Raw genomic sequence first — 110,485 nt, 5'->3', positions numbered from 1 at the left:
AAGATATTTCTGAAATTCCATGGCTTCTCCCATTCCAAAAGAATATCACTGACCCTTTTCCCAGAACACAGCACATACACTGCTTTTCCTGTCCTTTAATCTATTTCAGAAAATGAGGACTTTTCCAAATAAAATGTTCCTTGGAAATGCTTTTGTTTCCTGAGTTTTAAGTGTCTAGGTTGAAGAACTTTGAACAGGACTGTACATTCAAACTTTTGGTGTAAACTAATTCCGTATTTATTTTTACTGTATTTGCTGCCTGTCTCTGTACTCTGTTCTTTGTTATTGACGTGCATACATGCTCAGTTGCTAAGTCGTGTCTGACTCCTTGGTGACCCCATGGACTGTAGCCCACCAGGTTCCTCTGTCAATGGAATTTTCCTGGTAAGAATACTGGAGAGGGTTGCCATTTCCTCCTCTAAGGGATCTTCTCAACCCAGGGATGAAAGTCTGTTCTCCTGCATCTCCTGCATTGGCAGGCAGATTCTTTACCACTGAGCCACCTGGAGAGTCCTTCTTATTGACAGTGACATCTATTTTTGCAACGTTGCTTTGCAAATCACAGCAAAGATATTGTGATGTCCTTTGTTTCTAGAGTTCTATGGGACAGATTTAAAAGTAAGAATATTATCTGATGCTGTCATTCCTCTTTGGCTGAAGAACAGAAAGAGATGATCGCAGCTTAAATATCAGTTACATATTCATTTAACTTGCCCAAAATATGGTATACAAACTACCAATTTTAGGTGACACATATCCCAACTTCGAAAATTTGAGTTGTGCTTAGTTCAAGGTACACTGAAAATGCAACTAGCTTTTAAAATCTATAATTTCATGGATTTTATTGCTCAGGAAGATGCTAAGTAAAAATAAATTTACCATTGATTTTAAGGAAATGATTAAATAAAAACTATTACAGGTAATATGCAGATATAGTAAAGATTGTGAAGGTGGTATGTAAATGGCTAAAGTTTTGGAAATACTGCCCTAACATATTTGAGAAGTCGATATTTTCTGAACCAGTGAAGTATCTTTGAACTTCACTGGTCCTTGGTGACAGATTTCAATGTTAACATGATCTGTTGAATTGCCTAATTATAGATGTACAAAATATAGATAGATAAAGAAATGCTTTATCAAACTTTTATCAGATCTACAGCCCTTACCACTTGTCATAAAATTGAAGAGATGCAGAATCTAGCTAATAGTTTTTGAAATAAGAATCATAAAAAGGATGAATTACCCAGAGTAAGTATTATGGCTCCATTCTGCCTGTTTCACTGAGACACCATGAACTCTGAAATTGGGGTGGGGTTGGGGCTGGAGGGTAGCAGTTGGGGAGGACATGATAAGCGTCTTGTAGGTCCAGGGCCATTAACATATCATGGTATGTGCCAGTGACCATTAAAATAGTCATGCTGGCAATTTTAAGGGATTCATTCTTAGGAGGAAATAATTCTAAGTCCCATGGAAAACATGCAGCTCCTATGCTGGCAGTCCAGGCTGACACTGATCCTGTTACTTGCTGCTCAATTTTGAGAGATGTGAAATAGTATTGTGGAATCACAGAGTTGGAAAGGACTTTAGAGTCTGCTGCTGCTGCTAAGTCGCTTCAGTCGTGTCCAGCTCTGTGCGACCCCATAGACGGCAGCCCACCAGGCTCCCCCGCCCCTGGGATTCTCCAGGCAAGAATACTGGAGTGGGTTGCCATTTCCTTCTCAACCCTCCTAATTCCAAATTTTTTCTTTTCCTAACATTCTTTTTTATATTTTATGTTTAAATAAATTTTTTAAAAGAATACATAAAATTGTTTTATACTAGAGTATAATTTACAATGTTGCATTAGTCTCAGGTCCACAGCAAACTGATTCCATTATACGTATATATGTATATTCTTTATCAGATTCTTTTCCCACCTAGGTCACTACAGAGTGTTCAGTAGAGTTCTTGTGCTATACAGGGGGTCTCTGTTGATTATCTGTTTTATATATACTAGTGTGTATATGTTAATCCCAATCTCCTAATTTATCCCCCACCACTCCACCTTTCCCCTTTGGTAACTTTAAGTTTGTTTTGGAAGTCTGTGAGTCTGTTTCTGTTTTGTAAATAAGTACTTTTGTATCATTTTTTTTAGATATCACATATAAGTAATGTCATACGATTTTTATCTTTCTCTGTCTAACTTACTTCATCTAGCATGATAATCTCTAAAACTCCCCCAATTTTCAAGGTGAGGAAATTGAGGTCTAGCAGGGAAAGGTGATTTGCCTAAATTCACACAACTAGTTTGTGACCCAACCAGAATTAGAACCAGATCTCCTAATGTGTGATGAATGGAAAGCGGCTGGGAGCAGGGGACTTACTGTGTGGCTGGGATTCAACATGAGGTGAACAGATCCCAGAGTTCAGGAATTCACAAACAGGCAATATCTAAAGGTCTGCTAAACCAAGCAAACATGTCTCCCACTCACTATAAATGACATTCAATCTGGTCACCACTGCTGAATTAAGATGCTGCTGCTGCTGCTAAGTCACTTCAGGCGCATCCGACCCTTTGCAACTCCATGAACTGTAGCCCGCCAGGCTCCTCAGTCCATGGGATTCTCCAGGCAAGAATACTGGAGTGGGTTGCCATGCCCTCCTCCAGGGGATCTTTCCAGCCCAGGATTTGAACCCGTGTCTCCTGAATCTCCTGCATTTCAGGTGGATTCTTCACCGCTGGGCCACCAGGGAAGCCCCTTTAAGTAATACTACAAATGTTTATTATTCAGGCTTCCCGGATGGCTCAGGGATAAAGAATCCATCTACAGTGCAGGAGATGCAGGAGACACAGTTTCAATCCCTGGGTCAGGAAGACCCCCTGGAGAAGCAAATGACAACCCACTCCAGTATTCTCGCCTGGAAGATCCCATGGACAGAGAAGCCTGGTGGGCTTACAGTCCACGGGAGTCACAAAAGAGTTGGACATGACTGAGTATGCACACATTCATTATTTACTAAGTATATTCTGTGCAGTAGTCCCCCCGCCCCTTATCTGTGGTTTTGCTTTTCATGGTTTTAGTTACTCTTGATCCAGAAACATTAAATGAAAAAAACTCAGAAATTCCTAAATTTTTTTTTAAATTCTTTTTAATCTAAAAAGAAAACTTTTTGTCTGTGCTGGGTCTTCCTTGCTGAGTGGGCTTTTCTCTAGTTGCTGGGGGTGCGGGAGCTACTCTTTTCACGGCAGTGTCTTGCACCGGCTCTAGGAGTGTGGGCTTCAGTAGCTGCAGCTCATGAGCTCAGTATTTGCAGCTCCTGGGCTCTGGAACACACGCTCAGCAGTTGTGGTGCCTGGGCTTAGCTGCTCCTCAGCACGTGGAATTTTCTCAGAGGGAAGGGATCAAACGTGTGTCTCCTGCAACGGATGCTTTACCACCGAGCCACCAGGCGCTTGCTAAGTTGCTTCGGTCACGTCGAACTCTTTGCAACTCTATGGACTGTACCCCCCAGGCTCCTCTGTCCATATTCTCCAGGCAAGAACACTAGAACGAGTTGCCGTGATCTCCTCCAGGGAATCTTCCCAACCCAGGGATGGAACACACGCCTCTTATGTCTCCTGCACTGGCAGGCCAGTTCTTTGCCTTTGGCACCACCAGGATGCCCCCAAAATATTAAATTACCTCCCCTTTTGAGTAGCGTGATGAAATCCTGCGCTGTCTGGCCCGGGCGTGAATCTCATGATTTGAGTATGGAGCGTCGCCCCCCTGTCAGTCACCTAGCGACTGTCTTGGTTATCCAATACACTGTCCCAGCAGTAAGTCAGCCTTATTTTACTTCATAATGGCCCTAAAGAGCCAGAGTAGTGACACTGGCAATTCGGGTATGCCAAAGAGAAGCCATAAAGTGCTTCCTCTAAGTGGAAAGATGAAAGTTCTTGACTTAATAAGGAAAGGAAAAAAATTGTATGCTGAATTTGCTAAGATCTGCTGTAAGGACAAGCCTTCTTTTCATGAAGTTGTGAAGAATGAAAATAAAATTTGTGCTAGTTTGGCTGCCACACCTAAAATTGCAAATGTTTTGGCCATAGTTTGTGATTAATGTGTAGTTAAAATAGAAAGGCGTTGTGAGTGAGTGAAGTCACTCAGTCATGTCCGACTCTTTGAGACCCCTTGGCCTGTAGCCCTCCAGGCTCCTCCATCCATGGGATTCTCCAGGCAAGAATACTGGAGTGGGTTGCCATTTCCTTCTCCAGGGGATCTTCCCGACCCAGGGATCAAACCCTGGTCTCCCGCATTGCAGGCAGATGCTTTACCCTCTGAGCCACCAGGGAAGCCCAGAAAGGCATTAAATTTATGCAAAAAGTTATTTTGAGAGAGAAAGAGAGAGAGAGAGACCACGTTCATGTACCTTCAGTTACAGTATATTGTTACAATTGTTCTCTTTTATTATTAGTTATTTTTATTCTTCTGTTGTGCCCAATTTATAAATTAAACTTTGTCAGAGATATGTATGTAAGGTATATATAGGGTTTGATACTGTCAACCAAAATTCAATTAACAATAAAGTTAAGAAGAAAACATTGTTAGCATTGAAAAAAGGAAAAACTTGATCTTTGCATTCCCACCTTTGAGGTCTGGCTTCCCAGGTGGCTCTAGTGATAAAGAGCCTGCCTGGCAATGCAGGAGACGAAAGTGATGCAGATTCGATCCCTGGGGTGGGGAGATCCCCTAGAGGAGGGCATGACAACCCATTCAAGTATTCTTGCCTGGAGAATCCTGAGAATCCCGTGGACAGGAGAGCCTTTATATAATGCAGACGAACATTGCACACTAAACGGGGAGGGAGAAGGCCCAAATGGAGAAAGAATTTTCTGCTTAAATTTTCTTGTCTTCCTTTAAAATATAAATTTTATCCCATTAGTTCTATCCATGGTTTCAGGCATCCACTGGGGTGTCTTAGAAACAATTTCCTGTGGATACGAGGAGACTACTGTATGTCAGTCTTATTGCTACAAGGCTTAGATATATTTATTTTTTTTAATACTCACTACAGTTTGTGAGATGGGTACTATTATTCATCATATTTACTTAATAAATGGTAATAATTATTATTTCCACCTCTTTGCTATGCTGTTAACATCTCTACATTACTCTGCCTCATGCAATACACTTCTTCTACCTCGAATTCCAACCATTTACTAGAATTCTGCCAATTGTCTCTTAATATCCTTTCTGAGTAAGATGACACGCGTGCCAAACCAGACTTTCCCCAGTACCTGCAACTATGTCTGTCCTTCACTTGCCTTCCTGACTTGAACAAATAACTCCAAAGGAGGTTCTGGCCTTACCCCAGGCTCCTGCAACCTGCTATTAAGAGTACCATGCCTGCCACATATGCAGTAGGAGAGATCTTCTCTTAGGAACACTTTGATAAAAGTTAACAGTTACTACTGAGGGTTAGGATTAGTTATCTGTGTTAGGTGGGATGTGGGGGCAGGCGAAGTGGTGAGGAAGTCTAGTTCGGAAGTAAGGCTGACAGAGAAACAAGAGATAACACACGCAGAAACTGCCCCTAAGTTAACCATAGGATACGAGTGAAAGAGAGGAAGGCAACAGCGACCCACTCCAGTACCCTTGCCTGGAAAATCCCATGGGCGGAGCAGCCCATGGGGTCACTAAGAGTTGGACACAATTGAGCGACTTCACTTTCACTTTTAACTTTCATGCATTGGAGAAGGAAATGGCAAGACACTTCAGTGCCTGGAGAATCCCAGGGATGGGGGAGCCTGGTAGGCTGCCTGCCGTCTGTGGGGTCGCACAGAGTCGGACACAACTAAAGCAATTTAGCAGCAGCAGCAGCAGCGTGAGTGAAAGAAGAGCCACCAAAATATGTACAGAGTCACAGTGTTTTGTTAAATCACTTCTGAGTGTATCTAGGCATCACAGTTGAGAGACAAATATCAGACTGCTTGATTATGGTCAAAGAATACTTAAATTTTGAGAACTTACACTTTTTAAAACTTCATCGTAAATATTATAACTATGCATAGAAATAATGCTATCAAACTATAACGCTTATTTCTTAGTGCAGCCATGGGTAATTCTTTTCTTTTTTACCATATTTTTTCTCCAAATTTTCTACAATAACACTGTTTTGCTCTCATAATAATAACATGTTTCAAAATTCTAGAGTCTTAAAAAATATATCAGAAATAACAGTGGTACAACCTTAAAATCGTTTATGATTTAAATACTTGATCATGGCTTCTGGGAAGCATCTGGGAGGCTGGTAATAACTCATTTGCAAGCTAGTAGCCACCATGTGTGAAAAGGGAAGTTAGTGTGAAAGAAAAGCATTGCTTATTATGCAACAGATTTCAGAAGTTCCACAGCATCTTAATACCATAATTCCTGCAAGTCACAGTTGTCAGAGAAAAAACTTCTTAGACTGAAGCTGCACACATACAAAGTAAAAGACTCAGTGGACATGAGGGAACCAAGGAGTTCCCCTGGCCAAATTTTCTCCAAAGATGTATCCCTTCCAATCACCCCATCTGCTTCCACTCAGCCTCTTCTGAACACAGTTCTTCTAAGAGCTGGCCTTTCATTTCACTCGCCTGGAAAGGTGGAGTCATTAGCTGAGGCAGATCAGGATTTCAATGTGGACATTTTTGAAATGTAATGCTTATTGAATATCCAAGTGCACATAATCAAACAGTTGAAAATATGCTTCTGTAAAGTTCAAGAGAGAAGTTTGAATGGGAGAGAGGAAATAGATGATTTTCAACCAATACATGTTATTTAAAGTATTAGTCACTCAGTCATGTCCAACTCTTTGTGACCTCATGGACTGTAGCCCACCAGGCTCCTCTGTCCACGGAATTCTCCAGGCAAGGATACTGGAGTGGGTAGGCATTCCCTTCTCCAGGGGATCTTCCCCTCCAGGGGATCTTCCCCACCCGGGGATCAAACCCATGTCTCCTGCATTGCAGGCAGATTCTTTTCCATCTGAGCCACCAGGGAAGCACATGTGATTTAAAACCATAAACTAAATGAAATCACCAAAGAGTGGATTTAGATGGAGAAAGCAGGAGGGCCAGAGGCTGAGCCTTTGCACATTCCAGCAGGATGGGATTTAGGAGAGGAAGAGAACCAGTCCAAAGGCCATGAAGGAGTGACCCATAATGTTGGAGAACAGACAAAAGACCGCGGTGTCCTGGAGGGTGGTAGAGGAGGCAGGGTCTGCGTCACAAGCTGTTGGTGTGTTGACTAAGATGAGGAATGAGAACGGACTGCTGGATTCAGGTATGTAGAGTCTATCAATGATGTTGATCAAGGCATTTTCAGTAGCGTGATGGAACAAAAGTCTGGTTGAAGTAATAGCTGTCTTCCTGTGTGATCGAAAGTGAGGAGGACTGATGACCAGTTATAACTTCTCTACTCTCTTGGGGGACAAAGGAACGTGAGTTTCCTCTGTTCTCTTATCCGGATGTTTCAGACAGCAAGCGTGCAACAATGCCATGACACAATGCAGGAAATAGAAACTTAGAGGCTATTTCTTACTGTGTTTATTCAAAAGCCTCCGCGTTTAAAATTTTTTTTTTAACTAGGAAGTTCTTCTAAATCAGAAATGGATTGAACTCTAACACACACAGATTTGGGGTAAGTGTTCATCTGAAACTTTTGAATTCTTTTTTTCCTAATGCTAAAACTCTGTATAGTCACTGTAGAAAATATGAAAAGAGGAAATAATCAAAAAGTATGACTTTAGAAGCAAAAGCTCAATATTTTGGTGTATTTCCTTCTGATTAACTTTTTATGTTTCCCTTATTTTTTAATTGGTGGAAAATTGCTTTACAATTTTGTACAGCAGTGCGAATCAGTCAAAATTATATGTTTACCCCTTCTCTCCTTAGCCTCCCGCACTTCCGCCCATCCCACCCCTCTGGGTCATCACAGACAGCCAGATTGGGCTCCTGGCCTCCTGACTATTTTTAAATTGTTTGCATGAATTGTGGTAAAATGCACATCAAGTTTACTTTTATAACTATTTTTAATGTACACACTTAAGTGGTATTTTGTGCTACCATCATTCCCATCCATCCACTGAATTCTTTTCACCTTGTATAGTCAAACAATCACTTTTCATTCTCCCCTCCACCCAGCCCTGGAAACCATCATTCTACTTCCTGTCTCTATGAGTCTGACAACTCTAGGTACCTTGTGTGAGTAGAATCATGCAGTATTTGTTCTCTCGTGACTTGCTTCACTTAGTATGATGTTCTCAGGTTTATCCTTATTGTAGCAGATGTCTAAATTTCCCTTTTAAGGCTGAATAGTATTCCATCTATGTGTATACCACATTTCTCGTATCCATTTATCTGTCAATGGACATATAGGTTGCTTCCATCTTTTCTGGCTATTGTGAATAGTGCTGTTATTAACATGGTACACAGATATCTCAAGTCTCTGCTTTCAGTTATTTTGGGTATGTACTTGGAAGTGGAGTTGCTGGATCAGACGATTTTTCTATGTTTTAATTTTTTGAAGAACCATCATGCTGTTTCTCATAGCAGCTGTACCATTTTGTATTCCCACCAACAGCGTGCCAGGGTTCCAACTTCTCCACATTGTGGCCAACACTTTTTCTGTTCCTGTGTTTTTTTTCATAGTAGCCATTCTAATGGGTGTGAGGCAGCATCTCATTTCAATTTTAATGTTCATTCCTTTATGATTAGTAATGAGCTTATTCATTTCTTTAATGGTTAGTAACAGGGAGCTTATCTTTTCGTATGCTTATTGAGCTTATCTTTTCCTATGCTTGTTGGCCATTTGTATATCTTCTTCAGAGAAATGTTGAAGTCCCTTGACTAATTTTTCAATTGGGTTGTTTGTGTTGTTGGGTAGTAAGAATTCCTTGTATATTCTGGATATAAACTCCTTATCAGCTACATGATTTGGAAATACCTGCCCCATTCCATAGGTTTCCTTTTCACTCTGTTCACTGTGTCCTTAGATGCACAAAAGTTTTTAAATTTTGATGTAGTCCAGTTTTTCTAAAAATGGCAGCCCCCCAGTTTTATTCTTCTTTTTAAAGATTGTTTTGATTATTTAGGGTCCCTTGAGATTTTATATTAATTTTAGGGTGGATTTTTGCTATTTCTGGAAAAAACAAATCATTGATCCTCAGTGACTTTTTAAAATATAATTGCTATCATGCTGTATGAACTAATTTATATTCTATTTTTTCTTACTTAACATTATAATACAGTTATTCCATTAAAATATAAACATTAGTTCACTTTATGGAAATACTTCATAGACATACTTTACAATGACTAAATGAAAGAAAATAAACAAATGGAAGTATACCCAAAAGATTAGAAAATATTTATGCTTCAAATTGTGTGACCTCTATATACTTTAGATACTATAATCATAAAAATGAGAAAATTTTTATTTGAGCCATGTCAGAGTATTAAGATGTAATATTTACACTAAGTGAGTAGGAAGGCATGACAAGCAATTGTATTAGTTTATAAGCCTGTTAAAATATGTATTTATATCACTTTTGACCAAATACAACTCTGGAATTCATTTATTTACTCAGGAAACATTACTGAGTCTCTGTAGTTTTTGAAGCCCTGGAAACCTAGATTTAAATTAGATATGGTCTGGAGAAATCCAGGGACTGCATGAGGTCACAGAGGGAAGTGACACGACTGAGTGACTTTCACTTTCACCCTCAGGGAAAGGGAATAAATACTAAAACTTCATGAAAATCTCGAATGTGTCATAAGCAGTGCAGGATCTTAGTTCCCCAACCAGGGACAGAAACTGCGCTCCCTGCGGTGGAAACACAGAGCCTTAACCACTGGACTGCCAGGAAAGTTCCTCACTTCCTCTTTTAAGCTTTGCATTAAACCTATGGGGAGGTGGTGTTAGCCTCATGTAGAGAGGGAGGGGGAATGTTCATTTTAGAAAAGCAGATAAAATAGAATAATTGGGGCATTCGCTGGCAGTCCAGTGGTTAGGACTCTGCTTTCACTGATGAGGGCACAGTTCAATCCCTGGCCAGGAAGGTAAGATCCCCTGCAAGCCATGTGACAGAGCCAGTAGATAAATAAATAGAATAATGTAACAATAATGTCCTATGGGATAGCACAGGGAACTGTGTTTAATACCTTGTGATAAACCATAATGGAAAAGAATATGAAAAAAAGAATATATGCGCTTAACTCCACTTTACTAAATAGCAGAAATTGGCACAATATTGTAACTCAACTATACTTCAATTTTTAAAAATTAAAAATGAGCTGACTTACCTATCGAAGGTGACAGGAAGAGTGAGTGGCAGGACTATAATACGAGCTCAGGGCTGTCTACCTCCAGCTCATGCCCTTTTCACTCTCCCAGGCTGCCTTTCAGTGAGTATGACCTGAAAGGAGGCTGGAGTATATACAACTAACTTACATGAACAAAAAACTGTGATGGCAATTACTTACGCTAGGTAAGAGTCAAGAAAGGTTTTAGAGAGGTGGCACTATGAACCTCAAAAACTGAAGAATTCCCTAAAGATGGGGAGAACAGCCTTTGTTCATTCATTCATCTATTCACAAACCTGCACTGAGCTTCCCCTGTGTGTTAGTCACGGAGCAAGCTCAGCTGCGTGCTGGAGATTCAAAGGAGAGCCAGGGAGACACGGGGCACTCTCAGGACTCACAGTCTCTTGGGAGACGATTAAGTAACCGATGTATAACAGAGCCTTGGACCAAGCTCTGCCACAGAATCAAAAACAGCAGAGTGCTGTGGGATGCTACTCCAGGACGCTCAAGGGCAGAAACTACATTACATTGCTTGCAGAGCTGAGCAAGGCAGGTTGGACTCTCCATGCCAAGACCAGAGGCCTCGACTTCAGCCCACAGGCAACAGAAAGCCAACAGACATTTTTACGTAGAGGTGACACTGTTCTGTTTTTAAGAAGCTATCTGGCCGTCCATGAAGGGTTGAGTGTGGAAACAGAGAGGGACAGATAGCAGGAAAACCGGTGTAGAGGCTGACAGTATGAACTGGAGAGGACCTGTACCGGCAGCAACAGGAGAGACAGAGTGGAGACCACATTTATGAGAAGTTTGTCAGTCTTCGCCGACTGTAGGATGTGTAGTGAGAATAAGGTAGGGGTCGAGACAAGAGCAGGAACAAAGGCTTGAGTTCATGTGTCTGTTCAGAACCACTACATTATTTGCTAGTGAAGGGCTTCTGGAGCATTTCATAAACAGATAATACTCCTTTAATTATCAGTATTTCTTTCATATATTTAGTCACTCTAAAATACCCTAATAGTTTAATAGATCTTTTTTTTTTTCCTCTCAAGCCATTTAAACATGCCTTGCAATGCTAGTGAGTGAATGAAATTCTCTCAGTCGTGTCCGATTCTTTGCGACCCCATGGACTATACAGTCCATGGAATCCTCCAGGCCAGAATACTGGAGTGTGTAGCCTTTCCCTTCTCCAGGGGATCTTCCCAACCCAGGGATCGAACCCAGGTCTCCTGCATTGCAGGGGGATTCTTTACCAGCTGAGCCACAAGGGAAGCCCTTGTTAGCAAACTCTTTCTCCATAGCCCAAGTGTAAATTTTATTGTAGTTACAGTGGAATATCATAGAGATGAAACAATGGATTACTTTTTCTATATTGAAATTCAAAACAATTAATGGATTTTTACTGAAACAGTTAAAAAAAGATTGTTGGTTAGGTAAATGGTATGTGTCACTATTTTAATGTTTCAAAAAAGTTTTCCAAAAAAAAAAGAAGTTTTCCAGTTTCTTACACCGTGACCAAGTCTTGCAATTTATTTATAACTTCTTTGTTTTATGGAGTGCCATATTTGTTTTCATTCATAAGTGAAAATATGCGTGCATGTTCAGTCACTAAGTCATGTCCAACTCTTTGCAGTCCCACTGACTGTACCTCTGTCCATGGGATTTCCCGGGCAAGAATAGTGGAGTGGATTGCCCTTTCCTTCTCCAGGGGATCTTCCCGACCCAGGAACTGCACCTGTGTCTCCTGCATTGCAGGTGGATTCTTTACCCCTGAGACCCCAGGGAAGCCAACACCTAGTAATAGTTATCTGGCAATGGCAGCCCACTCCAGTACTCTTGCCTGGAGAATCCCATGGACAGAGGAGCCTGGTGGGCTGCAGTCCGTGGGGTCGCTAGGAGTCGGACATGACTGAGCGACTTCACTTTCAGTTTCCACTTTCATGCGTTGCAGAAGGAAATGGCAACCCACTCCAGTGTTCTTGCCTGGAGAATCCTAGGGACAGGGGAGCCTGGTGGGCTGCCGACCTGTCTCTGAGGTCGCACAGAGTCGGACACGACTGAAGCGACTTAGCAGCAGCAGCAGCAGCCAGAAGAGGGCAGCAGTGAGGCACTATAAAGAATAATATTTACAGATTCTTCAATTACAGACAGTTAAGACCATGATTTGAATGAATGGATACGTTCCTTCTGGCTAACATCCTAATTAACTGGCTTATTTTCTGAGCTACAGACTATGACATAAACATTGCTACAGAAATTTCAGAAAGTCTGAAGATGATCTCATAATGCAACGTGGTGAGAAATTTATGGAAATTTCTATTAAAACTGATGAGGATTAACACTGAGAAATACTCTGAAAATTTTACATCAGTTTGAAAGGAAGAGATTGGAGGATGAGTTAAAAGCAAGCATGTTGTTTCTTGTCATTTCAACAGTGTATGCAGAGAATGTAATAGTTTACAGAGACAATAAAAGGCATCTTATCCTCTTTGAACATTACAGATAATCATGAAATGAAAAGAAACATTTCCAGTTTGTCACATATGCAGTAAGCAGTGAGTAGCATTAATCAACTAACAGAGGCTGCCCGTATTTAGCCAGTATCTTCTTTTAGAAACATTTAACAACCACAACTTTTAAATTGAACTAGAGTTGATTTACAATGTTGTGCTCATTTCTGCTGTACTGCAAAGTGATTCAGTTATACATATATATCCAGATATATATCCATTTAAAAAATATATATATATGCTTTTCTATTATGGTTTATCACAAGATATTGAATGTAGTTCTCTATGCTATACAGTAGGTCCTTGTCATCTATCCATCTAAATGTAATAGTTTGCATCGGCTAACCCCAGAGTCCCACTCCATCCCTCCAACACACCTCCTTCCCCTTGGCAATCACACGTCAGCAAGTATTTTTTGAATACCCTTATGTGCTAGGAACTGGTTTAGGTGTTCAATATTCCAGGCTATAGGACAGAAGAGAACAGACATATTCCCTGATCTGATGAAGAGTAAAATATAGCGGGGAGGATAGACTTTAAACAAAACCTCACAATTAATTCATTACTTATAGGTGAGAGAAAAAATGGAAAGCAGTCTACCACGGGGCCATAAATAAATTAGTTTGGGCTCAACCCACAAATTGGAAAGTAAATAAAGTTTTTAAAAGGACTCAAGAAAAACTTCTCTGAAGTTCTTAACACCCATTTATATTATCCTTGTGTTTTAACAATACATAGAGTGGATAAGGTGAAATTTACAGATGTGTGAAACAACAGTGCAGAAGAGCATTTGGGTAGTTGATAAGCAGCCATAAAACACTTTGCCAATCTGAAGTGTTATAAAATGCCCCGAGCCTCCCTGACCACCTCAGTCAACTCCACCAGTCATGAGGCTAGCCTGAGCTGCCGCTGACACTCGGTCCTCTCTTGATCCACTCTAAACTGCAGATCCCTATCAAACCTGAAAAACAGGTGTGTGAATATAATCCCCCCTCTTCTTTTTCATTCGTCTTCATTGCTGGTTTTCCCGGGCTGTGAGTCCACTACTAGACTCTCTAGCTTCCCTGTGAGTCTAGACCCCTTGGTTAAATGTATCTAAATGTCTACAAGCACTATAGACTTCTGTTTTGTCTCTTTGACCTCCATTGTATACAATTCCCAGACCCGGGTTTGCTCAGCTCTCTAGGCCAGAGCTAATACAGTGCCCCAGCTGACTCTGATGGGATCCATTATGATGAACCATAGCTGAGCTCTGAGAGATGCTTGTCGATTCTTTTCCCCATCCTTAATTGTCTTTTCAATTCTCCACAGCACTTGTTTCAATCCAGGTTCTCTCTTTTCAAGCTGAATTTACGCCTGCCAAATTTCCTTGTATCTAACTGATAGGTTACCGGATTATACATGGAGAATGCTCAGATTTTCTCTGAATCATTAGCCATTTGTTTCTCCTTCCATTCTGCCTCAGAAAAACGATATTCTACCTTGTATTCAAGCCTACCCCCTCTGTGTTAAAGGGACATCTTTTTACCTAGTTTGTGACTTGATTCATTATTCCTTGTCTCTTTCTTTCATTTCTCTTTTTTAAAAATTTTGCCTTTTGACATCTTCTCCTTAGCCTATACACGTATTCAAATTGAATGATTCGTTATGAAATATTCATTTCCTTTGAGACTATATTCTCTCTTTTCCCTTCTTTTAACAGCCACACTTCTCAAAATAGTAGTGTGTATTTAAGCCTACGTTCATCCCTTTCACTTCCTTGTTTGACACTCATCCATCAACTTCTGTCCTCTTCTGTAACCTCTATTTACAGAAACAAGGGGAACTTCTCAATCACCCAATCTAGTTGCCTCTTTTTCTTCATGGGAAATAGATGGGAAAACAGTGGAAACAGTATCAGTCTTCATTTTGGGGGGCTTCAATATCACTGCAGATGGTGATTGCAGCCATGAAATTAAAAGACGCTTACTCCTTGAAAGGAAAGTTATCACCAACCTAGACAGCATATTCAAAAGCAGAGACATTGCTTTGTCAACAAAGGTCCATCTAGTCAAGGCTATGATTTTTCCAGTGGTCATGTTTGGATGTGAGAGTTGGACTGTGAAGAAAGCTGAGCACCGAAGAATTGATGCTTTTGAACTGTGGTGTTGGAGAAGACTCTTGAGAGTCCCTTGGAGTGCAAGGCAATCCAACCAGTCCATCCTAAAGGAGATCAGTCCTGGGTATTCATTGGAAGGACTGATGCTGAGGCTGAAACTCCAATACTTTGGCCACCTCATACTAAGAGTTGACTCATTGGAAAAGACCCTGATGCTAGGAGGGATTGGGGGCAGGAGGAGAAGGGGACGACAGAGGATGAGACGGCTGGATGGCATCACCAACTCGATGGACATGAGTTTGGGTAAACTCCAGGAGCTGGTGATGAACAAGGAGGCCTGGCGTGCTGCTATTCATGGGGTCGCGTGAGAACTGAACTGAACTGAACTGAGTCACTCCCTGGGGCTTCCTGCAGAACTTGTCACACAGTGTCACTTCTCCACAGTCTCCTGGTTCTCACACCTGGCCGGCTACTTCTTTTGCAGGCTACTGTTTGCCTCCTTTATTCTGGCATAATGGCTTCAAGTATTGCCCCTTATTCCCAAATGTATCTCCTGTTCTAATCTCTCTCCTGAGTTTAACTCACATTTCCCACCTCTTGCAGAGAGCACGGTTTCTCTGCAAGCTTTCATGGGCACTTCAAACAGAACTCGTCTGAACTTACGTCTCTCAGCGGCGTCCAGGCACCCTGAACCACCCTGAACCACCTGCTGACTCCAGTTGGGATCTGCAAAATCGTTTTGCCCTTTGTCTTGCTGTGTCCCTATCCCGCACTATCTGTCTGCAGTGCACCTCCTCACACCATTTCCCTTGTTTCCCACACCCTCCCTCCCCGTCATTCTCCCACTTGTTGGAGTTGCCATCCTTCAGTGTTTGACTCTTGTTTTACCCTCTGAATAAATAATAACTGAACTAAACCTCCTCTTCCCTATTCTTCACCCATTCTTTGCTTAGAATTCAGCTGTATCCGATCATACTCAGTCTTGTATTCGAGATACACCCTTGTGCTTGCTGTCTCTATCAAAGCCAGAGTCCTAAAAGTATGGGGCTGTGTCTTATTCACCTTTTTATCTCTACTGCCAACCACGGCACATAGCAGAAACCCTGAACATTTTGGTTAGTTTGTATTGTTGGAAGAAAAGTACCACAGATCTTAATTTTTAAGAACTGTTTCTTTTGAAGAGCGCAGTTTGTAATACACAGGCTACAAATTTGGTAGACTGCAGGAAGTATAAAAACAAATACACTGAATAAAGTTGACATTTTTGCCTTTATCCTATTTCAGTTAACACGGATTTTTAGGCAATTCTACTCTGTAAGAGGCTTGTTTAAGGGTGATGAAATTCTTGGAAATCAAGGTGAAGTCTGGTGTGCGGCGCGGGGCTGGCCGGGGCTGCGTCGCCATGGAGCGGGACGGGGATCAGCTATCCGTGCGGCCCGCCCTCAAGACCGAGGGGCTGCGTTTCCTTCACGTCACAGTGGGCTCCCTGCTGGCCACTTACGGCTGGTACATCGTCTTCAGCTGCATCCTTCTCTACGTGGTGTTTCAGAAGCTTTCCACCCGGTTGAGGGCCTTGAGGCAGAGGCACTTAGATCAAGCTGCCGCTGCTCTGGAACCTGATATTGTTGTTAAACAACAGGAGGCTTTAGCAGCTGCTCGTTTGAAAATGCAAGAAGAATTAAATGCACAAGTTGAAAAACGTAAAGAGAAATTAAGACAGCTTGAAGAACAAAAAAGGAGACAGAAGACTGAAATGTGGGATAGCATGCAAGAAGGAAAAAGTTATAAAGGAAATACAAGAAAGCCTCAGGAAGAAGACAGTCCTGGGCCTTCTACTTCATCAGTCATCCCGAAACGAAAATCTGACAGAAAGCCTTTGCGAGGAGGAGGTTCCAATCCTTTGTCTGGTGAAGGTGGTGGAACCTGCTCCTGGAGACCTGGACGCAGAGGACCCTCATCTGGTGGATGAGGCTAAGAATCTTGTTAGTGTCACTTTTGACATTAGCAAGATGAATCCTTAACCCTCAACTCAATTGTCTTACGCACGCTTATCACAGTCATTAGCCAGGGGGAGGGGTTTTCTTTCTGTTCTTAACTACACTGATGACTTCAAGGATGGAAGGCAGCATAGGGTGTGGACATGGCCACTAGGCAGTAATTGCAGTTAGTCACACTGCACTGAAGCCAGTGACTGTTCATTGATTTTACAGGTCTTTGTTAGCGGTAGCTAAGGGCTTCCAGGTGATTGGTGATCTTGATAAAAGAGACCTGGCAATGATCCTTCAAGTTAAGAGGTCCTGGCTGGTAGGACAGTTTCTGTGACAGCTTGCGTTGAATGATGTCTTCCTTGTAAATGGTGAGCCCACCAGCAAGGATTACTGATGCAGACAGTTGACGGGGTTGTTCTGTAAATTTATATGTACAGAACTGTTTTAAAAAAGAGAGAGAGACTGTAAATATTTTTTTTAATGCAGAGAACATTTTCAGTATCTTAATTAAATTTAAGGAAATTTCTTTATGCACTTGAATTTGTCTATCTAACATAATACAGCTTTTTATCATTCAAAAAAAAAAAAAAAGATGAAGTCTGAGGGTCTGGGATTTTGTTTTACTTTCCTTAGAGTTAGTACGTTAGCCTGCTACTTCTCCATGGATGCTGACTGAAGATGTGAGACTCCTGGGTCAAAGACAAAGGACTTCACTACTCAGAGCACAGCAAGGAACATGACCATCATGTTGACATCAGTTCCTCATGTCTTCCTAGGTCAAAGGAGTGATACTAAGCAGTCTAGGTGGGTGTTGATGGGTTTGTGTTGCAGCCAAGTTACACTGAGTTTGAGGAATCCTCTTTGGCCCAGAGGGAGACATTACCTCATTCCTCACAGCTGCTGTAAATACAGCCTGCTAGATAGCCCAGAAAAGAGAGATTGGTCAGGCATTCATAACATACCCAGAGTCTGCCTGCAATGCAGGAGACCCGGGTTCAATCCTGGACTGGGAAGAAACCTGGAAAAGGAATTGGCAACCCGCTCCAGTACTCTTGCCTGGAGAATCCTACAGACAGAGGAGCCTGGTGGGCTACAGCCCATGGGGTCACAAAGAGTCAGACAAGACTGAGCAACTAACACTTTACCCCTTGAGAAAACAGTTCCAGATTTTAAACCTGATGAGAAGGAAAAAAAAAATCAGAGGGTTAATGAGAATAAGACTTTGTAGTCTACCTGGTTTTATAACAAATAAAATTTCTAACCACTTTACCTCATGAGAAGTGAATCTAGGCCTCGTATATAAAATAACCACCAACTAAATCCAAATGACCTCAGGCAATGTCTGTAACTTGCTAAGTTAGTAGTATAGAAACTATAGTTCTTTACATCTGCAGCCTTTTGCCACATACTGAGCTTCTTTGAAAGTTTTAAGAACTTTATACTCATCAGAGGATTTTTATCAGGTATGACTTTTACTCTCTCAAAATGGTAAATTGAACTGTAAATTAGAGTATGCTAGTAAACTGGATTAGAATTAAACACTTCCTTGGATATGTGCAGTTGAGCAAATAAAATACCTTTTCCTCTCAAGATTCTCTTGAAAGAAAGGAGTTAACCTGAAATATCTTGTCAGCGTATAGAGGTGAGGTACTTGAGACAGAAGGGGACGACAGAGGATGAGATGGTTGGATGGCATCACCGACTTGACGGACATGAGTTTGAGCAAGCTCCAGGAGTTGGTGAAGGACAGGGAGGCCTGGCGTGCTCCAGTCCATGGGATCGCAAAGAGTCAGACACGACTGAGCGACTGAACTGAACTGAACTGACTTGAGACATGCGAGGTGGCAGCCCAGACTTGAGAGGGGAGTTACTTTTTACATTGATGATTGTAACTCCTGTTTCCCAAGACCATATTAGCCCTAGTGACTAAAACGCTTAGGCAACAGTCACAGAAATTTTGTTATTGCCTATTTCGACTTTCAGCCTCTCCACTCCCCATGTTTCTCAGGATGCTTTCAAAGCTTTACAAGCCTCTGCTGTAGTGTCACCATCACTCTTAAAATTGGAGATTGACTGCCTCCAAGGTTCACAAATGTTTCAGCAACCCTAGGTAATTTGAACTTCTAAGCTGCCACAAGTTGCTCAGACTTTTCAAGGAAGGCCTTGTTTTGTACGAGCTCTAATTCGCTTGCTCCCTTTCTCTCCCCTTGCAAGGAAAGTTACCCAGGCTTCCCCGAAGCAGAGTTACAGGGCTTTTGAGTAATTCATTCTTCACTCGGACGGAGCCTTCCACTCCGACTCAAACTGGTTTCCAACATAGGCCATATGCCTGGAGACCCTACCACACCTCATGGTGAGTTTTCAGCCTTCCTGAGTTGCTTTCCTTTCCTTCCCTTGAGTTTATGGAAACTTTCATCACCCTTTTATGTTTGAAAATCTTTGCAGTAGAGGTGATCATCTTTTCTTTAGCAGCCATATGCTCATTACCAACATCCCATTTTCACAGTTTGCTCTGTTATTCTTCCCTGACTGCTGAGATTGTCCTATACACCCCACCCCCCCACCCCACCCCACCCCACCACCAGAGTCATGGTTTCTTTAACTGATCGGACCAGGAAAGGACAGATGATGCCCACAGGTAAGGAGCTGTGTGTTGCGCTAAGACTTTGTCTTTGAACTAAGGATGCTGAGACTGAGTCATCTTCTATTAAGCTGTTGAATCAGAAGGGCAGGTAAAGCCAGGATGAGTGAGTCAGATAAGGATGGTTTACAGAGAGGAATAAATCAGACTCTGTCTGTTCTGTTCACCTCTGTGCTCTTTGCACCTAGCATGGTGCCTGGCATAGCAGGCTTTCAGTAAGTCTTAGTGGAATGAATAAAGCAGACAGTGGGGCGTGTGTGTGTGTGTGTGTGAGAGACAGACTACTTTTGCCTCCTACAGCTTTCCATTTCCTGATCCCAGTCCCACATGAAGACAACCTTCATTTTCTGCCCTATGTCCATGAGATATCCCTGTGTCCATCCAATAATTTTTCCTTTATGCTAAAGTTAGTTTGGGTGTGTTCTGCTCCTTTGCAGCTAAATTAAACCTAAGAATCTCCCACTTCAGTGGGCATGTTTCCACTTGGTCCAAGTGAACCTCACCTTTTGGGGATGAATAGAAACTCAAATTCAACTGAGAATAAAGAAAAGACCTCCCAAAATAAAGCTTCTTGATCTCCTTAAAAGGCAACCTCTGAAGAAAAACATGATAGAAACTGCAAATTGAGGATCCTTTTGGAGACAGGGTCAGACTTTAGGCATTGTTGAGTGAATGCGACTTTATTTAAAGTCAATGGAGAGTGTCAGATATGATCAGGACACTCTTGCCAACCTAAGCTCCAGGTAGAGGAAGAAGAACAGTGAGTCACAGCTTTACCCTGAACTCTGGAATGCTACTGGAGTGATTTGGTGATACAGAGACTTCCTTACAGTTTCTGGTTGTACTCTTGGCTGTTGTAGAGTACACCATAGAAAAAGGTTATTCTTTCCTGCTCCCTGCCTTGGAGGACACATAGAAACCTGGGAGGCAGAAGAGTAGTTGAAAAATTCATTGGCAACCATCATAGGCTTGAAACAAGGAAAAATGAAATACTGGAAGCAGTATGGTGTATTTTTCAAGAGCATAGTTTTGATGTGAGACCAATGTCAAGAACCAACTCTCCAACTTACTAACTAGCTCTGTGTCCTTGACTAAGCTGCTTAGTGCCTTAGAGCTGCAGATTTCTCATCTACAAAGTGCAGATAAAAAATACTTATAAATATGCTTTAAGTATTAGGTTAGATAATGTCTGTAAGTTCCTAGGCCAACGGTACCAACCAAGTGTTCAGTAAGTGGTAAGGGTGGTTAGGATAATTAGTGCTTTGTAATACAAGGATCAATGAAAAGTGTGTTATTTTCCTGTTAACTGGAAGGGAGGTTGTATTTTTTTAAGTTTGTGTATGTGTGAGCACGTGCTCAATCATGTCCGACTCTTTGCGACCCCATGGGCTGTAGCCCACCAGGCTGCTCTGTCCATGGGATTTTTCAGGCAAGAATACTGGAGTGAATTGCCATTTCCTACCCCAGGGGCTCTACACAGGGAGTGAACCCGCTTCTCTTCTGTCTCCCGCAATGGCGGGCAGATTCTTTAGCACTAGTGCCATCCGAGAAGCTTAAGTTTAGAAACTTAAACATACTAAAACCTGTATTTCATAGCTCTTCTTTACTGTTATCTTTTGCAAATAAATCCCTGAGTGTAGACAAATGTAAAAGAAGGGTCCAGGAAACATCTAACAGGATAGTAGTTATGCAATAGATAGCCATCAGTTGTGGTGTCAGTCAACAGCAGAGTTCAGTTTAGTTCAGTTCACTCGCTTAGTCGTGTCCGACTCTTTGCATTTCCATGGACTGCAGCACACCAGGCCTCCCTGTTTATCACCAACTCCCGGAGTTTACAACCCATGTCCACTGAGTCGGTGATGCCATCCAACCATCTCATCCTCTGTCGTCCCCTTCTCCTCCCGCCTTTAATCTTTCCCAGCATCAGGGTCTTTTCAGATGAGTTGGTTCTTCGCATCAGGTGCCCAAAATAGTAGCAGAAGCAGAGTAAACTCCCCCCAAAGGAGGCGCATGTGAATTCGCACAGGTGATCTTCTCAAGACCTTAAAAGCAATTGTAAACCATATGACCTGTAGATGGCGGACTTGGATAGGGTGAATATTAAGCAATGACTACATAGAAAAGAAAGCAGTGGGTTTTGTTTTGTTCAAGAGAGGACTAAGAAAAGCGGATACATTCTTAAAAAGCTGCACAACACACACCAAGCCAAAAGCATCCTTCGCCGACACACTGGGTTCTTTCTTCCAAGGGGACCCATCAGCCTGGATGTCAGAGTGAGCCCACCCTCAGTCATGTGTGCCACTGAGAGACAAGACTGTATTTGCTGGTAGAAATGTTTTGGTTGAGTAGTCATGCTGGTTGCTAGTTAGCAATACAAGGAAAAGGACTGTCAAGTAGGGAACATAAATAGATTTCTTGTAAATCTCTTGAGGGGTATAGAAACATTACCTTCTCAGAATATCCATACGTAACACTCTGTATCTGAACCGATTGTGCATGTCCAAAATAGCCACATCTTTTGATCTGAATATTATAAATAATTATATCCTCCCTTGCTCGATTACTGCCGCTGTGGTGTGTTTGCTCTGTTACCCTGCTCAAGGCAATTCTTTAGGGACCAATTACCATTCTTTGCTGATGTCATTTCACTGGCTGAGGATTTCTAGAGCACCACACAGGGCATTCAGGACTACTAGAGGAGCTCTGTAGTACTTTGTACAATGTATGTGCCCTGCCTACTGGATACAGGTGGGGTTTTCTCCCTTAAAATTCTATTTTGGAGTACAGATTTTACTATCCCAGGTCACAACTACCTATAACACGTGAGTTTGTAGGGAAATGAGTATGACTTTCCAAAACTGCCTGCTCCTACAGGGGCCTGAGATGTTCTGCTGGTTCTTCCAGTTGTGAAAAAAGCTCAGCAACTCCCCCAGCATGATGGACTGATCACCATGTGCTGCCTTATAAAACAGGGTCACTGTCCCTAAAGGGCCGCTCAGCTTGTGGGTCAGGTGAAAGGACATCTTTAGACTTCTATGGTGCCTCTGCCCTGTCATTTATTATGAGGCTGAAATTATTGTCTGCACATTGGCCTCCCCACAACTGTGGACTTCCAGAGTCCAGAAACAGCATCATATTCATCTCTTTATCCTTAAACTGTTTGTGTTTGGCACACAGTAGGTACTTATAGAAATCTTGAAAGAATTAAAGAATTAATATATGTGCTTGGGATGGACAAGAATGCAGGAAGGTGGAAATGTCAATTTAGAGTTAAAAAAAAAGGAGGAAGATAGGCAACCTACCTATGAGGAATTGTACCAATGTTAGACAGATATTATTCCTAAAGAATAGAAGAAGAGAAAAGAGCCTCAGACTGTGTACGGCCTAATCCATTTATTTTTACTAACCAAACTCTCAAGAGATTGACTAACATCCTGTTAACTGTTGCCACCGGAGAACACACCTCTCCAGAGATCGCAGTGTTTGTGTCCTAATTCTATGTATTTCGTATCTTCATTCATTTTACTACACAGAGTACTAACCACTGTACGATCACAGCGTCTTCATGCATTTCAAAAGGAAGAAAGTCATTAGCTCCCAGGGTAAGGTAGTTCTGGTGTTCAGGTGCTTCTAAAAGGTTGCAGTTAAGCTAAGCTATGGTAAATAGAGACATTATTTGAACATCCAGAAATTGTAAGATCTTACCTAAGAGTGGATTTGGGTATAAAGGCGCCCACTGGTGAAACACAGACCCTAGAGCTTGAGAGGGACAAACAGTGAGGAACAGACTGTGAGAGACAGTCCGAATACGAGGAGCTACACATCACCCCAGTGCTGCCTGTGGAACTGACAGTGAACATCTGACATAAAACAGCGGGGATAGTCGAGGACGTGGGGACCGTGTACAGTGATGGGAGTAGGACTATTGTGTCTGCACGTGATAAGCACTGAGGAAACACTGGTGGAATGAGCAGGCCATTCTAAGGCTGAGCTGCTGCTAAGGGAAGTCATGAACGGCTTCGCTAACGGAGCATTCATTTATAAACAGAAACTGAAATGAAAAAAAAAAAAAAATGGGTAGAAACCAGTGCAGGAAAAGATAAAATGAAAAGCACTAATCAGAAACAATTCAGAAGAAAGGAAGGAAGCAATGTCTGGAAACATGAATGAATGGATCATCATAATGGTGCTTATAAAACTCTCTGTTTTGGACAACCAGTTTAAAAGAGAAACACGCTATGTAGTATGATTTTCATCAGTCAGCAAAGTGTGTAAATTCATCTGGAAATGCAGATTCATTCTTAGAAGTTAACTTAAATAAGATAAATAAAAGGACATTTGATAGATTTTGTAAAAGCTGCTGCTGCTGCTGCTAAGTCACTTCAGTCATGTCCAACTCTGTGCGACCCCATAGACAGCAGCCCACTAGGCTCCTCCGTCCCTGGGATTCTCCAGGCAAGAATACTGGAGTGGGTTGCCATTTCCTTCTCCAATGCATGAAAGTGAAAAGTGAAAGTGAAGTTGCTCAGTCGTGCCTGACTCTTAGCGACCCCATGACTGCAGCCCACCAGGCTCCTCCGTCCATGGGATTTTCCAGGCAAGAGTACTGGAGTGGGGTGCCATTGCCTTCTCCGTTGTAAAAGCTACATACATGTTATTCATGTACTAAACTATAAAGATAACTACCACCAATACAGCCTATATAACAGGTGAAAAGGAGAGGTGGGCAAGAAATAGGTTACTGCATGAACATATACACTGCCATGCAAGCAAGAAAATATAAATATTGACCACAGCCCCTATAGCAACTGATTATGACATTACAATTATAACTTTCGTAAATGTACTTTGCCAATAAAGGTCCGTCGAGTCAAGGCTATGGTTTTTCCAGTGGTCATGTATGGATGTGAGAGTTGGACTGTGAAGAAAGTGAGCGCCCAAGAATTGAGGCTTTTGAACTGTGGTGTTGGAGAAGACTCTTGAGAGTCCCTTGGACTGCAAGGAGATCCAACCAGTCCATTCTGAAGGAGATCAGTCCTGGGTGTTCTTTGGAAGGAATGATGCTAAAACTGAAACTCCAGTACTTTGGCCACCTCATGCGAAATATTGGAAAAGACCCTGATGCTGGGAGGGATTGGGGGCAGGAGGAGAAGGGGACGACAGAGGATGAGATGGCTGGATGGCATCACCGACTCAATGGACATGAGTTTAGATGAACTCCAGGAGTTGGTGATGGAGAGGGAGGCCTGGCGTGCTGCGATTCATGGGGTTACAAAGAGTCAGACACGACTGAGCAACTGAACTGAAACTGAATGTACTCTCAGTAAGGAGCGGGGAAGGGTAGTGTGAGAGGCTCTGCTCCTTCACATAGAGAAAGCTGAGCGTGGAAGAATTGATGCTTTTGAACTGTGGTGTTGGAAAAGACTCTTGACAGTCCCTTGAACTGCAAGGAGATCAAACCAGTTAATCCTAAAAGAAATCAGTCCTGAATATTCATTGGAAGGACTGATGCTAATGCTGAAACTCCAATACTTTGGCCACCTGATGTGAAGAGCTGACTCATTGGAGAAGACCTTGATGCTGGGAAAGATTGAAGGAGGGAGGAGAAGGGGATGACAGAGGATGAGATGGTTGGATGGCATCACTGACTCAATGGACGTGAGTTTGACCAAACTCCGGGAGATGGTGAAGGACAGCAAAGCCTAGCATGCTGCTGTCCATGGGATTGCAAAGAGTCAGACACGACTGAATAACAACAGTGATGATCCCATCTGATCTGTCCTTGGATGAAACAGGCCATATACTGGTTATCGATTTGGAGCATACGCCATTTTCTCTAGGCTAGTGCCCCCACTTTGTAAGGTGTCCTCCACCTGGCTCTGTAACCAAGCCTTCAGCAGACTATCGCACTGCTCTGCAAGGCCAGCTGCTCCTGGTTTATGGTAAAACCAATGAATCCTGTGGGAATCCTACAGCATTCTTGACCAGAAGCAGTACTGCATGCATTACTGTGGGTGAAATTAACTTTCAGTAAGTCCGCAGAAAGTCTTGCTAATAGAACATAGCAGGGGCGTAAAATCTATGTGCAGAGCATAGATCCATTTTAGTGAGAAAAATTGCTACCAAGTCCACAATGAAAGTGGTTCGATATAATCACTCCACCCCATTCACCACGCTGGGAGCTGTATGGAGGGCTCAGCATGGGTTTCTGCTGCTGGCCTTTAAAGCGTTCATTTGTGGTGGTAGTAGCCAGATCTGCCTTGGTAAGAAGTTCTCATGGTTGAGCCCATGGATAACCTCCATCTTCGCTTTTGAACCTACTGAGAAATAATGATTCCTGGGGAAGAGGACAGCTGACATTTGCAGTCCTGATCTTCCTGCCCATTTGATTACTGAGTCTCCTCCGTAGTGAGAGCCCTTTGCTGAGCATTCGCATGGGGCACAATATTCTCACACCTGTGAACCTATTTTAACAGGTCCATACAAGTACCTCTACCCTAAACCTCCTGTCAATCCAATCTTTTTCCTTCCTACTTGCTCATCATCAAAAGAAACCCTTAGACTCTATGTATATACCTTCACTGTGGTGATCTTTCTCTCTAGGTAAAATGTACAAATAGATGTACTTCTTAAAGTTCTGCTTGTTGTGAAGATTTATCTTCCTACTTGTCCTTCATTGTGACAGTGTGAAGAACTCTAATGCAGCATGAACTTTTTTTATGGCTCTTGCCTGTATACTGTGCATAACCATTAGTAAATCAGTCTTGAGCCATTTCTCCCCTGTCCATATATGTGGGTCCAGGTAGAGGTGGGCCTTGCAGCAAGACTAGCTGCCACAAAACTTAAAGCCATTTGCTCCTGAAATCTTCTTGGGCCTCTAGAACTTGGTTGAGTGTGATCTTGTATGTGCTGTTTCATCTTGATGATGAAGAGCTGCTCTGCCCCTCCAAATTTAACAAGTCAGAGGCCTCAGTCAGTTCAGTCACTCAGTCGTGTCCATCTCTTTGTGACCCCATGGACTACAGCACGCCAGGCCTCCCTGTCCATCATAAACTCCCAGAGTTTTCTCAGACTCATGTCCATTGAGTCGGTGATGCCATCCAACCATCTCATCCTCTATCATCCCCTTCTCCTCCCACTTTCAATCTTTCCCAGCATCAGGGTCTTTTCCAATGAGCCAGTTCTTCGCATCAGGAGGCCAAACTATTGGAGTTTCGGCTTTAGCATCAGTCCTTCTAATGAATATTCAGGACTGATTTCCTTTAGGATTGACTGGTTTGATCTTACAGTCCAAGGGACTGTCAAGAGTCTTCTGTAACACCACAGTTCAAAAGCATCAATTCTTAAGTGCTCAGCTTACTTTATAGTCCTATTCTTCACATCCATACATGACTAGTGGAAAAACCTTAGCTTTGACTAGATGGACCTTTGTCAGCAGAGAAATATCTCTGCTTTTGGTCATAGCTTTGTTTCCAAGCAGCAAGCATCTTTTAATTTCATGGGTGCAGTCACCATCTGCAGTGATTTTGGAGCCCAAGAAAATAAAATCTGTCACTGTCATTGTTTCCCCATCTATTTGCCATAAAGTGATGGGACCAGATGCCATGATCTTAGTTTTTGAATGTTGGGTTTTAAGCCAGCTTTTTCACTCTCCTCTTTCACTTTCATCAAGAGGCTTTTAGTTCCTCTTCACTTTCTGCCATAAGGGTGGTGTCATCTGCATATTTGAGGTTATTGATATTTCTCCCGGCAATCTTGATTCCAGCTTGTGCTTCATCCAGCCCAGTGTTTCTCATGATGTACTCTGCATATAAGTTAAATAAACAGGGTGACAATATACAGCCTTGATGTGCTCCTTTCCCAATTTGGAACCAGTCCGTTGTTCCATGTCTGGTTCTAGATGTTGCTTCCTGACCTGCATACAGGTTTCTCAAGAGGCAAGTAAGGCAGTCTGGTATTCGCATCTCTTGAAGAATATTCCATAGTTTGTTGTGATCCACACAGTCAAAGGCTTTGACATAGTCAATAAAGCAGAAATAAATGTTTTTCTGAAACTCTCTTGCTTTTTCAGTGATCCAACAGATGTTGGCAATTTGATCTCTGGTTCCTCTGCGTTTTCTAAATCCAACTTGAACATCTGGAAGTTCACGGTTCACATATTGTTGAGCCTGGCTTGGAGAATTTTGAGCATTACTTTTTAGAGTGTGAGATGAGTACAATTGTATGGTAGTTTGAACATTCTTTGACATTGCATTTCTTTGGAATTAGAATGAAAACTGATCTTTTCCAGTCCTGTGGCCACTTCTGAGTTTTCCAAATTTGCTGGCATATTGAGTGCAGCACTTTCACAGCATCATCTTTTAGGATTTGAAAGAGCTCAACTGGAATTCCATCACCTCCACTAGCTTTGTTTGTAGTGATGCTTTCTAAGGCCCACTTGACTTCACATTCCAGGATGTCTGGCTCTAGGTGAGTAATCACACCATCGTGATTATCTGGGTCATGAAGATCTTTTTTGTACAGTTCTTCTGTGTATTCTTGCCACCTCTTCTTAATATCTTCTGCTTCTGTTAGGTCCATACCATTTCTGTCCTTTATCGAGCCCATCTTTGCATGAAATGTTCCCTTGGTATCTCTAATTTTCTTGAAGAGATCTCTAATCTTTCCCATTCTATTGTTTTCCTCTATTTCTTTACATTGATCACTGAGGAAGGCTGTCTTATCTCTCCTTGCTTTTCTTTGGAACTCTGCATTCAGATGGGTATATCTTTCCTTTTCTCCTTTGCCTTTCACATCTCTTCTTTTCTCAGCTATTTGTAAGGCCTCCTCAGACAACCATTTTGCCTTTTTGAATTTCTTTTTCTTGGGATGGTCTTGATCACTGCCTCCTATATGATGACACAAACCTCCGTCCATAGTTCTTCAGGTATTCTGTTTATCAGATCTAATCCCTTGAATCTATTTGTAATTTTCACTGTATAATCGTAAGGGATTTGATTTAGGTCATACCTGAATGGTTTAGTGGTTTTCCGTGCTGCTACTGCTAAGTCACTTCAGTCGTGTCCGACTCTGTGCAACCCCATAGACAACAGCCCACTAGGCTCCTCTGTCTCTGGGATTCTCCAGGCAAGAATACTGGAGTGGATTGCCATTGCCTTCTCCAATGCATGAAAGTGAAAAGCAAAAGTGAAGTCGCTCAGTTGTGCCGACTCTTAGCGACCCCATGGACTGCAGCCTACCAGGCTCCTCCATCCATGGGACTTTCCAGGCAAGAGTACTGCAACAGGGTGCCATTGCCTTCTCCGATGGCTTTCCCTGCTTTCTTCAATTTAAGTCTGAATTTTGCAATAAGAAGTTCATGGTCTGAGCCACAGTCTGCTCCTGGTCTTGTTTTTGCTCACTGTATAGAGCTTCTCCAACATCAGCTGCAAAGAATATAATCAATCTTATTTCACTGTTGACCATCTGGTGATGTCCATGTGTAGAGTCTTCTCTTGTGTTTGTTGGAATAGGGTGTTTACTACGACCAGTGCGTTCTCTTGGCAAAACTCTGTTAGCCTTTGCCCTGCTTCATTTTGTACTCCAAGGCCAAACTTGCCTGTTACCCCAGGTATCCCTTGACCTCCTACTTTTGCATTCCAGTCCTCTGTGATGAAAAGGACATCTTCTTTTTGGCCTTAGTTCTAGAAGTTGTTGTTCATCATAGAACCATTCAACTTCAGCCCTTTTTGGCATTACTGCTTGGGGCCTAGACTTGGATTACTGTGACATTGAATGGTTTGCCTTGGAAACGAACAGAAATTGTGTCGTTTTTGAGACTGCATCCAAATACTGCATTTCAGACTCTTGTTGACTATGAGGGCTATTTCATTTCTTCTAAGGGATTCTTGCCCATGGCAGTAGATATAATGGTCATCTGAATTAAATTCGTCCATTCCAGTCCATTTTAGTTTGCTGATACCTAAAATGTCAATGTTCACTCTTGCCATCTCCTGTTTGACCACTTCCAATTTGCCTTGATTCATGGACCTAACATTCCAGGTTCCTATGCAATATTGTTGTTTACAGCATAGGACTGTACTTCCATCACCAGTCACATCCACAACTGGGTGTTGTTTTTGCTTTGGCTCCATCCCTTCATTCTTTCTGGAGTTATTTCTCCACTGACCTCCAGTAGCATATTGGGAACCTACTGACCTGGAGAGTTCCTCTTTCAGTATCCTATCATTTTGCCTTTTCATACTGTTCATGGGGTTCTCAAGGCAAGAATACTGAAGTGGTTTGCCATTCCCTTCTCCAGCGGACCACATTCTGTCAGACCTCTCCACCATGACCCGTCTGTGTTGGGTAGTCCTACACAGCATGGCTCATAGTTTTATTGAGTTAGACAAGGCTGTGGTCCGTGTGATCAGATTGGTTAGTTTTCTGTGACTGTGGTTTTCGTTCTGTCTGTCCTCTGATGGAGAAGGATAAGAGGCTTATGGAAGCTTCCTGATGGGAGAGATGACTGAAGGGGAAACTGGGTCTTGTTCTGATGGGCCACCAGAGAAGCATTTAACAAGAGGTCCATCAAAATAGCATCCAGAGAAATCACAGGTCTCACTATCTGTTCATTCTCCATGACCAGGTATTCAGTCTTTATCAAGATGCAGCAGGAAAAAAAAAATAGCAGCTGTTTCTTGAGGAAAATAGTTATTTGTCAAAGAGGTGTGGCTTTTCTCTCAATTCTAGGGGCTGTACTATTTTATTTGGGAACTCTATAAGCTCAATGATCTGCTACAGAATATTGCACACATTAGATTTCCTGGGTCACAAGCTCTAACGGCTGGTAAAAATGGCTTACTCTTTAAACTGAACTGACTGAAGACTACTCCTTGGCTTTGGGCCCTCTTTAAATATAGAATCCTTATGGTTTATTCAGTAAGTAGGAAGGAGCAACACAAACATAATATTATTTGTCCTGTCTTATGCTAAAATCCTAAGAAATGTATGTGCCTCTTTCTTCATGGAATGAGATACAAGGTACGGTAAAATATCTTTTAGTTTGGAGGAGATCCCTAAGTATACCCCCTGACATCTGGACTCCTGGCAACATCAGTGAGTTAGGAGATCTCTGAACTCTCATGAAATTTATCTCTCATCCTCAGTGACATATGTGTCTTATCAAGGTGTCTTATGTATTTTACACTTTCTGACCAAACTGTGGTACCCAGCCCGCCCCACCTCATGGATAGCACAATGCATCTCAAGTCTCTGGTAAATGTTCCCATGTTAATCCTTTTGACCCAAGGGAGCTATGTTCCTTTTCCCTTCTTAGTTTATCATTTTATAATTTATTTACACACACATTCCCCTGGTTGCTACAGATACAAGTTAGAAAAAAATCATACAATTTTTTGTGGGGATGTGTAAACCTATTCCTTGAGGTATGACTTGGTCAGACTCTTTTTCTGGTATTTAGGCACCTCAGTTTCAAGAGGTTAGATCTGAAAACTCGCTGATATTTTCCCTTTCCCTTCCTTCCTTCCTTTCTCTCTCTCTCCCTCTTTTCCTCCCTCTCTTTATTCCTTTCTCCTTTCTTTCTTCTTTGGGAGAACAGCATAAATTGGCTTTATTTTTATTTTTTAACCTAACATACAGTAAAATTAACCTTTAGTTTGGTCTTTACCATCTTAACCCATATATAGATCTGTGTAACCCTCATACAGTGGAGATAGATAAGAAAGTACCCTGCATAGACTCACTCATAGAGTGAGTCAAGGGAGATTCAGTAGGAATTCAATCAGTTAATCAATCAGCGAGGCACAGGCAGACAGAAATTACAGTTGAAGGTATGAATTCTATCATGTGAAACAAAAAGCTCTAACAGCAAGCAAGTTACTTCCTTGAGTCTCTTTGCCTTGAGATGCAATTTCCTCAAGTCTCATTTGCCTCTTTTGTAAATAGAGATGACAATAACTTAATGAACGAAACTTTGCTAAATATAGTTTTAACGTCTTTGTGTGCCTGCTCAGTCACTTCTGTCATGTCCGACTCTTTGTGACCTGCGGACTGTAGTCCACAGGCTGCTCTGTCCATGGAATTCTTCCAGGGAAGAATGCTGGCGTGGGTTGCCATGCCCTCCTCCAGGGGATCTTCCCAACCCAGGGACTGAACCTGCGTCTCCTGCGTCGCAGGTGGATTCTTTACTGCTGAGCCACTGGGGAAGCCCGTTTAACATCTTAGTTAAAGGGGCTTCAACTAAGAGAAGTCAAAAGCTTCCCTTTAACTAAGTGTCCCTAGTCGATCAGTGGTGTCTGACTCTTTGCGACCCCATGGACTGCAACCCGCCAGGCTCCTCTGTCCATGGGGATTCTCCAGGCAAGAATACTGGAGTAGGTTGCCATGCCCTCCTCCAGGGGAGCTTCCCAACCCCCAGGTCTCCCAAATTGCAGGCAGATTCTTTACTATCTGAGCCACCAGGAAACCCCTTTAAAATCTTTATTGAGATACAATTTACATAACATAAAATCTACTCATTTTAACAGTACAATTTAATTCTTCTTAGTAAATTTACCAAGTTATGCAAATGAAACTTCAAACTGAACTTATGTATTGCCAGGATTAAAGGTGTACAGCTTGAAAATTTATGGCAAAATTTTGTTTTGTGTATGGAAGTGCTGAAGTTGCCCACAGTAAGAGAAATAATTGGTTGCCTGCCTCACAGCTCAGTCACCTCAGAAGGGAAGAAATTGTCCCTGCTTCATAGCTGGTATACAACAAATCTAGGCCCATTTATTAACAACTCCAGATGCTGAATTCTGTCCATTGTTCTGTAAAGACTTTCTGGCATATGCTTGTAAAGAAAATGGCCAAGTTAAATAAGGAACTCTATTGTGAAATGTATTTAACTTGCACACATGTTCAAAATTATTTTAAAATTACCAAAAAGAGATATACTCATCTGTCTAAAACTACTCAGGCAACAGTAAAGAATGTGGACCAAGTAATGAAGGATTTGTGTTAGATGGTTTATAAAGATTAGGTTTTTGTAGTCTAATAAAAATAAATATTTCCATTTGGCATGAAAATCAAAAAAATTGTCCCTTTTCGCCTTTACTCCCAGGAAACTCAGATTCTGTGATCAGTTCCACCTTAAGTAAAACTGGGCTTCGCTGGTGACTCAGAGGTTGAATCTGCCTGCAGTTCAGGAGAACCTTTTCCATCCTTGGGTTGGGAGGATCCTCTGGAAAAGGAAATGGAGCAACCCACTCCAGTATTCTTGCCTGGAGAAATTCCACGGATAGAGGATTGACGGGCTACAAAGTTCATGGGGTCGAAAAGAGTCGGACATGACTGAGGAACTAACACTGAGTAAAATAACATTAAGCAGTATACTAGACATCTTCAATAGCAATTTTTACCAAATAATTATTTTCCAAATTACAACTTAGAAACCATTTTTGCAAATTAATTATAATAAAATAAAACAAATAAGATCAATTTTATTTACAGTATAATCTAAGCATTAGTAAGGGAGTATCCTCAGTAGAGGGATGTACTCACTTCTTTTCTTTGTTTTTAACTGAAAATTTACATTTTCTGCAGTGTTGTACAACTTTTAGTTTGTTATATTTTGTTGAAATTGGATTACTGGATTATCTATTTGCTGCATAAATAATACCAGCTAAGCCATCTTTGTCTGCAAAAGAGTGAGCTGCTACAGACTACTGCACCTAAATGTTTAATGCTATCCCGTAAAAATAAGGGTAAACAAAAAAAGATCTGCGGCATCACTGAGTCTCTTTCCTCTGATTAACCAGTCAGATTCCCTAGATGAAAGATGTGGTTAGAACTTGATGCTAATCAAACGACCAAAAACACTTGAATATAGTTCATTTTAATCTTAGTTGAAAAGATTGTGGATAGACACTTAGGAAAAAGTGAAATCAGTATAATATCTCTTCTTCAAGTACAGTCCAGCTTTCAGACTGGTAACGTGGATTTCAGCCTGCTCGTAATTCTCCTTGATGAAAACAGAAGGATTTCACAGCGCAGAAAGCAGAGGTTTATGAGTCTGGATACAGACGGACGCACAAGAAAACTCTGTTCATCATCTTCAAAGTGATGCAGCGATGGCAGGGCTGCTGCTGTGGCCACATGTAATATAGCCTGTAACTCTTTAAAGAGGATTAGCTTTAGCGCGCTGGGAGCATTCAACGCTGGATTTCACGTGGAGTAGAATATGCTAATGAAATGTAAATGTCTATGGCAAACATTGCATAATATCGAAAACCTTCAAAACTGAGCTTTGTCTCTTGCACAGTGGGAAACCAAACTTTATCATATCAGAAGAACAAGTAAAAGGGAAAACCTTATACTTCTCTGCCTATGCATCTGCTGCTATATAAATGAATTTAAATATATATTCATATATATTTATATTTAAACTAAGTTGCCTTTTCAGTAGAAAAACCAAAGTTTAGTCATTCAAAAGCATCCTACTAGATTTTTGTCCAGAAATGAAATAATTTATCTTTGTAGAAAAGGATATACATATAATATGAGTTTTTAAAAAACATTTTAACTCTATTTTTTAAACGCTATTTTAGGATTACAGAAGGCTTGCAGAGTGGGTCTTTTCCCCATTTCACCTAAAATTTCTTGCTTGTGGTCCTTTTGCCTGCACACTCTTTCTGCTCAATATTGGACAACTGTATCTTTATCATAATTTTCCATATACTGTTTTTACTACTTTCATTGAAAGCAAATGTGAGATTTGATTAGTTTCTTAAAACTGTATGTATACTCAGTTAATATGAAAATTATTTTCACATATTTAGAATTTCAGAATATATCTGGCATTGGGAAAGTGAATTCATTATAAGGTGTGTGATTTGCAAACCATGTAACTGTGTAGCTCTCAGAATCCATACACGTGGTTCCCAGAGACTGAAAGCCCCCTAAAGATTTCATCTCAATTACTAGGAAATAAAGACCACGCACACACATGCAACCGGGTGCCTGTGGCTCAATTTCCAACGCGTGATCTTTCATTAGTTACTAGCATTTCACTACACTCAACCGAATAGCTTAGGTTCTCTTGGTTTTTGTTGTTCAGCAGTGTGTGTGTGTTTTATATCTCAGTTTTGAAGGGTTTGTCTCTGTAGGCTTCAAGGGATGGTAATACATATTCATGAAAGAGCACTCTTTCCAGTCCTTGCCACCACTGACAAAGCCTTAGCTGTTTCACACAGCAAGCTGACTGGGATTGTGTGTGGGGGCTGCATGGCCAGATTAGTGCAAACAGCAAGCCCACTTCTCTGCTTGTTAGGCCTTGCCTTCCTGACAATTTCCCCAATTGTCATTTGTGACAAGGCTGTCATTAGGTGATGGCTTCTTTCGGCCATTTTCAGATAAAGATAATTTCCTTAACTTCCATTTTATTTGACAACAAGCAGTTTGGGAGAGAAAGGAAGTGCTTCAGTAGTTTATGGATTAGGGTTTTGTCACTTCAAAGGCATCTTTGATCTAAAAATATGTGCGGTACCAAATTCATTATGTCTTTCCTTAAAGAGCTTTTAAATTTATTGATCTTCTCCTCAATTATTCTCTTTTTACGTCCAGTAATGATGTGTGAGATGGTAGTGTTGGGAAAAGCCTAAGGAGGAGTGTGGGGAAAATGCAGCCAACTGGTCACTTCTGAGGCTATTACGAGAACCAAACAACAGGTGCTTTTGTTTAGGGTCAATTCTCTTCTGAATCTCTATGCAGACAAAGGCCCCTCTGCTGTCTACAGATCAACATGAAGATATTATACCAACAGAAAAAGACAGGATTATGTTTGGCATTGCAGCCTAGTAAAGATTTTGAAAACCTCACAATTTGTGCAAAAATTGTGCCCGCAATTGTCTTCATCCTCATCATTGAGTCCATGGGTTTTGAAAGCCAGCAAATGAGTAAAGAAGAAAGAGCAAGTGCTTCTTTGTGAACCAATAATTTGGCTTTCTCTAGAAGCAATCCTTGAGGCTCAGCTTGCTCAAGTTCTTATAATTGGATCATTAGAAAATCATACAGAGCAGAAAGTAAGAGGCTAAGAATCCATAAGTGAAAATAGACTTTAAAAACACAGGAAGATGAGCTTGTACAGTTAGATATTGGGTCTCTTGTTCAGAAGGTCCACTTACCCTTTTCGACCTCTTTTTGCTGCTGTTCTAAACAATTGTTACATGGAATTACTGTGTTTTAAACAACACCATGGACAAAGGAGTAAATAGTTTATATCTAAACTATCACAATTAACCATTGTCTTCTAAAACCTCACATATAATAACTTCAATTGACTGTAGCACAAGCCACTCACTTCCATTTCTACAACTAGGATAAGGGAGTTAAAACAAATGGCTTAATTTGGGGGGAGGTGTCTAACTATACTATTTCATTAGCCTCTTGACAGGTTATTTTATCATTTTCAGAGATATCTAGATGTTATTGATAATAAGTTCATTTCAGCAAATCATAATTTCAAAATCTTACACATTAAAGGAAATGTATAATTTTAAAGCACGATAAAGTTCCTAAAAGCAATACAAATTGTTTCTTTTGAAAATCAGTTTCCTGAATTTCTAAAAACTAGTAGAACATAATGCCTTTCACTTTGAAAAATCACTTGAGAGGTTTGGGATTCTACCCTTGGGCCCTCAATACTCCTCTCTGTAAAGTCAGAATAGAAATAGCTGTCGAACAGTGTCAGAAACATTTTCCATGTGTGAGGTTATTTTATCTTTATTAAGAGGTAGATATGATTATTAGCTTGATTTTACAGATGGGGAAACTGAGGCTCAAAGAAGGTCAGTAACTGGCCCATTGACTCATATCCAGGAAGTGGTGGAGCCAGACGTGGGTACTTTGGGTTCAAAGCCTCTGTTCTTAGCCCTGGGACCTGGAAGACACAGGATCAAGAATACTCAAATAGTCATCTCCTGATTCCTCCTGGTACTGCACAAGTAAATGTTAGTACTCATCTTCCCTGCTGCTCTTCAGCTCCCCAGTCCTGGCTGTTTGCTCCATGCTATCCGAGGACCTAAGAGGGTGCAAGCAGATTCTTACTCTCTGCTTAGGTTCATCCAGTTTTCCTTCCGCCTGCACGTTAAACACAGGGGGATTGGCCTGCCAAAATCTGATAAATTCAGATAGTAGGGTTCAGGGTTCATTTTGCTGTCTTTTCAAGGACTCCTCCACCACTTCATGAAAGTTCTGTGATGTAATTTATCTTGACTTTCTTTTAACCAGAAAAACCTTGATTTTTCACTTCCTTGCGAAATCAGTAAAAGCTCCTTTGGAGGAGGAAAGAAATAGATTTTGAAGAAGAATGTTTTGAAGAAAGATCTCTGTTTTGTCTTAGAGTTCACCTGCTTTGTGACACGTGAATGCACCACATTAACTGGCAGACAGCAACACCATCAGCCTGCCTCAAAGAGACCAAAGTAAACACCCGTCTCAAAGAGACTGCACTGAAATATGATATCAGCTGCAAGAGAGAGCCATCTCCTCCGGTCAAATGAGAAAAATCATATTATCCTCACTGTGGTATACAAATAGCTTGTAAGCCACATTCTCCATTTGAATGCTAACAATAAAGTGCTAACCTCACCGCTTAGGGCCAGCCTGATCCCATCTCCAAACACAAACACTCTGCCTCGGTTTTGGCTGGGGGCTGTGTCATGGCCTCCCCACCCCCACCCTTTCTTCCCCCCTGTTAATTGGCTGAGACCACCAGAATTTGGAGGACACAGATGTCACTGATCGTTTTCCTAGGGAGCACATTCATGCCCATCTGTTGCAGCCTAGAAGGCTGTTCATATATCCACAAGGCCTTCATTTAATTCTTGTCAGAAAGTAATGTAAATCCAGTTTACCTCAGAGGTCGCAGCCGAGATTTATGCCAATGAGCCCCCTGCAATTTACACACACTGTAGTTGTATAGGATGAAAAGAAAGCCTTTCATGTTGGTGCATATTAACAAGAAAGCCTGCCTTCCGAGAGGGCCTTTTTGATTGAGGTTTCTCCTGATTTTAATACAGCCGATGCCAGTTGGTATACCCAGCTTTAGAAAAAGAGAAAAATCTAATCTTTAAAGTTTCTTCTTTTATAGCAGGTAAAAGAGAAAGAGAGAAATCCTAGCAAGTGGCATTGCCATGCCTTTAATTATCCTTACGAAACAAAACTCCCGCGAACTTGGAGAATATAGAGTGTGACAGGAGAGCGTATTCTGGCTTGAATTACTGCTGGCTGAAATCTAGAGAGGATTCAGTTGTGAGCAATTGTCTTTCCAGTGTGAAAACAGTAGGAGTGACCATCTGAACTAGTCTCTGGCTTTTCAGCTGTCTCTCTCTAGTGTATTTAGAGGAAACTGTGAAATTTGATCAACTTTCTCTGGACCAGGCTGGGTAGAAATTGATTCATTAGTAAAATGGAAGCATACATATGTAATACACACATATATATTTGTAGAATTATTTTATTGGAAGTCTGATAAGAGTACCTAGAAGGGCTTCTGTTAATCCTATCTTTCTGTGTATTAACACACTCTGAAATATTCAGGACTATGTCAGTAAGCTGGAAGGCAAATGGCTTTAAAAACACCCATGGAGTCAAAATCTTCTTGAAAGTTTGAATATGCCCCCTTATTCTTTATGTGATCTTAAGACAAATTACTTACCCTCCATGACCCTCAATTTTCTTATTTCTAATGTGGGAATAATAAAGCCTACATCACAAGGGATTGTGTCTGAGGTATATAGTACAAAAAGTATAGAAAGTATTCAACCAATGAAAAATTCCCTCTCCACTCTGCCTTTTGGGGTCAGCAAACTGTGGATTTAGAATACTAGTTAACTTAATCCAAATACCTAAACATTCAACTAATAAGACTAATTTTTCACATTTAAAAAGTTTTTGAAGACAGATGAAGTTGGAGATTTTTTTTTTCTTCCATGGTTTGGAATTTTGTTTTGCTTAACTTTTTAATTCTCTAAAAGTAGAATAGGAGCATGTCACTCAGTTTGGCAAAAATAGGCATGGCCTCTCTACTTACTCACGGTAGTTTATCTTCTGTCCCCCAGACAGTGTTAATAGGGGATGAGCTTCTTGTGTTTTTATAGACTGAATTCATTTACCTGTGCTAATAACTTTGAAACATTTGGTATGATTATTTTTGTACCACATTTGCCTTTTTGTTTATATTTTGCTTAAGATAATATTAAACTTGGAATGTGATTTCAAAGTACAAACTAACAGAGAAATACAACAGCATACCCTACAAATTTATATGATGGGTGTATGGGTGGAATAGAGCTGTGATAAAAAATACAGTGTATTATTGGTAACTCATTAGGCAGACACTCCAAATGTACAATCACAATCTGGGCTGGATTATGGAGCTGGATAAAGCCATAGCCTCACTTTACGGAGCCTTACTCCACATTAGGGAACTAAAGCCCAATTTTGCTGGCTATCTAAAGCTGGGACTAGGCAGAATTAAAGTAATTTCAGAATTGTCTTTGGCTGCCTCTCAGAGTTCACAAAAGCCATTCCTTTTTGCCTGTGTGCTGTGCTCAGTTGCTCAGTCATATCTGACTTTTTGCAACCCCACGGATTGTAGCTCACCAGGCTCCTTGGTCCATGGGATTTTCCAGGCAGGAATACTGGAGTGGGTCATTTCCTTCTCCAGGGGATCTTCCCAGCTGAGAGATCAAACCCAGGGCTTCTGCATTTCCTGCATTGGCAAGTGGATTCTTTACCACTGAGCCACCTGGAAAGCCCTCCTTTTTGCTTTACAGTCCTCAAAACAAAATCTTTAAAGAATTTTATAAAGAAAGATTTCAAATATGTGCAGAAGTGGTGGGAGCAATATACAAAATCTAATGTAATTTGATTCAGCCTCAACATTTAATGACCTATAGCCAATCTTGCCTAATTTACATCCCTACTTCCATGAGAGAACTGCACTTCCATGCCCTACATCTCAGATTCATATAATTTTATCTGTAAATATTTCAGAGTATTTCCTTAACAGATATGAACTTCTGTTTAAGGTAACCACAATACTGTTATCTCACCTTTATGTTTAAGACACTTCCTTAATATCATTTGTTGTGACTTAATATTATCACAATATTATATGACTTAATATTTTGCCCCCTCCCTTTTAAAATAAGTTTGATTACTTGGCTCTCATGTTCCAAATTAGTTGTTTTGCTTCCATGACATAGTGGTTTCATGAATACTCTTTCATAATGACTTTCTTTGGGGATATATGTAGTTGGTATATATCTTCCTAGAATGAGAATTTATCATCTGATTGAAAAATAAAAATTGAATCATTATCCTGCTCCTACCCTACCCTCATTGATTCAGTTGGGTAAGTTTTCTAAACTTCTTAGCTTCAAATGAAACTGTTAATATATGCGAAGGCCACTGTAGAACGTGGATGGAAATGATACTGCTCTGGGAGATCCTGCTGAACATTCATTCAGACTAGTCTTTCCCCATGTGGGGTCTTGCAGATTTTGGTACGTGAGTGCTTTTTAAATAAATGTATAGCATTTTCCCCTTTTGATCAAGGCAGGCGAATTGCTGTATGAAGCAGTAAAAAGAGTAAGAGAGGATTGCATTTAGAGCCAGTATAACAAAAAAAAAGACAGTACAGTGCTTAATTTTTAAGTTTACTACTGCTAAAAAAAATGTTTCACTTAAAGAAATTCAAATGCTTATTGTAATCAGAAAAATCCACTGTGCTCATAAATAATGACCCCACTTCTCAGTTGGCTGTATTGAGGTCTCCTGGGAGGAGATGTATTTCCTCCCTGTCAGGATTAATCTATAAATGCAATCACCACTTAGACTTCATCAGATCCTTCCTTTCTCTTCAGTGGTCCCCCCGGAATTATATTACTGCTTGAATAAGGTCAAATTAGGATACTTTTTTTTCCCCAAGAAAAAACATAGCTGCTCTGTTTTCAGTGCTTTAAAATTTAAGAATCAAGTCTGCTTTTTAAAACAATCAGGTTATACATTTCTGTCACAGTATCACCATCTACCTAAATAATACTTTTTTTTTTTTTTTAGTGTGTTTATTGGTTTCTTCCCCACAAAATCCAGGACACAGAGTGGTCTCATGAAAAAACCAGTGGACTGAATGTTTAAAAGCTTGTGTCTAACTCCAGCAGATAATCCCAGTGAGTTGTCATTTGAACTTGGACAAATCACTAAACTTCTGACTTTCTTTATCTTCAAATTGGCACCATATTACTTGCCACCTTCCCCATTGTAATCTTATAAAAATAATCAACCCAATTCTTCTGTTTCTTCTTGTCAATATGTACTATGAAATACCTTTTTTTCTATAATTACGGGAAAGATAGAGTCCATTCTCTGACTCGTCTAAATTTAAGTAAACTCATCCTGTGGGTCAGAATGTTGCTTTGGAATTTTTTTGTAAGTTGAATTAGACACTGATTTTATTTCCCCAATGAGGTTATCTTTGAGGATTGGAAATATTTATTCTGTTTCCTGGTAACTTTCAAAAGTTTGAAGTACAATATATAATGGATACTCAATAAATGCTTAACTACCACTCAGGAGTTTGCAAATACTAGTCAGTATGTATTATTTTATTACTCTAAAAGTTTTACTCTAAAAGTTAGTTATTAAAACAAAGCATTAAGGAAACAGTAGTAAACAAAAAATTTTTCTGCCAGTAATAGATTGTGTAAAAAACTAGTGCGTTTCACTTGTCTTTTATGATTTACTAACTTTTTAAAAACTTTTTTCTGCATCACTGTTAACTCTATACTGGCAAATATTCCTTCAATAGTTAAAAAGCAAAGGAGTTAACACCAAGTCTCAGATCTCTATCCTCTTTATTAGAGAAAAGAGGAAATAAGAGTTCTTCCCCTTGAGGAACTACAAAAGAAAGTGACTGGAGTGGCTTAAAAACAATCAAATTGTCCCCCAAATCAGGTGATTGACACACTGAACACATTAGTTCCGGGAGTGAGTGGCATTTTACTCAGTAGCAGAACTCTTACAGAAAGCATAGAATCCTGAGATTCTAAAACGGTACTCATTTTCCAAGCCAGCCTGATGAAGAGAGGGCCTGCAGGTTCTCTGCAGGTTCAGAGAGAGCAGAGTGGGCCTGGGTTTTTACCTGAGCCTTTTTATTTACTTTTTAAATTTTATTTTTTAAATTGGAGGGTAGTTGCTTTAGAGTGTTGCGTTGGCTTCTGCCATACATCAACATGAATTAGCCATAGACTTCAACGTGTTCCCTCCTTGAGCCGCCGTCCCACCGCCCACCCCATCCCACCCCTCTGGGTTTTCACAGGGCACCAGGCTGAGTTCCCTGTGCTACACAGCGCCTTCCCACTAGCTAGCTATTTCACACGTGGTAATGTACATATTTCAATGTCACTCTCTCAATTTGTCCTACCTGCTCCTGCCCCCACTGTGTCCAAAAGTCTGTTCTCTATGTCTGAGTCTCTATTCCTGCCCTGCAACTAGGTTCATCAGTACCATCTTTCTAGATTCCATACATATGTGTTAATCTATAATATATTCTTTTTCCTTTCTGACTTATTTCACTCTGTATAACAGTACTTTAGACTTTTCAGCTAAGATGAGCCATGCTGAGGACTCTGTGTGTTTGCATGTGTGCTGGGATACCTACCTCAAGAGGTGAAAGCGAAAGCAAAAGTGTTAGTCACTCAGTCGTGTCCAACTCTTTGCAACCCCATGGACTAGAGCCCGCCGGCTCTTCTTTCCACGGCATTTCCCAGGCAAGAACACTGGAGTGGGTTGCCGTTTCCTTCTCCAGGAGATCTTCCAGACCCAGGGTTCGACCCTGCATCTCCTGCACTGGCAGGTGGATTCTTGATCACTGACTGAGCCCCCAGAGAAACTACACCTCAAGAGGTGAATAGCCCCAAAACATGCTATCTTTCCTTTTCTGACACTTTTTTCTTTACCATCAGACAAAAGTAGCAAAATTCTGTTGTAAAATCCTTGTCCTACAGAGCCCCATGCTGCTGGGTTGTCACTGTGTTAAAGTAGTTTGGTGTGTGGATGCTTGCCCCACTGAACAACACTTTTGCCTTTTGGCCCTCAAAGCACGTGAATATCTGAGTGCTGCTCCGTCACGGCCACTTGCCCCTGGAGGAAACACAAGTCTGTGCTTGTTCCCAGGCCAGAAGGAGGCTCCCTGCCAAGATCCATTGGTTGCTGGTGACATGCACACGCTGTGTGAATCCCACGGCCACATGGTGGACTTTTATTATGTCTGTCCAGGAGTGTGGTCTGCCAATCCCCGGTCCGGAGGCCCAGCCCCAGGCGCCTTTGACACTGCAAGTGTAAAATAAATAAGGAGCTTTGCCTGTGTCTCAGAGCAAAGAAGAAGAAAAGGGGCCAGGGGTGTTTCTGTCTGATCTGTAATCCGGTGGCCGCCCTTTCCCTTAGCTGCTCCCGGGCTCACTTTTCTGACAACTCAGACAGATGACTAAACCAAGTTAGCTGGGTTTAAGTGGTTCTTTTTAAAGTAAATAAAATTTACATCTTTCTTCCTGAAGTTGTCTGACTGGTCATAATATTTCAATTCTCTAAGAGCATTTTATTCCTTAATTGAATGTGGATCTGGAGAATTATTTAGGGGATAATCCCATTATTACATGGCTTTATACTGAGAAAATGATCAAGAACCTGAAGACTTTACAGAGCCAAGCAATTTTTTTCTCAAAGCCATAAACTCTAATGAAGCCAACAAAACCCAAATCCAAAGAAAAGCAGATTAAGGAGGAACTGGGTGACCCTTTAAAAAATAAAATTTTATTTCTTGAAAATTGTATTGACAACAGTAACTGATACCTACAAAGCACTATTTACATTCTAAGTAACATTCTTCATATTTTACAAATATTAACTCAATTGACACTTTTAGCACTCTGTGTGATTAGTCCTATGACTAGCCCTTTTTTAGAAATGAGGAAACTGAGACATGATTTGTCTAAGGCTGCTCAGCTGGCAAGTAGTAGAACTGAAATTTAAACCTAAGAAACCTGACTGCAAAACACAAGTGCTTCACTTGGCGGCCAGCCGATAACTTAAGACAGTGAAACTGCAGTTCTTCACATCAATACCTTCGTTTTTCTCTTCCAACAGTTTCAGAGTCCCCTCATTCCTTTTCTCCAATACAGACTGCTTCTTTGTGGGCCATCTCTAACTTCAAAATCCACATGGTTCTTTGAAAACTAACTCTTGGCCGTGGGAATTATATATACAGATTTGATAATATTTTGTTGCAAAATTAATCTTAATCTTCATATTTGCTGGCCTCATCAAAAGTACATAATGCTTCATAGCCCTGGCAATTTATATCATAGCACGCTTCATGCGGGGCTTCCCAGGTGGCGCTAGCAGTAAAGAGCCTGCATGTCAACGGAGAAGACAGACACGGATTCGATTCCTGGTGCGGAAAGATTCCCTGGCGAAGGGAATGGCAACCCACTCCAGTACTCTTGCCTGGAGAATCCCATGGAAAGAGGAGCCTGGTGAGCTACCGTCCGTAAGGTCACAAAAAGCTGGACATGACTGAAGCAACTTAGCACACATGCAGGCATGCATGCTTCATGCTATTTCCACATACATACCATAGCATCACCTGGACTTTCTCCCTATTCCATCCCTGGAGACTTCCAGTAAGTTTGCCATTCTGACTCTGTAGGAGTAAACGGAGCACTTCAGTTGCCTCATCCACCACAGCACAGACTACTCCATTTCTTCTCTTAATGAAATTTCTCTTTTAAAAGAGAATTGTTTCTCTCCTAGCAAGTTACACTTGCTGTGTTAATCTCCAGAACTCTAATACTATTTAAAAGGTAGCAAACAATGCTCCAGCTACCGCACAATTGCACTCATCTCACACGCTAGTAAAGTAACGCTCAAAATTCTCCAAGCCAGGCTTCAGCAGTATGTGAACCGTGAACGAAGAATTGATGCTTTTTAACTGTGGTGTTGGAGAAGACTCTTGAGAGTCCCTTGGACTGCAAGGATATCCAACCAGTCCATTCTAAAGGAGATCGGTCCTGGGTGTTCTTTGGAAGGAATGATGCTAAAGCTGAAACTCCAGTACTTTGGCTACCTCATGCGAAGAGTTGATTCATTGGAAAAGACTCTGATGCTGGGAGGGATTGGGGGCAGGAGGAGAAGGGGACGACAGAGGATGAGATGGCTGGATGGCATCACCGACTCGATGGATGTGAGTTTGAGTGAACTCTGGGAGTTGGTGATGGACAGGGAGGCCTGGCGTGCTGCAATTCATGGGGTCGCAAAGAGTCAGACACGACTGAGCTACTGAACTGAACTGAACTGAACTGAAAGTGTGTTTTGAGGACAAGTCAGAACCCCTGAATTCTTATCCTGATCTTTGCTTGTTACTCGACCTCTTTCTGCCTTTCACTCCTCTTCATGGCTCAAGTTCTTTACCGAGAGTTTGAGTAGACAATATCTGCTTCCCAAAAATATGCCTCAGATTAAAGGCCCTTCGAATTTGTAAGAATAATTTTTCCTACTCTGTGACTGGCTCCCAGTTTCATGCAGTTCTGGATTTGAGACATAACAGAGTCCGTATGTGGGACTGCTCTTCTTCTATCTGGGGTGCAGAGATACAAAGAAAACTCTCCTAGAAGGATCATTTGGCAGTCATAAGCACAGGAGCCCGGAGCAGGACCAGATGGCAGGCCTGACTCACCTTGACCTGAGAAGTTGCTTTTCTCGCCATGGGGGCTAGGCTAATAGTTCTTCAGATGTCACCGTAGCTGATGAAGTGGGTAACTGTAGCCGGGGAGTAACAGCCGCAGACCCTGAAACAATGGCTTTTTCTTTTTCCTCTTCTTTCTTCCTGAGGCCAGCAGGTAACCTGTTTGTGACCCGGAACACTCTCATTGCACTTTCCTGTGCAGTCAAGTTTGATAAACACATGCAGGGAACTGGAGAGGGTGGTGCGCAAGAGCAGGAGAGAAAGAGGGATGAGGCAGCACTGGGCTCCAATCTCCCGTTTTAACAAGGCGTGGCCCTGAGGTTGGAAACCTTGGTACAAAAGAGCCATAGCAAAGACCTTCATTTTCACTTATAGAATTTTCTAAAGTCTATTTCACTATTTTTAAAAAATCCCAACACTTTCCTTTATCAATAGATGGGAAGATAAATTTCTGTGCAATCTAGTGTTTGTTAAACTAACGGTTCAAGTCACCTGTCTCATAAATTCTTTCAGTAGCCTGTGCATACTCGTGGCTTCCCAACACAAGGAGGATCTCTTCCTTGAAGTCGAACTTCATTCCCTAACTAGATTTCTTTCCTTCTCTTCTCTCTTCAGCTATTCCAAATCCTACCCTGGAGAAGCCCCTGTGCAAGTGCGCCTCCCTGCTCTGAAATCCTGAGCCTTTTACTCTCTTTTGATGAAATCACCGGCTCCAGTCCTAAGGGTTTGTTACCTATGCAATACACCTAGACTTGAATTTCCATCTTATTATTTTTAGTTTTTTCATTAAATGTCAATAGGCATCAAAAACTTGTGAAGTAGGTGTAATATACACAAAACACAGTGAATATCCATAGATCCAACAACCAAGTTAAGTAAAAGAACCTATCACTTCCTTTGAAATCTCCCATGTCCATATACCCACCTCCCAACTTCTTCACTCTTCGCTCAGTAAATCCAGTGTTCTGAATTTTTGGTTTATCATTCCCTTACTTTTATTTGTAATTTTACCTTATGTATTTATATCTTATGTATGTTGTTTAGTTGTGAATGTTTATAAGTTTTATGCATGTATTCATCTGTGGCCTCCTTTTTTATTTCCAGAATTCATCCATGTTGTTGTATGTAACTGTAATCATTCATTTGCTTATTCTATTTCAGTGTATAATTACACTTCAGTTTTCTAATTCATTCTCCTATTGATGGGTATTCAAATTGCCTCCTATTGTTTGCTATTACAAACTGTATTACAGTGAACATTTTTATACATATTTCCTCAACCCAGGTCCAAGAGCTTCGCTAAACTAGAGTATATGCCTAAGAGTGGACACCGAGCCACAGTGTGTGTGCATCTTTGATTTTACTGGACATTACCAAGCAGTGGTGGATGGGAATAAAACACTGACTGTTCTTGACAACTATTATCCAACTTACATTTTTCTTCCAATCAAGAAGTTGTGAATGTTTTTCATTGTGGTTTGAGTTTATGTTTCTTAATTACTGATGAGCAAACTCTGGGAGATAATGAAAGACAGGTAAGCCTGACCTGCTGCAGCCCATTGAGTCATAAAGAGTTGAATATGGCTGAGTGACTGAACGACAGTAATTACTGATGAGGCTGGATTCTTTTCATAAGTCCTTTGACCATCATGTTTCCTTGTGTGAAGCATCTGTTCAATTTTTTGCTCATTCTTTTTCTTCTATGATCCTTCTCTCACTGGTTTACAGGAATTCTTTACATATTCTGGATAGAAATCTTTTGTCTGTTACATACGTTACAAATACTCTCTCCCAGTTTGTGACTTGTCTTTTCATTTTCTTTTTGATGTCTTTTTATTAATCAGAAAAGTGTCTTTCCAGTTAATTAAATATATCAATCTTTTCCTTTATAATTTGCTATTTTTGTGTTTAACAAATTCTTTCCTAACCATAAGTCATAAAGATAATCTTTTAGGTATTTTTTTAAGTTGAATGGTTTTGTTTTTCACATTTTGGTCTTTAATCTGACTTGTATTGATTTTAAAAAAACAGTGAGCTCAAAGTTATATATTGAGCTCTGCAATAAGTCAAATTTTCATATGTATTGGACTCCTGATTTTATTTAGAAGATCAATTTGGTCTATCTTAGTGCCAATAATTTTTGTATCATTTAAGGTAATTTTTTATTATTGACATTGTCTCTACTAATGCTTTTTGCCTTAAAGTCTATTTTATCTATTAATATAAGTACATCAGCTTTTAGTTAGTATTTTTCTAGTATATCTTTTTCCATCTTATTACTTTTACCTTTTCTATATTCTTATGCTTTCCTAAATCCATGTAACTATTTTTAATCTAGTCTATCATTATCATTTTACTATAGTATTTAATTCCTTTATCTTTATCAGAAGCATTGATATGTTTATGTTCCACTTTGAGTTACACTTGGCTATGTAGTATTTATCATTTCATAATAATGACTTCTTTGACTTGAGTCATTTAGAAGTATATTTCTTAATTTTCCTTTTTCTTGCCTTCTTTTAGATTTTTTTTTTCATTTTTTTCCTTCTGCTAGTTTTAAAGTTATATGTTTTATTTTAATTTTTTAGGGATTATCTTAGACATTTTATCAGAGTCTAATGTTAATGTCTCCAATCCTTCTGACCAATTTAAGGATCTTAGAAAACTTAAATGTCAATCACTGTCCTTCTGACATATATGCTTGTTGTTTGTGTTTGTATATGTATTTTTAATATTTTTCACCCTACAAGACAGACATTGTTGTAGATTTTTGCAATCACTATTTGTTTATACTTAGCCAATAACATACCACTTTTATGGTTATTATTTCTCCTTGAATCTCTGGCTCTTCACCTGTAATTAGTTTCCTTCTACCTAAAGTACTAACTATAGACATATGCTTGAACTATTGATGTTTATTATTATTTTGCAGGGTTTCCCCCTTCTAGCATATATTAAAGCTATCTTTTCACTGTCTCCTAGTTTCCGTTGTTGCTTTTAGGTAGCTATCTATAAATTTATTGTTATTTCTTTGACGGTAATCTGCCTTTTCTCTCTGGCCATTTTAAGGATCTTCTCTATATCTTTTTTGCTACCTAGTTTCACTGTGATATTTCTAGGTATGAATTTTTATTTGTTTGAGTATTATGGGAATTCTGATTATTGTCTTTCTCCTGGCCTAAAAGTTGTTAGTCATCCTCTCTCCAAAGTCATTCTGTTTCTTTCCATCTAGGACTCTGAATATATGTTAGAGCTCTTCCTCAGTCCTCTGTATTTCTTAATCTCTCTCGCATTTTCCATCCCTTTGTCTTTTTCCTGTTGCCTTCTAGGTGGCATGTTCTGATGTATCATTCGGTTCAAAAGTTCTGTCTTCAGCCAGAGCTAAATTTGATCAAATATATCCAATTCCTTACATTTAAATTTTTTAATTATTATTAAAATTAAATAATAGAAATTTTATGATTTTTAATATGCCTTTTTATAGTTTCTTGGTCTTTATTCATACACTCAACATACTCTTTCAGTTCTTTAAACATGCATATTCTGTAGTATAGATCTGAAATCCCCTCATCTATAGTCTTTTGTGGGTCTAATTTTACTATCTGTTGTTTCTGCTTCCATCCATTGTTTCTTTTTACCTTATATATTTTGACAGCTTTGATCTGGAGCTCATATTTCTTGGTATTTTATAGGTGAGCATCTTTGAGACTTGGGTTGAAATCAGATTTCTTTAGAGATGATTATGTTTCAGTCAACCAGTTGGCCAAGAAAACCACCAACCTGGGCTTATTTGTAAATAATTTACTTAAAAATAATTATCAGCTAGAGGTTTTTTGGATCTGTGACTTCAGATTTGCAAGAGAAAAACTTTTTGCTCTCTTCCTTGAAGCTGCCTATCTTACCATAGACCATTTTCCTGAAAAGCAGGGGAAGAAGGTGAGAAAACATTTTTAGCTCACCCATATGCTGTGATTCATGGGGTCGCAAAGAGTCGGACACGACTGAGCGACTGAAATGAACTGAACTGAACTGAACTGATGCTAAAAGTGCAACCTTTTAGGATCTCAGTTTTATGCAAGGGGGTGGTGGGGCAGTGGCCTCTTCTTATACTTCCCTCCTGGGTAGGCCTTTGGTTTTATTTCCTATCCTCCCACATTCTAAAATAGTGAAAACCAGTTTCAGCTCACAATGTTTGGCAGATATACTGAAGGCAAAGGTTAGCTTCTGTGTTAACTTTCTAGGTTCCAGTTTTTACTTGTTTTGTCTTCTGTGCAGCCTTTCCTCTCTTGCTATTTCGCTGATACACTTTAGGGATTTTAACGTGCTTCTCCAGTGTTATTATTTGTTTTCAGCAGGAATGTTGGTCAGAGCATAGTCTTCCATACTGCTAGAAATATAAGGCTACTCTTCAGCTGTTTGGTGGCTTAGAAGTTGGCTTCTCTTCCCTTTTTATGCAGTTTTTAAATGGTAACAAATGTCTGTCATTCAAACATCCAACCAAGCTACACAGTTGTGTTACACTCCAATCAGATTTTTTTCTCTTTTTATTTACCCATTTCCACCACCGATCCCTTCCTTGTGGCTCAGCTGGTAAAGAATCCACCTGCAGTGCCAAGACCTGGGTTCAATCCTGGGTTGGGAAGATCCCCTGGAGAAGGGAAAGGCTACCCACTCCAGTATTCTGGCCTAGAGAATTCCATGGACTGTATAGTCCATGGGGTCACAAAGACACAACTGAGCAACTTTCACTTCACTTCACCACCAATCAGTACAAGACGTATTATGGTCAGAGGGGACTTGTGGTGTGGCTTAAAAGAGGGTGAAAGTGTGGGAAAGACTGGATTGTCGTTGCTAGGGCCTGACAGGAGAAACATATTCTTTTTGTTGAATATATTTTCTCCTAAAAACAATGTGATAAATAATTTTGAAAGTAGATGAAAAAGATTTTTAGTATAATTATTCATGTGCATATGAATTAAATGAGTTCTGTAAGCTTGCTTATAAATGTAACCAACCATTAATTGAATTCCAAAGATAATTTAAATTGAGCATTTAGAATACAATCATGTGTGATATGCTTTGTATAGTTAATTTTTTATATATGTATGTGTTATTCCTCTAATTAGTTGTAAATTCCCTAATGGTAGAGACCATGTCTTTTACTTCTTTATGCTTCCCCATATCCTCAAACCTAAGATTCTCACTAGTTGGTTGGTCAATTATTACCGAGGTGGTAGCCAGTAGACCATGAAATACCTTTGGAGTTCTTTCATTTTCCTTAATTTATCCCCTAGTAGAGGCACTGATCATACAGTGGAAAAAACTCAAGCATAAATACCAAAAGAAATGGGGCTTTGAATAATTGCCTCGTTTTCTTCTTTCTAATGATGGCCAACTTGCCAGTTATTCTGTAACTTAGCCACTCAGCTAAATTCTTAATCATGGATAGAACTGAAGTATCAATATGCCAAAATCAAATGCAGAATGTGTGAACACATAGCCATTTGGCTGTATGTATGCATGTGAGTCTTAAATTATATGATTCTGTTTGCATGTTTCATTGCTTTTTCTGGCCTCTTTCTACTTGATTTTTAAGGAAAAAAATACAGGGGACATTAAAATAGAAAAAATAATACATCGATTATAGAAAAAATTGGGAAACATCCATTTTCCAATTTGGAAATAATGTATAGCTCATAGAGTGTTGCAGTTCAAGGGGGAAAAAATTGATATGTGTTAAAATTGAAAATGATTCTTTTTATACGTGAAGCTGACCAAAATTTTCAGTGGGACTGTTGCCTGAAGGAAAATTTCCTGGGCTCCAGCCTCTGTTATGTCTAACAATGAACCATACAAATCTAGACAGATGGTTGGATTCCAAAGTGTTTCTCATATTACAGTATTTTCTTCCTGTTGTCTCTCCTGAATTCTATAGGGAAAGGGGGAAATGCTGTAACTTTCAAAAAGTATGGAGAATATCTTCAGTACAGTTTGGAAATTCATAAGTAACAAACATTCATTGTCTTGGAAATCTCTCCTTCCTTTTTAGACATGCTTTCTTGATTAAAACCTGGTTGCTTATGTTGGACAGTATGATTTATCTTCCTTACTATGTTGCTAGAAATAGATGTATTTATGCCTTTTCTTGTCTGTATTCTGTGTCTCAAAGTATGTCAACATCATCCATTCAGTTTTGAGCTATGGTGAAGCAGACATTTGGGACTAATCCTTAAGAGCATTCCTAGCCATCCAACACCAAAGCTGCAACTACTCCATAAACACTTCCCAAATCTGTCCAATTTTCTTTATTTCTGATATCATTACTCTAGTGCAGAGTCCTGGTATCTCTCACCTGGATTCTTGCAATAAGTAGTTAACTGATCTACCTGCCATTTCCTCGCTGCCCTCAATACACAAACTATGTTCAAAACAGGATGATCATTCCCAGGTGTAAAGCTGGTTGTGTTCCTATTGTTGCTAGCAGTTTTCCGTGACTCAGGGTAAGCACAGAATTCCTTACCTAGTACACAAGGCCTTTCACAGTCCCTGCTTACCCTTCCGGCATCACTTCATATCAACTTTCTCCTTTTATGTATAGTTCAGCCAACCTGACCTTCCATTCCCTCTATACTTCCTTCTACATTAGTTAGGGCTGTTCCCTACCATTTTAACTTCATTAAGCCTTGTTCCTCTTTCAGAGCTTGATTCAGGCATCGCATCCTTCTTGAAGCCCCCAGTAACCCACCCTGTCCTTACCCAAATGATTAGGTCAAGTCCTGCTGTTTGCCCTCACAAAACCATGTATCTTATCTCTCTTTCACAGCACTTAGACAAAGGGAAGAGATTTATGATCTTGTGCATCAGGAATTAGGGTTTCAAGTGAGGAAACAAAAGCAAAGAAGAATATTCAGCAATAATCTGGCCTCTAAGATTCAAGCCAACACTTCTAAACCACAGAGGAAAGTATGCATAAAAATATTATATTTCAGCGTATTGAAAAGAGCCAGGAATTTTTCAGTAAATAAACATCAGATGTTGTTTAGCAATAGACAACCTTGTGCTGCTGAATATGGAATTTAAGACTTGGAAAGATTTCAACAACTGTTCCTAATCAATCAGCTCAAAATACAGATGAGAAAAATGAATCTCAAAAGTGAATCTCAGAGATCTCAGGCACAGATAGTGAACGGTAGAGAACGAAGTGGAATTAGTCATTGAGCATTATTACATATATATGTTTTCCTATTTCTAGGTCCTCTTTTCTTTGCTATATACTCTTTCAGCTTGAAATATTAACAGAAACAAAGCAAATAAAAATTATAGTGGAAGACAACTGTCTGCCTTAAGAGGATGATACAGCACCAAGAAAACATTACTATAAGCCTTTAGACAAAGGCATGATGTGCTAGTAAAATTTTATATAGTGCAGTTTTATTTCTTTGCACACAAGCTCTTGTATTTTCTTATTACACCTCTCTTTGAGCTTCCCTGGTGGCTCAGATGGTAAAGAATCTGCCTGCAATGCTAGAGACCTGGGTTTGATCCATGGGTCTGGAAGATCCCCTGAAGAAGGGAATGATTACCTACTCCAGTATTCTTTCCTGGAGAATCCCATGGACAGAGGAGCCTGGCAGAGCCCCAGATAGTCAGACACGACCAGGCAACTAATGTTTCTGTATGAAGTCCTTAAAAAGGGGAGAAAGAGAATCCCTTTCTTGATTTAACTTAGGCCTTAAAGAAAATTGTGTCCTACCCACCCATAACTCATTCTGAGCAACTTTTGTTCTCAACCTCCTCATCCAGCACCTGCATTTCTCAGCCTGCACATAGCTTCCCGTTACAGTCACCATCTCCTTTTTTCAGGGAATGGTGGGAATGGGGCATCACTGCTACATGGCCTCTTGCTCACTCTAGTCTGCTAATTAACTCTGGCCAGTCATTATTGTTTAGTTCTTCTCATAGAAAAGCAAGTTAATGGTCAGCTTGTACCACAGAAACACTGACTTACAAACACTTGAGCTAAAAGGGACACTGAAAACTGGTTAGTCCAACAACCCAATCCAAGCAGGAACACTTTCTGAAACATCTTAAACAGAAAAGAAGTTAGATTTATATATTTACATTTAAATGCTTCAAGTAACTAATTTCAAGACCTCACTTATGTGAATGCTCTTTCAAGTAACAGAACGTTGCATGAAAAACCTCTGCTTGTGTTCTTCAACAAATACATGATTGTCTTCACAAAACAAGTCTGTCAAGTTCTAAAATTTTGCTTTGGTAGTTCCATCTGTGTGAAGTAAGTGTGCGTATCTGTTTTAAAACCTAAAGCATAACAATTCAGGTTAGAATGAGAATTACAAAATTTAGATTTCACGGCTTATCCTTCATTTTCTATTCCTTTTAAATCATAAGATAGAAAAATGCTTTCTTGCAATTTCAAATTCGAAACCAACTTCTTAAAGTGAGGGTAGCAGAGCACATTTTCCCCAAGAACAACACAGTAACTCACCACTTTAATATTTTTAATGATGACTAAAGCAGTAAATTATTGTGATCCAAGAGGGAGTCGAGTCATCCATACATCTGTTATACTTTCTTTCTTTTCAGATTCTCTTGCATTGGTAATAAGATTCTAAGTGCCATACAAGAGTGCCTAAGCCAAATGGCATCTCCACTGTCTATCCTGGCAAATTCAGAAAGATAATAACTTCCGTTGTTTTGTTTATAATGTACATTTTTTTAAAAAAAGGAAAGCAAAAAGATTTGTCAACTACTATGTATAAAATAGATAAACAACAAGGATCTACTGTATGGCACAGGGAATATATAGATGAAATTGAATCACTTTGCTATATACCAGAAATGAGCACAACGTTGTAAATCAACTATGCATGCATGCATACGCAGTTACTTCAGTTGTGTCCGTCTCTTTGTGACCCTATGGACTATAGCCTGTCAGGCTTCTCTGTCCATGGGATTCTCCAGGCAAGAATGCTGGAATGGGTTGCCATGCCATCTTCCAGGGGATCTTCCTGACCCAGGGATCAAACCCGTGTCTCCTGCATTACAGGCGGATTCTTTACTGCTAAGTCACTGGGGAAGCCCAAATCAACTATACTTCAACTTAAAAATGATTTATTAATCAAGAGACTTTTTGGTATTCATTTGTCAGGCATTTTTTATACTGTCAGTGAGTTATTTTGTTCTTGAAATTACCTTGACTGCAATAAATAGCTCATTACAACATACTCATATTTACATAAGAAGTCTCTCAACTGTATGTGTGTTAAATAGGATGTAAGTAGATCTTATCCATATGATGGATCTAGAAAACTGGATTTTCTGGGATTTCATTTCTCCATTTTATTTGGCAATGTGCCTGGCAGTGAAGAGCTTTAAATTTGACATCTGTCATTGCCTATTTTGGTCCAAATTATATGATGCTAAATACCACAAAGGACGCTGCACAGCGGAAATCAGCAGTGGGTTACGAGAGCAGTAAACTTCATATCACCATGTGCTTGTGTCTGAATATTAGAACTGTTAGCCAGACACTTCCTGTAGACTTTCAGAGAAGCAGAAAGTGGTGTGCCACTGGGATCCAGAGGCACTGATGTGAAGTGTGCAGAAGATACATAAATCATAGGGTATATTCATTTCATTTGACTCCATGTGATTCCACTGACTACACTGTGGGTGACTGAGGTCTGCCCCAGGATCCTCTCCCTTCTGCTCTCTGATGCCTTCGAGGTGCTGCCCATCTAGACCAGGCCTGCAGTAATTTCACACCCTCCCCTAATAAACTCCTCAGGGGCTGTCATGTATTTTCATGTGTTTGCTCTATTATCCCTCCCTGCTTGAGTCTTACATATAATTGATGATGCTTCAGTTAATCATCTCAACCCCTTCTTTGTTCACCAGGTACCTAAGGCTTGAAGGGGCTCTTTTATTGAGAATCGATGTCTTCTCCTAGGTAATTGATCACTGTAGACCCAGGGACACTCGACTCATCATCAAGAGAGGGTAATCGTCATGAATAATCAAAAAGCTGTGGCTACGCTGCTGCAAGAGTGCAAGCAAGTGCTGGATCAGCTCCTGTTGGAGGCGTCAGATGTGTCAGAGGAGGACAAGAGGGAGGACCAGAGATGCAGAGGTGAGGTCCAATGGGAGGCGCTGGGGGCAGCGGGGAGCCGCAGGTTTGCTCTCCTTTACCCTGTCTGAACGACACGGTCTCATCTCTGCCCTATTTTTCTTCTCTTGGCAGATGACCACCGAGAGATGAGTGGATTTCTAGGGCATGAATGGGACATGGGCTGCGGGTGGACAGGCAGGGGAGGAAGCCCACTTTGTTGCAGTGAATTGCTGTCAGTTTGAATTTTAAGCTTCAGTAAACATGAGGGCTACAAGAAACAGTTTAGTTCAAGAAGAACAAAGGGCCCAAGTGGGCTGGTGCACGTAAATTTCAATTATTAAAAAACTGAAGCAACTTCTGAATGGTGGTGCCTACTTTTGTTTCAAACTAGGCTTTTGTGCCTCATCAGTTTCCATAGACATCTACAGTTTCCACAAATATGTCATCTCATCAGTCCCATCTCTCTTTTTTGACCATCAATACATTTCTCATGTTGTATTTACATACCATTTATAAATAAATTTACTCAAACTGATAAATACTTATTACATCATTACCAGGATTTGAGAATTTGGCCCTTTCGCTCATTCATAGTTTGTACCCTACCTAGTTTTAGATGAGTCATTGTTTGGGAAATTTCAATCACAAAATCTAGATAGTTAAAGCAGTTCTAATTTCTTCTTTAGCTAGTTTTGGAGAGGCAACCTTCTTTCCTTAGATTTCTTCTTAGCATTCAGATAAATTTCCCTTCATTTCTATCAGGGTATCTCTCTTATGTGCTTTAAATATTTTTCTTTGTATTTTTAGTTGACTGCTATTGGTTACAGAAACAAGATTCCCATATAAAATGCACACTCCCCATCTGTTTTGTTTCTGTTAATTATGTAATGGGAAAAGTTTCTGGGAGAGCCTTTTCCCCATATTCTTGTACAGTGCATATGTTTTTACAGGGGAACTTTTAGGTGCCTTTAGAAGTCTAGTTTTCTGTAACCTGTCTGTCATCCGTGCTCTTTTCAAGATAAAATGCCCTGTGTCCAGTTGTTTCATAACCTTAGTGTTTTCTTTCTTTACTGGCCACAAACATCAGTGTCTGATTTTGCTCGCCCCAGCGCTGGTCCTCGTTCTCCCCAGGGGCAGTGTGTTGTGTTCTGTTACTTCTCCTGAACGTTTTCTCTTCTCCTTTGACTACATCATGTCCTTTGTCCCTTCAGCTTAAATTCCTTTAAGTTTTGTGTTCTCCGTAGTGAAGACTCTGAACCCCTAATCGGGGAGCGTTTTCTTTTTCTTTCTCTTCTCTAGTGCCACAGAATAGGAGAAATAATCAGTTTAGTTCCAGATAAGGCAAATCACGACTGCAAAATCACTCAATTAGCCATGGCCCTCCAGGTGAGCTGCTTGGGGAAGTCAGAGATCAGAGAGGCAAAGGAGGCTCCTGCTCAGTCAGGGGCTGACTGCTGGGGTGGGCTGAATCTGATCAACCAATGTGGGAGGAATCCTATGCTGAGCCATTGACAAGCTCGGCATTTGCCCATCGCCACTGCCTGCTGCACGGTCCACCCAAGCGCCATTGCTGCAGCTGGACGCAGTCTGAGCGCAGAACCTGTCCCTCGGCAGCTGGTTCCTGAGCAGCTCTAGCTCACGATCGGGCTGCCGCTGCCACCAATGTCTCTCTCCCACGTGAGCTCCCAGAGAAAGGCATTAGCACAGGGTCATTTAAGGCGATGGGGCAGCAGGCGGACTCGAACGTTAACACCGTGGGTTTCATTCGTTTCCCTCCTCTCAACCCCATCGTTTTCCCTCAGATGTTGTCCCAGTCAGCATGGGTGGCTAGCCTTAGAGACTCTAACCCCGCGAGATAGAGAAGCAACTGAAATCCAAACACATAGATATTTTAAAAACATATTTCAGGGGCATCTTTCATTTCAGTGTGCCCCCCTGGACAATCCACGTTCTGGCACGACCTGTAGGGAAAGAGAGTGGTATGAGGAGGAAAAAAATTTTTTTATAACAAACAGATTTTCCTCATCACCATGAAGAAAAGTTAAAAGTACTTAAAGCTATTTAGTGCCAAAATATAGTGAAATTCCATGAATCCAAAAATCACATTTCTTTTGTCATTTTACTACTCCTCTGACACCTGAGCTTGACACTCATAGGCAGAGTGTCCAAACAATTTATCAGAATTAAAATACTTTTGAGAGTGAAAAGGCTCTGTTAACAAGCATGCTATGACTACATGCTGCTGCTGCTGCTAAGTCGCTTCAGTCGTGTCCGACTCTGTGCGACCCCATAGACGGCAGCCCACCAGTCTCCCCCATCCCTGGGATTCTCCAGGCAAGAACACTGGAGTGGGTTGCCATTTCCTTCTCCACTATGACTACATGGGACTGTCCTAAGCAAACAGAACTGGATAGTCATCCTATTCATGACTATTTAGAAATATCATTTAAGAAATTTTCTCTACACGTACATCAAAAACATTTTCAGAGATTGAAAGTACGTCAATGGTGGTAAGAAGAGATTGTGAAATCAGGTTGGTCTCCAACCTCCTATTTTTGCTTTCATTAGAGGAGTGCATTGCACAGAAGAGGCTCAATAGTTCTGGGTTACTGAATGAGGCAGGGGGGACAGTGGTTTCACTGTGATATTTGTAAGTCATGCTTAGTAGCCAGTCCAGATCAGTCATTCACTGATGTAGCCCATGAATTATCCCCTCAATGCCAAGCAGTCCCTCTCCATCGGGAGGCTTGCTTACATTTGCCCAGTTGGTGGCAAGGACACCAAAAGGCATCATGAGCCAAGACAGAGTTAGGTTTTCTCCTTTCTCTTCTTTTTTTTATTCTCTCTCATACCTCTTTTGTCTTATTTAGCATATCTCATGTAAACATAAGACTAATCTTTCTTTTAACCATCATGGTGGGATTTACAAACATGGTAGGACATGATGCCTGTCTTCAGGAAGCTCACAATCCACAGTCCAGTGAAAGGACAGATGTAGCTAGAGAGCAGTGAGGTGGATGCTGAAAGGAGTGTGCCCCTGCGGGCTTGAAAATGCTCCTGAGGAGCATCTCAATCCCACTGGGAGATCATGGCAGGGCTGATGAGAAGAGCTTGGTCATTAGGCAGCTGAGGCAGGACAATGCCTAATATGAAGGCAGGATATACAGAAGCATTAAAGAATTTTATGCAGAGCAACGTCCTAGTCCATCTTGTTTTTAGAAAAATGGGACTCAACCATGTGGAAGATGAAGTGGATAGGAGGAGATAGAAGACAATGAATCAGGCAAGAATTACTGATGATTAAAAGAAAGAAATCCATTTTAGGATCCACAGAATGTGCTAACCAATTAGACTCAGGGAGGAAGAGCAAAAAGTCTAGACTGACTTCTGGGTTTCAGACCTGGGTGACTCAGTGAATGGTAGTAGCATTCATCAGCAGAGAACAGGGAGGGAAATACAGCATTTAGAAAAAAGGTAATGAATTCAGTGTTAGATATACTGAGTCTGAGGTGTCTGCAAGACAAGCACTTAAAGCTGTATAGCTGGCAGTCGTGTATACATGTCCATGATCCCTTATTCACAACCCTGGTGGTCACACGTGCTTCAGAATTCAGAATTTTTTCAAATGTTAGAAAGGGTAGTATGGTGCATATACCATTTGTTATACTAACACTGCAGTAGAAGCGAGGGGCAGCACCATCAAACATTAAAACTTTCAGGGCAAAACGTTGACTAATCTCACCATAGCAAGATTACAAATAATCTCGAGTCAATTCAAGTCTGGTTTGGGGCCAAAGTTAAAACAAAATCTAGTTTCCAGAGCTTTCTAGGTTTCCCAAGTTTGGATAAGAGATTACTGACTTATATTTTTAATGAAATTTGATGTCTATTAAGAGATTGAATATATCTCCTAAAGTGATACAAGGCTATTTCATAATAAATTGATGTGGGTTTGTTTATATATTCATTGTCTATATTCAGACATAGCCCACGGTGAAAGTCCGAGGCAAGGTGAGGTCTTACAGGAGTAAAAAAGAGATTGGTTTGCTGCGTTACCCAGCCGCAAGCCCCAAATGCCATTCCGTCTCAGGCCCTTTCTCATTTTACAGGAAAAATAATATTTCCTTCATTCCTTTCTCTGATTCTTCATGCAGAGACACTCACTGAAGTGCTTTACTTCCTGCTAAAACCTTTCTTAATGCCTGACTACCCCAATTTACCTGTAGGGCAAAGTAGACCAGAGCCACCCCCTGACAGATAGCTTTTTGCTATTATTCTTTGAGTCAGAGCACCAGGTTAGGCCAGCCAGTGAGAAGTAGGAAAAAAAAAATTGTGCCACTGAGGTGCTTCATCATAACATAGGTAACTCAACAACCTTTTCTTCAACTGCAATTTCCTTATCTGAACTCTGACCTTTTCAGCCTCACTCCCCAGCGAGTTAAGAACCCTGATCCAGGAGGCAAAGGAAATGAAATGGCCCTTCGTGCCTGAAAAGTGGCAATACAAACAAGCTGTGGGCCCAGAGGACAAAACAAACCTGCAGGATGTGATTGGCGCCAGCTTGCAGCAGTTACTGGTAGGAAGAACCACACCACCTGTTCCTTGACACCCTCAAGTGAGGCATTTAGCCTCTAAATGGTCTAATAGATTAAATTTCTCTGAAGCATAAGACAGCCCCTACCCTTATGGTCAGCTCTGCCAAATTGACTAATGTTGGGGGGAAAAGCTTTTCAAAGAGCTCTGTTTGCCCATAAGACCTTCTGTTGGAAAGGCGAATCAAGTAAAAGTGGAGAAGCGTGGTCAGTGGGCCAATGAGAACCTGTCGTGCTGAAATATCTGCATGTTCTTGGTGGGCTGGAAGCAGTAGTTTTAATTCCACCATGCTTCATTAGCATTTTTATTTTGAAATGCTACTTGCTAAGAGTTGGGTAACTTAAAAAAATAAACTCACCACTATTTCATCCATGTGACTTGGTGTCTAAGCTGTTGAAGCCTGGCATGTCCCTTCCTGAGTCCTGACTGAAATCCTGTTCTCTCCCTTATCTCCTCATGATTCACACTCTTTGGGAAGTATCGTCAGAGTCACTGGCATTATTATTCCTTAACTCACTTAATGGAAATGAATCCAACGGGTACCTCTACCCCAGAGAGGAGAGAGCCTCAAGAATAACACATGAACTCAGATTGGAGCCCAGATTTCAGGCTTAGGTTCTGGGGGTGCTTCTATAAGTGCCAATTTGCTTTTTGATAGTGTTCCCCAGCCCCCCACATTCTCTTAGATGATTATCAAAGGGACTCTAGTAGCTTGTTGTTGTTGTTTTTTTACATAAAATACAGACATTTGTATGGAGACCAAGCATTATAAGCAATGACAATCTCTTAAAATTTTTATTTTATTGGTTTACATGGGAATGTGTTTGGGGGTCATCCCAAAATAAATGTAAAAATAGACATTATCTTTGTCTATCAAAACAAAAATCCAGAAAAGATCCCCCTGATCTATGTACACATAACAGCATTGTTGGAGACTTCGTAGAAACAGTAACCCCCTCATCAACATTTCCAACTCTCCGAAAAACAGACTGAAGTTAAACAGACTGAGGACCACAGGCAAAGGAAAGTGAATACTTTGAACAAATCTGGTGGTGAGCCAGGGTTTTTAAATAAGTGTGCTTGTTATTAGTGGAGAAGTGGAATGGAAAACAATTATAGTGTATATATCATTTTGGGTTTATAGAATGCTTGTATGTGCATCATCTTATTTAATTTTCAAAATCGCCCTCCAGTGATCATTACATTATCATACCCATTTTGCAGATGACAAAGTTAAGGTACGGGGAGATTAACTTTCTCATGGGAGCAGATCAGTGAGTGGTGGAGCTGTGACTCAGCTCCTTCCTCTGTCCTACTCCAATTCTCCCTCTAGGAGCCCCAAGGGATGAACTTGAGCACCCAGGTGGAAGCCCTGAAACTCGTTTACTCTAATGCAAGCTGTAGGCTGTCCGGTAGAACTTTCCGCAATGATGGAAATGTTCTATATTTCTGTTGCCCAATACGCTAGGCCCTGCCCTCTTGTGACTCTTGAGCACCTGAAATGTGGCTAGAATGACTGAAGAACTGTTTTTAGTTTTATTTCATTTAAAAAATGAACTTCTACATACACATTTCCATGTAGCTAGGGCTACTATCAGCGAAGGCAATGGCACCCCACTCCAGTACTCTTGCCTGGAAAATCCCATGGACGGCGGAGCCTGGTGGGCTGCAGTCCATGGGGTCGCTAAGAGTTCGGCACTACTGAGCAACTTCACTTTCACTTTTCACTTTCATGCACTGGAGAAGGAAATGGCAACCCACTCCAGTGTTCTTGCCTGGAGAATCCCAGGGACGGGGGAGCCTGGTGGGCTGCCATCTATGGGGTCGCACAGAGTCGGACACGACTGAAGCGACTTAGCAGCAGCAGCAGCAGGGCTACTATCTAATTAGATGTGCTCAGTCTCTCAGTCGTGGCCAACTCTGTGTGACCCCATGGACTGTAGCCTAGCAGGTTCCTCTGTCCATGGAATTCTCCAGGCAAGAATACTGCAGTGAGTTGCCATTTCCTTCTGCACTAATTGGATAGTGCAGCTCTAAAGCAGTGGTGCTTAAAGTTAGATTTCCAAACAACAGCACTTCAGTTCAGTTCAGTTCAGTCGCTCAGTCGTGTCCGACTCTTTGCAACCCCATGAATCACAGCATGCCAGGCCTCCCTGTCCATCACCAACTCCCGGAGTTTACTCAAAATCGTGTCCATCGAGTCAGTGATGCTATCCAGCCATCTCATCCTCTGTCGTCCCCTTCTCCTCCTGCCCCCAATCCCTCCCAGCATCACAGTCTTTTCCAATGAGTCAACTCTTTGCATGAGGTGGCCAAAGTACTGCAGTTTCAGCTTTAGCATCATTCCTTCCAAAGAAATCCCAGGGCTGATCTCCTTCAGAATGGACTGGTTGGACCTCCTTGCAGTCCAAGGGACTCTCAAGAGTCTTCTCCAACACCACAGTTCAAAAGCATCAATTCTTCGGCACTCAGCCTTCTTCACAGTCCAACTCTCACATCCATACATGACCACTGGAAAAACCATAGCCTTGACTAGACGGACCTTAGTCGGCAAAGTAATGTCTCTGCTTTTGAATATGCTATCTAGGTTGGTCATAACTTTCCTTCCAAGGAGTAAGTGTCTTTTAATTTCATGGCTGCAATCACCATCTGCAGTGATTTTGGAGCCCCCCAAAATAAAAGTCTGACATTGTTTTCACTGTTTCCTCATCTATTTCCCATGAAGTGATGGGACCAGATGCCATGATCTTCGTTTTCTGAATGTTGAGCTTTAAGCCAACTTTTTCACTCTCCTCTTTCACTTTCATCAAGAGGCTTTGTAGTTCCTCTCCACTTTCTGTCATAAGGGTGGTGTCATCTGCATATCTGAGGTTATTGATATTTCTCCCGGCAATCTTGATTCCAGCTTGTGTTTCTTCCAGTCCAGCGTTTCTCATGATGTACTCTGCATATAAGTTAAATAAGCAGAGTGACAATATACAGCTTTGATGCACTCCTTTTCCTATTTGGAACCAGTCTGTTGTTCCATGTCCAGTTCTAACTGTTGCTTCCTGACCTGCATACAGATTTCTCAACAACAGCACTTAGTATCACCCAAAAACTGGCTCAGATTCTTGGGCCATATATTAGTCTTACCAAATCAAAAACTCTGGGGGTGAGGGTCTGGCAATCAACATTGACAAGCCCTTCTGATGATTCTGATGCACGTTAGAGTTTGAGAATGACTGTTGAAAAGAGAACAGGGTTGCGATTGATTGGGCAGCTCAAATAAATCCATTAGGCTGCTTTAGCCCATCTTGTGTTTAAACTGGGAGCTTTTTGAACTCTGAGCATCATTTTCTTTAGCTTACCCAGGAAGCTATAAATTAAAGACAGAGAGCCTGAACAAAAGTGTGAGAGGAGAAGGGCTTTGAAAGCCCTGTGTGTTCCGCCAGTGGCATATAAGCTCTGTATATGGCTTCCAAGGAAGGTGAGAGCATGGTAGCTTCAGAGGAAGAGATCCCTGCTTTGACCTTCGAGGCTTAGAAAGTTCCTCTGGATTTCCAGCATAGACTGAGATGTAGCACATCTCTATAACCAGGGTTTTACTCCCTTCATTTCATCCACGCTTACTAGATTGCCCTAGGTGCATTCAAAGCTGGTAGTGACATTGGCTGAAAAACTGGATATGGTGTTTTAAAGTCTTGTTGCATTTGGAGGTTAATGTGAGTTGAGAGACAAACGGCTCGTAGTTGTTAGACTGTGTCGGGAGTCCATTCATTATTCCTTCTACTTTCCCTCTATATATTGCGCAGATATCACAATTGGGGAGCATAAAGGCACAGAGAATTTAAGAAGTTTATGCCCTGCTCACAAGGTCACTCAGGGGCAGCTCTAGGAATCAGCCCATTAGGCTGCTTTAGCTCATAATGTGTTTAACCTGGGAGCTTTTTTGAATGCTGAGCATCATTTTCTTTAGCTTACCCAGCAAGCTATAAATTAAGCAACCACACCTCCCAAAGAGCCTTGAGATGCTTTCTTATTGTGTCAGACCCCAAGTGCACAATTGCTAAACCACTCTGTTTTGTAAATGCGGAGAACTGTAGTGCTATCTTAGTTTGTCAAAAGTATCGCAAGGAAATTCCATGATTTGTTTTTGTCCCATTATCCACTGATTTCAATATCACTTTTTACCAAGGCTGGATGGCCACGTTATTATAATAATCAATTAATTGTGAGATTCTATTCTTACATTAAAAAGTAAAGGTTGCTGAGTTTTTTTTTTAGTTATGTGTTCTTATAGATTTTTTTCATAAATCTAAGTTTCCATGATACTTTTATACCTTAAAACGAATCCTTCTCATAAAAAGTTTTCCTTCCATTTTAAAAATTAGCATTACATTTGGAGTGTAAACACTGCCTTTAATTCCATAGATAACAGAGCAAAGTTAGGCGTGAAACTGTGCGGAGTGCCTGAGTTGGTAAAATGAAGGGTCATTTCTAATGCCCCTCACTTGGGCTTAACTTAATTAGCAAAAATCATGTGTTTTGTGCTCTGCTTTCTGCTCTCCACAGCCTCCTCTGTTTCCTCCCTCGCCTACTTTCCCATCCCCCCATCTTCTCTCCTTTGGTGTGTGGCCACAGACAGAAATTTATGGCAGGGGCCAGCCTCCTTTACACTCCACACAAAGCTTGCTGACTTGAGAGAGTCTGTCCTCTCTCTCCCAGAAAAAACACCTGCAGCATGCTCCCCAAGAAACCTGGAGAGATGGGAGATTAATGGGGCTGTGATAGCCGGGCAGTGTTTTTGGTATTATGCCCTCTCCCCAGGTAGATGGGTCTTTTCCGAGATGATACCAATTATTTATTGCTGAAACATCTGTTGATAACTGCAGCTGCCCTTGTGAGACAAAGCATATCACAGGGTCACAGGCTATAGGGACGTAAAATCTTACCTCATGCTAGCTTTAGACTATTCAGCAACACCCTCAAGTCCATGGGTTACCGTCATCTGTAGTGTCTCATCGTGCCATAGAAAATACTTTGTAAACATTGCCCTGCCCTGCCCTATAAGCTTTGAAGTGTTATTTCATCTTCATCGGTAATTTATATTCCAGTGCCATTGTACGGTGGGAAAAAGAGGGGGAACCTTTTTTGTTTTCTATCTAATTGTATATCGCCTGACACTTTGACCTGTATTATTAGTATTAGTCAGAAAAAGGATTTTCTCCCTCTCTTATTTAAAAATAAAATTTCAAGGGAAAGTAAGCGCTCCTTCAGCTCCTTTCACTCAAAACAATGTTTACACTCTGAGAGGGAAAGATGAAAAGCACAAGCAATTTTTTTCAAGTGTCGGAGAAGGGCATTTCAGTTTTTGAAAGAGAACAGTAAGGCCCTTATAAATATCATTCAGAAAAACCTTTGATGGATTTTTCAAAAAGTAATGAAAGCTTTTAGCATTAGCTTCTGTTTAGCTTGGTTTGGGTGGACACAGTAGAATTCTAACTAGTAAAACTGTCCTTACATGTGAGATGCCAGGACATGAAGGCACTTACCTCCATATGATTGCCAACTTATGTGATTTCTTCAGTAACTTGTACACTCCTGAAAAGGACAATTTCTACCTAATTTAGGGAAGGTATGAAAAGAAAACTTCTGAAAGGGAGATTAAGGGCATGTTTGGATTTGTATGTCAGTGGCATTTGGGAGAAGATGGGGTTGCCAGGCCAAAACTTGTTTCATAGACTGCAGTTTTGAGCATTCCCTGCGAATTTGGGGGTCCTAATGCTGGGAGGGACTGCCCTCTCCCCAGCTCTACTTCTGTGGGGAGGAAACCTGAATTTAGTCTGGCACCTTTGTAAGGAGACACGCTGCAGTCTTCACAGGCTGGCTGATTACAAGGGGATGAAGCAGGCTCAGAATGAGGATTTTTTTTCCATTTCCTTTTCAACTTTACGACCATGAAAATGGGTAATCTGATAACTTTTATCCAGCAGCCTTTTTTGGAAATATCTGTGCTACCTTGCAGTAATTTTAAGAGAGATTTAAAAAAAAATGATTATTGGTTTTCTTGTGCTAATATGGTTGAAAAATGTTTGTGAATGGAGTTTGATCAATTTAGCTTTCAGAATATTTTTTAATAAGTCTCTTTAGATATTCTGGGTGCCTTTAAGTTGACATTTTAGATTTTGAACTACTTAAAATATTAAATGGTCAAGAATTAAAACATGAATAAATGTAAGAATTGCTCATTACAAGATTGCAGGGAAATATTTTTAAAAGTCTAATTACTTTACAATATTGTATTGATTTTGTCATAAATTGACATGAATCCACCATGTAATTAATCCACTAAAGTAATTAGCCTCCAATTAAAATAAATAAATTTATATTAAAAAAAAAATTCTAGTGTGAATAACCTGGGAGTAGAGAGGTGAAAAGTGGCCTTTAGCAAAAGATAACTAAAGTGTGAATTTATTAGAAAATGAAATGTCAAGTCAAAGAAAGATATGAAGGGTATGAAGACGAGGTAAGAGGGCGAGATGCTTTCCATGGGAACAATAAAATTTCTTCCATGAATAAGTTCTGGGTTAAAAGATCATCTTAAAAATCATTTTTAAAGCATTTATTTCAGATAACAGTTTTCACAGTAATAATAGAGAACTCAACACCCATAATAGATGCGTTTGGGATTATGATTTGTTCAGCAACTGATTTTTCTCAAATGAGGTTTTCATCTTTAACTATGGCCTTGGGACTTTAATAATTGAAATGTTCTTCATCAGGATGCAAAAAGCAAAGTGAATATAAACTGTATATTTGTTCATTCATTCAGTAAAACTTTACTGAGTGTTAACACATGCCAGGTGTTGATATAGGTCACCCAGAGTAATGTAAGAGAAATCGAAGACCTAATTCATGTTTTGGAAAAACTGCAAGAATGAAGAGATAGGGCAACGCTTTGTCAAAAGTCTGCTTATTGGAATGGTCCCTTCTATTTATTGAACACCAAATGTGTGGCAGGTACTCAACACATGTTCTTCTAATCCTTACAAACTTGGCCCTATGATCTGCCCTACCTGTGAAAGGTAGATAGGAAGTGATGGCGTTTCTCAGTCCCAAGCAGTATAAGCCATTGTGTAGTTCAGCAGTTGGAAGCTTTCCTTTGTTTCATAAACAGGAGAAGGGCTACTCCCTCAATCTGGATCCTGGAAAGGGGCAGAAGCGGAGCCTCAGAGTTGGAACCAAACTGCACCCAAATGTGAAATACAGACAACCACCAAAAACTTTATTATTATAGGTCCTGAAACCTGGGGGTTATCATACTTTTCCCAAGTGTTATGGGTTGATGTTTTCCCCATTAAAATACTTTGAAGTTCTAACTCTCAATGCTTCAGAAAGTGACTTTATTTGAAAATAGGGCCATTCAGTTCAGTTCAGTTCAGTCGCTCAGTCATGTCCGACTCTTTGTGATCCCATTCACTGCCGCGTGCTGGGCTTCCCTGTCCATCACCAACTCCCGGAGCCGACTGAAACTCAAGCCCATTGCGTCAGTGATGCCATCCAAACATCTCATCCTCTGTCGTCCCCTTCTTTTCCCACCTTCAATTTTTCCCAGCATCAGGGTCTTTTCCAATGAGTCAGTTCTTCATATCAGGTGGCCAAAGTATTGGAGCTTCAGCTTCAGCATCAGTCCTTCCAATGAATATTCAGGGCTCATTTCCTTGAGGATGGACTGGTTGGAGTGCCTTGCAGTCCAAGGGACTCTCAAGAGTCTTCTCCAACACCACAATTCAAAAGCATCAATTCTCCAGCACTCAGCTTTCTTTATAGTCAACTCTCACATCCATACAGGACTACTGGAAAAACCATAGCTGTAACTAGATGGACCTTTGTTGGCAAAGTAATGTCTCTGCTTTTTAATATACTGTCTAGGTTGGTCATCGCTTTTCTTCCAAGGAGAAAGCATCTTTTAATTTCATGGCTGCAGTCACCATCTGCAGTGATTTTGGGGTCCCTAAAAATAAAGTCTCTCACTGCTCCCATTACAGATGTAATTTGTTCAGATAAGGTCATACTGGAGTAGGATGAGCCCTTAATCCAATCTGACTGGTGTCCGTATTGGAAGACAGCCATGTGAAGACACAAAGATGCAGAGAGAATGCCAGAGGCATTCTGTGATGGCAGAGGCAGAAGTTGAGGTTATGCAGCTACAGGCCAAGGAATACCGGGGATTTCTGGCACCACCAGAAGCTAAGAGAAAGGCATGGAACCTTAGCAGAGCATGACCCTACTGACACTGATTTCAGACCTCTAACCTCCAAAACTTTGAAACAGCACATCTCTATGTTGTAAGCCACTCCATTTGTGGTACTTTGTTATGTTAGCCCCAGGAAACTAACACACCAAGTGAAAGCTGGCTTATGCACATGTAGAAGATGAGGAAGCAAGAAAGCTCTCAAATGGTTTCAAGATTCTTAGCATGCCATCTTATGTCCCTACAGGAAGAAAGGTGAAATAAATCACAGTCAAGAACAGAATTTGTTCCAAAGAACAAAAATAGTTTCTACAAGAAAAAAAAATGTAGGTTCTAGTATCAACTGTATTATATCATCCCTAAACATGGGAGAAAGTAGACTGGAGAAAACATATCACAATACAACAGCCTGCTAAATATCTCTATTTGCATGTTCCAGACAGTTCCACTCCAATAGGTCAAAACCTGAACTCCTCATCTTCCGGCTCCTTCTCCCTCCACCAATCACATTTTATCCTCCTCCAGTGGCCACATGTAATTAAATGTTTCCACAAGCCACCCAGTCACCCAAATCAAGACAGGAATCATCTTTAACTCTATCTTCACCCTCAACTCTCGTACTCATTGGTTATCACAGCCTCCTGATTTCCCCTTAAATATCTCTCAAATGACATCTTCTTCAACCCAATTGCAGCTATTCTGGTTCAGACCCTATCATCTCTTTCCTAGATCATATCCAACTCCTCTCCCTATCTAGTCATGTCTTCTGTATTATAAGGAGAGTAAGGTTATGCTGCAGGAAAAAAAATCCAAATAGCTCCAAAACCTTAGGGGTTTAAAGTAAATAAAGACTTGTTCCTTGTTCTCCCTTAGTGTCCCTCTGAGGGAACACTGGGGGAAGCTCAGCCTTATGTCACTCTTCCTCAGGGACTCAGCTTCATGGAATGCCTATCATTTAAAATATTGCTGATTGCTGTGGCAGGGGGAAGAAGAAATTGTGACTTGCATAGCGGCTCTTAAATATTTTCATACAGAAATGGCCATTGGTCAAGATAAGCCATGTAGTCACGCCTCACTTCAAGGAGCCAGGGAAATGCAACTGTACCACGTGCCCAGAAGGAGGAGACCCAGAAATAGATGGGTGGATAGTCCCCATTATTGCCACGGCTCCACAAGTTTTCTCTGCACTGTAACCAAAGCCATCTTTCTGATATAGCAATCTGACATTTTTTCTTGCTTAAATCTTTGGTGGGAGGGTGGAGGAATCTCAGTTAATTTAGAAATAATAAATAAGTAACATGTATACTTTACAAAAACACCTAAAACTAATCCTGAACAATAAAATCTAAATAAATTTGAATGAACATTTTTATTAGAGTGGTAGATTACAAGCTAATTTTTTATATTTCTTTAATTTCATAAAAGGCATCTGTTACTGTTATTAAAAAAAAGGGGGGGGGGAGATGATTGAGAGAAAGAGAAAAGCCTCTGCTGTCCAGTTGTCCTCAAATCTAAATAGGATCAAATATTCAAAAACCTAAGTAAGGATAGTAAGGTAATGGTGCATCACTTCTCTGAGAGCAAAAACAAGTACTGAACTCAGATTCTAATGGAAAAGCTAACATCATTAATTAAATGACATTGACCATGCATCTTTCCACTAATAAAGTGAGGATTCAAAATGCAGTGCTCTTGTTTCTGAATCTTTTCTTTTCCCATTTGATGGCCTGCTATGAGCTAAGTTCTCCTGTTAAGTTTTTGGAGATCATTTTAGCACGTATGTGTGCATACACATACAGACACCTGTGGAATATACATATATATATATATCCATATAATTAATATTCATGAATACAAGTTATTTCTTTATTGAATGATAGAATACCAAAACTGGAGGGAAATTTTGTTGTTCAGTTGTGTCCAACTCTTTGCAACCCCATGAACTGTGGCACGCCAGGGTTCCTATCCTTCACTATCTCCCATAGTATACTCAAACTCATGTTCATTGAGTCAGTGATGCCATCCAACGATCTCATCCTCTGTAGCCCCCTTCTCCTGCCCTCAGTCTTTCCCCAAATCAGGATATTTTCCATGAGTCGGTTCTTTACAACAGGTGGCCAAAGTATTGGAGCTTCAGCTTCAGCATCAGTCCTTCCAGTGAATATTCAGGGTAGGTTTCCTTTTGGATTGACTGGTTTGATCTCCTTGCTGTCCAAGGCACTCTCAAGAGTCTTCTTCAGCACCACAGTTTGTAAGCATCAATTCTTTTGCACTCAGCCTTCTTTATGGTCCAGCTCTCACATCCATACTTGACTACTGGAAAATCCATAGCTTTGACTATATAGACCTTGGTTGGCAAAGTGATGTTTCTGCTTTTTAATACACTGTCTGGGTTTGTCATAGCTTTTCTTCCAGGGAGGGAAATTTAAAGGTCATCTATTTCAAGCCCATCATTTGATAGATGGGGAAATGAAACCCAGAGAGTGTAAGGAGTGACTTGCTGTAAGTTACACCACCTGTTAGTGGGAGCAGCAGGACCCAGCACCCAGGTTTCTGAGCCTGAGCCTGGCATGTCTTCCCTGAGTCTACACAGGTCCATTCTTCACACACGGCTGTTACGGGGCCAGGGCAGCCTTTCCCTGGTGCGTTCCTATTGCCTCAGCTGCCCTGTAACCTGCTCCCTTCCCTCTCTGTCAATGTGATTTCACTTTTTTACTCAGTGCAGGATTAAGACAGAAATCTTATAATTTTCAATGATCAACATTTAAAACTTTAGTTCCTTCTGCTGAATGTTATAGTTCTTCTTTTGAAAAGGAGCCAGACGAAAGGTTCAGATCCTTCAAAAATGAATTTCATTTAATACATAAAAATTAGGCACCAAGAGAATGAAACCTTCAGAGGATAAATATTAGTCCCAAGGCCTATGCGAATTCAAACTTTAAGATAGCATATGATTAAAATCACCAAGGATTTAAACCCTGCTCTAAAACTGCCAAAAAACTACCCCCTTTAATACGGTACTTTCAAGTTTCAATGGAAGATAAATTAAAATGGTGACTTGTCCTTAGAATTCTACCAATGAAACTTTGGTTGCCACAGAATCAGGCATGCAAGTTATCCCTTTGATGAGGACTAACCCTATGGCATGGATTTCATGTCTCCTCATAATGAGGCCCAAAAGCTGAGCCAAGTCGGTAGAGTTGATCAAACTAAGACAAGTGGGCAGAGCAATCCAGTTCAAAATGCAGAAAATGAGCAGATTGAAGTGCTGGGCAGAAAGAAGAAAGTGATGACCTTCAGAAAATGATCAGTCCTAGGGATGTGCTTATCCTGTCCTGTCAGCAAGAAAGAATAACATCACCTCCTACATTTTATGTTAAGCAAATTAAGGAAGTTGAACAATATTATCTCTAAATATATATATATATATATCTCTCCACATATCTGATGCTGTTTATATTAGTTGAACCACAGTGTTTTGTTGTATATCAACAAGCACCAAATACTGACAACCTCATGTGATTCTGTACGATATGCTTTTAACAACATATTAATTTGAGGACAACCCTGCAAATAGAACTGATTATGCCCATTTTGCTGATGAGACAGTTGGCTCAGAGAGCTTGAGAGATGTTCCCTATCCACACTACAAAGTGTGGTTAAGCTGGGATGTGACCCTAAGCCTCCCCTCTGTGCCACCCCCCTCTGCCTGCCACCATCCCTTCATGATGTAGAATCACTTGCCTTGCTTATTAAAACAACTTGCTTCAGAGGGCAGAAACCAAAACCTTTTAAGCTCAACAAATTCAAAGATATTTGGAATTACTTCTTTCTCTTTTTGGATATATTTGTATAGAACAAAAGAAAAGTCTTTCACTATCTCATGGATTAATTCGTTCTGAATCAGTTGTTTTTAATTTTTTTTACTGATCATCAGTAAAAACTTTTGAGCAGGCACTCTAATACACATTTGTTTGTTTAATAAAGTATATGCATCTGCTATGCATTCCTATGTTATATATTTCTATAGGATAGAAGTTTAAGAAAAAAAAACAATTAAATGAACACTTTAAAATAATTTTTTAAACTGAGTTATTGGCACAAGAACCTTTCTGTTTGTATTAAAATTATAATTAAATATGATAAACTATTTTATTTAAACTCAGCACTGCCTGTTGAAGATATGGCTAGCACAGTTTATTTCAGTACTTAGTTCTAATGACTGTAATAGTTGAAAAAATTATGTCTCAAAGATATGTTGATCCAAATAAAAGAGGTAGGCTGTAATTGCTAATTCATGCTAATCATATTTCAATCCACCCACCAATTATGAAAAATCATTTGTTGAAATTCAGCTAGCAAATTTCCACTTTCCTTAATGTCAATAGTGTGCTTCTGCAAGGTAACCAGAAGACATTACATTTTAACAAAGGATGTTGAAACTTATTCAAATTCTTCATTTGGAAGATTTTTAAACAGGTTGAAAGTTTCCCATTTGTATGAGTGTTTTTAATATAGATACTTTCTTTTAAAATCACAATGCTGAAAACACTTCCAGTATCATTATCTGAAAAATATTTTCAGAATACCTGTTGGATAACATACTGTTGTCAGCTACTTGTCATCACAGAAAGGCTAGTAAATTTGGAGCACCTGTGTGTTTCCATTAGCTGTTTCCATGCCTCAGATAAAACTTATTGGCCATGATACTACCAAAGTGGGCTTGCCAGGTGGTTCAGTGGTAAAGAATCCACCTACCAATACAGGAGCACAGAAGACACAGATTCGGTCCCTGGGTCGGGAAGATCTCCTGGAGGAAGAAATGGCAGCCCACTCCAGTATACTTGCCTGGAGAATCCCATGGACAGAGGAGCCTGGAGGGCTACAGCCCACGGGGTCGCAGAGAGTCAGACACGACTGAGCACACACACAGTGCCAAAACACAAAACTAGCACTTGTCTGTTTATAAAGCTACGATGGCCAAACTCTTTACATTTGACTATTGTTTAAAGAACTTTGCTTTGAGCTTTTTGCAGTCTTTCCCCCTCTTATTATGAATTATTCTGAAGTGTCTTTGATTTGTGATAATATAAACTGCCAATCTATTTAACCAGGTATAACTGCAATATCAGAGAAGGCAATGGCACCCCACTCCAGTACTCTTGCCTGGAAAATCCCATGGATGGAGGAGCCTGGTAGGCTGCAGTCCATGAGGTCGCTAAGAGTCGGACGCGACTGAGCGACTTCACTTTCACTTTTCACTTTCATGCATTGGAGAAGGAAATGGCAACCCACTCCAGTGTTCTTGCCTGGAGAAACCCAGGGACGGGGGAGCCTGGTAGGCTGCCATCTATGGGGTCGCACAGAGTCGGACACGATTGAAGCGACTTAGCAGCAGCAGCAGCAGCAGCAACTGCAATATAATAAACTGAAAACAGTTCAGTGGGTGAGTCCTCATCATCAGCCCCTCCAAGATGAGGAATTCCTCTGTGCAGTTTGTCATGAGTCACCATTTGACATACAGGCAAAGGAAGGGGCTAGGGTCTACCCACTTTTTAAAATGTTATAGTAAAGCTTACTTTCTTTCTCATTGGTAAACTTTGGTGGAAACTTTTAAATTTTTCATTATATTTTGAGATATGAGGGACTGATTCCACACGCCTACCATCAGTCCACTCTCAAAATAATGTTATTCATTGAGTATCTACTAAGTGCAAGGCACTTTACATATATTTTTCTTTAATTTTCTCAGTAATCTCTGTGGTTTTATTATCCTTATTCTATATATAACAGAATGAAATTTTAAAAATTAAGTAGCTTACTTAGTTTGGACAAAGAGGTGTAAAGCAAATAGTGCCTCAGCTCAATCCAAGCCCAGTATTTTTCACTTTCCCACAGCATCTCCCTCTAGTAACTGATTTGACTCTCTTCCTCCTGAGAATAGTCTCAAACTAACTTTTTTTCCATACACATGTACAATCCATCACATTTTGAAAGTATTACCAACTCAGTCCTGGAACTTTTTATATTTCTTCACCGTGTAAATACTGAAAGCAATATATGTTTCTTTCATGGTTACTGAAAGCCTTCTATCATGTTAGGCATGAATTATTCCCACTGGCACTGTATATGAAATTGAAACCTCTGCGCCTCTGGAGTCATTGTCAAGTAGAATGTTAAAGGGGCATAGGAGTCAGACCTCTAACGTTCTTTCTCAGTAAGTCTCACATTTTATGATTTGTACACAGGACTACAGCAGCTTCTCGTCATTCTTTGTGTAAGGCCAAGTCTTTGCTTAATGTGCTTAAAATGCACATAATTTAGACTTGCTTATGATTTTAGTGATTTATGGTTGAGATTCTAAATACTGCTCAAGGGACTGACTGAACCGGGATTACCTGTGTGTCTGTATATCTGTGTGTATCTGTGTGGGAATGTGCATCAGCTGGGGAGGGAGAGAAAGAATGAGGAAAAGTTTAGCTTCTAACACTTTTTTCCACGAGTTCTACTATCCAGAGATTCTGATTTAGTGAATAACCAATCATACTTTGTGAATAACTTCCTAGTAGTGAGATTTTTTAAAATGAGGTTTTCTTGCAGCAAGGCTAACCTTTACGGTTAAAACATTGATTTCTGCTTTGCTTATATAAATGTGATTCTCTTGGATAATAAGATTCTAAAGTGACAAGTCAGTCTATTTGTTTTTCTAATCATGCATAGCTCTTAAAATTGCAACAGGCATAATTAAGCTCTCAAACCTTTCAATGATAATTATTACCTTAAGAACAAATGAAAAGTCCTAGGGACAATGAGGTCCAAACAGTTCTCTTTGTACTCTGTATCTGCCACTATTCTAGTATGTGGTTTTGATAATAATGTCAATGACAGTCTTGATGAAATTAAGGTCATATAGGTAGGGATTAAGGAAGCTGACTTGGGCTGGACTGCCTGGGTTGGAGTCCTGGTGCTGCCTCATTAGCTTCGTCATCTTGGGCACCTTACCTAAACACTTGGCTTCCATTTTTCTACCTCTACAATGGTATAACTACTTTATAGATTGTTAGAGGATTAGTGAATGTATAACATGGAAAATGCTTAGAATCGTGCCTGTTGTTCACTCGCTGAGTCATGTCTGGCTCTTTGCAACCACCTGGACTGTAGCACGCCAGCCTTCCCTGTCCTTCACCAACTCCCAGAGCTTGCTCAAACTCATGTCCATCGAGTCAGTGATGCCATCCAACCATCTCATCCTCTGTCGTCCCCTTCTCCTCTTGCCCTCAATCTTTCTCAGCATCAGGGTGTTTTCAAATGAGTCAGCTCTTCGCATCCATTGGCCAAAGTATTGGAGTTTCAGCTTCAGCATGGTTGCAGGAAGGGGAAATCCCTTCCAGGGCCCGAGAGCGGACTCTTGTCTAACATTTGGAAATGAGTTGTCTGAGGAGACACACATGCTGACAAAGCAAGAGAGTTTTTGGAAAGGGCACCCAGCGAGAGAACAGCAGAATAAGGGGAGGCAAATTTCTAATAATGGCTGGAATTAAAGTGGTTGCTCTAGAGGAGGTGAAGAGTGGTCAGAGCTTGTGCGTATTTTAAAGGCGGGAACCAACTGTATAGCTGAGCTGTATAGCTCTGCTCAGTCCTCTGTGATGACCTAGAGGAGTGGGATGAGGGGGTGGGAGAAAGGCTCAAGAGGGAAGGGATGCATATATATATTTATAGCTGATTCGTGTTGTCATACAGCAGAAACTAACACAACATTGAAAAGCAATCATACTCTAATTTTTTAATTAATTAACTTATTTTTTGGCTGTGCTGGGCTTTCTCTGCTGCAAATGGGGCTCCTTTGTAGTTGCGGCATGCAGGATTCTCGTCGTGGTGGCGTCTCTTGTTGCTGAGCATGCGCTCTAGGGTTCACGGGCCTCAGCAGTTGCGGTTCCCAGGCTCCAGAGCGCAGACTCAATAGCTGTGGTTCGTGGGCTTTGTTGCTCCGCAGCATGTGGGGTCTTCCCAGACCAGGGATCGAACCTGTGTCCCCTGCGTTGACAGGCAGATTCTTAACCACTGAGCCACCAGGGAAGCCCTAGACTCCAATTTTTTTAATAAGTTTTTTAAAAAGGTGTAGCCAATATCATTTGCAGATGGATTCAATGTAGAGGATGAGAGAAGAGCCACCAACAGAGTGAAAACACGAAAGCTTTGTCCTCAGCAAATGAATGAATGAGTTGTCATTAAGGAAATGAAGAAGCAAGTACAGAAGAGAAATTAAAGTGTTCTGTCTTAAACATATTAAGTTTGAGATACGTAACTGACATCCACATCAGGCTATTTATTGCGTAGGCAATTTTGTATACTGCACAGCACTGCAGGAAAGAGACTCAGAAGAGGTTTTTTTTCCTTCTTTTTAAACTTAAATTTATTTATTTTTAATTGGAGGATAATTGCTTAACAATAGCATAGTATTTTAGTTTGGAGTTATCAACACGAGTCATATTTGCGGCCAGGGGACCATCTAAATGAGTGTGTGCTAGAGAATGGAAGCAGTCTTAGGACTGACTCCTTGGGCCGTCAACATGCGGAGGCTGGAAAAGGATGTGCCAGCAAAGTAGAGTGAGCAGTCAATGAAGGAGAAAGAAAACCAGGAGAGTGTGAAATGCCAGAAGTCACATGAATAAAAAAGGAGGGATTGATGGTCACAGCCAAATGCTTCTAGGAGTTTGAATAAGATGAGGATTAATAAACGATCATTGGATTTGGAGGTTGTTGGCAACCTTTAAAAGAATGGGTTCAGTGGAGTGTTGGGGAAGGTGAGAAAGCATGACAGTGAGTTTAGACAACTCTTTTGAGACTGACTGTAAGGAGGGACAGAGAAATGGGACAGGTGCTAGAAGGAGAATGCTGGGGACTGGCTATTTGTACCCTTACTTCCCACATTCATAGGCTGAAATCCTACCTTTCAAGGTGATGGTTTTGGAGCAGGTGCTTTGGGGAAGTGATTAGGCCTTGAGGACAGATTCCTCATGAATGGGATTAGTGCCCTTAAAAAGAGGTTCCAGAGAGACACAGAGAAAAGATGCCACCTGTAAACCAGGAAGAAGGCCCTCACCCAACATCAGATCTGCTGGCTCCTTAATCCTGGACTTTCCAATCCCCAGAACTATGAGAAACAAGCTGCTGTTGCTTATAAAATACCCAGTTTATGACATTATTGTTACATCATCCCGAAAGGACTAAGGATCTACGGTTAAGGAAGGACTTTTTCAGATGGAAGATACAATGTTTGTGTGCCGATGAGAATGGTCCAGCAGAGATGAGGAAATGAATGGTGCAGAAGTGAAGGGGAGTGTTTACAGGCATCATGCCCTAGAGTAAAGCGGGCAGGAGAGATCTGAGTATATAGCGGCGATTGGCCTCAAACACGCCAGTAGAGGAGGGAGGACACGTGAGTTACAGCTTAAGAGGGTTGGCAGATTTGGGAAGGAGAGTAAGGAAGGTCTCACCTCACTGACTATTATCTTAGTGAATTCAGAAGCCAGGTCATCAGTTGAGTAGAGGAGGTTAAAGGGGCTGTGGCAGCTGTAGAGAGCAAAGGTGTCAAAGCTGGATTGTCTGGCCATGCTGAGGGCAAGCTTCAGGTTATGGTCATAAATTTAAAGTGTTACAGTTGTGCGTTTTTCTCCAGCCACACTCATTTGCTTGGGTGCAAGCCCAGGTTAGGCAGAGAATTAGATATAATTTGAAAATATTAAGCGACAATAAATCACATTCATCTTCTCCTGTGTTCAGAACCTACTGAAAGACAGATGGAAAAGAGCAATCTTTATTCTTCTAAAACAGGAGAACGTAGCTTTAGGTTTTGGGGCAAGTAGTTGGAAAATTCTTCACACATCTTGCTGCTGCCAGGCCCCTTTCCTTTTTGTAGAACGGGGAGGAAGATTCGAAGAGAGGAAAGAAGGTCTGAGCCTGCTATGCCATTCCCATCAGAAAACTCACTCAACTCCCATCAGGGAGGAGGGAGTGAAGGGTGGGGAAAGAGGCTAAAGGTCAGGGACAGGTGGTTTCAAAGCTGGAATCATTGGAATCACCTGGGGATTGTTGGTATCACCTGGGCATTGTAAGGAGCAACTGATGCCTGGGCACACGTCCAGAGATTCTGATTTAACAGGCCAAGGGTGCCATCTGGGCATCTAGATTTTTAAAAAGCCTCCTTAGGCGATTCGAATATGAGGTCAACATTTTCCTTTAACAGTAAACATGGTAGAATCGCCAGACAAATATGGCGGAAGTAGAAAGTGGCAGAGGAGTCAAGAATGCTTATTAAAAAGCTGTTATGTTGATGCACCATGGAATTTAAAGAGGCAAATGAGGACATGAGGGACTGATGGCATGGCCAAACAAGCAAACAAAACAGTAGGGTTAGCAGAGAGCGTGGATATCCCAAAAATGTTGCAGAATCACTGAAGCTGGGCTATTCAGGAAGAAAGCTGGGAGAATAGGAGATAAGTCAGAAAATCAAATGGCAAGTTCTGACCATGAGAGTGACTAAGGTTGAGTGTAGAGCAAGCTCGCTGGAGATCAGGAGGCCAGCGAGACAGGGTAAGTCATGTGTGCTGGGTAAGTCATCAGTATGGACGCTGAAATCACCAAGAATGATGACGAGAGTCATTGTAGCCATAGCAACCTGGAATCCAGAAGACAGGTGCAGGTCCATGGTACACGGGGGCCTTGAGCTTCACCAGGATCCTGGTGGATCTATTTTGATATTGCTTCTTCTTTCAACAGACAACCCAATTCCATTCACAGTAGATGTGTGGGAGGGAGGGTAAGAAAGCAGGGATAGATGACCCAAAATATTATCTTCAAGTATTGGGATCAAGAAAAAGGTTATATCAATAACTATTTTTTGAAAGTGCTTGAATCTGCATGTTCTACTGGTAAAATGAAGGCAAGATTGATGAAATATTAATAAGCCTTGAGCATAAACGGTAGGAAAGTTCAGGATTTTTCCCCTCCTCCTCCTCATGGTTCAGTGGGTGGACAAACGTGGAGCATTTGTGCTTGGTCTTCCCTTGACCTTGAGGAGTCCAGTTGGGTCGGTTGACTCTTACTCTGCTTTACTGTTGACACATAACTGTGTAGGCGTCAATCACTTTTCATTTGTTTATTCTGCTAATTCCTCACCTCAGGACATTTCCCCCTCTCCCTTTCCCCTGCCTTTTTCCTATCTCCCAATTTGCCATGCAGCAATAATTTCCCTTTACACTGCGCCTGCCAATTGCAATGCCAGATGGCTTTGGTTCTGAGTCCCCTCACCCAGCCCCCCTTGAGAACAGCTGCCATTGTCATTGCTGTGAACACATCACGGCTTTGAACCCATAGCTGGGACCCAAACTTGATGCTCAGCATTGGGAGGGGCTAGCGTTAATGCAAGGAACTATGAAAACAGCACACACTTTTCCTTGCTGCTGTTCAGCAAAAGCCCTTAGAACAGGCTCTTTAGCATTTTTTCAATCATCTGTGTATTGAAATCTCATTGTGGAATTTAATTCCTTTACCACCTGACTCAGCTTCCTCGCCATGAAGTTCCCTTTGTACCACAAACTCAATTAGAACCCCATATTTCCCATCCTGAAAACAGATGCAAAAAAATGTAGGGTATGTGTGTGTGCACATTTGCAAGCCTATCTTTAGAAATCCAGCATACACACTGCCTTATCTGTGTCCATATATTTTCATTTAAACAGGTTCACTCAACAAGAAAAACACAATTTAGTGACTAGTTGAACAAGCTTTCCCTTAAATCAGCCTCTGAGCAAAGATAAAGGAATAGAATTCCTTTTTTAAAAAAAATCTTGAGTTATGCTATATTGGTTCCATCACTAAAATTCTGTTACTGTGACACCATCTTAAAAGATTTTATTTTTGAGTCCTCTGTGATGGCAGGTCCGTTGTGGGCCTAAAATCCGAAACAAAAAGAACCCTGAATCAAATACCATGTAGACCAATATGCATTTCAAAGGCACTGCCATGTAGCCAGTGGGTTAGGGTTTTTGTGTTGTTTTCTTTTTTTTTTTCTTTTTTGGGGAGTGGGGCAGGGAAAGGGACTCTCTTTCATGTTAATCTAATTGTGCATAACCCAGGCACAGTTTGCCATGTAGGGAAACTTTCTCTTTCCCTACCACACACCCGGGGCCTCCTTTCATTCCTCCCCTTCTGAAGTCAGAGTGCTCCCCGGGCAGACACTTGGGGGAGATTCCCAGGATGGTGATGTATTCGGCTTTGCTGCTGAGGAATTCACTATCCCCTCACTTGGCAGCAAATGAAAGTGGGTATTAATTTCTCAGAGTGCTGGTAGAAACACGAGAGCGGGACTGCAAGCATGATACCCACCCAAATCTGTATGTGACGCACAGCAGGCCGCCGTTTCAAAGGAGGGAGAGGAAAGACAATGACAAGAAAGAAAAGATTCTCCGGAGTTGACTTTCTCTGCATTTTGCGTCGTTAGGTTTTGGGGAGAGATGCGAGAGGTTCGGGCCCTGAGCGGAGTTAAATTATGCAGCTGTGGGGACGCCAGGCCCTCCAGAATAGGATGGTTCGTTTAGATTTTCCACAATGCTATTGAAGTGCTTATTTTCCTCCTGAAGAGACACAAACAGATGCAAACTTCTGTAAACACTTTAGAAATGAATTCAGAGAGTTTGGCCTCTCAGCAGTGCTCAATAGCTGACAGAAAAATGTCTAATTAGTGCAAGTGGAAATAATAGGGCCACTTGGATTCCTTCCATCCTCCTCCGAGTCTACTTCTCCAAGGAACTCAAAGGGCCTTTGTCTGGCAGGTCACCCTCTCTCAGGCTTTTGTGCTCCAAACTATTAAGAGTAGAAGGGGGAAAAACAGATGAGGCAATGTTCTCTGCTCAAATATATGGCGTGTTCACGTGGGATGCAGAAGAGGGTGTTTGCAACATCCTTTTCAGGTGCTCGGGAGGGATTCCTCCATTGGCCACAGCCAAAAGCAGCTCGCACGTGCATGCTGAGAAAGCTGCCTTTCAAGCACCAGCTTCCCTTCGCCAACTGCCATGAAGCCTGCTCATTTTCCTTTTCTTTCTTTTCTTTTCTCAGTTTCTAGTAACATCACTCCTTAGACAGGGCAAAGAGAAGAGAGAAATTAAATGAGAGGCTCCACCATTTTCTGAGATAAACCTTAGAGATGTTATAGGAATCATCTGTTACTTCCTTTTTGCTCTCTTGAAAATTCCACTGACATTTATTGTAGGAGTCTATCTTCGCTTGGTGCTATTTTGTCATACAGGGAAATGGGAGCAAAGGAACTAAGTTCTCGTCCCTGTTTTGTTCCCCTTCATTTATTAAGCACCCATAATGTCCCAGGCTCTGTGCTGAACAATTGACCCACATTTCTTCTAATTCTCAAACAGCACTAAAAATCGATATCATCCACATGTCACAGATGAGGAAACAGAGAGGTTAAGTAACTTGCCATGGCAAATGAACGGAAGACCTTGGACATAATCCAGATACTTACGGTTTCATCTCAGACATTTTTTATCCCTAGAAGTGGATTTGGATGGTTTTTATATCTCTGAGGTCCCTTCAGTTCAGTTCAGTTCAGTTCAGTCGCTCAGTCGTGTCCGACTCTTTGCGACCCCATGAATCGCAGCACACCAGGCCTCCCTGTCCATCACCATCTCCCAGAGTTCACTCAGACTCACGTCCATCGAGTCCGTGATGCCATCCAGCCATCTCATCCTCTGTCGTCCCCTTCTCCTCCTGCCCCCAATCCCTCCCAGCATCACAGTCTTTTCCAATGAGTCAACTCTTTGCATGAGGTGGCCAAAGTACTGGAGTTTCAGCTTTAGCATCATTCCTTCCAAAGAAATCCCAGGGCTGATCTCCTTCAGAATGGACTGGTTGGATCTCCTCGCAGTCCAAGGGACTCTGATCAGTCTTCTCCAACACCACAGTTCAAAAGCATCAATTCTTCGGCACTCAGCCTTCTTCACAGTCCAACTCTCACATCCATACATGACCACTGGAAAAACCATAGCCTTGACTAGACGGACCTTAGTCGGCAAAGTAATGTCTCTGCTTTTGAACACGCTGTCTAGGTTGGTCATAACTTTTCTTCCAAGGAGTAAGCGTCTTTTAATGTCATGGCTGCAGTCACCATCTGCAGTGATTTGGTAGCACCAAAAAATTAAAGTCTGACACTGTTTCCACTGTTTCCCCATCTATTTCCCATGAAGTGATGACATACCTTAGAAGAGTCAAATTCATAGAAACAGAAAGTAAAACGGAGGTTACCTGGAGCTAGGGAGAAGGGAGAAAGGGTTTATTTAATGTGTATTGAGTTTCATATTTGCAAGATAAAAAGTTCTGAAGATCTAATTTACAACAATATGAATACACTTAACACTACTGAATGCCATACTTAAAAAAAGCTAAGACAGTAAACTTTATGTTCTGTGCTTTAATGATAGAGACTTGAGTTCCTTTCTGCCTGACCCTGACCCTTTGGACTTTGTAACTTTGGAAAGTCGATCTCTCAGTCTCCATTTCCTTACCTTACTTAGATTTTGTAGTTACTATAAATATAAATGAAATCACGTGTGTGAACATTTTTCATAAACTATATGGTACTACAAAGATGGAAACCATTATTGTCAAGGAGGAAAGGGAGGAGAATCAGCCCTGGAGAACAGACCTGCCTCTAAACATTGCATCCCACATAGGTACTGTTACCCAGAAAACTGAAGCGAGACCCCTATGAGAATGAAGAGCAGAACTAAACATCAGGCATGCACCTCAAAGAGAAGGGGCTCACTGTGGCTTGCCGAGTACCCTCCATAGGGTCATGAGCGGGGTGACAGGAACAGAGCTGCTGTTTCAAAGAACGGTTTAAGAGAGCCTGGCCATGGCAGACGCTACACATTCTGCAGATAGCAGCTGACGTTGCAAACCAAAGGGCCGTGTTGTACACCTAGCGTCGAGAGGACTCTTGATCAGAGACTCCATGTTAAACAGAGCTGGGCATAGATAAAGTCAGCAATTTCCTTTTCTATCTTTAAATTTACGTTTTACAAATGTCAAATGACTGCCTTGTTCTCATTTTAAAACTTGTGTTTTCAGATTAATGGTTTACTTGACAATCCTCAATAGAAGTTTTGAGCATTTCAGTTTTAGTTAGGCGTTTTTGGTTGAGTTAAACAGAGGCTCACACAAGGAAATTCATAGAAAAGGGTGTACATTATTATGAACATACACATGGGATGATAAAGGAAGCCTGTAACTCTAATAATAGCGTAGGTGAAAACGTGGATCTGGATTCACAGTCACACGGGTATTATACATAAACGTAGCTTAGCGAAACTCTACTCTCTGCTTCTTCCTCTCCTGCAGCAACGGGAAAATTCTGTGTTTCTTAGTTTAGACTGATAAATTCATTTTTCAATCCAGGCCACAGAGTCATGGGCTAGGTATGAGGTAGGTACTCTTAGGTTAGCCTTCAGCTGGTGGTAAGATGGGAAGAGGGGATCAAGGTCAACAAAAAACGTTGCTGCTTCAAAGGCAGGAGCTGTGAGCAGAGGAGTTTCCTTTAGAAAGGGTTATGGTGTGTTAGGTGGACTTCCCAGATGGCACTCATGATAAAGAACCCGCCTGCCTATGCAGGAGACCTAAAGAGATGTAGGTTCGATCCTTAGGTAGGAAAGATCCCCTGGATAAGGGCACTCTAGTATTCTTGCCTGGAGAATCCCTTGGACACAACGAGTCACAAAGGTTTCGGACACGACTGAAGCAACTTAGCACACAGCACACATGGTGTGTCAGGTAATGATTAACATTGGGGTCTTTGGGCAGATCCAATAAATAACACCTCTCTTACCCTCCTAGAGCAAACTAAGAAATAAAACAAAAGAGCTAGGGAGACAAGAGATTAAATATTACCTTTAATTCTGACAAAGGCTAACTTGGATACAGCTAGGTTTTAGGGCAAGGGGTTCTGCTAGATGAACCCCAGAATTATGTTGACTTCCCTATTCAGTCACAGAAATTACTGAGCCAAGCAGAACACCCCATAAGGGGTGGTTTTCTAGATAAGGCATGACATAGAAGAGCAGAGAAGAATCCCTATTTCCTTTAGACACTCTGATCCCAAAAGAAAAAATTGAGGAGCTAAGCAATGCATGCCCAGTTTCTTCCCAAGTTTACCAATCAAAATCGTCCACCTCTCCTGGGGCAGAATAAGTAGAAAGAGGCCAGGAGTGCTGCAGTAACTGAGCTCCCTGCACATGGAAGGAAACAGCAAAAGGAGAGGAGATATTCCCCCTAACAATTGGTATTACTATTAATATCACAATTTCAATAGTGATCAACTAAGAACAAAAGGACAAATACCAGAGCACATTATCACTTTTTAAACTTAAAAAACACAGTAATAGGTTAAAAGCCTTAATGAGAATGCATTAGTTTGAAAAGAGAAGGATTATTGTGGTGGTTCTTGATAGCAAGGTATAAATGAAAAGAAATATTGAGTTGGCCAAAACATTCATTTGGGTTTTTCATAAGATATTCTGGAGAAATCCAAATGAACTTTTTTGGTCAACCCAGTAGGATTTTAGGAGTCAGAATGGGAGGAATAATTCAATTGGATGATTAAAATACTGATTTTGACAAGTAAATAGAATCTGCCTCTTAGGATTTTTGGTGATGATTAAATAAATTAATACATATAAAGCTCTTAGCACTGTGCCTGGTACCTAGTTTTGCCCAATAAATGTTAGTACTCATGTGATGAAGAAAGCAGTGTTTGTATAAAAAGATTGTGGTAGGAAAATGGCAATGCTTATAATGCTTTCTAGGCTTCATATGTGAACTGACAAGCCCAGAAAACATTCTACTTGGTTTAGCAAATGGGTGGTAAATTCATTTATGTTATCAGCTGTGTGACTTTTAATGTCTTTAGTATAATACCTTAGGCTTCCGTGATAGCTCAGTTGGTAAGGAATCTGGCTGAATCTGGCTGAATCTGAAGGGATAGGCTACCCACTCCAGTATTCTTGGGCTTCCCCTGTGGTTCAGCCGGTAAAGAATCTTCCTGCAGTGAGGGAGACCTGGGTTGGATCCCTGGGTTGGGAAGATCCTCTGGAAAAGGGAAAGGCTACCCACTCCAGTATTCTGGCCTGGAGAATTCCGTGGACTGTAAGGTCCATGGGGTTGCAAAGAGTTGGACACGACTGAGTAACTTTCACTCACAGTATAATACCTTAAAAGCCCTAAATATGGTGTTTTTCCATAAAAGTTTGCCTCATATAAATCTCTATTTCTCACTCTTTGTTATACTTTCATGTCTGAAAGTACATTCAGACATTCTTTTCTTATTTTATTCATTAACTACACATGATCATATAAATATATTACCCAGAATTCTGTTTTTATTAATTAAAATGTAGGCAATAAATGAAGCAGGGTGTTATGAACTGATGTGGAAAGCTATTCTAGATGTTATGATGACTGAAGAAACCGAGTAACACAACAGTATGTCTAGTGTAATTTCATTTAGGACGGAAAGGAAGGAAAAGAAAGGGAGAGAAAAAAGAGAAGGAAGAAAAAGAGAGAAAAGGAGAAAGAGAGGAAGAAAGGCGCCCGCAAGGGATCAATTAATGTCTAAATATACATAAAAGGGTTCGGAGAAAGCGATGGCACCCCACTCCAGTACTTTTGCCTGGAAAATCCCATGGGCGGAGGAGCCTGGTGGGCTGCAGTCCATGGGGTCGCACAGAGTCGGACACGACTGAGCGACTTCACTTTCACTTTTCCCTTTCATGCATTGGAGAAGGAAATGGCAACCCACTCCAGTGTTCTTCCCTGGAGAATCCCAGGCACGGGGGAGCCTGGTGGGCTGCCGTCTATGGGGTCGCACAGAGTCGGACACGACTGAAGTGACTTAGCAGCAATAGCAGCATACATAAAAGGATAGAGGAAGTTCTGGAAAGATCTCTGTGAAACCATTATCAGAAAGAACAAGAATGAAATTGGTGGGAGGAAGGGAGAAAATAAGGTAGGGAATCAGGAAACAAAGGGGCACATTTAATCTTGACTTGGTATTGTTTGGACTTTTAATAGGATATATGCATTTTATCACCTGTATAATTTTAGAAATGTAATAGGGCAAATGGAATAAAAAATATTTAATCCCACAAATGAACTGGGATGACGACGACGATGATGACTGTCTTTTGGTTCAGTCTCCTCCTAGCTTTCCTAGCTCTAGGTTTTGTTGTTCTTTTGATCACAATACCAAGACGACTAGCCTGGTCCCAAGGCTGCTCTCTTTTCTGCGGGCGCTCTTTCGGTCCTGTTGATGGTGTCTGGTGGATGTTCCCCCAGGCGTGCCTGAAAGCCTCCATCCTCGCCCGGGACTGCGCCACGGCCGCCGCCATCGTGTTCCTGAGCGACCGTCTCCTGTACGGGCTCGACGTCTCGGGCCAGCTGCTGCAGGTCGCCAAAGCGCTGCACAGGCTGCAGCCCGCGACGCCCATCGCCCCGCAGGTGGTCATCCGCCAGGCCCGAATCTCGATGCATGCAGGTAGGCTTCCTCCGGCGGGCCCCCCCTTGTCCCGGAGGCGGCCCGTCCGGGGCTCGTCTGCCCTCGGGGCTCTTTGACTTCCGCGGGGCCGACGGGAACCGCGGCCCGCCGGCCTCCCTCTGCAGCCTCCCGCGCTCCCGGCCGGCCGGCCTGCCGCGGCGCCCTTCCACCCGCCTCTTGCCAGCACAAAGGCCCTGGCATAAAGGGTTTCAGAGCCAAAAGCAATAGAGAAAATTGTGAAAGGGGGTGGAAAATACTAATTGGAGCTTTTGTCGTCTAACAAATCTGTCCCGCTGCTTTCAAACAGGGGTATCTGAATTGCTGTACTTCTGACCAAGAGCCTTTAAAAAGCAGATTAGAATTCTACTATTTTCTCTTAGCTCTCCTGTCTCCTTTCTGTAGGGCCACTTGACTATGCTAACAATAGAGCTGACAAACCCACTGAAGTAATTTGAGATTTTTTTTCCATCACTAGGAGCACCGGTACAGTACCTGATTAGGCCTTAAAGTATCTTTTTTTTTCTTTCTGTCACTTTGAATGAAATGAAAAATGAGGCTGACATTCTAACTGAGGCTGTAATGTAGAGGAGGGCTGGTGGGGGTAGGGGCCTGCTCTGTGTTACAGCAAAGTTCACTTCCATAGAATTCTTGAATTATTTAAATTACTGATAACCATAAGGTTTTAAATGCAAGTTGCCTCTGCCAGAAACAGAACTGGCTCATTTTTAAAACTGGGTTTAGCTATTGCTATTGTTTTAATAACTCTGTACTTGAAGAGGTTAAAATATCTTTTAACTACTTCGTTTCCTTTGAAAAGGATCTGTACTGACTATACTGAATGAGACAGTTGCTGAATGCAGAGAGGGGCAGAGATAAAAGGACAGAGAAATGGGCTTGTGGAGGCTAACTTTTCAAAAGCCCAAGCTCATTCACTCTCAAGTTCTTGCAGCTGTGTGTAAATTGTACCCGGGTCATCTTATAGTTTTCTAAAGTAACTACATCAACAGAGTTGAACTTAGGAAATAAAAAGTGTTACTTCAAATATCCATAATTGGGGACATTTTTATAATGTTTGGGGTTTATCATCTTTAAAGTATGAGAGAAACCTAACCACTAATGTTCCTCCTGACAGCATCAGATGGAATGATGTGTCAGCAGAACGTTCTCTGGTGAGGGGGCGGTGGCACCGAGAAATGAGGGCTGGGTGTGGGCAGGCAGTGTCCTAATGTTTGTTCTCACTAAATAGAACTTGGAACAGAGGGCATGTCTTATAATACACTGATTTGCTGTAGTGCGACATGTTAATCAAGGTCAAGTTGGTAGGCAGGCGTGTTGATAGCTTTGCTTTACACAAGCAAATAATCTTTTCACTTATTTGGTTGGTTGGTTGTCTCTCACATCTCTAACCAAGGTAGTATCGAGTGTTTCTCCTGATGATGGGTTAAGCCTTGCTACCATCATGAGCAGTACACTTCTCTGCCCACATATCATATGTCTAAGGTAAAAGTCCTAGATCTTTTTCTCCAACAGTTGGAGTTGTCATTTCCTCAAAGATACTACCAGAGGTGCCACAAGAAGACAAACTCAGCCTCAGGGTTAAGTGCTTACTTGTGAACATCTGCCCCCAAACATCCCTTGAGCCTCTACCTACTCTGGGTTTCCCAGAGAGAAAGGGGGGCTTAGAGCAGGGGTGGTGTCCTGGAAAGCAGAGAAGGTACAGGGGAAGGGCATCTGAATCCCCAGCATTTGGGAAACGATGATGGAGCAGAAGTGTGTGTGATACTATAAGGGTAAGGAAAAGGAACGAAAATAATGCGAGGGGACAGCACAGTCTTCTTGTTTTGCCCTTTGACCTAGCCCTTCCTGGTATCCACTCAAAACACATTCCAAAGGTCTGAGTGTTCAACATCATGAGATTTCAGAGGCAAAAGAGGATGCCCTGGGCCTGCTCAGCTCACTCTTGCCTGAAATTAGACAAAACCTTTCAAGCCACAATTAGAAATATAGATTCAGACTTACAGTTCCATCAACATGGAGAAGGCGGAATCTTCTCCCATTACATAAATATAGTAAATTCAGTGTTTTTAAATGCATGAAAGATAGATGTTCAAAGTCAGAATAGTAGATTACTGCTCCTGACACTATAGCCAAAGGGATTTACACTTGGATACAGTCTAAGAGAAGGGATTGCTGCCTTAATTCCTGTGCAGGGACAGGGCCTTGGGCTTCATGGGGTGCAATATTTGCATAAAGCTGGAATTCTTAAAAGTCTGCACAGCTATGAAATGGGACTGAACAGCTCTACCAACCCAACTAGAGAAGTGGGGGAGGGAAGCCTGCTCTCTGCCCAAGCTCTGAGATGGAAGCCAAATATATACATATATTTTGTTGTTATTGTTCAGTCACCCAGTCGTTCCTGACTCTTTGCGACCCCATGGACTGCAGCACTCCAGGCCTCCCTGTCCCTCACCATCTCCTGGAGCTTGCCCAAGTTCAGGTTCATTGCATTGGTGACGCTGTCCAGCCATCTCATCCTCTGATGCCCTCTTCTTCTCCTGCCCTCAATTTTTCCCAGCATCAGAGACTTTTCTAATGAGTCGTCTGTTTGTATCAGATGATCAAAATACTGGAACTTCAGCTTTAGCATCAGTCCTTCCAGTGAATGTTTAAGGTTGATCTCCCTTAAGATAGACTTGTTTGATCTCCTTGCTGTCCAAGGGACTTTCAGGAGTCTTCTCCAGCACCACAGTTCAAGGGCATCAGTTCTTTGGTGCTCTACCTTCTTTATGTCCAGCTCTCACAACCGTACCTGACTACTGGGAAGACCACAGCCTTGACTATATGGACCTTTGTCAGCAGAGTAATGTCTCTGCTTTTCAACACGCTGGCTAGGTTTGTCATCGCTTTTCCTGCCAAGAAGCAATTGTCTTCTTATTTCATGGCTGCAGTCCTTGTCCACAGTAATTTTGGAGCCTGAGAAGAGGAAATCTGTCACTGCTTCCGCTGTTTCCCCTTCTATTTGCCATGGAATAATATATGTATATATCCATCCAAAAAGAAATAGCAGCAAGTCTATGCCAGGGGTCCATGTGGAGTCTGAATTTACCCACAATTATCCCAGCAAGTAATTAAGAGAAAACTAATTCAGTACTGAAATTTCTGGGGCCTAGCAGATCAAGTACAAACCTATGCTCCAGAGAAACATCCACGCTCCAGAGGTGTCTCTCAATGTCCCGACCGGAAAGGTACACAGTGTCACTTCTGCCGCATCCTCTGTCCACAGTAGGTCACAGGGCCACTTCAGGCTCAGGGGAAGGAAAATAGATTCTAGATTCCACTTCTTGTTGGAGGAGTGGCAGGGTCACATTGCAAAAGAACATGTGGGTCGAAAGAGATTGTTGTGACTGCCTGTTGAACACACTCTGCCACAATCAGGTATATGGCTGTGTGTGCACTTTGAAATAGGGTGGTCCAGAAAGGCCTTATGAGACAGTGAAGTGACATCTGAGCAAAGACCTAAAGGAGAAGGGAACAAGCTTTGTAGATATCTGAGACAGAAGCATTCCAAACTAAAATAATTGTAAATACAAAGACCCTGACATGGGAACAAGCCTGACAGGTTCAAGGAATAGTCAGGAAGCCACTACCACCAAAGTAGGAATGAGGATGAGGGAAAGAATGGTAGAGATGAGGTCAAAGAAGTCCCAGAGGCCAGACCATGTAGGGCTTAGAGGGACCTGGAAGCGGAAATGGACAAAAGGATAAATGATTGAGATTCCTACTTACATTCATAGATTAGGCCTATGAATTCATAGGTTAGGCCTATGAAATAGTCATTCATAGGTTAGGCCCCTCCTATGTAGTGTTGATGAAGTCAGTGAAAAGTTTACAAAGAACTTCTCTGCCAACCCCCTAAAAAATTCCTTCCTGATAATTCTATTGTGGTCTAGTCGCTAAGCTGTGTCTAACTCTTTGCGACTCCATGGACTGTAGCACACCAGGCTCCTCTGTCCGTGGGGTTTCCCAGGCAAGAATACTGGAGTGGGTTTTTTGTCTCCTTCTCCAGAGGATCTTCCTGACCCAGAGATTGAACCTGGGTCTCCTACATTGCAGGCCGTCTCCCGCATTGCAGGCGGATTCTTTACCAATTGAGCCAGCAGGGAAGCCCTGATAATTCTGTAAATAGTCCTGTTCACTTCACAGGCAACTCAACCCTACTTTTGGAGTAGAGTCCTGGCATAGTTTTCACAAGAAGGAGATGCAGCCTCTGAGAAAGATTTGCCTATACTTCTCAAGCCTTACTCTGTATGAATGGATTGTTTATTCATATAAATGAATACATGTGTATACATATACATGTGTATATACATGTGAATCTAATTGCAGTTTCAGTTACTACATAACTTCCCATCTTACAAATTCCTGAAAACCACATCTTCTTTTTCACTTCTGTGTGATGTAGTTACTGATTTTAAAGTTTAATATAGGATGTTTCCCTGTTATAATGTGTTAACCTTAGAGCATGAACAGCAGTAGTATTTAAAGCACGTGTTCAGAACTAATTATGTGGCATTTGGTTGCTTCTTTTCAGGGAAACTTTTAAAAGCAGAGTATATCCTGAGCAGTCTAATAAGCAACAGTGGAGCAACGGGTAAGGTGCTGTCATATCGTCACCATAACCTTCATGCACTGTCCCTACCAGAATTCCAGTTCAGAAACAACTCAGTGACCTCATAGTTACTGTGCACTGGATATTCCCGAACTCCCCGGAACTGGCTCTGCCCCAATGAAAGAAGTGGCTTTGGTCGAGCAGTTTACTTCTCTATGTTTCCATTTTCTCTTATCAAAAATGAAAACAAAACAACCAAGTCTTCTAATATTGCCCTGCTTTATTGTGGAGGGTGCTACCTAATCAGCATTCGTTGTGAAAGTAGGTAACTCCCTGGGCTTCAGAAAAGGCTCAGCTGAAGCTTTGTAAAGAATTATGAATGAAAATTGAGCCTGCAAGTTCAGGAGAATACACTTACAGCTTTATGTATTTACGTGATCTGAAAAATAAACTGTATTTGGCTACAGAGGAAATGTAATAAAAATGTATTTTGAAATGGATTTTTTAGAATATTTAATCATACATGAAAGGAAGTCCTAATAGTTGAGTAACAAGTAATTTAAGCCTCAGATATCTTGTCTGAATTTCTAGGCATTCAACAAGTGTCCCAACAAGTTGAACACAATGCCCACCCAACTTTTTTTATCCCTATTTTTTGGCTGTGCCACACACGGCATGTGGGATCTTAGTTCCTGGACCAGGGATTGAACCTATGCCCCCTGCGATGGAAGTTCAGTGTCTTAACCACTGAAGCTAGGGAGGTCCCCTAGTTGACTTTTAAGCTCAATATACTTGGATATAAGGTCCCAAACTCCTTGAAACTTGTAGACATTTCCAGTGGGAAGCCAACTGGACGTAAAAATATTGACCATATAAAGCCACCATCACTAACCTACAACATGCATCTTTTCCCATCTTCTGCACTCCCCAACACACACACACGTAGATTAAAAGCCAGGGAGAAAGTAAGGGGGTCAGTGTGGTAGAGAACAGTGAGAGATTATGATAAAGAGCCTGACTATTTTTGATGTTTGGCCACTGGCAGTTATCAGGCCCCAGCTTCTTCCCCTTGTGCCCCACATCTGGACAGGCTGAGTTTTTTTTAAGCTCATTTATCAGTAAACCTTGGCCTAGCTTGTGGGAACCTTAACCCCAGCCCCACACCCTAATCAAAATAAAAAGAGAAGCTACCCACCACTCCCTTCACTTAAGTCAAACGGACCAGCTTAGGTGCCTTCCCTGCCCTCCTCAGCAAGGCTCATTATGTGAGTACTAAATCTTTTCATATCCCCTCGGTGCATGTGTGCAATCATCAGTTTCAACATCCAAACCAATTTTGGGTGAATGGGATGGATCCCGCCCTTCTCTCAGGAACCACAAGACAGTGGGGGTGACAGCAGTTAATTAATCTGGGAAGCCTTGGAGGCAAGACCATTGAGGATGAGCCCTGCAGTAGGAGTTGCAGGGAGCAGAATCCCAGGTAGTGGGAATGACAAGTGCAGATACCATGAAGCAAGTAAGTGTGTGTGTGTGTGGGTGCACGCATGCAGGTGTTCAGTCGTGTCGGACTGTTTATGACCCTGTGGAGTGTAGCTCACCAGGCTCCTCTGTCCGTGAATCTTTCCAGGCAAGAGTACTGGAGCAGGTAGCCATTTCCTACTCCAGGGGATCTTCCCCATCCAGGGATCGAACCCGCATCTCTTGCACCTCCTGTATTGACAGGCAGATTCTCTACCACTAGCAAGAGTTGGCTGCTCTTATAAGGGACACAAGCAGAGCCCAGTTGGTTATGGGGAGAGGTGGGGACCAGGCAGGAGTCAACTCCTGTGAAGCCTTGTAGGTTATAGGTTAGACCTTACTCTACATACAGAGAAGAGGTTGTCTACCGAATCTGTGTCACATGTGTTCGTGAAGGCTTCCATGACCATAGTTTTATTTCACCAGGCTATTTCTGTAATAATTCAAGGCCAAAAATGTTTTCCTTTTCCCCCCTCTTTTATTGTAGGTACCTGGCTGTACGGAAATGAAAGCGACAAGGTCCTGGTGCAGTCAGTCTGCATACAGATAAGAGGGCAAATTCTGCAGAAGTTGGGTACGGTCATCCTCTCAGTCTTGTTTACCAAGTCTGCCTAAGAGATTTCACTGTGGGCTTTTCTCATTGGATCTGGTTGATATTGTTCCACTTCCCTTAGTTTCCTCATCAAAAAGAGACTGACACTTAAGATGCCAGGAATATTATGACCATTAACAAAACAAAATAGTTTTCTGTTGAGTTTTGTTAAAGAAACTTGCGTTTCTATATTGTGACTTTGCTTGGTAATATTTCTGGCATCTGGCTGTCAGTTCAGCAGGACTTCATGTGATAAGTGACACTCTTATTCTAAACCTATGCTGATAACTGGGCTTCCCAGATGGCGCTAGTGGTTAAGAATCCACCTGCCAATGCAGGAGATGCAAGAGACACGAGTTCAGTCTCTGGGTCAGGAAGATCCCTGGCGTAGGGAATGTCAACCCACTCCAGTATTCTTCCCTGGAAAATTCCATGGACAGAAGAACCTGACAGGCCACATGCAGTCCATGGGGCTGCAAAGAGTCAGATATGACTGAGTGCACACACACACCCTGATAACTTACCCATGTGTTCCTCGGAGGGTATTTCTGAGTTTTACTAGCAAAGCTTGCTGCTAAGTCACTTCAGTCATATCCGACTCTGTGCAACGCCATAGATGGCAGCCCACCAGGCTCCCCTGTCCCTGGGATTCTCCAGGCAAGAACGCTGGAGTGGGTTGCCATTTCCTTCTCCAAAGCATGAAATGAAAAGTGAAAGTGAAGTCGCTCAGTCATATCCGACTCTTAGCGACCCCATGGACTGCAGCCTACCAGGCTCCTCCATCCATGGGATTTTCCAGGCAAGAGTACTGGAGTAGGGTGCCATTGAGAACCTTAATTGTATTTTAAAATGCAAACTAATGTATCTGAAATTTTTAAACAGAAGGTGGTAATTGTTTTCTTGAACATAATGGAGATAATCATTTATATATTAATATATTTCATATGTACACATGTGATATGTAATATTTCTTACTGTTTGCCTGTGATAGGGAAAAATTATCTGTATTAAACCAACTGGAAAAGCAGATTGTTGTTTTTCTAGCAGGTTGCTATCTGCTCATTGCTGTCAATCTAGTCTAGTTGTAAATTTTCTTACAAAATGCAAAATCATCTTTCTGTATTAGTTTTTAAAAGTATTTTCTGACACAAGAGCACAGATACTAACAATTTGTCCTGTCTCCTTTTTTGCAGGGATGTGGTATGAAGCAGCAGAGTTAATATGGGCCTCAATCATGGGATACCTGACACTTCCTCAGCCAGATAAAAAGGTTGTTTGTCTCATATTTATTTTCTTATTTCCTATATTTGCCTTTGGTAAGTTATTACCTTATGGCACAATTGAGTTTATAATTTATCAATTTTATTGGTTATATTTTTGTTGATTCGTCTGGTTTATTGACTGCCAAAGCCTTTGACTGTGTGGATCACAGCAAACTGTGGAAAATTCTGAAAAAGATGGGAATACCAGACCACCTGACCTGCCTCTTGAGAAATCTGTTTGCAGGTCAGGAAGCAGCAATTAGAACTGGACATGGGACAACAGACTGGTTCCAAATCAGGAAAGTACGTCAAGGCTGTATATTGTCACCCTACTTATTTAACTTATATGCAGAGTACATCATGAGAAACGCTGGGCTGGAAGAAGCACAAGCTAGAATCAAGATTGCCAGGAGAAATATCAATAACCTCAGATATGCAGATGACACCACCCTTATGGCAGAAAGTGAAGAGGAACTACAAAGCCTCTTGATGAAAGTGAAAGAGGAGAGTGAAAAAATTGGCTTAAAACTCAACATTCAGAAAATAAAGATTATGGCATCCGGTCCCATCACTTCATGGCAAATAGATGGGGAAACATTGGAAACAGTGACAGACTTTATTTTCTTGGGCTCCAAAATCACTGCAGATGGTGACTGCAGCCATGACATTAAAAGATGCTTACTCCTTGGAAGAAAAGCTATGACCAACCTAGACAACATATTAAAAAACAGACATGTTAATTTGCCTACAAAGGTCCATCTAGTCAAAGCTATGGTTTTTCCAGTGGTCATGTATGGATGTAGGAGTTGGATTATAAAGAAAGCTGAGCGCCAAAGAATTGATGCTTTTGAACTGTGGTGTTGAAGAAGACTCTTGAGAGTCCCTTGGACAGCAAGGAGATCCAACCAGTCCATCCTGAAGGAGATCAGTCCTGGGTGTTTATTGGAAGGACTGATGCTGAAGCTGAGTCTCCAATACTTTGGTCACTTGTTGCAAAGGACTGACTCATTGGAAAAGACCCTGATGCTGGGAAAGACTGAAGGCAGGAGGAGAAGGGGACGACAGAGGATGAGATGGCTGGATGGCATCACCAACTCAATGGACATGAGTTTGAGTGAACTCCAGGAGTTGGTGATGGACAGGGAGGCCTGGTGGGCTGCAGTCCATGGGGTCGCAAAGAGTCAGACAGGACTGAGCACAAGCATGAATGAATGAACAATAGGACCAGAAACATTTTAAAACTCCCTCTCTGTCTTGCTCATCCTTACTCACATCTAGACTCCTGGCATGTATTTAGTGTTTATCTGTTTGCGACTATCTGTTTGTATATAAATAAATATACATTTATTTATTTGTATATTTCTATATAAATAAATATACATTTATTTCTACTGGTATTGATTTTATTATATATTTAGCCTTTACCTCATTCCATAGCAAAGCTGGTTTGGCTCAATTGCATTCTGTAAAATCATTCTCCTTTGGTTAAGTGGGAAAAGACCTCAGCCGTTTACATAGCATCTTTATTTGAGAAATTGAGAAGCAACATTAGCTTTCCTTCATGTACTCATCCTCTGTGACTGTGAGAACATTCTCCTCATTAACTGAAGCTTTGGGTTATACATTTCCCTGAACTGTGTTAGCAACACTGCTGCCTACAATCCTTTTAACAACACAAATGGAGTTGGGGGTGGGAACTCTTGATTGGGTCGGTTCTGTATACCTAGCATTGTGGACAAGTTCATGTCGACGATCGAGCAAAGCCCTGCTAAGAAGTAGCTGAGTTTACATTACGCCCATTCCTCAGGATGTGATAATCTTTCAAGCCCAGTGACATCCAGTCAAGAAGTATCCTCAGAGTCATAATAACAAATGATAATAATAAGCAGTGGTTCATACGGAGGGCTAATCGTTGACTTTGGGACTTGAGAGCAAGAATTGACTGTAAGTTCCTCATCTGTGTTTTGTTTGTATTTCCTTGCAGGGCATTTCCACATCGCTAGGTATATTGGCAGACATCTTCGTCTCCATGAGCAAGAAAGATTATGAAAAGTTTAAAAGCAATCCTGACATTAACCTGGTAATCATCACTTGGCAACCTACTGTGCCAGAGTGGCATCACCTACAAAACTGTCAGTGTTATTCTTGGTTCATTCTCTCTCCAGGAGTCAGGGAGAGTATCTCCCTGTATCTCCCCTCACAGTATCTCACAGTATCTCCCCTCTTCGAGTAATGTGAACAAGCCTGAGAAACAGTTCCTATGCTGTCCCATTTGGCTATATTACCCCAGCACCAGACCTTTAGAGGTACTAGGGGAAAAAAAGAATGAATGAAGAATGAAATCAACGTGATAAATGCTTTGAACCCCATGATTTCCTTTCAGATTATCACAAAATTCAGTTTCTACACTTGAACTCTCTCAATGACAAAGTAAAAGGGTAATAACTTTAAGACTTTAATTACAGTCTGTTCAAATCAGGGCATCAGTTGCTTGTCCAGGCTCCTATCTGTAATAGTCATGATTATAAATATTTATTTATTGTTTTATAACTCAAGAAGTATGTGTACATATGTATGTGAGCCACACACACCACATCTACCTAGGCGTAAGGTAGAGCAGAATGTGTCACTCGCATTTTAGAGGAAAGTAAACTAAGGTCTAGAGAAACTAGGTAATCTCCGCAACCTGCACAGTCAGTAAGAAAGAGAACTGGGAGCAGAAACCAGATCTCTAACCAGTTCAGAGCATTGCACAGACATTGACTGCTTTCCTGCACTGCACTCAAGTTGACATTTTAATAGTATCATCAACATTGCCTTTTTTTCAAATACCAAAACTACAATAGTAGCTGTACTCAGTACTAATTAGTGTAGCATAAGAACACATATTAGAGAAGGCAATGGCAACCCCTCTAGTACTCCTGCCTGGAGAATCCCAGGGATGGGGGAGCCTAGTGGGCTGCCGTCTATGAGGTCGCACAGAGTCAGACACGACTGAAGCAACTTAGCAGCAGCAGCCGCAGCAGCAAGAATACATATAGCTTGCTGCTTCTACTCTGAACCTTAGCAAAACGTTGCTTTTGCTATCAGACAGACCAAAACACAGAAAAGGGGTTATGTTCCTTGTCCAGTGACGTTATCTCTGAGGATTGTTTAAAATTGCAAACTGCCCTCCTGCCTTGGACCTCCTTGACCTCTTCTTACTGTATTTTTCTCTGGAACATTTATTGCCATCTCAAATATTACACACTTTACTTATTTTGTGTGTTTTTGATCCCCTCCCCTTAATAGAAAATAAGTTCATTGCAGGCTCACTGTCTCCTCTCTCCTTCGTGGCTAGAACAGCGCTTGGCACATGGGAATACTCAATACATATTTCTGGAATAAATGAATGAATCTTGTTTGCTATGAAATTTTGTACATTAAAGCCTTCTTTTCCAAGAACAATGCATAAATCATTAGTGAATCTGACTGCAAAACGCTCAGAGTTCTGTGAACAGAGAGCTGCATGATCCTTTGAAGAAACTAGTCTGAATTACTTTGCGTGGGCAAGCAAACTACAAATGTTGGCACATGTGAGGCTGTCTCTGTGGTGCGAGTTGGGGATGGATGGTGTATGGGTGTGGGGGAAAGGATGGTCAATGTCCTGGGGTCTTTACCCACTTACTCTTTCTTGGCACGGTTCTGAAATGGTTGTGGTGAGGCGTAGGGCACCCCTCAGAATCTTGAAAGAAAAGCAAAGGAATTTTATAGCCTGTCTTTTGCTAATGGGTAAATAATTGTCAACAGTATACACTCGGCCTTTTGTTTTCTCACAATACACTTGTACTCCTGTTCCCTCGCAGCGCTTGCTGAAGGAGTTTGACCACCACTTGCTGTCAGCCGCTGAAGCCTGCAAACTGGCAGCTGCCTTCAGCCCCTACACGCCCCTCTTCGTGCTCACGGCTATGGTAAGCAGGGCATAGCCCGTCCTTGCTCCTCTCCCCAGTGACAGACATCACCAGGGGGAGGGAAGAGTCGCACCTTAAGATAGGATTTGTGTGCATCACTAGGTAATTGTGAGCGGACTTCATGTATGTAGAGGTCAGATCAGTCAGAGTAGTGACAACCTGCTGATGGGGAGCTAAGTTACTGCAGCCGGGGGATATGATGTCAGAATCACCTAAAAGCCCTTTCAAAATACATATTCTTGGGCTCTACCCTAAATCCACTACATGTAAAGGCCTGGGATTCTTACCCAGAAATCATTCATTATGGAATACCTCCCAGGTGATCCAAATATCCAGAGGGATTTGGAAGCCACAAGTCTATTGTTTTGACCATCAATAAACAAATTATGTGTTTGTATATAACAAAATTATTTCGTCCATGTCCCATGTATAGACTCTGTTTGCTGAAAATAACATTAGCAACAATGACAGCAATTTTATCATCTTTGATCAAAAGCATCAGGGCTACAGTAGGATGGAAGCTAAAGCTAATTTCTTACCCCTTCGTGCCAACCAATCACATATGTCCTAGCCCCTTCTCCTGAGGCATCAAAAAGACCACAGGTCCCTGACTCAATGTTTATGTATTTTTATTAGAATATCCAGGGCACATTTTTTTTTAAAAATACTATTTCTAATATCTGTCCTCCAGGAATGAAAACTTTTCCCTGATTCGCTTACAGTTTCTAATTCAGTGTCTGATTTTGTATCTGATATTTTCCTCAGAATATCCGTGGCACATGCCTCTTGTCATATAGTAGTTCTAAGGACTGTCCTCCAGGAATGAAAAGTTCATATCTAAGTGAAGCCAAAGAAGCCTTTGAAATTGGTCTCCTCACCAAGAAACGTGATGAACCAGTTACGGGAAAACAGGAGCTCCATAGTTTTCTTAAAGCTGCTTTTGGTCTCACCACTGTGCACCAAAGACTCTATGGGGAGATGGAGACCGTCCGAACAGCAAGTCAGCTCTGTAGTGAAGCTATGGGAAAGCTGTATACTTTCAGCAATTCCTCCAGAAGTCAGGAGAGAGAAGCTGTCTCTCAGGAAATCATGTCTGTTATCACCCGGGTGAAGGAACAGTTACAAGTTCAAAGCTTCTCAAATTTAGATGACAAGTCTTACGTTCCAGAGGGATTCAGGTGTGGGTCAGAGAAGCCCATCTTACTTGGGCAAGTGGATTTCCCAAAAATCCTTGGAGCCTATTCACAGCACCACACTTCAGTGTGTGAAATATTTGAAAGCACGTGTGGAAACAACAAAAATAAACAGAAAGGTATGAAAACAGGAGTCTGTATCACGGATCTAAAAACAGAAACAAAAAACATAGATACCCTGAGTGCCACGGAGGACAAAGCACATTTTGAAAAAGGCATGGTGATATCTTCCTCCCGGATGGCGATGAACAGTCAGGAGAAACTCAGGAGGGCGGGAAGGAGAAACTGGGCCGGTTCTGATGCGTTTCGAGTCTCTGTGGATGAAGATGTGGAGACCGAAGCTGAGTCAACAGACCACAGCAGTGGTGGGGGAGCTGTCCTGAACAAGTCTCTGAGTGACAGCCCGAGCTCCAGTTCTTGGAGCAAGTTATCAGGGTACCAGTCTTCTACAAGCTGGGAGGAAGTGAATTATGTTGATGATATGTCCGCAGGAAGAGAGCTGAGCAAGGAGGAGCATCTTGTGGACACGCAGTGTTCCACTGCCCTGTCAGACGAGCAGGAGGTGAATGGGGCGAGCAGAGCTGAGCACCCACTGTCTTCAGAGCTGCATGGTCTGTCTCTCCAGGTGCCCAGGGATGACAGTTTAGAGTCTTCTCAATGTCAGCTGCACGAGTCCATGCCCTTGGCAACCTTCCCACCTCATAGCACAACAGACATTTCATTGGCCTCTGGTGGAGGGTGGTTTAAAGGAGGCATGCAGGAAGTTGGAAATGTGGGGTCCAGAAATACTTCTGCTCATTCCAGACCCTCATTTTGTTCTGCTTCTTGGACTTCTGATTCTGGTTGGCCTAAGAACGTGGCCTCATATCCTTCCATCCAAGAAGAAGAAACCTTTGAAACAATTGATGAGTTTCGAGATATCAACGATGATGCCAAGGACGAGGATGAAGAAGAGAAGAGAGAAGAAATCAAAGGAGGCACAGGTCCTCCATTTAAAGATAGCCCCTGCTGGGTTGACCCAGAAGGAGAAAGAGCAGAAGATGTTCCCGTAGACTTCCACTCAGTCGTGGACAAGTCTCTGGACAAAAGTTCCACAGTAGCATGTAACTCTTACACTCCTCATTGGCTTGTTCAAAACCCTAACTCAGGAAAAAATGGTTGCTCAGTCAAAGAGCAGGGCATTGACCCTGATGCCTCCACGGTGGGTGAGGAGAGCCCACTGCTGGGCAGTGCAGATGTTCACACCACGAGCACACGTGGCTCCCCTAGACTGTGCACTTGGAAGCAGCCGCCCATTCAGGGAGCCCAGATCCCCAGTTCCTCAGTAACCAGTAAGACTTCCACCCCTGTCCTCAGCGAGGACTGCACTACCACGGAGGAAGCAAATGAACCTGGAAACCTGCTAAACTGCAGCCAGAACTCCAGCCTATCCTCACCTTGGTGGCTGAAATCACCGGCAGTCTCCAGTGGTTCTTCTGAGGGAGAAAATCCATGGTCTTTTCTGAATTCCAGTGGAAGTTCTTTTGTTTCATTGCCAGGAATGACAAAGCAGGCGATCCTTGAGGCCCGCACCCTGCAGCCTGATGACTTTGAAAAACTCTTGGCAGGGGTGAGGCATGATTGGCTGTTCCAGAGACTGGAGCATACAGGCGTTTTTAAATCCAGCCAACTCCACGGAGCACATAGTAAGTACACCCTTTCAGGAAGCATCTCTGTATGTTGAGGGCCCTCTGACGTTTCTGTTCTGTGGATCACTTAAAGCTTGTGAAAGGTATAGACAGCTGTGATGCTTTGTGAGTGCACAGAGAAAGATGTAGTTTGGGGGCCTTCTTCACTCTGTGATGGACTCTAAAGGTTGCAAAGAATAGAGGCTCACTCAAGCTGCCTCATACATTGGAGATTTGCTACATAGGCAGTAAGGGAGGATCTTACCAACCGTGGGAGCAGTCATCAGTCAGGGTTTGAAACAGCTCTAGATGCCGTATATACTGTCTGTCTCCTCTGTTGATTCTCATTGCCACAGCTGGTTTTTCTCTGTTTCCCATTCAAAACTCCAGGGAATGGAGTTTGCCCTAGTTACACATCATCCTTCTAGTAGGCACTCGTCATGTTCACACCTTTGCTGAGTGGTTTCTTGCCAGGCTCTGCATTGATCACCTGCATTTAGCCGCTGCTTCCTACCTCAGGAACAGCACAAGGAAGCCTGAGCTGGGGCCACCCAGCAGTCAGTGCATCTAACGCAGCTTAGAAGCGGTGGAGAAGCTGGGGAGAAGACAAAAGAAGGTTCTTCTCTTAGCCCAGAGGATCACATTGTAATAGCCTCCAGGGTACTGAAGAATTATTTGAATGAGGAAAAAACTATTGTAAAATGCCTTTCAGAGGAAACAAGCTATGTGGATTGCTAAGTACTGGATACTAACGTAGTAGTTCTCAACACTGGTACCACATGAGAATCTCCCAAGAGGCTTTTTAGCTCTTTAAATCTCCCAGTGCCTCACCCCAGAGATTCCAGTCTCATGTGTCTATGGTGTGGGTCCAGGCATCTGTATTTTTTGAGCTCCCCAGTGATTTTTTTGTATAAAGCCAATGTTAAGAACTTCTGCTTCAAAGTATTTCAGTGTTTTACCTGGCACCTTGAAGTCAGACTAAAAGATCAAATTGTGGCCAAAAGAAGCAAAATTTTCTAATAATAGGGTTTCCCTGCTTACTGTGAGTTTATGCGGTTCCAAAGCCACATTTCTGAGAGTTAGGTAGCTGCTTTACTGTTTTGTCTGTGTGCCATTTTATGGGTGAAAAAGCACATGGGAGGAAGCAAGCCCCAAAGTTGAAGAAACTGGACAAGTTATGCATCCTCTCCTTGCTTCTTCCCTTCATTCACTGCCCTTTCTACATGTGTGTACATGCAGCTCACCTTCGTTTCTTTCCCCAGCTTCTCTGAGTCACCCAACCCTGAGCATCATCTCTCCACACCCCAAACCTGTAGGCTTATCTCACTTTAAATATTCTCTCCTCCTGAGTCTCCTGTTCATTTATTCATTACCACAACCTAGTCACTGGAGGTCCTTGTTCACTTTATTTTAACTTGGATCTCAAAATGTTGCATTTCTTTCTTAGGGTTCATGTTGGTCTTCCCCCTCAAAGAGATCCTTTCATGCTTGCGCTGATCTTCCTTTCTTTAAGGTGAAAACAACCCTTATTTTTTCCTCTTTATCTTTTTCTTTTTCAGTTGAGTTTTCATCTTTGTACAGTAGCTATATTTTCTCAGTAATTCCTGGAGTTTCCCAACTTAAAATATGTAAGAGAAAATCTGGTTGAACTTTCATATGGAATCTAAGATCCCTGGAGTTGCCAGGAACTTTTGGAGAAAAATTATTCAACTTATTTCTATCTATGTGATCTCACATAGGTAGCAGCCTCTTTTATTTGAGATTCCCAGATAATCAGAAGAAGTTGTATTCACATGTCACTTGTTCTAAGATGGTCTCTGGGCTTTTGCTGTTTGAAAAGCCCTTTTATTTTTCATTGCTTTCATAAAGAAGCTCTGGCCTTAATACCTTGCCATCACAAACAAGAGATTTTGTGAATCAAAGGCAATTTTCATTGTAATTTCTCAAACTTTGCCTTTTTATTGTACTTCACTAACGTTTTAGTAATAGTCATAGAACAGGATAAAATTTGAGAAAATATATTAAAAAGTTGAATATGTCAAATGAACACAGATTGGTACCTGTGTTACAATTCATCTTATCTGAGAATTGCAAGATCTTTTTGAAAAATAAGGTCAGTATTCATCTTATCTTTTATTCAAGGTGCTCTTTTGTTAAAATATTCCAAGAAATCTGAACTGTGGACAGCCCAAGAAACTGTTGTATATTTGGGGGACTATCTACATGTGACAAAGAAAGGCAGACAAAGAAATGCATTTTGGGTACATCATCTTCATCAAGAAGAAACTCTGGGCAGGTATTGCTTGAAAACATATATAATAATGTGTAATGGCTTGATTTGTCCCTTCTGTTAAGTAATTGTTTATGAGACTATAAAAAGGCTGGAAAAAGTGGCTAAATGTTTTCTAATTCAGCTCCTTTTCCTCTTCCTCATTAGCTAATTAATAACAGTTACCATAGATGGTTGGATGGCATCACCGATTCAACAGACATGAACTTGGGCAAACTCCAGGAGATGGTGAGGGACAGGGAGGCCTAGTGTGCTGTAGTCCGTGGGGGTCACAAAGAGTCAGCCATAAAAAAAAAAAAACAAAGAGTCAGGCATGACTCAACTGAGCGACAACCATCATAGATAGAGAACCCACATTATGTCAGCCATTGGGCTGGATGTTTTATGTACATGATTTTAAACCCCTTGGAGAACATTAACTCCATGGTACAGGTAAGAAAAATAGAGTTTCTTGCCATATGACAAGTCAGACAGTCTTGAACACTCTCATTGAAAATGCTGGCAAAAAAGGCTAGTTAAACCATGCAAGTCACACTTCTAATTAAATGAGTGAGCCTGGAAGAAACGGCACAAAACTCCTCTGAGGCCAGTAATGAAACATATTCAGGGATGTAAGTGAATGCTGATTCCTTAAGACACTTCTCTTTAGAGGTTTTGGGCAGGGGTGGGATGAGGGAGCAACTAGTGATAAAAGTTACGCATGAAAGGGGATGAGTTCAGAGACCACTGATATAAAGCATTGACTCAGGAATGACTATATCCTCAAAAACAAAAACAAAGGTTAATTTAAAAAATGCCATGTCACTGAAGCAAATAACCTACAAAGATTTTTTGCTTGGCCTTAATTCTCGATGACAACTTTAAGCAAAACTCACCTGCAAATTAGTGATCACAGGTGGTCCTCGTTTGGTATAAGGCCTAATTTTATACCATATGTATATTTTAAAGACCCTATGGAGCAAGATTGTTAAAGTAGACCTTGCTCTTTTCCCAAATCCAAAAATTATTAGAAATAAATAGGAAGAGAAAAAGAGAGAAATCGGGAAATTCTTAAATAGTAGAAATACATTTCTTGAAAAAGATGTTGATAATAATAACAATAGTAAACATGTAAATTTCATGTGCCAGGCCCCTGTTTTAAGTCATTTATATACTAACTTAATCAGTCCTTACAAAACCCAATGAGGTAGGTACTATTGTTATCCCCACCCTACAGATGAGGGAGCCGAGACACAGAGATGTTAAGAAACCTCCCCAAGTTCGCACATCAAAGTGGTGGAGCCAGGTGATACAAGTATAATTGTGTACCCCCCCCCACCCCAAATTCAAGTTGAAGTTGTAACCCTAAGTAACTTAGACTGTGATCTTATTTGGAAATGAAGTCACTGCAGATGTAATTAATTAAGATGAGATCAAACTGGAGTAGGGTGGGCCCAGAATCCACGACGACTGGTATCCTTATAAAAGAGAGGAAATTTGGAGATAGAAACCCGGTTACCTGAGGAACATGGTCCATCTAGATACCTGCTTATTTATGTATTCATTTGATCATCAGAGGTTTATGATTGCCCACTATGTACAAAGTATGAGACTGGGACTTTGTGGGCAGGAAACTCTGGTCTTGCTCACCCCTGTCCCTGGTGTCTAGAACTGTGCCTAGCACAGAGACTGTGACTTTCTCCCAGCCCTCACCTCCCACACTTGCAAGATTTCAGTCTTGCATCCTCAAAGGTCATTCTCTTCCTTAGTTGCCATACATTCAACTGTTTACTCAACTTTCTTACAAGAGTGAAAAGAAAAAACAATCTTGGTGCCTGGAAAAAAAAAAAAGAAACATACAGGGAGGATGCGTGTGAAAATTGTAGCTACATGGCCACCAAGCCAGAACCGTCTGGAAAAGTTGACAGTCTGGAAAAGCTCCTTCTCTTGCGTCTTCAGAGGGAGCATGACTCTGCTGACACCTTGACCTTGGACTTGTAGACTCTAGAACTATGAGGGATCAATTTCTGCTGCTTAAGCCACCCAGTTTGGACACTTTGTTACAGCAGTCTTAAGCAACTAACACACCAGGATACCTGATAGGAGGATCTGAGATGGGATATAAAATAGAGAAAAAGAGACACGGAAGATGGAGCAAGAGGGTCTAACGTACATCGGATCAGGAAAAGATAACAGAGCAAATAGGAAAGAGTTATTATTTTAATAAAGCATTTCTGATAGTTTTCCAAAATTGCCCCAATATATTAATCTTCAAATACAGGAATCACAGTGAATCCTGGATAGTATAAAAAGTGTTGTACATATATTAGGTGATGATAGAAAGCAAGCATTTGTAGAGATGAAGTAATCACGAAAGGAAGGGGGAGAGAAGGCTTCTGGTTGATCTGTTGACCTGTATAAGGGCATGTTGCAGGCAGTGAAAGATCTGGTTCCAGAGTCCATGCATTTTCCAGTACCCTGGCTGGCTTTCTTGACTTACCCACATCTGGTGAACTGCTACAACAAGTGGACACTTTCTCATACAAGGAGAAAATAAATCGGTATCACCCCTGGGTCAATGTATTCATCAGGGTTGTCCAGAAATGCAGAACCAATAAGATGTATATGTCTATGTGTGTGTATGGGGGTGTGTGTGTGTGTGTGTGCTGTGCTGTTCTTAGTCACTCAGTTGTGTCCAACCCTTTGTGACTCCATAGACTACAACCAGGGTCCTCTGTCCATGGGGATTCTCCAAGCAAGAATACTGGAGTGGGTTGCCATACCCTCCTCCAGAGGATCTTCCCAACCCAAGGACTGAACCTAGGTCTCCCACATTTCAGGCAGTTTCTTTACCATCTGAGCCACCAGGGAGGCCCAAGAATACTAGAGTGGGTAACCTCTCCCTTCTCCAGGGGATCTTCACGACCCAGGAATCAAACCGGGGTCTCCCGCATTGCAGAAGGATTCTCTACCAGCTGAGCTACCAGGGAAGCCCATATGTATGTGTGTGTGTGTGTGTGTACAGAGATTTATTATTAGGAGTTGACTCACATAATTATGGATGCTCTCAAGCTTCAGCATCTGCTGTTGACTGGATATTCAGGAGAGCTGACGATCTATAGTTCCAGCCCAAACACCAGCGGGACTGAGGCCCAGGAGGAGATGATGTTTCAGTTCAAGTCCAAAAGCAGGAAAAGACCAGTGTCCCGGATCAGAGGCAGTCAGCAAGAAGAATTCTCTCTTACTTGAAATAAGCTCAGCCTTCTGTTCCATTTGGCCCTTCAGTTGATTGGCTGAGGCTCACCCACACTAGGGAGGGCAATCTTATTTACTCAGTTTACTGATGTGAACATTAGACTCATCCAAAACACTCTCACAGAAACACTGTGAATAGTGTTTGACCAAATATTTGGGCACCCCGTGGTCAAATCAAGATGACACATAAACTTAAGCATCAGGCAGCTAGTATGAATTGTGTGCCATTGTTCAGGTGGCGCTTACAAAACTATCTGAGTCATGAGATAAGATGATATTAACTAAGATAGAAAAAAAGTAACGTCTTTCAAGCATTTTTGCATCTCTCTCTTAGTCTCTTCTCTCTTACTCTAGAGTAGGATCACTGTGCATCTCTTTCTGTGGCTTTTCTGCATTCACAGATACGTTGGGAAAGAATATAAGGAGCAAAAGGGGCTCTGGCACCACTTCACTGATGTGGAGAGGCAGATGACCGCACAGAACTACGTGACAGAATTTAACAAGAGGCTTTACGAGCAGAAGATTCACACGCAGATATTCTACATACCAGCCTCAGTATTGCTGGTAAGGTTAAAGAAATCAGGGGCATGATTAAACAGGTCTAGAAATATATTTGGGGGCTTCCCAGGTGGCACAGTGGTAAAGAATCCACCTGCCAATGCAGGAGACTTGGGTTTGACTCCTGGGTCGGGAAGATCCCCTGGAGAAGGAAATGGCAACCCACTCCAGTATTCTTGCCTGGAGAATCCCATGGATCAGAAGAGTCTGGTGGGCTGAAGTCCATGGGGTCGCAAAAGAGTTGGACATGACTTAGTGAGAGAACAATAACAGTGCTCCTAAGTAGCAAAGCCTGAGTTCAAAGGCTGAGATCTACTGACCTCAAAGTGAGATCTACTGACCTCGAAACCCATGGCTTTCCCCATTGTTATACATCTCCTGTTTCTATTTTTCAGATTTTAGAAGGCAAGACAATAAAAGGATGTGTCAGTGTGGAACCTTACATGCTAGGGGAATTTGTAAAATTATCAAATAACACAAAAGTGGTGAAAACAGAATACAAAGCCACAGAATACGGCTTGGCTTATGGCCACTTTTCTTATGAATTCTCCAATCATAGAGATGTTGTGGTTGATTTACAAGGTATGTGAAACTGGGAATTATTTTTTGTCTTAGGATTATTTATATGTTAATGTGAGGTTTTATAACTAGTGCTTCCCTGGTGGCTCAGACAGTAAAGCGTCTGCCTGCAATGCGGGAGACCCGGGTTCAGTCCCTGGGTCAGGAAGATCCCCTGGAGAAGGAAATGGCACTCCACTCCAGCACTCTTGCCTGGAAAATCCCATGGACGGAGGAGCCTGATAGGCTACAGTCCATGGGGTCACAAAGAGTTGGACACAACTGAGCGACTTCACTTTCTTTCTTTCTTTTGCTGCTGCTGCTGCTAAGTCGCTTCAGTCGTGTCCGACTCTTTGCGACCCCATAGACGGCAGCCCCCCAGGCTCCCCTGTCCCTGGGATTCTCCAGGCAAGAACACTGGAGGGGGTTGCCATTTCCTTCTCCAAAGCATGAGTCATTATTTAATAGGTTGTTTAGTGCACAGGCTACTATTTGGAATTAATCAGTCTTGCTGTAGATAGCAAATGACGGATGGGAAAATTTTCTAAAGCTTCTACAAGTGTCTGAGGGCATCAGGTGAGGAGATCTGGCTCACATTTTGTTGGGCTTAATTCTAGAGCAAATCCATAACAGTTTTCTTTTTTAATTTTACTCCAGTGGATTTGGGTGATGCAGGTTTCTTAGGACTGTGTTTTAGTATGTCAAAACACACTTTCTTTGCTCTAGCCCTTTACCTTCACTACAGGTGTGATATTGGGTTTCACAAGTGGGATCATTATGGAACAGCAAGCTGTATACCTAAATCTAGCTTCCTTTAAAATCTGCATTAATATGTAAATTTTGTTTCAATTTGGTATTTTATCTAACAGAATTATTAGCCATCATTCTGTATTTAAATGATAAATGAGTTTTGTTATGATTATTTCTAATAATAATCCTCCAAGATGTTTCTATCCCCCATCCACCACATTTATCATCACTCTGTATTATGTATTTTGCTTACTTATATCATTTATTGATCTTCACAAGAATGTGACACTGAGTACAGAGATTTTTTTACTAGCTTGTTCACAAAACACAACAGTGTTTTGTACAGTGTGTACACTCAATAAATATTTGTTAAATGGACAGAGGAATGTATGAATTGATGAGTAAGGCATTAAAGAAACTTCTGAATCATGAAAGAAAAATATTCAGTGTGATTTAATAATTACACTAAGTGCATGCTATTGCTAATTCCTTGAAAATTGGTTGTCTGGGCATGTCATATTTGACAAATTTAATTACCCAATATTCAGTTCTTCTTAGACCAATGATTGGAATATGCCACACCAGATCCCTTAGCAGAAATTTATTATTCTTCAACCATAGGGCTTCCCTTGTGGCTCAGCTGGTAAAGAATCCACCTGCAATGAGGGAGACCTGGGTTCGATCCCTGGGTTGGGAAGATCCCCTGGAGAAGGGAAAGGCTACCCACTCCAGTATTCTGGCCTGGAGAATTCCATGGACTGTGTAGCCCATGGGGTCACAAAGTGTTGGACACAGCTAAGCGGCTTTCACACAATAGGATGACCAAGTTACCAAATGTCTATTTCACTGTATGTATATTATATTTTTTCTGAAACACTTTGCTGAAATTTATAGAGGACTTAATTCTCAGACATATTTGCTTATTTTTCAGGTTGGGTGACTGGGAATGGAAAAGGGCTCATCTACCTCACAGATCCCCAGATTCACTCAGTTGATCAGAAAGATGTCACTACCAATTTTGGAAAGAAAGGAATTTTCTACTTCTTTAATAACCAGCATGTGGAATGTAATGAAATATGCCATCGTCTTTCTTTGACAAGACCTTCGATTGAGAAACCAAACAATCCATAGACTATCTGGAGTGGTAATGACCACTCAATGCTGCTCACCAATGCTGGGCTCTCCTCTCCATCCAGACACACAAATGATGGCACAGCCTGGTCCTTGGGTTCTGGTGGGCCATGGGACTGGCTAGCCAATAATTTTTGAGAGGAATTGAAGAGTATCTTCTTCAGGCCAATATTCAGCTGCCAGTGCAGCACTCTACAGAGTCTCTCCCTCTGCACAATTGCCAAGAATACATCAGAAGTCCCACAATGAGAAGAACTCAGGAAAGAGCTCCAGTTGACCCATGAT

General features: G+C 41.4%; 2 protein-coding genes across 2 annotated transcripts; both read left to right on the top strand.

Annotated features, from left to right (window-relative positions):
- Positions 1 to 16,313: 16,313 nt before the first annotated feature.
- LOC128049902 (selenoprotein S-like) lies at positions 16,314 to 16,969 on the top strand. The gene has a single exon (XM_052642220.1). The coding sequence runs from the start codon at positions 16,314 to 16,316 to the stop codon at positions 16,878 to 16,880; it is 567 nt and encodes a 188-aa protein (XP_052498180.1). The 3' UTR covers positions 16,881 to 16,969.
- A 29,000-nt stretch (positions 16,970 to 45,969) lies between these two features.
- ALPK1 (alpha kinase 1) lies at positions 45,970 to 110,200 on the top strand. Its single transcript, XM_052642185.1, has 14 exons — positions 45,970 to 46,053; positions 55,303 to 55,482; positions 59,883 to 60,037; positions 86,690 to 86,888; positions 91,480 to 91,539; positions 93,503 to 93,589; positions 94,801 to 94,877; positions 96,854 to 96,949; positions 98,715 to 98,819; positions 99,585 to 101,697; positions 103,822 to 103,975; positions 107,605 to 107,767; positions 108,157 to 108,343; positions 110,001 to 110,200. Exons 2-14 carry the CDS (start codon positions 55,362 to 55,364, stop codon positions 110,198 to 110,200), a joined length of 3,717 nt encoding a protein of 1,238 aa, XP_052498145.1. The 5' UTR covers positions 45,970 to 46,053; positions 55,303 to 55,361.
- Positions 110,201 to 110,485: the final 285 nt, after the last annotated feature.

This window comes from Budorcas taxicolor, chromosome 6, assembly GCF_023091745.1.
Source record: "Budorcas taxicolor isolate Tak-1 chromosome 6, Takin1.1, whole genome shotgun sequence".
Classification (NCBI taxonomy): domain Eukaryota; kingdom Metazoa; phylum Chordata; class Mammalia; order Artiodactyla; family Bovidae; genus Budorcas; species Budorcas taxicolor.
Note: the sequence above shows the minus strand (reverse complement) of the source record. Positions and strands in the feature narration are given on the sequence as shown.

What these genes read in the sequence shown, in the direction of transcription:
- ALPK1 (XM_052642185.1), top strand. Translation starts at nt 55,362, where the DNA reads ATGAATAATCAAAAAGCTGTGGCTACGCTGCTGCAAGAGTGCAAGCAA. An exon ending in GCAATCCTGACATTAACCTG is followed by an intron (nt 96,950 to 98,714) that starts GTAATCATCACT and finishes GTTCCCTCGCAG; the next exon opens with CGCTTGCTGAAGGAGTTTGA. An exon ending in TGTTGTGGTTGATTTACAAG is followed by an intron (nt 108,344 to 110,000) that starts GTATGTGAAACT and finishes CTTATTTTTCAG; the next exon opens with GTTGGGTGACTGGGAATGGA.
- LOC128049902 (XM_052642220.1), top strand. Translation starts at nt 16,314, where the DNA reads ATGGAGCGGGACGGGGATCAGCTATCCGTGCGGCCCGCCCTCAAGACC.